Source organism: Cyrtonyx montezumae, unplaced genomic scaffold, assembly GCF_038088225.1.
Source record: "Cyrtonyx montezumae isolate F1298 unplaced genomic scaffold, pur_monq_1.0 scaffold_3, whole genome shotgun sequence".
NCBI lineage: Eukaryota > Metazoa > Chordata > Aves > Galliformes > Odontophoridae > Cyrtonyx > Cyrtonyx montezumae.
In genome coordinates, this window is record NW_027072034.1 from 85,004,506 (window position 1) to 85,125,318 (window position 120,813).

At 41.6% G+C, this 120,813-nt stretch overlaps 1 protein-coding gene across 1 annotated transcript; it reads right to left on the bottom strand.

Annotated features, from left to right (window-relative positions):
• Window positions 1–9,871: 9,871 nt before the first annotated feature.
• TBX15 (T-box transcription factor 15) lies at window positions 9,872–98,234 on the bottom strand. Its single transcript, XM_065742201.1, has 8 exons — window positions 97,788–98,234; window positions 44,388–44,601; window positions 38,176–38,277; window positions 35,808–35,979; window positions 35,272–35,439; window positions 31,857–31,921; window positions 25,727–25,824; window positions 9,872–12,052 (listed from the first exon to the last, which is right to left on the bottom strand). The coding sequence occupies exons 1-8, from the start codon at window positions 97,987–97,989 to the stop codon at window positions 11,268–11,270; spliced, it is 1,806 nt and encodes a 601-aa protein (XP_065598273.1). The 5' UTR covers window positions 97,990–98,234; the 3' UTR covers window positions 9,872–11,267.
• Between the last annotated feature and the right edge of the window lie 22,579 nt (window positions 98,235–120,813).

The following is a 120,813-nucleotide window of genomic DNA, read 5'->3' on the forward strand; positions in this document are numbered from 1 at the left end:
ACATGGTTTAGAGAGAAATACTGGTGATGGTTGGACAGTTGGACTGGATGATCATGTATGTCTTTTCCAACCTTGGTGACTCTATGATTCTATGATTGCTGAAACCTGGTGCTGAGGGCAACTGCTCTGAACATAGGTCACACATCGATTTGTACATGGCTATGGCCCCACCAGCTGAGATATGGCAGACAGATCACAAATAGATCATGACAATCCCGTCTTATTTAATTTAATTCCTTAGCAGATTTCTCATTTTCCTTTTCCTTCCTCCCTTCCTTCCTCCCTTCATTTCTTTTTCTTGTGAATGAAAACATTTAGCAATTAGCACATTTTGTCTGATATGTTTAGGAACTATAGTCAGTGTATTAATACAACAAATTTAATAAAACAATTTTTCTTTTTCTTTTCTTTTTTTTTTTTTTAATGGAATGAATGTTCCCTTTCAGAGGCTGAGTTTTTTGGTGATATCATTTTTATCTCTGTGGCCAGAAACTAGAACATTGCCAGACCAGTTGCTTTGGTCTATTTCTAATTCTCCATTCAGGGAGGAGGGCAGTTTATTATGTGTTATCCGCACGTATCTCAGCTACCCACTGATCATCTTTCCAGACTCTATGTTGTACCCTTTGCTATGTGTTCATGGCCAATTCTTGCTCATTTTGGATTTATTTTTCATTTCTGTGTAGATTTCTTCAGACTTACTTGACCTCCTTTTGAACAATATTTTCTTCTTTTGTTTTTTACCTTCCCTTGCATCAGCAAACTTTTTGTTGGATTTTTTAATCTGGTCTTTTGTACAGTTTTGCTCCCAGTTTCATAATGTTCACAGCTAGAAGTTAGAATAGTGGCACTACATATAGGAACTAATTTGAGAAAAACGAGTCTGCTTAAAACTCATTATCCAAAATGTATGTCTCCAACTATTCTGGACAGAATGACCCGCATGCAAGGAATGATTAACACTGAACTTCCCCTTCATCTCCTGGCTTCCTTTTGGACAGGTCTTTTATACCTTTCACAAGTCAAAGGTACTGAGCCATGAGAATCATACTTAGTTATCCAACATAAATCTTAAATGACATTGCTGCACATTATCTTCTCATTCCTCATGATGTGTAGTTGCTTTTAAAGCTTCTCCTTGTGTTACAGGAAGATGAAAGTCACAGAGCCCTGTAGTTTTGTTACCATTCTCCTGTTACTGTATCGTAGGTTTTCTTCTAAGACATCAGTGCTGGGATCTTGGTGAAAGCAATATGTTTCTCAGTGTTTACCAGTTTAACTGCTGTTGATCACATCCCCGGCAATCAGTATAAGTCATTATTTGAATCCTTGCTCTTGTATTCCTCTGGTGCTTTTACATACACACATCTGCATTCATACTTTCTTCATACTTCCATAGCAACATAATATAAACCATGGAGTATAGTGCTGGCCCTGGTTTGGATGGTGTTGGCAGGCTATCCTTACATTTATGCTGGGTTAATTGCACCATAGATTGTTCCAGATTTAGTGAGAGAGGCAGATGCAGGTAATTACATCAGGTTTGCAAACATTAGACTGAACTATTTGTGTAAGACATTGAATTGGCTGCAGTTTTTCTCTGTGCATGTTTCTGAGCCAGTTACACCATCTGAAAATCCAACATTATTAACTTTCAATTACCAGAATGCACATTAAGGGAAATATTATAAAACATCTCAGGTGGGAGAGGACCTGGAGGCCATGTCACCCCCTCTGCCATCTTGATTCTCATGAAAGAAATACTGTGAAGGCAATGAATGTTACGGTATGTCATGAGGGTAGTTGTTGATATGGGCTGGAGAGGAAAACCCACCCCAAGCACAAGTACCTTCACTAAGTACATATGCAGGCATTCTTGGCTGAACCAGCACTATGTTCCCCATCACCTTAAGAAGAAGGCTGAAGCTCTCTGCTCACAGACCCAGCTAAGCCAGTTCTATGTCTCTGTAGTATTGCTGAGTCCAGTCAGCTGGAAATAATGTCATGAGGTGTGCACAGTGCCAGTTGCTAAAAGGGAGACATGAACTGTCCTGTTTGTGAATGTGTCCAAGAGGAGCACGCAGAAGCCACTCTATGTATATCAGCAGAGAAGCTGAATGGCAGAGTTTCCAAAACACTCTGCAAATTTAGAACATTGCTGGGATAAGAACAGCATCTGTAGGAACTTCAACCAGTGTAAAATTACACAGGCTCCTAATCCTTCTCCCCCACAGCATACAAGTTCCATATTGAGTTAGAAAAAAAGACTAGCTCTGTGCTCCAGGGATAGTCTGTTGCACAACTAGCCCTGCTGTGGAGGTTTATTGAATCAGCTGATGCTGACTGCTATTCAATACAGTAGCCACGTTCATCACTGAGTTGTTGCAGCACAACGACAAATGCATGCAACACTGTGAGGTGTGATTTTTTTGTCTAGTTGCACATTCAGGATGACCAGGGTCAATGGGGATTACTGTCATGGGTGAAGATCTAGTATTTAAAGAGCTGTGCTCCATGTATCACTCCCACTATCTGTGATCATATTATTTTTCTGCGTTAATAAACAGTTACTGACATGAAAAAGTAGTGCTTGAAAAGAGTTTCAGTGCCCTTGGCTGTCTTCTATATGTTTTCCTACATAGTAATTACAGATTACAAGAAGCAGTCAGGAAACTGAGTGATCCTCTTCCCCAGCACAGTTTTTGTGGGCCTACAGTGGGCTACACAAACTCCTTTCCAGCAGAACAATAGACGTACCTCTAATGATCTTAGAAATGATCCTTTCAACTAACTCCAAATGTGGTATTACTGTCCTGGCCAAAAGACCTGGTCCTGCAGACTGATTCTCTAAAGAATTAAAAAAGGCTGAAGGAATCAGACATTCCTTGAGTGGGAACTGGCTTATTTATAGCAAATAATCCCTTGACCACACCAGCAGCACTCTCTTCATGAAGTTCTGTCGCATTCCTATTAAAGTTTTGTTCCTGGTGCTTGAGTAGCAAATCATTGACATGCTCAGGAATTTCTCTGCCTATCCTTTGGGAGCATTTTTGTGTTTCATTGTTTTGTTTAGAATGATGTCCAAAGTGCAATGCCCAGCAAAATTAATCTGCTAATGCAGGCACAAGATCTAACATACAATCTGTGTTATAGGTGAATGTTCCTAACTGTGTTGAGAAAGAAGCTAAACATTTATTTTATTTTATTTTATTTTATTTTATTTTATTTTATTTTATTTTATTTTATTTTATTTTATTTTATTTTATTTTATTTTATTTTATTTTATTTTATTTTATTTTATTTTATGTCAAATGACTATCTGTCCACCCTCACCTACATAAGTAAAGCCTCAACCAGCATACAATAAATCAACTACAGTAGCAGATAGCACAGTGTGATTTCTGCTGTGGTATATTTAATACAATGTCACAGAGCATGTACTTTAATCTGTGTTTATGTCTGCGCTCTAAGTATTTTGCTTTAGTGCACAGCATTCACATGTCCTCCAAGAACACTATGTTGCACTGTGTGCAATGTTCTGGTATCACTGAGCTGCACCGACTGTGCTCACAGCAATATTTATGACCTCAGCCTGTCAGTGTATAAAGAAATGAAGCTAAATAAAATTTCAAGACTTGCTGACAAATCTGCTCTGATTATTTTTGCTCCTATCATCTTCATTCGTGTAATGGTTCGGAAGGTTTACATTTGGAAGGGTCTATGCTGCAAGATGAGAGATCTCCTATCATGAATATTTCCACTACCTTTCCTGGCAATTGGACTGGTCTTTTAAAAAAGGACTCTTCATACAAAGAGGTATGCGACATTTCATCTTTTAATTTTGGAACTTCTAACTGGGAGATGCAGAGCTTTCTGCACTGTAAGCCTGGCTAAGAGCAAATGGGTAAAGCATGCTGGAATAAAGACCTTTGGCTTATGTGGTACTTCCCTCTTGACAGATCCTCTCTTGGCTAACATGAATGTGACAAATGGAATTAATGGGAGAGTGCATGCAGGATACCTGGCCTTGGTGTGGCTTTTCTGAATGTGATGATGTCATGTGGCCTTCTCCACAATGATAAAAGGAGTAAGGGCTTAGTCCTTCTCCTCTGCCTGATATAGGAATTTATGTCTTTGAGACTGTAACCACACTGTCAAAGCTGCTTAAAGTTAGACAAGGAGTTCAAGTTTTGTGGCGAAATATGGAAAGAAGGAGAGAAAACAGCTGCATCTTCTCCCCCTGCTCACACTAGCTTTGCAAATCAAAGGTTCCTGAGTGAGAGCATGTCCATGCCAGGAAGGCTGGCTAGCCCTGTGGTTATGGCAGCTATCCAAAGAGAGGGAATTTTCCAGGTATGGCTTCTGAATTCTGTGTACTGTGACTCACATCTCCCGTGAGGGAAGCTGGTCCCATGAGGATGTCCCAGACTGGCCCTGGCACATCTCTCACATTGCTTGGGCATTGCCTCTTCTCTGGAAAGCCTCAGAAAAATGTGGAAATAACTCAGAGACTTTTGTCCCTGTGGAATCAATGGGGAGAGAAAAACCTCTGCTGTACATACAATATCTCGGTCACACAGTGAGTTCAGTTCAGATTCACTGCTCACTCAGTTTTTTAGGGTGTCATGAGTTCTTAAGCAGTGTATCTGCTCAGGGGAGTGTTATGCTGTGAGGATTTTACCTGTACACCTAAATAATTAATTTTAACTTGCTTTAAAAAGGGCCTGTTAATTTTGATGCTACCTTCCTAACACTGCTCAACTTTTACTTCCTTCATTGACAACCAAGGAAAAGTTTATTACATTTTTTCCATTTTACTGTTGTGAAACTTCCACAGAAAGTCATATTTATGTTTGTACTTATAACTTTACATTATGGAACACACAGGCCTTGCTCAGTTTTTTTTTCCATCCACTTTATATATTTCACTTACCTATATAAGATCTAAATAAGAAAAGACTATATTAAATAGAGTCAGTAAATACGGTTAAGAAATGCTGACCCTGAGATCAGTAAGTTTCATACTGAAGGCAATTGGACAGAGTAACATTATCTCAGTATGCTGGAGGTTGCCAGGATCAGGGATAGCCTGCTCAATACCTTGAAGTATCACACTGCTGAAAAATCTAAGTGATAGTTTCAAAGGCCTTTCCAATGTGTTGCTACTAAAATGTATGGAAACTGAGAGTCTGGTTATTCATGCTAATATTGAATTCTGTGCCCTATGCTGATCCTTTGCTTTTTTTTTAACCATCGTGTCCAGTGATAATTTTGGTTGACATTCATTCTTTGTTTTAGCAAAGTTTGGAAACATATGTTTTGATACTGAGAAGGATTTTACTTTAGTCAAATCACATTCTTTTACTGGTTGAAATACAGGCACACTCATAAATATTCAAATAGAATAAGTAAGAAAAGCAGTATGATTTTTTTTGCTTATAATCAAAAGGCTGCACCACACTGATGTATGAGACAGTTTTTCAAAAATAAGCTTATTAAGCTGAAAAGTGATGAATCTCATTGAGGGGATCTCAAGCAGAGACTGAAGAGGAGACTGGGCACTCCACCGGTCTCTGTGCCTGGACAAGGGGCAACCATTCTATCTGGCAAACAAAATGTCCCTGGGGAGCTGTCCTCAGGAAGGTCACACTCTCCTTTCCTTTCTTCTTCAAAACTGGGGCAACTCTCAGGCCATAGGCCCCAACTCCCAGCACTGTCATGTTTTGTTCACTGTGAGACACTGTTAGAATGCCATCACCATGGCCTCTTGCTGTCCCAAGCTACCTCACTGCCTTCTATTCTCAGCCACATATATATGGGGACCAAGGCCAGGATGATAGTTGCTGAGTGGAAGCTGCCACTGGTGTTACATTGTGAGGTATACAAGAAGTTTTTCTTCAAAGGAGGAAGCGTGGTGCATTCTCCCATCAAAAAGCGGTGGCTAATGGGCAGGAGAAATTACATTGAGTCCATAGAGGTGGACCTGCTTGAGTGCAATTGAGAGCTTGTGGAGGTGAATCCATAACAGGATGAAGGACTGCTGAAAGTGAAACCACATCTCTGGGATAGATCCATGCAATTCTTCACTCTCAGGCAGCCTGCAAAGAGACTCTGACCCAGTCACTGAAGGGTCACTGAGACTTGTTCACCTTCTCTGTAGTGGCCACCTCACTTCTAATAATGAATATTCTATCCTGCAAGTTTACCATTAATGAGGAAATTCAGAACTCCAGAATCATTCTGTGGGCTCACATGGCACATCTATTTCTGGTAATTCTTCTTTTGACAGCCAAGGCTCATATGGAGCATTTTGCATTTCTTGCTCTCACTCCTCCTAAAGGCTTGTGATCTCTTCTTCACTGTGTCCTGAGGAAGAGGAGTGGGCAGATACTGGATTCTTCTCAGCTGCTGTGCTTGGGAGTCAGGAAGAGCCTGGTGGAGGGACCCAAGTTCCATGGGACCTTGAGGAGATGTGAAAGAAGTTGCAGAGGCAGCTGTTCCTCTGGAGAAGCAGAAGACTTATGTTCTGACAGGAAGATGTGCTGAATTTCGGTATGGATTTTGGTTATTTTATTATTCTTGAGTGTTATGAAAGTACCCTAAGTCACTTTGCCTAAAAAATGCTGTGGGACCAAGATCTCTCCTGCCAGGAGCAGAGGTCTGTGCCACAGCCAGCAAGCAGCAGGCACATTTTCTGGGAATACACCATGAATAGTAGAGCAGGATATACTGTGTCTGTGAGCTAAGACATGAATGCCAGATCATCACTGCACTTCTATACTAATGATTGTAAATAAACAAGACACCACAGGGAGAAACCCAACAGATACAAAAAATTTTCTGATGGCAGCTGCGTGCATGCAAATTCTCTGCTGTCTTGTGTAAATAGCCTTTTCCTAGCATCCAAGCAAATGTTCAAATCCTACCTCTGCTCTAAAGGGGTTTGTGGGGAAAAGCATTATTTCTGCATGAGAAAGGGAATAGTTGCATTAACTTTGCTGCTGCAGAAGAGATGGGATTGCTATGGCTGTCCTGGGTGCAAGATAATACAGTAGCTCCCACTGTTCAAGCAAGTCATGAAACTGTGACCTCTGCCCTGCCTGAGGCCACCTTCCTCCTAAACTGCCTGGAGCAGTGCTGAGGAGGCAGCTACAGGACTACAAGCGCTTATTGCATGAATTTGGATAAATCACTTATTCCTTCTCCTTTCCTTCCTCTCTCCTTTTTTGCCCCAAAATTTTAACATCATTAATTTGGACAGTGCCAATGGGAAGTGGGAGGCTTCCTAAAATCATCTTAACATAGGCCAAGTGCTGTTACTTTGATGACACAAATGCATAAATTACAGCAGCCCAGGGTTAAAATGTTCCACAAGATTAAGTAAACTTTCTGAAACACTGCTCTGAGAACTAAATAGAGCAGCCTAATACTTGTGGAGTTTGCACTTCTCTCTCCTTTGGTGCAGCCCTGCCATAGGAACTAACCACTTGGAGCTGTGTCACAGTAGAGTCAAGTTGAGGATTAGGAGAAAGATCTTTACCAAAGGGTGGTTGGACCCTAGAACAGACTCCTCAGGGCAGTGGGTACAGCATTGGGCCCGTTGCAGTTCAAGAGGTGTTTGGACAATGCTCTCAGGCATAGGGTTTGAATTTTAGGTAGTTTTGTGTGAAGCCGGAAGTTGGATTCTATGATTCTTGTGGGTCCCTTTCACCTTGGGATATTCTATAATTCTACGACTCAATGTGTGGCAGCAGTTAATCAGGCATTTCTCCCAGTCTCCCTCTAAAATCTCAAGGAAGTGAGGGTGCATAAAGAAGGGTGGCAGGTGCTACATCCTCCCATGTCACAGGTGAATAACTCTCCTTCATACGACAAGCTAAGATTGTGTGTTTCTGGGACCTTATCTCCAGTCATTGAAATTAGAGAAAAAGATGCAAGGAAAAGCTTTTCTGAAAACGTGAGGGTGTTTTGGTGTACCTGTTGTGAAACAGAGAACTTCCTGATCTGCATGTGTGTATCATTCATTGTCTTTATGCTTTCCAAGTCAGGAATTGCATTATCTAATGGAAGTGGCTAGCAGAAGGTAATACCATTCCATACTATCATTAACCTACAGAAATTGTTGCCACAGGATTGAATCAAACACGAAGTCACATAAAAACTCAAAGCACAGAATTAAAAATATTTCTGAAACATTCTGAAAGGATTTTAGGTTGCTATAGGACTTTCTGTTTTGATTTTAAACCTAGAGTTAATTATTTAAACATAAGACAGCGAGGGGAAAAACAGGTTCTCTCTCATGAGGAATCTCTCCAGCCCTTTTCTGAAGGGTCCAAAGCTACACACAGTAAAATCTGCAATACAGTCAGATGGACTAAGCACAGTACTGGGAATGGTGTTGTATGTTTATCTTCTCCTATAGAAATAAAAATTAATAAACATCACAGAGTTTATCTTTCAGTGTTTTCTACCTTTTTGGTGTTCTTTTTCTTAATTCAGATAAGATGTTTACTGATGCAAAGAAGGCTTTAAACTGTGCAGTCATAACTCTTACATCCAGGTGAACTGAGGAGCTTCAGTTTTCTCACTGCTTTCATTCTCATATTAGAAACTGTCCATTGGGCAAGAAGGCCAAAGATACCCTGGATTGCATTAAAAAAAGCATGTCCAGCAGGTTGAGGTTCTTCACATCTCCTCTGCCCTGGTGAGGCCACATTAGGAGTACTGTGCCTAGTTCTGCACTCCTCAGTTCAAGAAAGGCAGAGAACTACTGGAGAAAATCCAGAGGAGGAACACAAGGATAACAAGGAGCTTGGAGCACCTCGCTTGTGAGGAAAGGATGAGAGAACTGGGACTGTTCGGTTTGGGGAAGAGAACACTAAGGGGAGGATATAAATAAATATATTTATAAAGATATTTATAAATATCTAAAGTGCAGGAGTCAAGAAAATTGAACCAATCTCTTTTTGGTGGTGCCTGGTGACAGGAGAAGTGACAGTGGTCACAAACTGAAACACAGGAAGCTTCGTGCAGACATGAAGAAAAACTTCTTGACTTTGAGGGTGACAGAGTACTGGAACAAGCTGCCCAGAGTGGTTGTGGAGTATTCTTCTCTGGAGATATTAAAAACTCACATGGACTCTTTCCCCTGTAATCACTGTAGGGAGTCTGCTTCAGCATAGATTGGACTAGATGATCTCCAGAGGTCCCTTCCAGCACCTATGATCCTGTGATTCAGTGACATTCAGTGCAAAAGAAAAACTGACAAATGGCTCAAAATGACAATTTAAAATGCAATAAAGATTATACTGTTATCTGTAACTATTATTTATATATATTAACTGTGAAAAATGGCTCTGAAGAACTTTTTATTAGACTCCAACAATCAAAATAACAATTCTAAAAGTCCATGAGACACAATTACTAGGAAAGCAGAAACCTAATAAATCCCAACTAATTAACATAATTTCTACTGTAAATAGTGCTCCCTGGGAAGGTTTACTTAAGCTGATAGAGTGCTTGAGAAAGTTCTTCATATTACAAGAAATCTTATTATGATCCATATTGTTGGTTTATGTTATATAGTACATCATGTTTAAGACTTCCTGGGAAACAAATTTCTGGGCTGGTAGCTGGAGAACAGTATTTCTGACTGCTAATATTCCATTTGAGTGGTCTACCTCAACACAAACCTATGCAGATCCTTGCATTCTTTTCAAAAGCTGTACCTTGAGGTATGAGGACTTCACTTCAACTTCATATTTTCCTTTCCAAAGTATGTACAGCAGTGCTTTGAAAACTTACGCCTCTAGAAAACTACTACAGAAGCCTCAGAGTCAGAAAATAAAATAAAAAAACCCACAAAAGGAACAATTGCAAAGATTTATTTAGCGCATTCTGTGCTTGGCACTTAGAAACAAAGTTCCGTGCATAGGGCAAATCTTTATACACCTTTTTCTTCATACATATTTTACATACCATTTTATTGCCCTCTTTTATATTCATAATATTGACTCCCCCACTAGGCATATAAATACATTTATCTACAACACCTCACAACAAATCTCAATAATATCTGTATTCTGTTACTTGGTATTTGCATTTTCACACAACTTAAATGCATAGCTTGCACCAAGCTACAATTGTTTTCTTATTTTTAAAGGATTTGAAGAAGAAAAAACAGAAGAAAATAAAACATAAAAGAAAGTAGGTTAAACAGAGTTCCCATGGAAGGCAGGAGGTTGGAGAATACTCGACCTCATTGTTACTGAAATGCTATTGGTTTTCTATGGCAATTCTTACATGCAAGGTGAGGGATGCCAGTTGTACTGCTGTAGAGCAGAGCCCTTGTTTCTCATTGTTCTTCCCCATGAGTTCATTCTGATGAGTTTCCTCCCATTGAGTTGAGTGCTACAGGACACATGTTCCCCACAGAGGCTTTTGTTCTTTTGATTCGAGTACATCCCTTTAGATAATGTCAATAAAAGCTGATCTCCTTTTCTCCCTGTGCATCTTTTCAAAGATGCTTGTGTGAAGCTTCCAACCCTGCTCATGTCAGAGACTCACTTATGAGTTAAAATTTTTCTTTCTCCTCTCTCTCATCTCTGTCTGCAGACTGAGTACTGTAGGCTTGACCCTCAAAAAGAAAACACTGGTCGAGCAGAGCTGCAGTGAAAATACAGAAACAACTTTAGGAATAGAAGCTCCAACTCAGCAGTGCCATTCCTGTGCTACATAGAAGGGGCCACAGGTCACTGATGGTTTCAGAAACAGGCTGAGCTGCTTCAGCAGCGAGGGACAGTTCAAGAAGGGGGAGGCCTTTAAAGCTTTGACCCATCATGGGCAGTACAGCTTCAGGGCAAAGTCTTGGGAGACTGCCTTTCTTCGACACCCAGAGAATACAGAGCAAGGAAATGGCTCCCTCAACACCGAGAGCTCACGCTAGCTGGGAGTTAATGCATAATAAGTATATTTGGTTTCTTCACTCCTGCTTCTCATTAAAGTCCTGCCCTTCTCTCTGCAATGTCCAGAAGGAGCAGACACTCCATGTCAGGTCCAGAAGCCCTGGTTTTCAACCAGCTGCAATGGCTGTCAATGAAGATTTTCCACGAGATTCTGTGGCGCATACCTAGACGGTTTGTGTTCTAATTTATTGTTACAGTACTAGTTTCTCTATAAGTTTGAAGGCAAAAAGGTACTAGGATGGGTTTATCCATGGAAACAATGAAGGTCCGATTGCCTTCCATGCCAAGCAGAGGCACCACTGGTTAGACCATGTGCACAGACATCTGTGAGGAGGAGCCCTGAACAGCACCATACTGTCTGTTGTCGCAGGCATTGGCTGTCTGCTGGTTGCCGGAGGGAGGGCTGATCATGTGCATACCATGATCCATCCCTGTAGAAAGGTATTGCCTCTCTCCAAAGGCCCCACTGGATGGGGAAGAGCAGAGTAAAGTGCTTTGGGAAGTGGTGAGTTTCTCCGGGCTTGCTGCCAGCCTTGGGGAAGCAGGGAAATTGTATCCATATAGGTTGTAGGGGTTGTGCAGGGAGAAGGCATTGTAGGAGCTCTGCTGCATGTGGCTGCCACCAAACATGTGTGAAGAAGAAGAACTGGATGCAGGATTGCCTGCTTGCATGACATACTGAAACTGTGAGCTGGGGAAGGACCCCAGCTGGCTGCTGTAGGCCTCCATCTTGCTGTTGCTGGGCAGAGAAGAAGGAGTTGGCATTCCTGAGATCAAAGATGGAGTCCTCTGAGGCATGAAGCTTTCGGAGGGCTGTGAGGCAGAAGCAGTGCCACTCTGCAGCCGGTTGTAGCCACTGTCACCCAGCCCTGGATAGCTCTGCAGGGCAGCCATGTTGCTTCTGGCACATGGAGGGTAGTCAGACAGGTTGAGGTTGCAAAGCTGACTCTCCCTGCAACCAACATTGAAAGTGTTGGGGGCCAGATGGAAGGCTGGAGGGGAGCAGGATGGAGAGAGAAGGTGAGAGGAAGCAGAGGGTGATGGAGTCCCAGTGCTGGAGGTTGTTGGGGAGGTGCCTGTACTGCCTCCTGCAAAACAAAACACATGGGAGGATGTTCATAGCCTGGAATCACATTTGCAAAACAAGAGTCTCATTAAGAAACAGCTTAGTTTAATAAAGAAACAAGGGTGGTAAAATGGCCTCTGGAAAACTTAGTCACTCTTGGCAAGGGCCTTCACTTTATTAATAGCATCCCTTGGTCTTTCCTGCTGCTGTTCTTCGTTGTGATTTTATTTTTCAGTGGATTTCCTTTTGGAATAGGAGAGGGAAGCAAGCATGCCACAGAGCATTACAGGGTGGAGAGAAAATCTGCAAGGAAGCATGGCTCCATCATTCAAGAAGTCTGCTTTGTCTCCTCTCCTGTACTCCAGGAAGACCACCAGTCAGCAATCTCTACAGCCCTGCTGCAAACATGCTGTATCATCTGCTCTATGGGCTTGTGGCAGGAAGTGGCTGAAAACATGTTGGACTTCTGCACTGTTCAACAGCTTACTTAGATGGCTTGTGGTGCAGTGGTGCTGATTTAGGCCAGAAGTAACACTGGAATAAATGGACAGTTTTGAGCTACAATCTGTTTCACAAAGCTGATAAAGAGGAAGTGAAAATATGATTTTAACTCATGTGTTTTAACTTTAAAAAGGATTCCATATGTTGTATCACTGATGTTAGCAAAATATTGCTTTTTATGCATGTCAGTAGTATCAGTACATAATACATTATTTATGTTACAGTTGCATAGCAACATGCATCTTGCACAGCATGTTAACAGTCATGTGTTCTGACCAAAGGAAAAGAGTACTGCATACTACCGTCAAGAACAGTAACTAACTGAAGGTATGTGATACGAAGAAGTTGATGACACTGTTCTGAGTTTGAGAAGAGATAATTATTGTCAAGATTATAAGATAGAAAAAGCTTCTCTGGTCAAAAAAACCTTTGGTTCTTTGCTTAATGGAATACTGATTTCTAATGCCAAACTTTTTTTTTCTTTTTTTTTTTTTTTTGTTGTATTTATCTCTTTGCATGAGTTTCCATTTCTATGTTAGAGAGCTAACACTGAAGATTCTTATAAAGGGAGCAAAGAGATGCTGGTGTAGTGAGCAGACTAGTGGATCATTGGAATCAAGGAAACTAGGATGACAGCTGGTAAGGCAGCATTTTGGAAAGGCTATAAGATGGCAGGTGAGACACTGAGAGAATGGAAAAGAGGGTGGTAGAACGGGTGACTCAAATTTAACCAAGGCAGAGATTGCACATTAATAGTCCAAAGTAAGAGACAGCTTTCTCTTGTGCTGTCTTGTGGAAACAAAAGATGGTTTTAAGAGCAGTCTATGTCTGCTACTAAACATGAGAGAGGCTGAATCTTTATTCAGAGATGGGGTGATCACTGAGGTGGTGGTTGAGGTGATTAAGAAGTGCACTAGAAAGTAATCAGATTATGTCTGATTCTTCCTAACTCACCTAGTATTAAACAGAGTTGGACATTAGGGTAAAAATGGAGCTCTGAGAAATTAGTATTTGTTTGTTACTATTGTTCCTTTTTTGTTTCTTTGTTTTTGTTTGTTTGTTTGGTTGGTTGGTTTTTAAACAAAAGCCGGAAACAAGAAGAAAAGCAGCCTTGAATAAGCACAGCCTGGATTGGCTGCAATGACTCAGGCAGAATCGAGAAAACTTATGTTTCTATCATGCTAAGTCAAAGTAGTCATTCCCATTATCAGCCATGGGAATGAATGCTTATTGCTAAGCCACAGATTCTTTCACCATTTATTGAAGACTAAAAGAGAAACATCATATCAAATCTGTTAGAATTAGTGTGAAAATTGCAAACAACATTGAGAATTCACTATATTTCTTTCTTAATAACACTGAAATTCTCAAACCTGTGTAGTGTATTGTAACTCCAAAGTTCAAAGACCTTTTGTGTGACTTTATAATTATGCATCATTTACAAAAAGTACTATTTCCTGCATTGTTAAAAATCTCTGACAATCTCCAGCCAATTCTGTGTCATGTGCTAAGAAAGCATATCCTTCCATATCCTCCAGCAGGGACAGTCAGCTACAGGAGCACAGGTGAAGACAATTCATCTGTGTGACCGGAAGAGGTGGAGTCTTACTCCACCTCTCCTAGACCCCATTTAAGGGGTGACCAGCACTGGGGAAGGATCTCTTGTTAGAGATCTTCCTTTGTGGAGTTTCTCCTTGCAAGCCTTGATCCTCAGAGATGAGTATTTTCCTTCATATAAATTGTCTCTTTGCCGTCTTGATAATCTTTCCAAAATGTGCCATCTATAAAATATCTTGATGAACAATATCGTTTTATATTATTCATTTTACCTCTACCCCTTACAAACACAGAGATAATCATGCACTTAGACTTGATTCTTTACACCATGTACTGCATGAATTAACTTTGGACTGTAACTAATTTGTTGACAGTGTCTGGTAAATACAAAAAAATACATATTTTTAATGATGTGCTTGAAATATAATACGCAGAATAAATTACTCACTGCAATATCTCAATTTCAGTCTGCCTTTATTTCTTAGTTAACCTGAGAAAACTATATAGTTTACCACACAGGGTTACCTTGAGCACTAGGTTTTAAATATCCTTAAGTAATGTTAAAGGAAACTATGATCCTGAGGTAAGTATAACCAAGGATTTGGCTCCAGAGCGGGAGTAACTATAGATTCCTGATTAATAAATTCGAGGGTTACTTAGTGGTTCCAAAACTGAAAGTCTGAATTGCGTATTTCGGGTTACCCTAAAGTGGTTATACAGCAATTCTGCTCTAAATTATTATTTGCAGATCAATAGAATAAAACTCTGAAGTGGCAACACAGTAATTGAGAAACACTCATGGTAAAATAAAGATCTTTTTCTTTATCTCTGTAATTTGAACATTATAAGAAGGTGAGGGATCTATCAACCGAAACAAATACCATACATAATGACTTGTTTTTGGGAAAGTTTTGCTGCAAATGTCAACCATTGTTGATATACCAAACTTTTATTGCAACAGAACATAGCACAGTATACTTCAGTTTCTGATTAATTGCAGAATAATCTTTACACCCTTTATGGAATAGAAAACACTACACAGCAAGGCCCATCTCAGCTCATCTTCTTTAGAAGTTAAACAGGTCTACTCTGTTCTCAATGGTATTTCTGATTCATACTTTCTGGAAGCATTAAGTATGGACAATATGCAACTTGGACTTCTGTGAAGTAATAGCTTGGACTGTAGCTGTTACAAAGTCAGACAACTATGTGTAGAGATGGCAGCCAGCCCAGATAATATATCCATACCATACTGAAGTCTCAGATGTACAGATGTGTATGTCATTTTAATGGAAGGCGTGGACACAAACCAATCTAGTTAAACTGATACACAAGGCTACGCTTAGGAATGAATTAAGTAAACTGAAACCACATTTAGGCAAGAACAAAATGAATCTGAATAATTCTTCTCTGTTTCTTTTCTCTAACCACTATTGCCTCTGGAAATAACTGCCAACACCTACATCATTTACCATTAATGCCACGGTACTCCTCTCCTCCACATGTATCATGATTCTAAAGTGGTTAATTGCCACTGTATCTGATCTTCAGACCATTTCTGGCCCTGTGTCCCTCATGTCCAGAGCTTAATTAAGCCCTGGTACTGTCCTGAAAGGAGCCTGCTCTTTGTCTGGGTATACAAGTGATAATAAAGTTGACTTTGAAGGGACAGAACCATTTCCAAAGACCGGAGGTGGAGAATGATCCTGTCCGATACAGGTTAAAATCTGTAAACTGGAATGAGAAGTAAGAAATCATTGGTGAGGTGGAAGATGGGAAGAAAACTGAAATTATGGTGGAAGAGAAACACCATGGAGAGGGTGAGATGTAAAAGCAAACATTCTCTCCCACGCTAGTGTTCCCTAATCTCGTGTTAATGGAATACAGAAATATGGGCTGTACACCATAATTGTATACCTATCCACAAGAACTAGGAAAGTACCTACAACTTCTCATCTGATAAAATAAGAACTGTCATTAAAATTTCATCTTAAGTAACTTGCGACCAGTCTTTGCTTCCTTTCTCCTTTTTCCTTCTAAGCCTTAGTAATGGTACTGCATTTCCACATGTTCCTAGAAGACTCTTGCTTTTACTTTTACCTACACTGATATTGTGTTAAGAACAATTTCAAGATAAACTGCAAACCCAGACACAAACAGTTCAAGAGTATGATGTGTTTTACAAGGAGGGCCTATGGTGCTCCTGAAGCACTCAACATGCCAGGATGTCCAAAAAGCAAAGGGACCAGTTTTGCACACTGCAGGCCACGTGCAGAACTTCTAACACTACAGTGTAATTGGAAAACATGTCTGCAAGTAGACAGTGTTAGCCAAGTGAACCTTCTGGCAAAAAGGAGGTAAGGAGGAGAGCATCAGAGCCAAGGGAGTCTGAAACAATTGTTAATGGAAAATCTTTTGGTATTTCTTTTATGAATGACATCACAGTAGCCAACTGACCCACAACTTATCTTGATCTTCTTCATCTGAAAGATGCACATAAATCACACTTTGAACTCCACAGCAGCATACTTTCCTTGCTAATGTTTCCAGACATCAATTGCTTCCTTCACCTGCAGTTCTTCCTTACAAACCTCTTGGTCCCTGAAGTCCTTATTTAATACACTGGAAGAGAGCAAATACTTGCTGAAGCTTTAGTCAGCACAAGAATGGCTGAGCACCAAGGCCATGCCCTGTACAATAGCTGAGACTCCTCAGACAACTGCACTAAAGAGCATTGCTAATCATTCACTTGGAGAAACCACAGCTCCTTCTCTAATATGTTGACATCATCAGTCAGTGGGAATGTGTCTGAGCTCCTGATGGTGCAAGAAAGGAGCTGTAGCCACTAGTCCCTGTCTCACAGTTCTCCTCATGGTGCTTTCATTGAGCTAATAAGCCTTCTTGAGGGGCAGTTTATATTCACTCTGGCACAGAGCCATGCTAATGCAATTCTGCAGCTTTCCAAAGGGAGTTGGCCGGGAGCTGGCATGTGTCTGGCCATCACAGAACACAGACTTAGGCACCTGTCCATGTAGATGTACTCTTAGTTACTTCTGAAAGGTCTGGACATGTATGCATACATAAAGGGATTTTCTAAAGAGTGGGAGAACCTAGCTCTTCATAGGTTTTCACAGTATTCTGCTCCTGGACACAACGGTAAATTAAAGTGATGGTATGCATGCAGGAAAATGTATTAGAATGAAGAAGTAAAATCTCTTTCCCATTGTATATTCACATGTGAATATACCCTAAGTGTGGCTTAAGAAACACTTCATCTTCCAAGTTACTGTACCTTCGGTGGCTGATCACAAATGGAGTACTAGTCCAAAAGTGGAAAACTAAGATTATGAGGAAGGGTCTGTACAGATTGCCAGGAGATCTGATTCATTTATAAGGAAAGATGGTGCCACTCGCATCACCTGATCTCATGTACTTGAACATCCAGGCCTAGCACAAGCCTGGATCTATTCCTGCTTCAAGCAAAACATGCCTTGGTTCTGCTTGATGCCTACTTGCACGCCTAGGTGTTTAAATAATGCAAAATGAGGTGTCATTCCTGCTCCCACTTTTCATGACAACTTTTGTCTTGTAAGCATAACCAACAGCCTGAGGTCTTTCTTCCCATTCCTGTCCTTCCTGTACTCAAATCTAAAACCCTCAGAAGAACTGAAAATTCCTTCATTTCTTATGGCACTACTACACCTTCTGAGTTCTTTATTTACCACCATGGAAAACTAAACAGCTTTGATGTCTTCTCTTTGGTTTCTCACTAAGGCAGTGCAAGGTCACCAGGCCTGTGACAAATCACAGTCTCCTTTCATTCTTTCCCAGCTTCAAGGTATGAAAACTTTCTTCTTCTAGGGGAATGTGAGCCATTTCTGCCTTCACAGAGTCCAGGTGTTTGTTTTTTCTCTAGAGTCCTTGGCCAATTATCAAATTATGAAACTGCTGGTAAAAGTTTTTAGAGGCCCAAATGGGCCCCAAAAGTAATTTCAAATTGAATTGCTGTATTGGTAGGGGAAACATTAAGACTATTTTGTAGTACTTAGAGATATGACTTAGCACAAAAAGGATATACTGCAATACATTAAAATGCAAAACATTTAGGAATAGGTTCATAGGTTCATAGGTACATTAGGTTGGAAAGGACCTACAAGATCATCTAGTCCAACCATAATGGTTGGAATGGAAGGAAACTATCCTTAAGGTTAGTAAATCATAGAGAAAGATATTTTATAACTTTGCCTCGAATTACAGGAATCTGTGGACTTAATCACTAAATCTACACCAACTCTGAATAATACCTCTTTTTAGGACTTCTGAACTCTGTAACCCAACTGACCAGTCAGCAAGTTAGAGATAAAACTTGCCTCAGTTATCCTCCAAGATAAAATACTTTCAAAATCTTATGTTGAAAATCAATTTTTTTTTCTAATGTGGAAGCACACCAAAAAGCTACAATCTGATTTCTATTCCCATATATATCCAGAGCACCAAGAGAGTTTTCCCAAAAGAGACAACTCCTCCTTCCTGTTCCCTGCAGATTGTCTTTAGTACAGTGGGTTTCATTCTTCATATAAGTGCAGTTTTCTAGGGCCCGCTTCATACAGTCTCAGGAGAAGACTTACAGGATGTAGGGTTTTTTGTGCATAATATTATACCATTTTTGTAACATATGCATCGCCTCCTACTGAAATGTTTCCTTTTCCTCTTCTTCAGGTGCAGGCATCAAATGGACCAGTAATGGAAACCAATAATGCCTCCAATTTAGTGGAGAAAATTGCTTACCAGTGATAATTTTGCCACGTTTCTCACCTTTACAACTATAATCTGTGCACGTGGAATGGAGGCTACACCAGGAGATAACATATGAAAAACTATGCAGAAAAGGACTCTCTGTGACAAAAAAAAAAAAAAAAAACAACCATGGAAGTCATCACAGTGGCAAATAATTTCATAAAAAGATGCTGCAGATTTGCATCTGAGATTAAATGACATCATGATGACTTATTTGGTGGTGACAAATGTAAACTGAATTGAGAACCTCTCCTTCCATTCTTGATGAAATGTGCTTTGGTTCAACACAGGCCTTGGAAGCTCCAGCACTTCCAACAGTAAAAAATATAGAAAAATCTCATAAAACCCCATAAACTCATTGTGGTTCAACATTTCTGAATCAAGGAAAAATGTCACAGCATTGTGTCAAGCTCAAAGTACACACCATATTTTACTTGTAATAAAGCAACATCATACTCTAAGGAAATTGTGCAACATTACTCCTTTTCATTCATGTGAACTGATCAGAATCAATGGAATAATAGAGATTTAAGCATCAGCAATTAGGCTTTAGGGTAAAAACCTATCTGAAATAAAAAAGTGCTCCAGTTTCCTTTCAGGTCATCAATGAGTGGCAAAAACTGACTCCCAGACCCTCTTCTCACATCCGGGTGGGCATTTAACTTTTAACTAAGGAAAATGTGATCTTGGAGTACCAAAAGCACCCCATCCATGAAGAAAAAACATCTTCTGTTCTACCAAGATGGAGCTGGAACCATTTGTTCTCTGTTGCTTCATTTAGATGGGGCAATCTACTGGCCATTTGAAGTACTCAGCTGAAACCAGAACTTGATCTGAATAACTCTGGCAGCAACTACTCTGTTTCCAATCTCCTCTCAAAAGATTCAAGAGGATGACTGAGATCAAACTCATACATCTGACCTCTGTCAATAGACTGGACCATTCACAATTGATTTCCAAAAGGAAGCAACATCCAGATTATCTTGGTGGCATTGCTGAAAGAACTGATGGCTGCAGACAGGAGGCAAGTGGCCAAACAGATGTCTTCATGGGTTGTTCAGCTTCCTTTGACATCAGCAGCTCTATTCTCTTGGAAGAAACTACTGGGAATCTGGGATCTCATGCAAAGCCAAAAGGATCTTTCTGTCTCAAAACGCCCCTGAAGTCAAATTCTGGAGGGCTCAGTCTTACCTCTGCTTGATATCAATACATATTAGTGCATTCATGATTTTGTTTGCAGATGGATGCAATCAGGCTCTCTGAACATAATGCCCAGCAAAAAGAGAAGTACACCAAAGGAGAAATTAGTAACAAGAAGTACAGACAAACCTTGGCAAGTCAGAAGCACTGCCTGCAAAATCAGGGTGATGTTTACAGACAGAGAAGCTGAAAAATCAACACCACCTCTGTTCAAAGTATCTCTCTCCCATCTGCTTATGTATCACGCAGCCTTAAGGTCTGCTTAGACTCACTGATACTACAAGAAAATTTTGTTCCTTCCCAGCAGTAAATGAGTACATTGAGCTTATTTCATACAGAGAGGGAGCCTTTTGTGCAGCCTTGTCAGCAGAAGACTGCAGTGTTATGATAATGTATCTCAGAGGGAGAAGGTAGAGCTGTATTCAAATGCCACTTTGCATACACATGCTCTCTATCTTATCAGCAGTAGCAATAGCTCACTTGACAGAGGAGAACACTCCTTTGCCTCTGCTCTGCCCATTTAGACCACTTTCAAGCTTATGATGCTAAGATCAACAGTAATTTGGGATGATTTTGCAGGCTACCTAATAGATGCCGACATACAAAACTGATGTAAGCGTCATGTATTTCTGCTATGCAAGCTCTGCATTTTTCTGTCAGACTTTGCCATAGCATAGCACTTCCTACCTCAAAGCCTGGGATATAGTGACATGTTTTAGTCAGCATTGTGGTGATGGGTTGATGGTTGGACTAGATGATCTTAGTGATTCTAGATGATTCTAGATGACTAAATGATTCTTAATGATTCTCCAACTCTATACTTGAGATTCTCAGGGCAAGATCAACAGAGACATTCAGTCTGATGAAGAACAGGTTGAATTTACTAAAGGTAAATTCAAGAGGGGCCTTGGTAAAGGTGCCTAGTCAACTGAGGAAACACCATTTGAAAAGAAAGCCCTTAGACTTCAGCACTTGGAGACTGGCACTTGTGGTTTTGGTTTACATGTATCAAAACAGTGATTTAATGGAGAAGTTACATTTTATGTGCTGCAAACTTCCTCACATATCACATCATGTGATTCTCATTCTTGACCTTGGGAAGTGATTATTTTCACCAGTTGCCAAGATAAATTTAATTTACCTTTTTTGCCTATGTTATCAGCTTTTATAGGAAGGTTCCAATACTGATTACTAATCTAGTATTGTCTCAGTGTCTTTTCTAGTCCCTATGTTCCCTGGCAGAACTTACAGTCACTGATAGCAATCTGCTCATCTCAGCATCCTGTGGGAAACTGTATATCACATAGGAGCCAGCAATGGCTCTCTTTACTCTTGGAGAGTGACACAATCCAGAGTTACTGGAACTCCTATTTTCTTATCCTCCTTCTCTTCTTTTTTCTTAATGTTCCCTGTTAAAATTGAGAAACTGAGCCACATACTTTTAATAATGAGAATCTGGATGAAGTTCAAGCTATATTTTGAAAATATATTCCAATTAAAGCCTTAATAGATTCTTGGCTTTCCCCACTTCTCATTGCCATGTGCATTCAATAATCCCAAGCCCCCTTTTTCCCTACTAATATGTAGACTGCAGAGTGGCTGACATCATTCTCCAGAAGGTCAGCTTTTCCTGAACTGCTGTATTCTGAGCATCTGTAAGGTATTGTTTATGTGGACTTTTAAAATACAATCTGGAGTTCTGCTGTGATACTGTCAAAAATGGTGTTTGCCCTTGTAAAGCTGTGATGACTTTTGCATTACGTGGTCCACAAGAGGTTTTGTGCTCAGGCCAGGAAGGTTCACTAACAGAAATGGCATATTCTTCTCTTAGGTAGGACAACACAGTGATAACAGACCTATGGAGACTTACTGATGTGTTTTACTATACTGGAAATACATAGAAGGAAAGTCTGTGCACTGCTAGTACTAGTCACCAGACATCTTTGTGAGTGGTTGTGCTATCAGGCTCTCCAGCTTGTGTGGCAGCTGAAACCTATCATTGTGTAAATCAGAAAGTTATTTAATCCCTGTATGAAACAGCTGCATCCAATGCTCTGGGTATTGATTCTCTGTGTCATTGTGGCCCTTACTCAACATAAAGCTTGGGCCAAATGAATGAGCAAAACTCTAGGATGCATGTTAAACAAGTGAAAAGCTAATGTGGAAAAAATTATAATACCTTTAGATAATTGTATCATGCAGCTGTATCTGGAATACTCTGTGAAAACATGTTTTTAAATAAATGATTAAGGACACAGAAAACCAACTAATAGCAGAGAAATAAAACAACTGTCTCTATTCACGGTGAGAAGCACAGATAAGAGACATAAAAACCTGTAAAACAACTAATTGTATGAAAATGATAGATGGGAGAGAACTTGTATCCTGCTTATCCCATTACCTCCCCCCAAAATGGATAAACATTTAGTTAGAATTGAAAGACCAGAGCCACCTGAAATAAGTGTTTCACACAGTTGTGCCATGAAAATATGGAAGCCACAGATACAGGATTCTATCAAGTGACAGGAAATGACCACATATTCTTTTCTCTGCAAGACAGCATTGGCCATAAGCATTCAGTTCTTTATGGTTGTTTTATTTTTGTTTGTTTGTTTGTTTCATTTTGATTTGGTTTGGTTTGTTTGTTTGTTTTTTATTAACTATGCAAACTGAGCTTCCACTCACAGGTATCTGCTTCAGCCAATAAATCATTCTAATTCTTTTCCTCTTAATTAATTTATTTCCACCCTCAAAAATATGTACAGTAGAAGACAATATCATAGTGTTTGCAGCCAGAAATTTTTCTCCCAACTGCTTCCCACTATTTTCTTCTTTCTACAACAAAGATTGTATGTCTCTGTTTATCATTACTTATCTACCATGACTTCCAAATCTATGTCAGTGCCAATGCTTTCCAGCACACTCAGTAGGTATGTACACCCTACATTTTGTTCCTAGATGCTTGATATTGTATCTAGCTGAACTTATATCCACACTTTGTCTGAGTGCATGCAGGTTACCAAGCAATACCTACCCTTCATACCTTTACCTCCATCATCACCGCTGGCTTTGCAGTCTTAATGAGATTTGTATCTTTTAACAGATACAGTTTTATTTGGTTCCAGACTGGTTAGTTGACAAAATAATCTTTAAAGAGAAACACTGAGACTGTTCTTATAGGGTGGTGTTTTCACATTTATCATCAACTTTCCTATTTACTCGCTGGATTTGAGACTGTCCTACTACTTGTTTCTTCAAAGATGCAAATTTTTTCAAGCTGACACATGTGGCATTAAGCTAAATGCTCTAAAAATCTTTCAAAGCTATCCAGTTATTTCTATTGGTCAAAGTTCCACCCCAATCAGAAAATTCTGTTAGATTTGTCTGACAAATCTGTTCCAGATATGGAGATAAAAGATTTATTTAAAAAAAAAAAAAAAAAAAGCAAAAGAAAAGGTAAGAATACACAATAATCCTCAACATGTAAAAATCCAGACAGAAAACAGAAAATGCACCTTATTTACACTGCTGAACTCCCAAGTTTCTGTCTCAGAAAGCATCATTTTTCCTACCACAGAAAGGGGTACTCATCCGTAGAAAATTAGGGCTGAATTCCACAGTCCTTGCAGGGAATCTATTCCAGCACTCCACTAGACTTAATGCAACTGGAGCCTGTTACTTCTTTTCCTATCCAGCACAGATAGCATCTTATTTCAGTGCCATTATGTCCTCACCCTCTCCCCTCCAGACTAAACAACCACAACCTGCTCCTCATCCACGATACTTCTTCCTACGCACAAGGCCATTTTTACTGCCTTCATTTCAACTCAGTGCAGTAGATAAGCACTTCTCAAGCTGCAGCGCACACAAATAGGCATCACATAAAGCCACAGCAGAGAGAAGAAGCGAGGAAGGACAATATGCACATCCCCAAAGTCTCCTATAGCCCCAAGGCAATTTCCTACAGCCAGCTCTGGAGCACTCCTTGCTGGTGCCAGGTGTCAGCAGCTGATTTTCTTCTCATAGCCAGGAATTAAAATAGAGCGTGTTTGTACCTTGGCTTTGCACCTACTGCTGAGACCGTGGTTCAGCACGTCAAAGGAATCACTGGAAAGAGAAGCACTACAGTGCAGAGTGTATTTCTGACGCAGTAACTTGGAGTTGTTTTGTTTGGCTAAATGCAGATCTCAAGAGCACTCTCTGTTTTCTGGTGAATTATAAAGTTTTGAGACCAACCTGTGGACCCAGCTTTATTTAGGGCTGCCCTATATTGCAGTGGTGGTGGTCTGCACAGAGCTGGCTGGTCACAGGGTACTGGCTCGCTTCCTGGCTTTTCAGCTGCCAAACTATATTAAAACAAGCTAAAAATACATTAAATATTTTCCTTTCCTAATATTACCTTACCACGTAAGCGAGAGCTGGACTTGCCACTAGGATGTTATCTGATAACCACTGGGAGGGGAGGGAGCCATGTGAGCCTGGACAGGAGGTGAGCCAGCCGGCCACCAGAGGAGAGAAGATTCTCCAGTAAGGAGGACCAAGAGGAGAAGTTGTTATGTTTCTATTTAGGTGGGTGATGAAAACCATTCTGAATCCCTGCTTTAACCCATCTCTCACTGCACACCCCACCACAAGCGTTCCTCAATGCATACCTCTGAACTTCTGCAAAACATCTCCTGCCCTCCACTCTGTTCTGGTTCCCCAGCTGGGCAGCCCCCAGCCTCCCTCTGGAGCAGAACACACCGTCTCCAGGTGGATCCAAGGTCTGGAGGGAAGATTTGGTTTGATGTCCATTTCAAACTGGAGAGGCCAGAGAATGAGCTCTGATACACCTGGAACCCATTTATTTCTGACTGTTTAACCTCACAGGTGTCACATCTAAAGATACTTTTGCTTTGTTTCTTCTGTTGCGTTTATATCAGGGGGAAAATATTAGATTGCAGTGATACTTCTGTTCCCAGTGATTACTGTGTTTTTAACTAGAAAGAACTACACAAAGCCAATGGGTGAATCCTCAGCACAAAATAAAAATGATGTTGTAGCCTGAAACTGGAGATGAAAGCCCTGCTTAACAAATGAGGAATATAAAGGGCAGAAGCTATGAAAAGACACAGCATGAACAACTGGGAAACACTTGGGCTACCTGATAATTCTTCCCAGCCTCATACTAACAGAAAGTCTCTCCAGCAAGGCTACTGGGTTTTGCAAGTGAAGCAATGTGATCCTAGGGGAGGTGTGCATATTTCTGGCCTCCTGATGCCCACAAAGGACACAGACTCCTTCCTCTTGTGTTTCCATGCAAATGGCAAACTCTAACTATAAATTGTGATCAATGCATCTGATGTGCTGGAACATTGCCTCTGCTTGTCCTTGTGTTTAGCTCAACCCACACCATGCATGTGGGCTGGTTTACCCAATGCTGCATCTCCTTCCTACTCCATGTTTGAGCTCTGAGGGCACCAGGGAGGTGAGACAGCTGCACTGCACCTCATAATGTTCAGCCTTGCCTAGGTGCCAACCACTCTCCCTGTGTCTTTTTACAGCTATAAAGAGTTCAGCAAGGTGTGACCTCCTGGAAAGCAGAGCATATCACTGCTCTTGCACCCTCTTCACCTGCTTTGCTCATCCTTTGTATACTCACCTTGCTGCTTCTGCATTGTGGTGAAATCCTCAAAGGTGAGGGTGCGCACAGGGGGCCTCCAGAAGGCATAGGTCTCCATGATGGCCTCCAGCCCTGTCCTGTGGGATGGGATAAAGCAAGAACATCAATCAGACAGTGCAGGTATCGGTGCAGGGAAAAAGGGCTCTGACCTCACCTGACAGGCTTCCAGTGGCCACCAGTCACCTGGGCAACTGTGAGTTCCTCCAACAAGCCTTCCTGTGCTGGTGCTGGCTTCCACAGTAAAACAAAATTGCCCCTGTTCAAGACTTCTATAGATCCTAATGGCCTTCCAGTACCTTTTTTTGTTTAAACAATGATTCTAAACTTCTGTTCTGCTTCACAGGGGACAAACAGCAAGCCCTCAAAGCACACTTTATCACAGAGCTGGCTTAAAGTCTTTATGGAAGCAGGCTGTCATACATACAAACGTGGGAGATCAGAGATTCAGCCTACAGAATCTGAGGAGATTTTTATGAATGGACTTTCCCTGTCACTTCTCACTTCTGGACACTGATTTGAAGGGCTTTTGGAAGTCATCCAGAGGAGAATCTTGTTGGTTTTGTATTTTGACCAGAAATGCATGCAGAAAGATGCTTTTTTATATAAAAGTCAGTGGCATCTCTGCTTTGGGTTCATAACTCACCACAGAGACAGCATCAGTGAGAAAAAAAAAATCAAGTGAGAACAGGTTTTTCTTTTAAAGGCCTGGAGTCTCAGGTTTGTGGGGGTTTTTCTACTGCAAAATGTTAGCTCTGCTGGTAGTCTCTTACTCCACAAGCTCACTGAGAACACTGGTGCATTATGAAGAGTGGACCCTCTCTGTTCTTTTTATAAGGCAGTATCCAGAGGTTTCTTTGTAGGAAAAGTTCCCCTCTGTGGACACTGAACCTTGCTCTGTTCCCAAGGCCTCTCCCTGCCTCCTTTCCAGCAGAAGGTTATAGTCTTTGCACTGGCTTAAGACAACTAGAGATGCTTTGTTAAATGTGAGAGCATATCCCCTTTCAATGCAAAAGGCTCTAACATCCCCAGAGCCTCTCATCAGATGTTGAGCTGATACTGGAGCTGCCTTTTGCTTTTGAAAATGTCTTTCTGCACGTGCCTTCTCTTGCTCAGTTAACTTTCCAAAGTCTCCCCGGAAGCTCAGATGCTTTAAATACACTGGAGTTGGCAAACCAAACTCTGTATTTTAAGAGGAGGTTTAGAAGATAGGTTGTTGCATGGTGTTTATTAGCTGCTAAGCTGTTAGAAGTAGAAACAGAAGACATCTCTGCATAGCAATCTCACACTAGCACTGAGCACATTACAACAAAACTATCTGGTTAATACAGTGGCCTCTGCCAGCTCATGGAGCTTGGAGACAAAGAGGCAGTGCTGAGTGTGAGTCCTTCTGCTAAGCCAGGCTCTGCGTGCAAAAAGCAGTTCTCAGGACCACTCCCAGGATTTCCTCTGCCACACACGTGCAGAGTCCAGCTGCTTCTCAACACAGCCAGGAGAAGACTGAAGCCTTTCTGCAGCCTTGTGAAATGATCCCCAGCCCAAATGAGGACAGACTTTCTGGGACCATATATCCTGGGAGCATAAAACACCCTGCTGATCATGAAGGCCTTTTCCAACCTAAATAATTCTGCTTCATTCCAGTAAAATCCAGTCTCTAATGGGCTTTGGTAGAGGGAAGCAATAAACAATTGCCCCTGTATCATTTACAACTCAGACTGACTCAAATTGTAAGCTTCTTAGAACTCAGTCTACATCTTTCCTTTGCAACAATACAGCTCTCTCAAGTACTGCGTTATTTGTATTTCTAAAGTAAAGAAAAGAGAAAAAAAGAGAGAGATAGAGAGAATCATCAGATAATAAAAGAAGAAATAAAAGTAGAAATCAGAAATAATGTACCTCTTTCAGGGCTGGATTCTATTACTGAGAATGCCAGGGAATGTGGGATGCCATCAGGGACCCCTTTCCTCACAGATCTCCACGGGAAGACAGAAAGAGAACACTCTCCTACACAGAAGTGGAGTGCTATTCTGTGTATGTATCATTCTCTACAGGAAAAACAATCCTCACTTTGCCAATGGAGAGACTTCTTGAAACAGCAGTACTTGCTGATTGAAAAAAAAATTATTTTCTGAATTTCAGAAATTCTCAGCAGTCTCTTCTGGACTTTAGTGAGGATTGCTGGTATCAAATGTGCTGAAATTACCCATGTGGCATCCACTTTCTCTTCCAAAAAAATGCACAGAAAAACTGACTTCAAACTGCCTATCAGGTCATAAATGCCTCCCTCTCACAACAACTTTATGAAGGAAGTAAGAAAATACAAGAAGAGGACTTGCTGCCAGCTTTATTTTAATAAGGTCAGTCCTTTAAAAGGTATCCAAAATGTACTCTCTCTTTTTCATTCTTTTTTTTTTTTAATTATTTTGAGTGCTGTAAAGTTTTAATAATAGGCAATAAATGAAACAGTTCCATTGTCTGAAAAATGAAAAAAGATGTACGAGATATCTGTGCATGTCCATAATCCATCCCATATGGCCAACCTTGCCATTCCTGCTGCCTCTGGGATGCAGGTCATCATTTCATTGTTCATGAGGGAGGCCAAACCATCGGCTCCAACCATGCTCTTGGCTCCCCTACCCTAGACAAAAGTTCTAAGAGCATTTCCAACACAAACAGCTTTATTCACCTCAGCTGCCCATATCTGAAAAGAAAGTGTTGTTGCTTGCCTTCAGTTTTGTGGTTTTTTTCATCCATCACCCCTCTGGGTTTCCAGTCTGTCACTCCTTCAGGCTTTCTCCTGCATGTAGAGCTCCCCTAAGCATCCCACCATCAAACGAACTCTACTCAGTTTCCAAAAATAGGCTCTGTGGTATTAAACCTGCACCACTAAACATTTAGCTTGCTGATCACCATATGTCAAAAACGCTGTTTCTCAATCTCTTGAAGTTCAGGAAAACAAACGAGTAATACCTGGCTTGTAAGTACACTGCCCTCTTATAGAGAAGAACCTCTTTTATATCAGTGTTGTTTCGCCACTGAGCCCAGCTCTCTTGTTTCACCATTACAGATTCTTTATCTATTAAGACTTAACTAAGCCTAGGCTTCCTGACTCAAGCTAGCTTTCTAACCCATCGAGGCTGATGGCTAGATTACTGAGCAGCATTGATTAATATAACCTGGGTGTTCAAAGTCTTCCAGGAAGTTCTGCTGCTGAGATCTTTGCTTCTTCCCTCTGAAATACTTCACTGTTCCCTTTCCCAGCACAAGCACTGTGAAGGAGGGCAGCCATGCGAACAACTGTGGAATATCCAAGGGGGGATGCACAAGATCACTCCCCAACATGGATAGAGGTAGTTATACTGTGATGGAGGGTCCCAGAGCAGCAGGTTTTTAACACACCCTTGTACTCACAAAGACAGACCTCACTCAAGGAAACATACAGAAGAGCTGCAAGCTGATGGAAGTGAAAGATTTAAAATGGAATTTAATTTGAAAAAGTAGTCAACCCCTTAATTTCTGCAGTTTCAGGTATTCTGTGGGCCCAGTTGGTACCAGATTTTGGTGTTCTTCTTAAGATCTCATACAGAAAACCCTTTAGACAGATACACTACTTTCCTGCTTCATAAATTGTCCCTTTCTCAAATTATCCCACTTTTTCAGTGGAACGTGTTCCTGCTACATCCTGGTGCGCTGCAGCTGACCAAAGGTGTGAGGATGCAGGAAGCTGCAGAGCATCATGATTGTTTAGCCAATTGGCCAGTATTCTGATGGGATATATACTCATTAGGGGAAGAGGAGGCATTTAGCACAGTTAAGAAAAATTCCATTTCATGAATCCTTTCCACATGCAGCCTGGATCTTAGTGATTTTCTCCCTCCTACATGTACACCTATGTTTGTGTCCCCTTGAAAGGTAGCAACTGAGTATCCCAGTGTCCTCCACTAGCTGACAGCAGCAGTGCAACCTTCTCCAGACCGCTGCTTGTGAGGCAGGCGCCTGGCTGCTTATATATGCTTGCAAATACCTTTGCCTGTTTTTTCTTCCTAAAGCCTCAGGCTCCTCTCTTTGATGTGTAATACCTTAAAGATTTTAATTCCTCTTTACATCAGCAGAGAGCCTTACTGAGCCTTCCCCACAGCTGCAGCCATGTAGCAATTTCCTGCCCTTTCTTAAATCAATGAGCTACAAAGATCAGTAATTCCCAACCTTTTCAGGAAACTGTCCAAATTCACTGGGCTTGGACCTTATTAATGCCTTCCATGTTCATTTAGCCCACCATGGACCTGGAACTGCATCAATCCCTCCTCTGAGCCTAGCCTCCAGTGCAGCTGCAGCTGCACACAGGGAAGACCTTGTACAGGGGTACACATCATTTCCCCCACACAGGGATGTAGAGCAGAGTAAGAGGCATATGTACCCTAGCTATCAGAACTAATACTCCTGATGGGGACCAAATAAGGATTGTAATGTCTTTTCATAAAGCAGCTTTGAGATAGGATCTAGAAAGTTCCTTGGGTAATTAGGACATGCCTTTGTGAAGATGTATCTAAATGGGTGATGGAAAACATAGGGGAAGTTGCCCACTCCTTGAAGGCAAATCATGAATAAGGTAGCAGTCCTGGTGAAAGCACTCAAGAGGACCATGGAAGTAAAGATTGAATCATGATGCCCATGGGGACAGCAATTGAAGGTTGTGCATGCAACCTGTGCTCTGGCCTGCACCCTCAGAGCCTTGCTTTACAACCCCAGTGCCCTTGTAATGTAGTCATATATGCTCAATTTCATCATTAATTTAATATTAAAAGCCTTTGTCATGCTGAATTAAAGGATGCCTACATCATTTGTAAAACTGAAATATTTAGGTCTATTACACACTGTTGGATTTTTGCATGGCACCATCATGTCTTCTACTAATACAAAAAATTTTTCAATTGAAGTTTCTGTTTTTATACATATCAATTAAAATAAAAAGTATTCTAAGTAGTGTTTAAAGTGTTCTATTTCATCTTTTCATAAAAATCCTGACAAAATTTAGTAGCATTAAGTGAAAAATTTTGACATTGCCAGAGAAAAAATGAAATGGTTCTAATCTAGAATATTGTTGCCTTGTTTTCCTGAAACCCTACCAAAAAGTCAGTCAGTCCTGTCTTCTGATATAAAGCAGGTATTTGTGCTCCAAGTTTTGGAATTTCCTGTGAAAGTTAAAAGATAAATCTATCGTTTAGCCATATTCATGTGTAATTAAAAAAGATTTAAAAAAAAAATAATATAATTTTCTAGATCCCTTTTGTTGCATCATTATTTATTTTGTAGAGAATTGACATTTATTTGTCCATTCTCCAAACTGCAGTCCCCTAATTCAATTTTCCATCTCTATTCTTCATTTCAACTACAGAATTTTCTAAGGAGTTCTACAGTACCTTCACAAATTCATTTATTTTACCTAATATTTTGTGTATTGTAGTATCATACCAGTAATACGTATATAAAAGCCATTCAGAGAAGCTAAAGAATATTTTGATCATGTTCTAAACAACCAATAGAAACGTTCAGAGAAACATGGCAAGAATAGAAATAAGCATGATAAATTCATTACTAAGCTAGAAAAAAAATCAGAAAAATGTATATACAGAAGAATATACCCTAAAGAAGAGTGATTATGGAAAAATACAGGGGTAAAAGTGAATATTTAATTAAAGACCCAATGACAAAAATACATAGTCACAGAAAAAGTAAAGCAGGAAAGTGATGCTGTCTTGACAGGTCTAATAGTATCTAAAACCCTCTCTCAATGTTTTGTGATTGCAAGACCAAAGCTTCCCTCTATTTCCAGGCAGAAAGAAGAACAGCACAAGAAGAAACTTCTGAAGAGAAATAAGTCAGTCCGGTTGGCTGGCCTGGAAAGTATTTTCTAAGGAAACCATCATTACTGTGTCTGTTTAGGCAAAGTAAAACAGTCTTCTGGATCCTCTAAGAAACAGTTTAAGTCAAACTGCTCTTTTAAAACTGAGTTAGTGTTGGAAAATGCTGCCCTTGTTTTTAGGTGCATGCCTTGTGTGCTCATCAAGGAGAGAGAGAGATCAGTTTAGATACAGAAACAAGCTCCCCTTACCTGTTTCTCCCAGAATCTCTGAAGCCTTTAGCAAAAGGGTTTCTGTCAATTTTTAATCTGGTGATCTATGAAAGTAGAAGAAGAGAATTAGTGCATCTCCTCAAAAAAAAATTTCTTTCAACAAATTTAAAGTATAGATGATTACCACTCTTTCTCAAGACACTTATATGATTACCTTTTGTATAATTTGCCACAGATTTATTCTAAAATCACCCTTCATTTACTATTAATAGGCTATTAATTTACCAAAAAGTGGCAAAGCACCCAGCCAGACACCTGCCTTTCTATTTGCCTCTGAATTTTTGACAAGCACAGCACTGGAGCTAAGAAGCTATTCCCAAAGGAGTAGCCCTAGGATCTACAGCCCATTGATGGCCCCACATTGCAGGAAGCAGGCACATCATTTGCATTTGGCTGGCACTAGGGGTATCCCTGCCCCAGCATTCCCAGTTCCCAGCAGCTGGATGCACTCATGGGCTTTCAAGTAATGATGAGGAGAAAAGGCCAAGCAAAGTGCAGCCTACAGTCTCCTAAAGACAGCAGCTGGCCACCTGATCACATGCACAGCTGCCATGCTGCTCAGCATCTGGGTGGCCTTCAAGGAATTGCTTTTCTGGAAACTATTTTTTTTTCTTCTTTTAACAAATAAGATAGCTGGGCAGTGCTTTGAGACGTATGCTCCTTCCACCTTTCTTTTCGTTCTTTTGTTTGTTTGTTTGTTTGAACAGAAATTCCATGTTGTCAAGAATTAAAAATAATATTGAGATACTAGCATTGCATTCTGTGGTATAGTGCTCCCTAACCCAGTACAGCACAAGAGCTTCCCTGGGTCAACTTCACCTTGTCCCAGACGCACTGGCTCTGGGGTGAAAATAGACCAAGACCTCCAGATCCAGCTGAATTTGAAGTGTTTTTGCTGAAACTGCTCAAAAGGGACTAGTTTAATTCAGACTGATCTAAAGTGGACTTGCAGGTGTCTTTCTTCTGTCAGAATCAAGCCCTTACTTCTGGATATTAGCTTCAGATACGGAATGCAGTTCCTATTTTTGCATAAGCTTAATTTGTGAACTTAATTTCCGCTAGGCTGACTTTGCAGCTGTCCTGGGACTTGTGTGTATAGAGACAGAAATATTCTGTAGAGTATGGGGTTACAGTAGAGGGAATCCCTGTGGTGACTTTGCTAACATTTTACAACTGTTTCCAGAGACACTTCTACCAGTAAGGCAAAGTTTTACAGCCACTGGTAGGCAAGCATGTGGATTCAGGGGATTTACATATATTTTTAATAAAATAGTTTTTTCATTCCATCAGAATCTCTTTTACTACTGCTACAAAAATACCCCCAAAAATGTTTCGGAAAAAACAAAACAACACAAATGTTTAGAATTCAGAGATGTTGGGAAGAAATTTCAGTGTTTTGTTTTGTTTTGTTTACAGTAAGACTACAGAGTTCCTTCCTTTCTCTCCTGCAAATTGTACCTTATACATCTGATCATTAGCAAAAAATGTCACCCTTTGAAAATCTGTCATTTCTTCTCCTTCATCTATCCTCTTTCCATGTTTGGTCTACAATTAGAAGTATATAGAGTACAAGTATGGGGTGGGTGAGGATGAGTAAAAAATTACAAATGCTGCAATGGCAGTGACTCCACCATGGTAGTGTAATGTTTAGATTTTTTTTTTCTGCTGGAATAGTTTATTCCATTTTGGATCCTGACTGAAGCCAATCTGAGGGAATCAGATCGAGAAAAACTTAGGAATGGGTAGAAGAGGTCACAGGAACACTGCTCTTACATGTTACAAAACAAAAACTCTGTAAAAATTCACTGGCTAATTGCGACAGCCTGACCTGAGCTGATTTCAATGGCTCTGTCCAAGAGTACTAAGTACGCTGTCGACCAGTGAGTTCATGAGGTCACTCTCCAGAAGCTCAGATGCCAGCACAGAGAGACGTTTACCTTACCATTTCTGATTCATGCCTTCTGTGGAATTTACAGAAGAAAACTGTATAAATTATTCTCTCAACAGGCTTTATAACAGATTATTTTCTTCTAATGTGTTATATGTCATTATTCCATCCCATGATGGTTCCTTGCCCTCTCAAAATCAAATCTAAAATGTCATTATTTGTCCTCAGAAACTCACTCATAAATCTCCTCATTTAACAGCAGAAAGTTTCATCAACTGAGATTTTATTTGTCATGGCTGGAAAAAAAATACACTAAATTTTTAATGCCATCACAACCCTTCCACAAAGAAGATTATGGCAGGAATGGGAAATGTTGTACACATCTCATCTGAGAATAAGATAAAGAGTATGTGTACATGAACAAGATGAGTATGCAGAGCCCAAAGCATGGCAGAGGTGGTGTGAAGACTGGGAGAATGGCTGAGGCAGAGGTGGCTGGCAAATGAGCAACACGTGAGAAGAATACAGAGGGAATAGATGGATATACGGAGCTCTCAGCATGTACAGTGACCAGAAGCAATGAAGCAGACATCCTTCTCCTACAAAGGCTAACACATTGCATTTAAAGAGGTCAATGAAGGAGAAAAGACAACAAAATTGTGGAATCCAAAAGTCAGCCCTTTCCAAAATTTCATTATTTTCTAGAGCCTCAAATGCATGTTTTTTCAAATGCTCACATCTTTCTAATAAAGGTTTTCCTCTTAAAGATGTCTTATCCTTTGAGAAGATAGGGAATTCTGTAGTCAAATACTAGTGTGGACTAAATTTACATTTTTGGGTGCCAAGAAGTCTAGTTCAAGTAAAAGGGCAGAATCATCACAAAGCTTCTTAGTCAATGCTTCTGCAGAAAGAATCCCACTGCAACAATACATTTTCCTTATATCTGGAGTCAACAGTAACTCTCTACAGAGGACACTACAGGATCAGAATCAAGCGTGAATTATGCATGAGAATTTTAGTGCAACAAATAGACTGCTATTGCTCATATTCAAAGGCTTCTTTTGTCAGCAAACTGCTGATATTCCTCTTCTTTAATGCTTCTACTTTCACTGATATGAGAAAGTTTTCTCTGTGTGATAATGGATCTGAAGTGGTTACGCTGTTTCAAAATTGCAGTGTGGACAAGACACTGGAGTTTGTACCACAAGGTGGCAAGGGAAAGTGAACACAAAACACTCCTCCATGGCAGTTCTCATCGAGTTATTTTACAGTCAAAATTACAGGTAGCTTATCTCAGAAGTGCTTTTCTGAGTAGATGTCTCATGTCTATTGCCTACTTCACAGCAAGCATTTTATTTTTGCTCAGAAAAGCACAGTGCACTTGTGAACTGGACACACTTATTTAGCCATATTTCTTGGAGAAGTTACTGACTCACAAAGACAAAAACATACTGATGTTTTTATGGATATCCAGCATAAAAGAAGCTTGAAGGCACATAGATTTACCTGTTGATTCTGGTAGGCTGTTACTGTGGTGAAGACAGTCTCAGGGAAGTTGAAGGTTTTCACCCCATCTCCTGAGGGAACTGGCTTTGTTGGAGAAAGATCAGTGCTGAAATCCTTGCGGATGACATGAACTCGAGGCTGGTACTTATGCATTGAATGTAAAATTATCTGAAGAGGGAAAAAAAGAGGAGGAATTAAAACTTCTTTCTTTTTTTTTTTCAAGAATTCTGCACTACATCCACAGGTACAAGAATGCAGGGATGGAGTGAGGACTAATACAAATAAAGTTACTCTTGTCTTACAAGTGCGTATGATACAAACATTGGTTGACTAGTCAAATTGGACTGATTAGAAGAGGAACTGTTGTTTTAGAGGGACAACAACTGAAGTGGCAAAGAAAATATCTCCAACCATGGAGACTGTCGACAGATGTGTGGCCTTCAGGACAGGGGAGAGTTAGATCAAGAGCAGCACTCTTCTGGTTCTGGGATGAGCAATGCTAGGAAAGTATGAACTAAGATTAGCTCTTAACTTACATGTCCTTGATCATCAAGTTCATTGTTGGTCAGCTTGAGCTTGTCAAAACTGACCACCTGCCTCATCCAGGTGTCTCCAGAAGCCAGTGAGTCTGGGTGGATGTAAACCCTTGGGGGCACGGGAGAGTCAGCATTGCCAGCCACCATCCATTTGGAGCTGTGGTACACATACCTGAAAGTGGAAGAGGTGATGGTTAAGAAAAATTGTCACTCAGTAATTGGAGAAACATTTCCAGAGCTCTCCCTCTCCTGCCACCCTACCACACACACCCCAAGCACTCATTTGCAGTCAGGAGGGAATGTGCTTTATTGCAACCTCCTACCTTCTAAATGAAAGCCAGATTACCTCTGAGCCACTTGTTCAGTCTTGATTCCTTATTAAAACCACCTTCACAGTTATTTTTCCTTTAAAACTCTGCCACATGTGCCTCCTTAACTCCTTAACCCTCTCTGAGCCAAAGACTACAGAACATAGTAAATAAAGCCCTCTCTGAAATTCACAGAATCACAGAATCATGTCAGGGATTGGAAGGGACCTCAAAAGATCATCTAGTTCAAAACCCTGCTGGAGCAGGAACACCTAGATTAGGTCACACAGGAATGCTTCCAGGAGGGTTTTGAATATTAATAAAATATCTGTAATCTCCAGAAATCTGCATTGATTGACATGACCAGAATAGATGATAAAAAATAATTTCTCATTTAAAATATGATGACATCAGATATTCCATTTAGTATAACCGATGTCAGGATTAGAGGAAAAAAATTAAATGATGTTCCTGACCTAACCATCCTGTGTATGCCAAAAATTACTCTCCTACAGCTCTTCCTAGAGATACATTTTTTCTTTATGTTCTGTGTCTTAAGTATTGCATAAACAGTACTGATAACACCTCTGAATTCTGCACTGCACTGCCCTTCCTTGGTTCTCTACTCAGCTTTGTGGAGCTATTTCAGTACTTATCAACTTACCATGATTAATTTCCTGTATTTTCAAAAGCAATATAAAAAAGGTGCTAGTTTATTCTATGTGGCTGCATAAGCTGACAAGGGCAGAAACAGAATATAAGACAATCTATTAATATTTGAGTTAAATACTCTCAGAACTATATTGAAGGAAAGAAGCAAAATAACTAACTGTGTGTTGGGAACTATCCTGATGCTTCCAAAAAATTATTTATCTGAGAAACATTTTGTGTGATCTGAGAGTAAAATGCAATATTTCGCATATAAGGAACAGTTCTTGAATCCTTGAAATGTGCTATTGTCAAGATAATTTTGGGAAAAGAGTTGCTCTCAAGGGTCTTTTAATTAGTATAGATAAATCATTTCAGTCTGGATGGTATTCTGTGATGCAGAGCACCATGAGTTTTCCAAAGTACTTTTCTAGGATGCAACGGCAATTAATACTAGAGTAATCTAGTCATTAGTGGTGGAGATTCAACAGTGTTTCTCAGCAGTTCCTTACTTTGGATCTGTTTTGTGTTGTGATGGACAATAAATACTGAATGTGACACCATTCAGCTCCGGCTAGACTGAAGATGCCCTTCTCTGTTCATTGTCTAGTTGCCCATTTCTTCTTCGCTGAGGTAGTTTTAGAAGCTTCAGACTCCAATTACTATGTCCCTCAGAGTGTGGTTGCAGATAACATGCCACAAACTGGAATGCCACAATAAAGATCTCCTTAGAGCCTTCTCTAGACTGAACAACCCAGCTCCCTCAGACTCTCATCAGAGGTGCTCCATCCCTCTGATCAACCTCTGAACCCTCTGATGTTGCTTCAAAATATTCATATCCTTCTTATGTTGCAGGGCCCACAGTTGAACGCAGTACCAAAGGTGGAGTCTCAGAAGAGTAGAATAGAGAGGGGTAGAATCACCTCCCTCACCCTGTTCACCATGATTCTTTTAATGCCTTCCAGGATGATTGTCTTTTTGGGCCACAAGTGCACACTGACATCTGAGGTTGAGTTTTCTTCAACCAATACCCCCAAGTCATTCTCCTCGGAGCTGCTCTCAATTCAGTCTCTGTCCAGCATGTATCTGTGCTTCAGACTGTCCCAGTCCAGGCTCAGGATACTGCACCTGGCCTTGTTGAACTTCAGGAGGTTTGCACAGACCCATCTCTGAAGCGTGCCAAATTCCTTCTGGATGGCATCCCTTCCCTCTAGCATGCTGACTGTACCAAAATGTTAGGTGCTGTTGGCAAACTTGCTTAGGGTTCACTCAGTCCCACTGTCCATGTCACTGACTACAATTCTAATAAAGCTAGTCTCCTCCAGCATAGTTTTGCAATAGTATATAATGGCATATTATTAACTACTTTTACTAACACTGATCTATCACTGTGATTCTATCTCTGTGCTTACCTGTATCTCTTGTTATCCACAGGTACAATGTCCATAGCAATATAATACTGCTGATGGGGATCCAGACCTGTGATTTTCACCCTCATGGCTGGAAACATTCTCCTAGGAAAAGAAGGGTAGAAACAAAGGAGGCAGTGGTGAGCAAGGAAGCTGAATGGGCTCTTGACCTGTCTCTGACACCAGGATCATGCTACTTTAGAAAGATCACTTCCTGGCATGACATCTCTGGACTTGATATGGATAGCAAAGATTGCTCTGGCAGTGGTTTGAAAATTTTATGTTGTTGTTTGTTTTTTTGTTGGTGGTGATGGTTTCTTTGTTTATTAGTTTCCATTTAAGAAAAGGAATAGCAGGATAACAACCTGTGGGTGATAGTAAGGCACTCCTAGTCAAGCACTCTCTGTTCCTGACTCCTAGCCGACAGCCCTCCACACAAATTGTCCCTCACATCCAGGCTCCTCCCTCTCTCAGTGTTTCAGTATAGATGTGGCCAGTATATATATAATGTTTATTTGTTTGTTTGTTTCCAACTAGCATTATGGTCTCATTTCACACCAAATGCATACTTTTGATAAAATTACATTTTGATATGGATTTTAACTGTACTGGAATAATATCTAAAGCAAAACCATCATCATGGAAGAGTCTTTCGCTTTTAAGCTTATAGACCCTTAAGAAAAATGTACCTTAAATGAATGTGCTTGTTAGGCCTATATTTCACATTTAACAGAAACACCATCAGTATCACCACGGCTTTCTTGAAATCTGAGCAGTATTTTTTGAAAACCTTTTTGTAAATATAGTCTTTTATGTTGTTTGATCCCATTATGTCTTAAGTTTTTTCTTCTGATAAGTAAGTTATGAAGCTTCAACAACAAAAATTATTTTCCAGCCTTTCTTTTCTTGTCTGAGAACAGAAGAGCTGTGCTTTACAATGATCATTGTTCTGGTGGTGTGTAAAACACACCTTGAGCTGAGGTCCCACAAGGGGGTATTATTCAATTGTACTATTTCTGCCCAGAAGATATGGAGCTTTGTTGAAAGAAACTGAAAATACTGAATACTGTTATGTAATTACATGCTGATCCTCTGACAGGTAGATGTCTCTATATGAAATAATAGTATGCTGGATGGAAGATGGATATTAAATGGGAGATAAATAGTATTAAAATGATGATGACAGAATTACAAAAAAATATATAAAAGAAATCTTTGCCTATTTTTTCCTGAGGCCTCCTCAGAAACCACTGTGACATTTTGCCTTTTGTTTAGTTAAGAGTAGTGAAATTTCTCAGAATATTTACATCTCTACCCATCATTTTTATTTCTTATTAATTTAGATTCAGCCTGGAGGAGGGAAAAATGGGAATGTCTGTGAACATCTCCAAACATGACTTCCAAAAACTGAACTGCAACTATGAGAATTTATTTAATTCTTTCCCATCTCCACTACATATATACAGTTTAAGAAGAGGATGGGAAAGAAGAGGTCAGTGCTCAGCATTCATCCTTTCCCCAGCTTTTCCATTTCAGGCCACTGAGAGGCAAAGTTCTGATATATTAATAACTGAAGCTGCCTTGGAAAAGGGCATTATATGCAGAGGCAGGGAGAGCATCACCCTTACAGTTGCCAGCACACAGCTAGAGTTATGAGAGATGTAAAAGTGTCAGAAATATTGCCTGCAGAAACCCTTCAGGGAGAGAGAGTAGATTTGTGTAGCTAATGGTGTGAGTTTTCTGGCTGAAGAGTTTAGAGGGAAGAAAAAGAAATAATGGATAGTCTTCAGTGGCTTGAGGGCATTACCATGTTTCTACCACAATGGCTCATTAAATCTGCCACACCAAATGGGTACAAAATGTGGCATTTTACAAATCTGATCTCCCTAACTGGATAGAAGTGGCTTGGGAGTAGCTTAAGAGGTGGATCATGTTTCAGAAGGTTGATGAGAAATCCAGGATTAAATCTGAGTCTCTTTGGGTCTAAGTCTGCACACTACATTGGGAAAACTGAGTGCTGTGTGTTCCCAGCAGTTCTCTCAAACACTACAATCCAGTGTAAGTTTGCAAAACAACTTGTGGGTTGTTTGCTTCTGAAATACCTTGTAAAAGATTACCACAAACCATTCAACAGGCTTAGAATCTAATCTCTAGAATGACCAGAGCAAGCTCAACTGAACCCACCACTTTCTCTAAGGTTAAAGTGTATTTGGCACACCTTCTGGTTGTGCCTGTGTGCTTGGTCACCCTTGTGTAATCACCCCCATGAACTGTATGTAATGTTTCCCTCCTAAGGCAGAGCTCAAAACTTTCACTGTAGTAGAACTGCATCTCCCCAGTAAAAATTGCTCATTGCTTTCCCATTTGAGCAGCACTTCTATGAACTGTTCAACCTGTAACCCTGCAGCTCAGATTACCATGGTCATTAGCCAGGGAATGTGGAGAAGAATTCAGATTCCTGTGCCAATGTTGCTAGTATACATGCATGAATAGTGGAGGAAAGTGGAGAAAAAGGAGAAAATACATTTTTATGAATAGTTGCTTAAAATCAAGATGAACTGGGGCTTAAGATGAGTTTATTTTGTTTTGTAGAATTTAAAGCTCTCTTTCAAACCAAAAGGAGATAAAAGAGATTGTAGATTTGAATGCACTGCAGCTGACAGAAAGCCATTTGCATCTTTTGCAAAGAGAATAAAGGACTCCTGTTATAAGAATCCTATTAAGTCTGAAAAACAACATTCTGGTAGAAAGAAAGAAGGGAAAAGTTCTAAGGGGATTGTAGTCAGTTTATGGAAACAGATTAAAAAAATAGCCCTCTATAACTACAACTTCAAGAAGAAGAAAAAAGCAGATTTAAATGTGAGTGGAAGTGGAGTTTGAAAGTTAGAAAATGTAGTAGGCCTGATGTAAGCAGGATATAGCTTCAGAAACATGTTTGAAATGAGAACAGAGGCTAGAAAATTGCATTAATCAGTAAGAGCAAAAGATTTTATGAAAACAGGCAGGAGACAAGCAGTGTCTTAGCAGTCATAGAAAATTAAGCAGCTGCTGTTCCTATAGGCAAGTAAGTCTGCAATTATAAGGGCTTTCAAAACAAGAAGGACTTGCAGGATTCAAATAGTATTTCTAGAGGGAAAGTGACAAAAGGAGGACAGCGAAATAGCAAATGAAGCTATACATCCCTCAATTTTTCAGTAAATAATAGGAAATCCTCAGCAGATAATAGCAATTCATGTCTCTCTTTGTCAGAAATCATGCTGTCTAATCTATGGGATGTACAATGTATCATGGACTACATGTGAAGAAATAGAATTCAGTTCTCATCCATCACAAACACATCCTCCCGGAAAAAAGGAATTCTTAACCAAAAATGTTAAACATTTAACTAGTGTATTTTTTCAAATCTGTAAGAACTGTTCAATAAACAGACGTCCTAGCTAAATAAGTTGACCAGATCTTCTTTATGCTTTGAAATGGTTAACTTTAAAATGTAGTCAGCAGAAAAAATCCTCTCCAACACTGTTAATATTACCACTGGAGATAACACTAAATGGTAAAGGTGTGTACATTTAATAGTTATATATGAGGACTACTCTGAAAGTAATGCCTCCTTTCTTATAATGTTGGTCCTTGATGTCAGAAGAGAAGGTTGTTGATATGGCAGTATAGGTTGGACTTTGGTGCCAGTATCTCATTACATTTTATTCCTGCATGACAGAGGGTGGCAGAGAGACGGTCTGACAAAATGGTGTCCAACATGAGGATGAAGCGAAGGTCACTGAATTCCTCCATGAGGAAAAAAAAACTGTATCCACAGGAACAGAAAGAACATCATATGCAAATATGTTATGCTTTATTGAACCACTGTGAGTCTGAAGGTGGCAGTTTTCTGGATCACATCATTACCAGTGACAAGATGTGGCATCACCACTATGAGCTAGAGTCAAAATGACAGTCCATGGAGTGGCAACATGAGTTCCCCATGGAAGAAAATGTTGAAGATGCAGCCTTCAGTGGGTACAGTGATGTGCACTGTCTTTTGATGTAGGAAAGGAGTGAACATTCTGGATTTCCTGGAACCCGTCAACTCTGACTGATACAATGTGCCACTGACAAAACTGAAAGCTCAAACTTCCAGAGTCAGGCCAGAAAAGAAGACAAACTTCCTTTTGTAACATTATAATACCAGGCCACATAACAGCCTGAAGTTCATGGAGCACATTGTCAGTCTTGGCTGGACTGTCCTACCACACCCACTGTACAGTTCACATTTGAAGCCTTCTGACTTCCATCTGTTCGGGACAATGAAAGGTAGGCTGTATGGGCAACATTTTCTTAGCAATGGCATCATTGTAACAGCTGTGAAACAGTATATCCCCTTCACTGTTGCTGATTAGCATGTATGATAGATGTACGATCCCCATGTCATGCAGTGTATTGTTCATTGCTTGTGAAAATGCACAGATAATGGTGGGCTATATTGGAAAACATAGTTTTGTAGCTTTCAAACTATGTTCTTGTGCTCTTTGTATCTGTTGTAGTTTCCAGGGAAATAAATAGGAGTTATTACTTTTAGAGTGACCTACATAGATTTTATGGGTACAGTCAGTGATGAACTTGATGACCATGAAGGCTAAAGAAATAGCTAACACCTTCTTTCAAGGATAACGGATATGATTTAAAATTGTAAAGAATGCATGATTTGCTCAGTATGTCAAGCTTTGTGACGCATAGGTTTTTGTTAGTGGAAAAATTGTCAACACCAGAGCTTGCAAATGTTCTCTAACTTGTCACTTGAGAATGCCATTAATGTTTTTACAGAAAACCACAAATCTTACAACTCTTACAGGCTTTCCTACATCTACTCTCTAAAAAAAAAAAAAAAAAAAAAATCAAAATACATATTATTTTGGGGTACTTAAGAGAAGTTAGTGTTTCTGGTTTTCTTTACATGTTCTGTAAAACACCTCTGATAGTTCTGCCTCCTCTTTTTTTACAACTGACTCAAACATTTCAGTTTGTTTCATTCCATTTTCGTTCTTCTCCAGAACATCTGCCAAAACTCCCAAAGTTTCTGTGAGAAGAAGCGTTAAACAATTATTAAAATTATAGAGGCTTTGATGTTGCAAATTTTGAGTGAATTTTTTTAAAGACAATGAAATTACCATGTCATTTTTTGAAATCTCGGAGTGGTCAACTTCTTCATTCAGAAGTGTGCTCTTCATATCAACAAGCTCTGGTCGTTTTGCATTCATACACTTCAAAATATTAAAGCTGCTGTTAAACCTATCCACTCCATTTATTATAAAAGAATGAACTCCTCCCCCAACCCCAAAAGCGAAAAAAAAAAAAAGGAAAAAGAATAATAATTATGAAAAGTTTCTGCGGTAGGGGCAGAACAGCCCTTGAGAGCCGCAAGGTTCGTTCCCGTTGAACAGCCCTGTCCATGGTGCTGATTTTTTAACAGCGAGAATAATAGCGATTGAAATTTTGTTAGGTGGAGGAAAGAAAAGTTATGTTATCACAAACATGTCTAAAAAAATTAAAATATTTAATACCTTGTGGTATCTAGAGATTTGCAGCTAATTTCAAGTTGTGCTTTGGTAAACATATTTCTAGCCTTTTTTTTTTTTTTAGAGTAGACAGCGATGAGACACACAAATAACAAGACAGAAGTGAGTTTCAGGTCTTTTTTATTAAATCTAGCTATTAGTGACTCTTCCTAGCCATAGCTGACATGAGATAATTTGCAATAGAAGAGGTAAACACTAAACCTAGCCTTCTTTAATACAGAAAATCATTAGAATTTATTCAGAATTGCAGGAATATATTATTTCATAGCAAAGGTGAATTTGAACTAGGTTACATATAAGATTATATCAACTGGTTCATTAAGTGCTAATGGAACTTGGAAGGAAACTCTAATGTCTCATACACAAACTCATAACATCTCAAATTCAGTGCAGCCAGTGACATAAGGATCATTTTCTTATTTATTTGCTGTAAGAAAGGACTACCCTCAGCTCCTTCCTGCAGAAATATGGAATCATAAAGGTGGTAGGATATGCAGCATGAAAAACTAACATTTCTTCCCTCAGATATTTATTCCCTTGGGCTTTTCATGGAAAAATAAATAAATAAATAAATAGGTATGGTTGTTCCTTTGTTTTGTTCTGATTATTTTTTTACTACACAGAAAGCCAGAGTTATCTTACCTGCCTGCTTTTGTGATGATCATCTCTGTCCCAATGTCATGAAATCTTTTCCAGAGGTCAGCACACTGCAGTTCTACCTGGATCTCTTCCATAGATGAAGGTGGAGGAGGCTGAGGACCCGGTCCACCAGATGTAAGGTCAGAATGGGAGCCAAATGAGCAAGATGTTCTTTCTGCCAACACCTCTGTGTCTGACCCAGTGCTCTGCTCTGAGTCTGCAAAGTAAATACATCAGATAAGACACTGCTGTTCTACCTGCTGTGAGCAAAAAAAGGAGAGAAGAGGAAAGCCAATAAAGGAATTGTTAAAGAGTGGTACAATTGGCTTTTTTATGTATGGTTTGTCGTGATTTATGATCTGATTTTGGTCTTCGAGCTTACAACATAACATCTGGCATTCTTTTAAAGCTTTACAAACATTTTAAAAGACCCTCAACATAAAATATAAATAGTAACAAACAGAACTGCAATGCCAGAAATGGAATACAAAATATAGATGAAAAGAGTGAAATGAAAAAAAAAAAAAAGAAAGAAAAAAATTGAACCTATAGTTTCAATCCAAGATTAAATGGGCTTACTGGAAAACTACATTCCATCTAATTGAACATCCTCTTGCACAGCTATTCAAGAACTGGTTATTTTTAAACAACATTTTTTCCTTTCAGTATCCTTGTCATCAAAAATAATGAGCATTTTGTTTTGGTCATTTGGCTGTACCATTTTGGAAATGTGTTTTATCTGTTTCTATAACATTATTTGGAACAATAATGTTTCCTGGGAAAATAACCATGCAGCTTTTGGTGATGAAAATGCTCTAGGCTACTGTACAAAAAAAAAAAAAAAAAAAAAAAGAAGATAGTAGACATATGGAATATGTTACAAAGGAAAGCAGATGAAGAGAACTGCATAAAACACTACATTAGACAACCATCTCTCTTTAAGGGAGAGAAGTAAGACTTGCTTAAAAAAAAAAAAAGTGAAAAAAAAATTGAGGTTACTTAAAATTGCAGACTGGCATGTTAAGCCAGGTAGCCATATCTTTGCCCAAACATCCCATATATGTATAAGACAGATATTTTATATGTACACTGTCCTAGCTTTCATACAATAGGATTAAGGTGGAATTTTGCAAATAGTACTGTTCCATTGCAAGAGGGTGTACACCTGTACTCAGTCAAAATAATTCACAGTTCATTCTCTAAAGCAAAGGGTTTACATTTAGAATCTGAGTCTTAACTGATCCAAGTGACGATTGAGTGAGCAATAAATTAATGTGAAGTGCTCAGTCAAATGAATCAAGAAAAGTTCTGTAGATTTCAAAGACAATACAAAATCAGTGCCATAGACTGTCCTCTCTGTTGACCTAAGTGCACACATGCCAGTAAGGGAATAGAACAGCTATTATATAGAAACTTAGGGAGACAAAAAGTAACAATCTGTGTTAAAAATGTGGTGAAATCACCACAGCTATATTTCCTTCCATATCAACAAGCTCTAAATACCTTTTATTAACTCTGAGGTCATGCAGGCTAGGTTCAGTTTTAAATGGTCTCTGAGATAGTATCTCCCAGCACAACTTGCATACCAGCTCAGAGTGCCATAGTGAAGAAGAGTCTGAGAGTGCAGATGTCAGCTGCAGTACCATCACCCTCACAGAAACATAATGGAAAATGTTTACTGCTGCAATGGAATGGACACAAACAGTTTGTCTGATAGTATTTTTGTGGAACTCAAAGACCAAGTACCATCAGGAAGACTTTATCTTCTAGAACCCTAGGTGGATTTGAAGAACACAGTAAACTTTGACAGCATTTAGGCAATATGCATGTATGATACAGAAATTCTGTGGGACACTGAAAATTTTATGTATGTACTGTTTCCAAATTATTTTGAGTATGTGGTCCTTTATGTCTCCCACTGACGTCCAAGTTGGGCTGAAGCTACAGCAGATCTAACTCTCCAAAGGAATATCACAAATCAACCAAGAGAGATCTACTGCATGGAGATCAGTATTCCACCTAACACTGATATCATAGACACAATCTAATTGAAGATAATATGAGATATCCTGCTGGGATTGTGTGACAGTAAGCTAGAGAATCAATGTGAATTTACAGACATTTGTTGCCTGCATAAGAGGCCCAGTGATGCAGGAATAAAGTTACTTCCTTTAGTTCAAATGATTCCTCTTCAAAGGGCTGGAGGGGATAAGCCTGATTATCCATCATTTGCTTTTGTAGTGATGTTTAATTACTTAATCCTTTAAGGGGAAGGAAGATTACTGTTCTTACATCACTTTAAGACCAGTGTGTATACCTACTCATGAGAACCAATACGTCTTACACCTTCTTGGAGTTCCGAAGAAAGTGAAGGTAAAGTACTGTGGGAGAAGTAACCATCTGAGAGGACGGCATGGAGGGAAAAGTTTCCATTATAGAGTCCTTCTCCTTGAATGTGGTATTAATCTGCGGGTTTGCATACAGGTGGAGTATTTTAGGACACATTACCTGTCTGGTTCAGGCCCTTAGAAACTGTTTGTCCCCAGAAGCTGTATAGTAAAATGGCCAACAGATGGCACATGGCTGGCTATAGTTCCAGCATAATTTCAGCATTTTCTGGACAGCCTTTCAAAATGGGCATGGAGTCTTGGAGAAGCCTGGGAATTGACTGGAATTGCATGCTATGAATAATTAAACATCACAGGCTTAAGCCCCCTCTCCCAGATTTTATGCTGATATTACTAAACTGACTTCAGCAGAGTTTGGGGGGATATTTTGAAAATGGTAGAATTGGAAGGAGAGACACATCCTTGAACATAAATTGTCATACTGGCACAAATCAATAACTGCAAAAGGAATTCACTAATTCACTGTTGTGCCAACTTGTACCCAATCATGCAGTACCATATAGTGGAGAAAATAAAGTATCTTTGTTCAAATTATATTATTTAGTGCCCTGAAACATGATCTATAGTACTGCAAGATAAATGCTCAGAACAGTGTTTCTCTATCCTCCAACTCTGAAAATGTGAGAGAGGGAATCTAGAGTGTGGTTCTTCTTAGTTCAGATTCAGTAGGTACTGAGATTAATTTCTGTTTTTTTCCCCTTCAACCTTTTCCAAGACAAGTTCTTCTAAATGATGTCATTCAGATACAGACACTGAATTCATTCCAGACCCAGGGAATTCGGGGAAAGTTAAGTGTGTATAATAAATAAAAGTAATCTTTAGTGACATCCAGCTCTATAAGATCATGTGTATTTTAATAGGAGTTTTCTACATATGATAGGATTCTGGATTAATGAAGAGAAAAATATCAACATCTGCACATGAGCAACCTAAGAGGGATGCAGAGCAAACAGTCTTGAAACTTCATGGTTGCTGGCAGCTAGCACAGCTCAAGCCTCTCTGTTGCTCTTATAATAAAACAGGACAGAAAGAAAAATTGAGTTTTCTTCCAACATTCACACTGACAGTTTTGTTTAATTCAAGCATCAGCTTTAGCGTGATGCAACTTTACTGAGCTTAAAGGCATTATTTCTATATTACATTGGTGTAAGCAGAAGGGAATTAGGGAATAGCTCCTGAAGCTCAAAAAAACAAAACAAAACAAAAAAAAAAAACCAGAACATGCCTGTGAATGCCTTGAAGAAGGGATCGTGTCTGATACTACATATTGTGTCCAACTAAAGGGCAAACAGAAAGATTTCTAAGGAAGTTTCTAGTGGCTTCTTCTAGCTCCAAAGAGCCAAGACAAGATTCCTAACTTTTCCTTAACAAGGTGCCTTGTGAAAAAGCCCACATTTTGAAACAGAGGTCCAGCTACAAGGACATGCAGAAACTTCATGTACTGTATTTCTTTCAGATTTAGTTCTTCTCTGACTACTGTCTCTAATGTCATGTTAGGTTGCAATCTGACACTTTTGTCTTGTTAGGCTAATGGCAATTGAAAGAGTTCTGCATTTTTCTCTTGCTACAATATAGTTTTGATAGTGAGACTTGGCCTAATCTATCAAAAAGAGGCAGGTTCTTGCAAGCACTGTATTTCAAGGATCTTGAAACTTTCTAGTGCAACACTATTAATAAGTTCAGAGGGAAGATCCATTGATTTTATGAAACATTCAAAATAACTCTCTATGGCCTGAAACATACCTGTCTTACCACCACTGTGTGAAAGGATGTTCCCTTTCTATTCTCCTGTTGCGTGGCTTCCTATTATCTTTTGTTCCCACACTAACCACATATCCAGCTGCTACACTTTCACAGTTCTAGAGAAAAGGAAATTTCTTATCCCTTCCAGAAACCTTGAGCCTATCAAGTAAACCACAGTGTTACTTGGAGAAGTGATGCTGGAATTCCTAGGGATACAGTGGCCATTGCTGAGATTATAAGGAACATTGAGCAAGTTCAGATTTTTCCCTCTTAATCCTTTTCCCATTCCTTCTATCACCAGTTCATCCTGGGAAACTTCCACATATGATTTCTTTTGTTCCACAAATTCCCAGGCTTCTTGTGGGCAGATAGGAATTAAAAAAATGCATAGAGTCACAAGCATAGTGACTCTGAGGTCAGCATCCCCACTGCATGCCCCAGGATGATGGTCAGTAACTACAGACAGCTTCCTGCATCAACACAATGTGTCTTGGGATCAGAATGCTCTTATACATAAAAACAAGATGTGAGTGACTTCCTCATTTCTATAGCTAAGCTCTCTATATTTCCTACATTTTCATCAGTCTGGTACGAGAGACTGGTATGTGAGACATTGAAAGACATGAATTTTCTAAGCAAATTCATGCATGGATCTTCAGCAAAATTTTCTCTGCAGCTGGAACACAGCAGGGACACTGTGCACCATATATAACCACTCCAATAGAGTTTCTTTTAGCCCTTGACCATATCAAGAAGCTTGTGCATTCAACAAATGTTTTACTCCAAGGTATCAAAGAATGTAAACTACAGGAGTGAGAACAAGTACAAAAACCTTATATACATAAAACACCACCTTCCCAAAGAACCCAGAAGTCTCAGTCTCTTTCTTTCTTTTTTCTCTCTCTCTCTTTTTTATTTTTCAAATTTATGTGTAGGTATCTGATGTAGATCCTGTCAGATTCCATTGGCATAAAGATTTCTCTTGGGTGGAATGCAGCAGCTGTTACAAGCTGCTGGGGCTTTTGGCTTGGTTGTTTCTTTTTTTTTTTTTTTCCCCAACTGTTTATTTTTGTTTGTAAAGTTTATGAATATTTAATGCAACAGGTGATTCTTCCTTCGCTTCTGCAGTGTATTCACTGTTGGTCAAGGTCAACAGGTAACAAAGATAGTACAAAATCCTGGACATGCATATTCAGAGAAAACGGGTCACCACGCTTTTCTGTGAACTCAGCTGAAATAAGCATAAGGCCTTGCTTTTCCATGTGCTGCTGCCACCCCACAAAATCAGCAGAATTGGAACCATACATGTAAAAGTATGACATTACAGGAATCCAGATACAAACTGCCAAACCCTGTGGAAGTGAAAACACAGAAACATACTAAGACTGAACAGTCTGGAAGGGTAGTACTTGCCTAGCCATGGTTTGGTGGCTGCTGATCCAACTATTTCAGATATAGACCTGGTTTCTCCCTGATAACAAGTACATGGGCAGAAGCTGAACAAAGCCACCAGGAACTTCAAAATTACACAAGATGTTCTGCAATAGCAAAGGCAGCAAGAAAGCAGGGCTGAATCAAGCTGAGGTTCAGCAAAGCCACTGAGATTAGTATGGCTGCATTTTATTCAGCTGATCCAGCATTTGCCTTTGCTGCAAGCAAAGGCTTCTGAGCAGTTCCCAGGTGATTTTAAACATATGCACTGAACAAATAACACAGAGATAATTCTGCAGATATCCTTATGTATTGTATTATTCCCCTGAACTCTTTTGCATTCATCTACCATATTAATTGTGCTTTCTTTGAGCATTAGCCCCCTTAAAAATTTGCATGCTAGAATTTGTAACAGTTATTACTGATAACATCTATTTTTTTTTTTACGCTAGTGACCACAAGTTGAAACCAATTTCAAGATTTTCTAGTCTTAGGGCAGTATAAGTATGTCCAAACCTGGAACTTCATCAACACCAGTGCTATATTACAGTCTCAGGCAGTATAAAGTATTTTAAAATGACTAATTTCCAGAACTTTTTATGAAACCAGAGAAAAACAAAATGACATTAACATCAGCAAAACTCAAAAAGGAAGAACTAGAAGATAGAACTACTATCTCACTTTATGGATGGGAAACTACTGTGTAACTGGTTGCTCCAAAATAAATGCCTTCTATTTATTGTCACGAAAAATATGACAGATACAAAGAGCAAAACAACATTGTTTGATGGAGCACATTCTCAACTACAAAACACTATTTTTCAGCATAGTCACCAATATTAGCTATGCCAGTGATTAACCAGAGACTGCATGCCACATTCATCAAAATCTGCACCAGCAGAGGTAACACTGCTACTGTGGCCACTTCTGAAATGCACAACTCACCGCCTCACTGCGCTCATGTCCACTGTTTGGTCTCCATAAACATTCAGTAATCACTGATGAATGTCAATGGTTACAATTTTTTTTACGTGGAGGAATTCAATGACACACCTCTGTTTCATCCTCACTCCCATGTCAGATGCCATTTTGTCAGACTGCCTCCCTGCTGCCATCTGTCCCATGACGACAACATGCAACAGAATATTGGTGGAAAAGTTCGTTCTCTAATGTTGTATCACCAACATCCACCTCTGACATAAAGGACCAACATTATAAAATAGGAGGAGCCCTCACAGGTAAATGAAGAAACCTAACATGGTACAAATGAAATTCATGAGAGACAAGCTGATTCTGAAGTAAAGAATTCCTCTGGCACTTCACTCACAAAATTATCTTCATTCATCTAAATTATAATTTTCAGAAATTATTGTAATACTCCTTGAGCCAGTAAAGTCTGTGAAATACACACAAACCAACGGCTCTTTGTACAAAAATAAAGACTAACTATAAGGCCAGTATGACAGGAAATTATTAACACACATATATATGTGGCAAACGCAACTAGTAGAAGAACATGAAAGCAAACAGAACAGCAAAAACACAGTGGCTTTGGCTCTAAATGCAAGACTTGCATCAGTTTGACTCTCCAAGGCCAAGAACTGACTGCCTCTGCTTTGGCTTATTCCATATATATTTATATGGACAAACATATAACATTATAACATTAACAAAGAGATACAAACCTCAGCAAAGAAAAAAATCACCCTGATTTGCTGGTATGCTGCAACAACTCTGTTCCACTCCAGCAAAGGAAAACAGTTGTAAACCTGGTTTAACCAGCAAGTTAGATTGGGTTTGTGGCTTCTCAGTCTTGGCAAAGATGTACAAAGCAGCTGGAGTTTGCTAGAATTCTTAGCCTCAAGAGTTCAATCTCAGAAGTTAACTCTTGCTTCGTTCAGGAAAAAAGAACATCAGCCATAGTCAATCTTCGAAGTGATTTTTAATCTCACAGTCTATCGTCTTTTTTAAGACTACCTAGATAAAGAGAACTTGAACATTTTGGCCACATACTGTTTACGACCTGATATCCAAGTTCAACTCCAGTTTCAAGCTGCATTATCTAAGGATGGAGATGCTGACTGCTGGGCTCTGAAGTTATCCTTGGCAAATACAAATTCTCATTACAGAAGCATAAGCTAGGTGGCCAAGAGTGTTCTGAGTAATTCCACAACACAGAATTTCTATGTGGGCTTCGTATGCAATCCAAACAATCTTAAGAAAATTGTCCACAACTCATCAGTCTGTGCTTTAGCCCAACCAAACCATCATAACCAAAAATATCTCACTGAACAGCTGCCAATCAAAAGACTGTTTTATAAGCCCTCTCATCTCTGGATTGAGATAACTTGTTCACTTAAAAGGATTTTGTTAAGCATAACCTTTCCCAAGCAAAAGGTTTCTGATAATCATCTTTCAGAAGAAAAAATATCAGTAAGTAATAAAACCTGGACTTTTCATTTGATGTCATGTTGTTGTTGTATTTCAGAAAACAAAAAGTAATTTAGCTCTTCAGTATCTTGAGGGAAATGTAATTTGAAAGGATCCAAGAGATTCTTAAAAGTCTCCAAGGAAACTCTTTGCAGCTGTCACTCAGCACTGCCTTAGACTGGAAAAGAGATAGCTCAGTAGCAAATATTCAGAAAGGCCATACTCAGAATAGAAATGGTTTAGGAAGAGTATATAGAAAATAAAATTCAGTTAAATCAGCAGATAAAATGAAAGAGCATAAAATCCAGTAAAATTCAGGAGAGAACAGAGAAAACTCACTTCCATAAACATGAGAAGTACTAGGAAGAAAGTGGGATGTTATTAAAAGGAGAGGGAGGTAAAATTGATGACAACTTTAATCTGGCCAAGATTCTGAACTATAACGACTACTGAGTATTTGTCTTGCCAAATTAAAGAGTGGAATCAGGCTTGAAAGCTAGGGAAATTTAAAAAAAATAAGATACCAAATATTAGATGTATGCTGTAGCCTGTAAACATGGAGCCATTATTCTTACAAATAAAACCATACAACAAATATTTGAAAACCAAACTAAACCAAAATTTTGGCTCAAAGTAACCTCAAATTATGCAGGAGTTCAAAACCAGATCCTAGCCTTGTGGCAGACTCTTCCCTGATAGGAACGGGCACAAGCTCTGAGGCAGTCTGTGTCTGGATTCTGTGGCTTGGACTTCCTCTGATGACCATATAAATATCTATATATTTATTTTTATATATATATATATATATATATATATATATATATATATATGAAGAAAACATAATCAACTCAGATGGCTATCAGCATGCAGGATTAATGCTGTAGAGATACCTATTCTTTTAGAGACCAGACTATAAAGTGCATGAAGTGTTTTCCTCTTTTTGTAGGTAGCAACACGGCTCAAACAAATGAATACTAAGATTTAAAATATTTGCAAGCTGAAAATATTTGGTGGCCTGCAGAACACAAGGAAAGGGACACTACATATGTTTCCCCATACCATGATGATTATCATGACAGCAATATCAGGGAGCCAGCTGGCATCTTCATAAAGAGAAATGTCCAAACCTTTCCCAACTCCCACTGAGTGATTGGCACTGTTGTCACATGGCAGTAAGTTCCACAGTATAATAGAAGAGAAAGCTTCCTTTTTAATAACAACACCTGTCTGTTTACATTTGAGTGTCCATTTGCTGTTGTAATGAGATAAATACCACTCTGTGTGTTTCTTTTATTTCCTTTCAGAAGATAATCATTAGGAAACATCCTTGGAAATGGTTTTGCAAGATAAATAAATAGCTCACCCCAACTGTGTTGAAGTTTTGAGATCAAATTCTTTCTTTTATTCATAATGTACAATTTTATTTTGGGAAAACAGCACTTATCAGAATAGTTCTGTGCTGATTGATGTTTGAGTTTGTAATCATTCAACAAATCATTAAACTAAACATTTTCATCCACATGCTTTGTTATCCAAGCTTTCTTTCAGACCACTGACCTACCCACACATCCCTTTCTGAATCCGGTTTTGGAGACTATCCGGCCCAGTGCAATTATTACCCTGTATATAAACAACTATAATACAAATCTTATAATATTTAATTCATAAGAAAGCCCTTCTAAACACTTTAATTACCCACTCTCTTAATCTGTTCTCTCATTATTGTATACACACTGAGACAGGTATATATACATATGAGATTAGTTCTTAAAAATGTATTTGTCTTTTAAGTCAGTGATCTGCCTCTGACTTACACAGCAGAAATTATAGCATTTTCAATTCCACTTTCCACTAGGATATTTCTTGCAACCTAGCGTTCTGTTTGCTGTTTTGATCACTTCTACAGGGTGACCATATGTTTCCACTAAACCATTCACAATGAGCCTGGGGTATTTTTCAAAAGTGATAAACATGTTCCTCCTTTCATTTGCTTCACATACAACAGACTTGCATTCAAACCAGACAATTCTCCTCCTTCTGACTACACAGTCATTTGGGAAGGGTGGTGAGAGAAGTTTCTCCAGAAAAAACAAAGCACAGTGCTGAGTTCTACTATTTAAATAGCCAGCAATGAACATTACAAATATTTCTAAGAGTAAGTGATAAAACAGGGATAGGAGAACAATGACAGGGGCTGAACAGGTTGCAGCACTGCATTATGAGACTAGAGTGCACAGAATTTGAAATAATGTATTAGGGACTTCAATCCAGCAACTATGTCATATAAAATCATTCAAATTTGAAATCTGACATACATATGCTGACCCTTAAGCAGAATATCACCTTCAGCTACATTTAAGAGGGCATCTCATATTAATTTGAAACAACTGTCTTGATGTCCTAAAAATAATGAGATATTCTGCAAAAGTGAACAGTGCTTGAGAGGATGAGGTTATTCAAAAGTAGTGTTAAAGTTGTAAAAGCTTTAAAATCTGCAAAAGTCAGTGCTTCATTTCACATCCAGGGAGTGGTACCAGATACTGATGCAGCTGGCAGAAGTCAGTAAAGGGGATGCTGAAAGAGACCCTAGGGTAAGGGAGGGCAGATGGCTTGACTTTCATATTGTGCAATTTGACCAGTCGAAATAATTCCATGCAATTCCTGATACTGTGTTCAGAGAAGATACTTCCAAGAGAGCCAGATGTAAGGAAAGTCTGTGGTTATAGATTTCCCTTTCTTGTACAGTGGAAGAGGGAAGTGCTGAACTATTTTCTTTGTCAGCCCAACAGAGAATGAAGAAGAGGAAGGAGGAGAAACAGATAAACCCAAGCCTCATGCCCATGACCAGCATGACTGGCATGAGGTGGCCCAACAATGAGTGTGAGCTTTTCTTCTATAGAGCCAGAACACATGGTCATGGCTGAGAAATTCTTCAAACTTACCCCAGTTCCACTGCATCAAGGGCTTGGCAACAAAGAATAGATAGGAAATAAAGTTTCTTGCACTGCTGAAAAGTGGAAAACAAGAGCAGAAAGTACAGTCTATTGGACTGTGCTCTCACACCCTAAAAAAAACTTGGGGTGCAGTACTATAGAACATTACCTGTGTTCAGCGGGCATTATTGTCTCCTAGTCAAGCCTTCTGAGGGCAACCAAACTCCTCAAAACATAAAGATAACTGGAACTATGCACTGCACGACTTTTGAGTATTTTGTTCATAAAAGTTGTTGAAAAACTGCAAGAGCTAAAAACAGGCAGAACAAGTTTTTGGGGTGAAGTGAACTTCTTTTCAGAGGAATCAATTTAAGAACATAAATGTCTATGATTCTCATTTATGTATGGTTGCTATGCACAAAGACTAAAGGTACACGAACACTATAGGGTCAAAAAATAAGACCAAGGCTTTTTCAACAATCTATTGCCATATTGGGACCGTTTGCCTATACTGATGTTCTAAAATTAATCTCAGAAGATTGCTTTTGAATCAATTACCTTATCAGCCCCAGTCACTACTCTTCAGTTCACATTATGGAGAAGTCTGGTAGCATGTGCATTTAGTGACTCTGTGCATTTTAGACTCTGGGTGAGTCTAAACCAAAAGTACCCTCCAAAAGTACCCAAAGCACCAAATGCTTATTTGCATCCAACCCACAAAATACAGTATAAATTATCTCCCCCATAAAGTCATACAGCATGGACATCAGGTCTTGAACACCAACCATTTCACTCTGCAGATATGCTCCTGTTGAACTGCATGCTCTGCAATTGCAGACATTACAGGCAACTGAATTATGTTTAAGACCAATGTTCTAAAATCCCACAGCTTCCACATACTTCCATGGGGAAAACAGTAGTATAAAACTGCTGTTTTAGGCTGGGGAATGAGTCTAAGTTTATATAGTATTTTCTTTTCCTTTAACACCCGTGCTTCTTGGATGTGCATTTGTGGACTAGATTTTCCTCTTCTCTTTGACTGTCCTCAGCCCAGTCACATCCTGACAAAGTCTGCCAGCTGCAATGCCACAAATCCAAATCTCTTCTTGCAGTCACACATAATCATTCCAGTAAATGCACACTGGTGTACTTTGTTGACTTCCACTGAGCCTCCCTGATTTACACCTGCTGAAGTTATGGACTTGAGAGTAATAACACCTACACCGCAGTTGTCCCACATGTGTGTATACTATTACCCACACAACAGATGCACAGGCATGCATGCACACACATATCCCAACATCTGGCATTCACAAGCTAACTGTAATAACTCCATGAACTTCATTCTTCTTTACAAAGCTCAGTAACACTTCATCTATATGTGCACTAAAGAGGTGCATAACCTCTTTCACTTCACTGAAATAAGTATGTGCTCTTAACCTGGCATTCACAGTCACATGCAGAAATACAACCAAACACTTGCACTTAGTCTTGAAGCACTCATTTAATCCTTCTGAATAACAGGGCATGAATGGTTCTTGACATAAACACTTCACAGATGTTGTGCATAATGTACATATAGATGTACACCTCCTTACTTTTCAGCCGTACCTGTAATTTTGCCTACATGACCTTTCCTGATATGAGGCTCACATTCCCTCTTCCTGGCTAGAAATCATGCCGGGAATAAAAGTGATAAAAGGAAATGAAGAATCACTTGCAAACATATAGACACAAGTTAAATTAGAAACATCCTACCTCTTAATATGAACTCAGTTTCATAATTCACAATTTCTGAATATTAGAAAATTTGAATCTCTCATCCAAATCTAACCTAAAAGTTGTGCTCAGAGAATACGTGGGCAAATGCAATAATTCATGTTTGGCATTTTATGCAAGACACTATAATCCAGAATACTTGTGCCTGTCTAGATCTCAATTCTGTGTGCTGGAAATAATGAGATGCCCCTCTGTGCTGCTCTCAACAAGCTAAATTACAGCAAAAGAGGCTGGAAAACACACAGCTTGGAAGCTGCAAATTCTGTCAGGTTTCCCCAGTTTCCCCTTGCACCAATGTTAATTCATAATAACCTATTGGTTTCTCTCAAAAACTGGAGATGTAATTTTTTGTGTGTACAAATACCCGCACATTTTCAACCATGCAGAACCGCACTGTTTCATAACCCACTCTTTTAAACCTTTATAAGGATGTACTACACCTCAAAAATTATATGCTTATTTTGAAATGATTGAGTTTATTTTTAACTGTCTTGTCTTTTAAAATGTAATTAATGTTACAGTGAGAAGAATAGGAGTATCTTACTGCAGATGAGAAGATGAAATACAACGCATTTTACTTTATTACTTTAAAACATCTGGTAAGAAAATGAGGATGAATATTATCATCCAGGAAGAAAATCTGCAAAATCCTCAAACAATTTTTATCTTAGCTACAGGTAAGAATGTAAATGTTCCATAAATTGTTTTTAAGAGGAAAACAACAATAATTTCTTTTACAATTAAATGCTGTGTTTGTCATTAGGGCTTGAGTGTAAAACAATGAAGTTTCTCAAATTTGTAAAAATCTCTGAGAATAACAGCACCTTCTTACTGTATTTTATGCAACTTGTCACATCAGCTCTGAATTATCTCATTTGTTCCACATATTTCTATGCGCTGTTAACTATGAAAACTGAAGTTAAATCTAGTGATAGGATCATTTAACCACTTTATTGATAAACAGAGACTCCAGGGAATGCACTGATTTCACAGTCTCTTTGTGCATTCCCAAATGCCTTACTTTGCTGTCCAGTATTAGAACTTGAACACTGAGAAACTCCTGTTGTACTTAGAGGTTTCCATCAAATAACTGTGGCACAGAATAAACTGAGGGTGTGCAACTGCATAAAAAACACAGGATGGATATTTGAAATAGTTCGTGCTAGAACCCAGAGATACCCATGGACACTGATACACTGATATCTGGCAATCCTACTGATGCTTTTAACTATTCAGCACATTCCACATGAGAGTTCTTAATGAAAAAAAGGCATTGTTTTCTTATACGCAGATAGTTCCTCACATCCTTCTCAGACATTGTGTTACCTGTCAGCTCCAAAATCTCTCACAAGAGCAAAGAATCCAAGAGGAGTCTTAACTACCATTGGGATTCCAGTATGGGTGGATTATAAATGCACAGGAAGACAATTAGTTCATCTCTGATTAAGACACTAAACATTTTATTTCATCACTCAATTTATTATTATTTCTAGTGTTCCTGTGCATCCTCCTATGTCCTACTTATCACCAAAACACTCCATCTCAAGAAGTCCTTTTAGCTCTTAATATCCTATACCACATGGCAGTCAGAGATAAGCACTAAGTTCTAATAAGAGATCCACCAGCTTTCATGGGGAAGACTGAAGGAAAGGACAGCCCGAAAACAACGTACTTTCCTCCCCATCTCAACACCTTCCCTTCTGTCTTACTTGATCATCTCCTTGTGTGGTAAAACCCGATGTGGAACAAAGCCCAAGCTTGCTTCCAATACTGCTGAGCTGGGCAATGTGACTACAGGAGGAGGCAGCAATTTCCTCCCCTGATGCAGTTGCGAAGCCCCATAGTGAAGCTTCAAAGCAGATCTGTGACCTCTCTCTTCCATCCTGAAGCCCAGTGGGGGCTGAGAAACAGCTGGGATGCTCTGCAAGGAAATATGCAATGGAAAGCAGGGAGAGAGAGGGTAGGGAGGAGAACAAGGGTAAAACAGGAGATAAAATGGACAGAATAAGAAAGGAAAAAGCAGACACTAGTGATTAGGAAAGATCATTGCAATTGGCTTCTTGGTGTCAAACACAGTAAAGGGAGAACAGTTCAGGAACCATCACAAGCTTGCACCATACAAATTTTCACAACCACGTTAATGTCTTTGATGCCATACTATACTTCTTTCCTTTTTTGCAGTGTTTGTCAGGCAGCCCTGCTTTCTGTTACTGGCTGCAGGTCTGTTCAAGTAGATCAAATCATCTCCCACTGTGTGTGCTGGTTGAGTGGGTACCTCTCAACCCATCTCAGAATCTAAAAACAAGCCAGGATATTTAGAGTAATGTAAGCCAATTCCCTTTGGCCACCTCATTGGTAAATAGAAGCAAAGAGTTTCCCCAGAGCGCAGCAAAGCAAATCCAATGTTATGTCCCCTTTCTCTGTGATTTTCTCTACAACTCAGGCAAAATCCACACAATCCTATTACATCAAGTATTTTACAGAAAGACAGCTTAACCTCTTTTCGTGTGTCTTACAGCAACAACGTGCTTTTCTTGCAGGGAAGGCAGAGCTGGAGAGTAATCAACTCCACCACTTACAGAGTGGGAGGATCGGAAAAGGTCACATCCATGAGGCATACTTTATGTAATAACTCTGGTGTTTCTAAATCGAGAGGCATCTCCACATGGAAATGGCTGAGAAGACTTTGGGATTGCTAAGGTAGCAAACATGATGAAGTTTTTGAAGCTTTTTTTTTTTTCTGGAGTAAAAGATACGTTATACTGACAATCAGTAAGCTTCAGGAAAAGTCTTCCATGCAGAGAAGCCCCTGGCAACACAAAGCAAATGTCCTGCACAGGGTATTTCTAGGGCAACCTGTAACACCCCTCCTACCACCCCTGCACTCATCCACCCTCACACGTCCAGAATTGCACATCTCAGGTCTCTTCTTCCAGCAGCAAATGCTATGAGACAGCTGCTCCTGCCATTCAATATAGACGCTGCTCATTTGCTGATTTCACTCCTTTATGAAACTCAAACAGCCCAAACTCAAAGTTCTGCTCAAAAAACTTCAGCAACTCCATGCAAACCTTTGTTTTGAGGTCCATCACAAGTTTTCTTCTCAGCAACAGTTCTACTCTGCACTGACACCCTGCATGAGTCCTGGTGTTATTTAGGAGGAAGCATGGGTAAAATGTCTGTTTGGGATAAAGTAGGTTAAAAACTCACAATTAGAATCTGTTCTTCAAAGTTTTTCCATGGCATAATTTTAATTGCCTGTCTCATGAAATTACCTTGTAGTTGGTTTTCTGTAGGTTTCTCATCTGCCATGAAACAATTTTAGCCCTGGTGGGAGCTCCTCTATGAGGACACCTGGAATCAGGAAACTGCTATGCTATAGTCCTGAGAAGCATGTAGAAAGGAAGAATCCCTCTTTTGGAAGACAAGACTACCTAGATGGTTTGTGAAACAGGAGAAGGAACTGAAACTCATCAAATTCCTCTTGAAGAAGGACTACTGTGCATTTAAGAAGTCACCTGGAGGTGGGCATCTTCTGGGTTCTAATGTGCTGCTGAAAGAGTGCAAATCATTAACTACACCCCAAAGACCAGATGATGGTAATGCTATATCTTCAAAACAGTGGCTGGCTTTCTGGAAATAACTAATTCATCTGAACTAAGGCTGAGATCTTAGTAGCCTATGTAACAGGTTCTTCTGTTCTGCCTGCATAACAAGCAGCATCACCTTCAGGTCCAAATGCTTTGCTTGCTGCATCCATAACCTAAAGTAGACCCTGCACATGTGCAAATAAACAGCTAATAATTTATGCATCATACTCTTTTTTCACATTTTTATTTTTTTGCAAACTCAAGAAGATAGAAGGAGCAGCATTGCCATAAGCTGAAATGTTTGCACCTATACTTACCTGTGTGTAACTTGTAGGGCAGAATGGACAGCTAAGAAGTATGTTGCTTCTTTTTGCATGAGCAGGCAAATACTACCTTTAGCAATGACCTAGAAGTGTATCTGCTAGTATAAAATTGTGGACACTGAATTTTATGTTTTTATCCCTGGCCTTGTATTTACCACCAAAATGAGCAAACACAATAAGATTTAATTGTGTCTGATGATCAAAAGTTCAAGAGATGCCTCTTACTGTAAAAAAATTCTCAAGTCTGCCATCTGAACTAGAAAATCAGTTGATTTTCACCTAACAGTGACAGAAGACTCAATTAAAGTCATATTGCAGACAATAATAAACAATGCTAGTGGTTATTACATAAGAAGACAAATAAAATGATATGCCTCATCTGAAATGCTCATTCTGGAAGTCTGAATGAAAAAAATAATGACTAAACTGTGCTGAGACAGAGACCTCAGTTTATGCCCGTCCTGCCTGTGAGATTTGTGATGAGCCATAACCAGCTACCATCATCTACACCTGCAGATGTGAGGCTGGCTCATGAGGAGAGCTGAAACCAAGTTTCCTGCATAATACATCTTTGCAAGGCTTTCTTTGACTATGTTTCTTAAAATCGAATAGTCATTAAGCTCTCTCTGATATTTGAAACTGATGCAGCATAAGAAAAGCTTGTGCCAAATCATAGATTTGTCATTTCTGGCATTTTGACTACTAGGAAATCATTTTCCTTGGCACCTTACAGTCTCACCAGTTTACAACACTATTGCAAGGATAACTTTCCACTTCTCACCTGAAACATTTTCTGTTTCACATCTCTCTACTCTCTTCCCTTTTTCTAAAACACTGTACAAAAAATGAAAAATCTTCATCTTTCAAGGACCTGTTCAAAATTCTCCCCCTGTAACTACAAAAGCCATCAAAATGCCCAATGCCAGCAGTTATTTGAAGCATGCTATGGGTCTCAGCAAGCACTTCTATGCCTATTCCCCTTCTGCACAGGAGAAGAAACATTTGTGCAGGTCATTGTCCTCCCTCCTGCCCTTCCTCCAAACTTCCCTACATCATCAGGATTTGAAACCCATGAGATCTTGAGATCATCAGCTGACAAGTGACATGGTGATGCAGGGGTCACAAAGGCACCAGGACGCAGAGCTGAGACTGAGCTCACAGAATTACACCTTTTACTTTCTGCCTTTCACGCCTGATCTCCTGCAGTATTCCACTGATGCATAAAAGACAGGGTTTTCTTTCAGGAGGGAATTTATTTAAAAGACAGGGAAAACTCCCAGGTGCCTCAGATAAGTCAGAATATCGGCATCCATTTGTGGTTCCCCATTCTTTCTCCATACAAGACTGCACTGAGGAACTCAGGAACTGAGCAGGAACTCCAAATATATAACCTTTCCTGCAGTGAATACTTCTTCTGTCCCATCCCCAAACAATGACACAGTGAATGAGCCCAATGAAAGGATTGTGTAAGACTATTTCACGCTCACAGTGAGGGTGGCACAGCACTCCACTTCAGAGGAACTGGAGTATGTGTGCCTCTACCTATAGAATGTTTGTTTAACTGCTATATTCAGCTGCTGGCATGGAGCAAAGCAGCCTACACACTGCTTAGCACCTGACCTTCTGTTTTTCTGATTTTGTTATATGTCTTTTACAGTATCATCGCTATTTCACACTTTATTTCTTTCACAATTCTTAGGCTGTCTGTGAGCTCCTGGTGATTTATTGCATGTGATTTCCCACCATTTATTTATGCACTCAAAAAGTGCGTAGCTTTTTATTTCAAAGGTTTGCAAGGCACTCAAAAGAATCTGCCAGAAACTTAGAGTTCTTGAGCAGAAGGTTCACACCAGTCAGACATACAGGCCAGCACAGTCTGCCCAAGAATGAACAGACCTCTTTTGACTTTACAGGCAGCGTGGTTGCCTTGATATTGCAAACCACGAGGAAACACAAACCCCTGTCAGTAGTACAGGCTGTTTTAGTGCAGGTTCCAGTAAGTGTTTTAATTTCTGCATACAACTGAAAGCAATTCCACATGGCATTTGTCACAGAGAAGTATTATATTCCATCTTCTTTAGCAAACTCAAGCACTTCCTAATTATTTTGGTCCACCATTGGTTTGAGGGGACTTACATTAATGTTTACCATTCCCAAGCACAAAAACAGACACATCTACTTCTGCATGGTTCTCTCAGACCCCAGCCAGGACTGTTTCTTTGTGCCTGTGCTGGGTGCATCCTGAAGACACCCACACTGAATAAAACTTACTAGAATTGCTCATATCTGAGCCATTCCCTCACAGGGGCTATGATTAATTCACAGCTGCTACCTCCCAAGTAACAGTAAATCTATTAACATTCGCCATTGCCCAGACTGCCTTCCTGTATAAACTTGAAGCCCTTGCACAAAAGGCAGTCAGGCTTGCTGACACCTGGGGACTTGCACAAACCATCTTAAGCCATTGCCCGCAGCACTGCTACCAGTATTAAAGGAGAAAGAGCCACTATACATCCTCTCAACAGCTTCACCTTGTTCATGCTAGCACCACACCACTACTGCTCCTACTCATTTACAGTCTCAGGAAAGGTAAGCTTCAGTTTTCCTGAGCTGAATGGTCCATATTGTGATTTTCAATTAAAAAAAAAAAAGCTGTTACTTACCATCATGTAATTTTTTAAACAGAGAAAGCAAGGTGTAACAGAGAAAATAAGAGTAAGGAGAATACAAAGAAGAAAAGGGTGGAAGAATCAAGATGAAAAAGACTTTGAGGGGAATGGGAGGTGGAAATAGATTTTGTGATGCTGCTATGAAGAGAAAAAAAAAACAATTTAAGGGAGGGGAAGAGAAAAATAAACAAACAAATAAATAAATAAAAACCCTAAACATAAGGAAAGAAAGGAGTAGGGAAAATGTTCAAAAGTAAAGTGAAAAGAGAAATTCTGCCCACACATACAAGATATTTCAGTGACTGCAGACTTGCTAGACAACAAATTGAATTACTGAAAACATTCTCAAGAATTTCCTATGTGGCCTAGAAGCCAAATTAAACATTTGGGAGACACCTCTCCTGCCACTGGGAAGGCTACAGTAAATTCTATTCCCTAAATATATTATCCCTAAAATAGCTCTTAACACCATCCTGAGAAGAAAGAGGGAAACACTGCAGGTTGCTCAGCAGAAAGAAGAGGGAGAATACAAGGGGAAAAATTGAATGGAAGAAAAGGAATCAAAAAGATCTAGCAGAGCAGCATAAAATAAATGAATATCAAATAAGGAAGCAAAATAGACATTAAAAGGACCTCAAAAGAAATAAAAACATGAAGAAAATGTGAAACACAAGAGGAGGACAAACATAGAAAATGCAAGTCCAGCTGAAATTTGGAAATGGCTGACACTGCTGAATGGTTTGAACAGATTCCCACTGTCTTCCAGGTATTATTTCCATACTTTTGTGAAATGCTGACATTATATGATGAATGCAACCTCCTTCAGGTGGACATAAAGCCACGTCTGCTGGATTATGAAGGAAAAGTATGAAACTCCTCTAATGTCAGGGCTTAACTCACCACTGTATTTCTCTGAGTGCATTCAACTCAGTGTGAAATAACTCCAGTTCTCTTCTGAATTACAGTAGTGGCATTTTTCCTCATGTCCAATGGCACTAGAGATTTATAATCATTCTGTATTGTGCTGTCATTCTGCATGGGTTATAGCTCAGTTCCAGAAATAGAAAACCAAAGATTCAGCTCTCAAGTGTAATGTAGTGGAGCCAATATTTCTTTATCTCCATCAGTTATCAGGCTCATGCTGAGGCCCTCCTCAAACCAAGTGAAGACATCACCTACTGCATTGTGGAAGCTCAGGTAGGAGTAGTTATGGACTGACTGGGAACAAGTGCAGAGGAACAACCCACAGCCCACAGTATCAAACTTTGGAAGTCCTGCTCTGCCCTTGAGTGGAAAATGTGAGATGACCACCTGACATCTGATTTTGGCTTTGGCTTTTTGCTAGGCTTGGGGAAGGACTGAGTGGGGCTCAGGTGGCATTTCTTCCACAGTGCTCCTCCAGCCCTGAAGAGGAACATGGAGATGGATGTAGGAAGGAGGACCATGACACAAAGCTCATGTTACCAAGCAGCTCAGAAAATAAAGGTAAAATGAAACTATGAGAGAACCTGGTCATAAATGCTGATTAAATAGTGCTTCTTCAGAAAACATAACTTTGTGAAAGTAAAATTGTGTCAAAGAATTATTCTTATTTCATAATTGAAAACATACCAAAACCCCATACCATTTTTATGACTGCAGTGCTTTTCTGTGCTAACATTTGTAAAAATGTCAATATTATCATGCCCTTATATTTTCCTGATTTTTTTTAAATATTCCTGTGTATTAAAATATTTTCCTCATTACTACATGCAGTGATGTAGGAAACACAACAGCAATGCAGCATAAGAACGGAGGCCAGTATGATGCTACAGACGAAGGGAAAGGCAAGTCGTTTTTTGTTCACTCTCCCTCATAAACATGATTTTTCTGCAAGCAGACTGTATGGCCTCATGCTGGCTACAGTGTGAAAAATCCTGTAAGAGCATGACTCTTCTGAAAAACTACTTCAAGTAGCCCACTCTTACATCTTTCCTGGATTTATTAAATTTCTCCTTTTACTGGCAGTACAAATGCAGGAAGGTGTTTTGTTTGGTTTTGTTTCTCCCAGTTCTGAGGGGAGATGATCTTGCAAGTTGGCATGGGACTCAGGAACCAAGGTGAGTTGCTTCAACTGAAGGGGATTTCATTCTTGCAAATGCAGCAACATATTTCTGGTGGAAAGCAGGCTCACTTCTCTCATAACAGAGGCAGAAGGAATAGGAAGCTATTAAAATGTATATTTTATTCTTCTTCTTCTTTTTTTTTTTTTTTTAAGAAACAGAAATTAGTCTAAGAAAAGAATTTCTCTTCCACAGAAAACAGGTATTGTGCCCCGTGCTCCTCAGAGTACAACAGATCTATAATTTTAGCACAGGTTCTTGCTTATTTATTTGGTTGCTTGCACAGGTACAATTTATGAGTAGCAGCTCTGCCCTCTGACTAAGAATTACTCTGACATGGCCTTCACAGCACAACCACAGAAGTAAACAGTGTTTCAGAAAGCACGTAGATATTACTCCCTAATTCCTCTAAAACCTGTGCAGTAGCACCTCCTTCAGATAAACAGACAGCTCCCCTGTAGGGTGCCCTGATGTAACCCACAGGACAAAGAAGAGCACTTATAGCATTATAGCACTGAGAAACAATGTGCTTTCAGTGCTTTCATTTCTCCTGAGTCTTCAAGGCAGCAAACCCAGCCTCTGGAAGCTCCTCCTGTAGAGCAGGCAGGCATGAGTCGGACTAAAGACAGTGATCTTCCGCAGTCGCCTGATTTTTGTTTGAGTTAGCAAGGGTTGGTTTTTTTTTAGAATGAGATTTCGATAGAACTGAAAATATCCCATAGCACAAACTCTGCAGCATGCTGTGAGTAATTCACAGCTGCCAAAACCATCTAAATCAAATCCCACGGGGGATTCTTCTTTCTTTAACCCATGCATGTTAGAAAACAAAAATGGCCAGCAGCCATCATCCTCCTCTCCTTTCACCGAGCAGATTCCTGCAGCTGGAGCAATGTCATTAGGGGCTATGCTTGCAGACTCCAGGGCAGAAGCAAAACACGATTCATCAATTTAGAAGAAGCAGTTCAACACAGAAAAGTCCAGCTTTTCCTTTTTTTCCTTTTTTCCCTTTTTTTCCTTTTTCTTTCCTGTTTTTGGTTGGTTGGTTGTTTATTTATTTCCAAAAATTTGAAGGGAATTAAGAGAACTGGAGAGATTAACTCTGATGTCTGAGTATATTGCACGATAACATGGCTAGATAATTTATCTGTAATCGCAGTTCATCCAATTGCATGCAAAACCAGCTTGGACCTGAGTTAGGGTTTGATGTTTAACCACAATCCTGTCTGTAGATTTTTTGTGATTGTGCTTAATTAAAATAGGTTTTAAAGGAAAAACTGAGAAATATATAAAATGCTGTGCAAGCCAAATACACAAACAAATTGGTTCAGGTTTTTTCACCAAAATAAGCCTTAGGCAGGTTTGAAAAAGGTGAGTCTTGTTTTATTGATTAAAGAAGTTATTTTGAAGGAGGCTTTTTCACTCATTTTTCAATTCACGAATTCAAGAGGAAAGCATCAGGACTGCAGGCCAGCATAGGTAAGGTGAGAAATTTACTTTCTGTAAAGTGTTGGAGTCCATCTGGATGAAAACCAGGAGAAGAGACAGAGTATTCAATGTATTTCTTGGTCATAGAGAAGACAGATAAGGAAGCTATTAGACAAGCTGACAAAATGCTGGTTGTGATACATTACCAAATGAAAAGAGCAAACCATAACAGAAAAGCAGCAAAAAAGAAGCAAGGCCACAAGAGACATCAGGAAGAAAAATCAGAAGAAGTTGGTGAACCACAAACGTTCATGACTGGAGGGCAAAGTTTCCCACTCGGTGCAGTCATGGAGCTTGCTCAGCTCAGAGGAGCTCAAGAGGGAATGCAGGGTCATGGGGCAGAGCAAGGGGGCCAAGGAGTACTGCCAACAGGGTGAGTTCTTGTGGGGAATGAGTCTCAGAGCCAGGTCCTGTTGTTTTCACCCCAACAAAAGTCAGAATTGGCTTTTCTTTATATCTTTTTAATTATTCTTATTTTAAGAATCTTCTAATTGTCTTCCGAGTCCCTCAGGCCACAAGCAATTTTCTTCAGCATTCATTGTACCACCACCCTCACAGCTTGTGGTAAAAGTTCATATATTTGCAAGGTCCTATTCAGAGATATTTTCAGTGCAAATGAAAAGCAATTTAACAAAGGAGGAAAAAATTAGTAATGTTAGCTAAAACTGACTTCAATTTAGACCCATCATTAACCATTGGTAAAGTTAGCACAGAAAACCTTTCCAATTCAGGTTTGGTTTTGCTCTGTAATTCACCATTACATAGTCAATTTGACCTGAGTTATGCCTTCATAATGCTTCCCCTACTCAGGAGTAGTTTTGCTCTGCAATCTCCCCAGCCCTCTGTTTTCTATTATCCTTGTGGTGACACTATTTTTCATACCATTTCCCATGACATTTTTTCACTTCAAAAACTTCTGTACATATTAATTGGTGATTTTCTTGCCTCTCCTCCCTTATCAGAATCGTAAAATGTACTTCCAAAAGAAGGACTTTCTGACAGTTACCTCATTTGTCCTCGTACCCACAGCCTCCATGCAGTCTGAGGAGGTTTTCTGCTTCCCTACATTAGTTTCTCTTTCATCACCACAAGTTTGTCCAAATGCAATCGGTATTTCAAGAATATCTCCTTTGGCTTTAAAAATGCTTTACTAGAAAGGTTTACTTCATAGAGTCATAGAATCGTTAAGGTTGGAAAAGACCTCTAAGATCATCTAGTCCAATCATCAACCTATACCCACCATGCCCACTAACACGTGACCCTCAGTACCACATAAACATTATTCTTTAACACCTCCAGGGACGGTGACTCCACCATCTCCCTGAGCAGCCTGAGCCAGTGCTTGACCATTTAACCAAAGTTAATAAACAAGGCAAAGCTAAACATCAGAGGGAACTCTCCAACCTCGTTAAAAGTAGATTGCTTCACTTTACCCTAAATCTACACCTTATTTTTTAAACCAACATCAAGGAAGCAGATATAAACAGGAAAAAAGTATTCATGCTGCTTTCAGTCTTGTCATTTTTACTGGAATTCCTCTGCATAGGACTGTGTACACAGAGAGAATGAGGGAAATTATACTGAACCAAATTAAGGCGTTGATTTAAAGTGGATTCACTAAGCTTCATTAAAGCCCTTATGAGGAAATCCCTGCTGAAAAATAAGATGACCTTGATCTGATTTTACTCACTGTATCTCTAAGGACTGACTACCTAGGATTTGCACATAAACTAGGTAATACATTAATAACAAGTTCACATTAACTTTTTGGCATATCCCTCAGCTGTGAAGCCTTTAATTAATGCTCTTCCCATATACTACTAAAGATCAAAAGATTTTAGGATTTCTTGAGTACCTGGTAGTGATGTGAATGAAGTGAAACTGTAACAGATAAAATGTGGTACTTTAACTACAGCTATTTCAAACTACCCTTGAATTCTGCTGTTTTTGATGGTGATTATATATACTTCCACTTTATTTCAGTTGGCCAGAAGCCTGTTTTGCCACAGGGATTGAATGCATGGGATGGAGGAAGAAGAAAGAGGTCACACAAGAAGTCCACAGGCAGTGAGGTGACAAACCAGAACATTTCACCCACAGCCCACTCCCTGTCCAGGTCACAAGATTCCTTGGAAAAGCATCAGCAGAAAGGGATTTTCAAAATAGTATCATTAATTGTTCTGATGGTCCCCATGTGCTAGATAAATTCCATAAAGTGGGTTACCGCTTCTGCACTTCCACTCACATACCCTGTCCCTTAAGGCATGGTCAGTACCTGTGTGTTTTCTGAACGGAAGGCATTAGGCCAGGCGAACCATACATAGTACTGACAGCTGGACATCCATCTAGGCTCATGATTTTCTTTTTAACTTTTTTTTTTTTCACTGCCTCTTTCAATCTCGTTGTGAACATAGTCCCTGTATGCCAAATTGTGTACACACTAACAGTATGCATGGGCAGAGTTGGGCTGATGTTCAAACTTAATGTGCTGGATGTGGAGATGGCAGACCCACATTTGTCCATGCAGCTTCCCCTCAAGTCTATGCAATCACACAGATTTGGGCACTATTGCAAAGGAAGTTTGAGGCAAACCATGAATGGTCTGAAGTAAGGTGCAACCCAAGCACAGTAGTTCCCCAGTCCCTGTCTTCTTCCCCTCTCTTCCATTTATTGTCCACTGTTATTCTGGCAAACTTGGGAACCCTTATATTTTTCTTTGTAATAAAAGGATTTTCAGTACTTCTAATAGCTAAGAAAATGAGAAAAGATCTTGGATGTGCTACTGTTCATGATTTGTGAGGTAATACTGATAAGTGTTGTGCAAAGGTTACATTTTTTATTAATTTTAGGATATGTTGTTTTCTAAAGAAAAATGAATGAATTTGAGCAGAACGTATTACTGTTTCTAAAGACTATTTGTATGGGGGAGTATTTTTCATGGAAGAGGAATGGGAAGAATTAACTCTTTAAAGAAGCAAAGGAAACATTCTCAGATAGTCTATTGTGTTTCCCTATATTTTGGGCCTAAGAGCACATATAAATTTATACAGATTCACATATAGTGGCACAAATCCCATTCAGGCCAAGAATGCAAGGGAAGCTCTGGTATCACATCTTTATTCCCTCCTCTAGATCTTGCCTCCTAGAAAAAAAAAAAAAAAAAAGGGGGAATCAGCAAGAATTACCTTGATGCAGCTTCCCAAAGAGGGAGACAGCCATTTAAAGACCTGCAGGAACAACAGGCTCAGGAAGAAGTCAAACCCATAGAAGCCACTTTTAGTTCTTCAAACTCAGCAAACCTCAGGGTAAACTCCAGAGCCTGAAGACAGAAGCAGCAGCCTGCCACATAGTGTGGGTAATGTGTTATTGACCAACCCTAGTTCACCAGGGCACTAAAGAATGAAAGCTTAATGTCCCTGGGAATGACAGTAGGACCAGAAGCCCCCAGTCCAGAAGCAGCTGCAATGCTAGTGTTACAGCAACCTACTAGTGTGTACCAGAGCTTCCTCATGGCAGGTGTGAGTGCTTCCATCCAGATAATCACTTTCATGAAAACAGACTGCTTGAGGGACAGGGAAGAAGTTTAGCACTTTTAGTGGTTAACAGTTTAAGGATCAAATAAGATTCTCAAACATGACCTGCAAGAAAGTTGAAATTGCATGGGTATTTGTATTTAGAAGTGTTCATTCCAATGTCCCAAAACAATTTGAATTTGCAAAGAAAAAGTAGTTTGTCCACAGGAACTTAGAGCATGAGGGAAGCAATGAGTAAAGGAGGAGATTTTGGGAGGAGTTTTAAATGATCTGAATGAGTCAAGGATGAATTAGCCAAAAACAGCAAGAAACTCTGCATTAGTAAGTAAGTGTAAATGTATCAGGGAATTTACAGACATAACATTCTTTACCAGGAGACAGCAATAAACGTTAGCTGATAGCCCATAAAACAGAATGCCAAATTAGCAAGATCAATGCACTCACATACACTAATATGAATACAGAATAACAATTGCTTACGCCTGGGACTCAGAAGTAAGACTGCATCATTTAAGAATGATGAAGAACATTTATTTTTATTAGTAACAGAGGAGAATGTTAGATAAATCCACATCAGTCCCCTAGGAAAAAGTATTTTCAACTTGGCAGGCTGAGGCCACTTGTGCACAACAATTCTAAATGGCTTGGCTGAAGAGATCTCTGGTCTGCTGTGACGGACTTGAATGTATCTTGGAAATGTGGGGGAATGTTAAAGACCAGAATAGTGTCAGTATTCAGTGAATAGGCTGCCAGCCTAGTATCACTTCTGGGCAGAAGAATGCAAAATCTGGAGAGGGGTCCCATTCATAAAATGTCTGAAGAACGGAGATATAAATAAAGCTGTACTATGTGGTTTGATGGAACATAAATTCTGTCAAAGAGAGTGTGCTAAATCAGGCAAATGCAAAATTACATGTTTAGGAACAAAGAATGAAAGACAAACCTACCAAGTGAAGATTACATTTGGAACACTCATGTGTCTTAAAAGAGTTTGGGGTCATGGTGACAAGAAACACAAAACGGGCACACAGTGCAGCACTCTGGTAAAAACAAGGAATGATGTTTATACTGGGTAGGGAGAAGCAGAGTGTTTGTAATACAGAAAGCAGTACAATGTTATTGCTTCTGAAATACTGTATGCAGTTTTACTAACTTTTCTAAAAGATGTTTTAAAAATAAATGATATTGAGAGAAGAAACAGCAAAACTACTTCAAATCTGGAGAAAATGTGTTACAGAGAAAGATGAATGACTGTTTCTTGTACTAAAGGAAGACAGGGTGAGTCCACTACAATGCAGGAATATGATAGCAGTATAAAACATGAAATAGAAGAGAATTCTTTAATTTCCTGGAGGAAGGAATGGTAGAAACCAAAGCAGGAAGGCAACGCCCTTTTCAAAGGGGAAGAAGACACGTGTTCCTAATGGTAGGGTAATAGACCTTAGAGCAAACTGCCACAGGTTGGGCTGAAGCACCCAATTTCTCTACATCCCAACTGCTATTGCCTCATGATTAGTTGATGGGTGGATCTCCATGGGTTACTATAAATGTGAAAGAAAAATCTGTTAGGATCAAAGACCATTCCTCATCCCACACAAAGATACCATGAAGCTACAGACATCTCAAAACCTTATGATTTTATTTAAAAAATTGGGGTTTTAGTCCCTGATCTCACTGAATTTTTATTAAAGCACTGAACTGTGAAAAAACTGTTAGCTCTGGATAACACTGAAAACTTCAACAGGGCTTCACAACCTAAATTAGGTGAACCTTTAACCCTTCTAACATCAAAAGAAAATATCAACTAGAAGTCCATCATTTTCCATAGTACTATGCAGTAAGAAATATAGAAATAGTGGGTATTACTTTGCACTGTAAAGGAAAAGTGTAGGCTGTTAACATCATTTAGTGGCAGAAAAAAGCAAAATATCCCAGCTCACAACATAAGACCGAGAAAATGCTACAAAGGAGCCATCAGTATGTTATTCAGTGCAGAATATCCGTGCTGCCAGTGGGAAAGCTTTGAAGTGCAGCTTTTAAGTACGTAGACTGTTCATATTTATTTGTATGAAAAAGAACTTGTTGTGAATGAATATTATTAGAAAGATAAAAGTTCTCTTTGAGTTTAACTGCGAAAGGAGGCAGTAATCACTGGGCAGATCAGTTATTTACCCTATCAAGATCCCCTGAGCTGCAAAGCCAGAAGGACTTTGAACCAGAAATAAAGATGAAAACCCCCTAAGAAGTCAAGTTAGTACTTCTTCCTACAACATAGATGGACCAAATTCCACAGTGCCCTTCACCTTCCCCCCATGGCTTGATTCCAGAGGCTCTCTGTTGACAAGAGATTTGTTGATGGGAGTGCATGTTTTCACCATATCCCATGCTAAAAGTGAGTCTTCAATACATTGATATAGCCACAACTTTACAGCAAAGCCTGCAAGAGTAATGTAATGTCTGCATTAGGTCCTGAGTTTGACTGTTCTGATATTCCCTTTTGCATCCCGGAGCATTCTTTCTTCAAGCTCATCCTACACTTTTCTCTGTAGGCCCAGATGGAAACACCAGAGAGAACTATTTTTCTCTTTGCACATTTGCTGGGCTTTACATCTTGCAATGTTTATCGCTTTGATCTGATTTTTTAAGCAAAAGCTACAGTGGGCTTTGCATGGGCAAAATTACCACATTCTCCCACTTCATGATTTCGTCCAAACCATATTCCAGAAGCTCTGGTTTTAATATCCTACTGCTTTTTTTTTTTTTTTTAGTTCAGAATCACAGAGAAATCAATGCACAGGAAAGCAACACCCTCAAATTATACAGAGTTCCCCTGTTAAATTACCGTCCTGAAACTCTCTTGATCAGGTCTGATTTCCTCTTTAAGCTCCTTTAAAATCTCTTATGAGCCCTGGATATCACTGTGGAGCATATCCTGCTTTCAAACATGCTTTCACAACTGCACATAGTTTCAAGAGACTTAATAACAAGCAGCACTTCCCCCGTCTGGGCAGCAGAAATCTCTTGTGAGGCAGGGTGCCTTCCTTGCCTTGACTTTCAAAGAGAGCAAAAGCTCGGGGGACACCCAAGACCTTCTGCACTGCCAAGTTACCCCGGATATGGAGGCCCCCTCCATCTGCAGGAAATAAAACTTCAAGCAGACACATACCTCCAGGCAATGCTCGGACAACCAACTATTTTGGTTCGGGCCCACCACCGCCTGGGTAAAGGCAACACTTCCAGCCATGTACTTCATTGCATTTGTTGATATGGCCACAGATCTGCAGGCAAACAACTGCAAGCTGTGTAGGCTGCCAGGCAGAACAGCAGCCTGTGTGCTGAACAAAGTAGTGGAGCTTTTAAAATACCTGTGTTCTCCTGTCAGTGATGCTTTCCTGTCCTCTTTCCCTTTTGCAAGCACCTTTTGTTCAGATGATCCTTACTTTCTGCTAACAAATAACTTCTTCTCATTCTAATTTGCAATTGTCCTAAGACTCCAAGAGACAAAGGACACATGCCTGGAGATCTCAGAGGGTAGAAATAGGAATACTAAGACAGAGTCAATGGAAAGGAGAAATTCAGAATGATGAGGATTCAGCTAAGTGAACCCTAGGGCTGTGATATGCAGTACAAAGGATGTAAGAAAGTAAATGACAGGTAGTTAAGGTACCTGAAAACACATCTGAAAATTTGTTATCCCTTCCATCAAAAAGGAAGTGTATCTGCTATTGCAACAAGTTTGTTTTGAAGGTATCAAATCGGCTGAGTGGTTATAATACTTACTTAAAGGGAGTTAGCCAAGCAGCGTCTCTAAACTTGCAGAACACATGAACCAATTTGAACAATGTCTTTAAATGTTAAACGGATGGCCACTTCCAGGAAAATAATTTTATAAGAAATGAAACAAAAGACAAAATTACTGCTATTCAATTACAGGAACCTCCTTTGCAGATCAGTGATGAAAGCAGCTTGAGGCGCAATATGAGAACAGATATACTTCTTCTCAGGCCATCAAAAAGAAAAGAGGTGGCAGTTTTATTAGTCAAATATCTTCTTTTCATCCTAAAAGACTGGTGTTTGAAGATGGCAGATATATTCTGTATTTTGATCAAAGACCTCTTAAATTGTAACTTTAAAGAATGTGTACTCCATAACATTTCATTTCACCTAGAGACAAGTCTTTCTTTCTTTCTTTCTTTCTTTCTTTCTTTCTTTCTTTCTTTCTTTCTTTCTTTCTTTCTTTCTTTCTTTCTTTCTTTCTTTCTTTCTTTCTTTCTTTCTTTCTTTCTTTCTTTCTTTCTTTCTTTCTTTCTTTCTTTCTTTCTTTCCTTCTTTCCTTCTTTCCTTCTTTCCTTCTTTCCTTCTTTCCTTCTTTCCTTCTTTCCTTCTTTCCTTCTTTCTTTCTTTTCTTTCTTTCTTTCTTTCTTTCTTTCTTTCTTTCTTTCTTTCTTTCTTTCTTTCTTTCTTTCTTTCTTTCTTTCTTTCTTTCTTTCTTTCTTTCTTTCTTTCTTTCTTTCTTTCTTTCTTTCTTTCTTTCTTTCTTTCTTTCTTTCTTTCTTTCTTTCTTTCTTTCTTTCTTTCTTTCTTTCTTTCTTTCTTTCTTTCTTTCTTTCTCTCTCTCTCTCTTTCTCTCTTTCTCTCTTTCTCTCTTTCTCTCTCTCTTTCTCTTTCTCTCTTTCTCTCTTTCTCTCTCTCTTTCTTTCCCTCTTTCTCTCTCTCTTTCTTTCCCTCTTCCTTTCCCTCTTCCTTCCTTCCTTCCTTCCTTCCTTCCTTCCTTCCTTCCTTCCTTCCTTCCTTCCTTCCTTCCTTCCTTCCTTCCTTCCTTCCTTCCTTCCTTCCTTCCTTCCTTCCTTCCTTCCTTCCTTCCTTCCTTCCTTCCTTCCTTCCTTCCTTCCTTCCTTCCTTCCTTCCTTCCTTCCTTCCTTCCTTCCTTCCTTCCTTCCTTCCTTCCTTCCTTCCTTCCTTCCTTCCTTCCTTCCTTCCTCCCTTCCTCCCTTCCTCCCTTCCTCCCTTCCTCCCTTCCTCCCTTCCTCCCTTCCTCCCTTCCTCCCTTCCTCCCTTCCTCACTCCCTTCCTCACTCCCTTCCTCACTCCCTTCCTCACTCCCTTCCTCACTTTCTCTACTTTTCTCTTCCTTCCCTTCTTCCTGAAGACAACAAAGCTAGTCATCTCTTAAATCATGCTATCTTGATCTCTCTGGAAGCTGTCAGTCAATATCCTTCCTCCCTGTGCCTAGATTTTAAAGATTTAATTTTAAAAGAAATTATATTTATTTAAACAGAATAGAACTCTGTTTATAACCCAGGCCAAAGTAAATATAGACACTTTTTCAGAGAAAACATTAACTCAATGATATAAGAAAAATCAGAAATGTGTTTAAATGTAGTGATAAATATTAAAGTTATCTGCAAAATTTCTAAACAAAAAATAAAACACCAAGAATTCCTGAAGCAAAGGGCTTGATGAATTCTTTCGAGTATGATATAACCAGAAAGGTTCTAAAAAAAAAAACTCTAAAAAAATTGCACAGGTCTACAGGGATTGGAGAGACTGGATTACCTGCTAATCTGTAGAACAGAGCCAACCTAAAGATGGCTAACACACAATGTTATGAAAGATGGTGGACAGGCTTAAGAACAAACAAACAAAAACAAATAAATAAATAAATGTGAATAGATAATATAGCATTTTCTTCAAAAGGAATGGCAAAGGACATCTGGTAACACATTAAGATGAGACAGTGGGTGATTAGAGACCAAAATGGGTCTATTGATTACCGATCAACTCACAGAAACCTTACAGGATTTGAATTGTGTTAAGGATTTATTTTCCACAGAACTACATGAGATATGCATAATTCTTGGATAACTTACTTAAAGGGTAGGAGTAAGATTATTGAAAGTCTGGAAGCAAATGAGGCAGCAGAAATCCTCTTCCAGAAGACACAGATAAAAGAAATATTTAACACCAACATAGCAACAAAGCTTAAAAACCATATAGGTTGGAGATGTTATCTCTGGATTTAGAAGTATATTTTATATATTTTAATATAAATATATTTTATACATATAAATAGGTTAGAAATTAACAATCACAGCATTAAAGGTATGATTTATGTTTTATCTTACAGCTCATCTATTCATGAATTGGATAATGACAATGTCCTGCTGAAAACTGATGGCTGCCTGTTTTGGCCACAGGTTTGCTTCTCAAAGTAAAACAGTTGGAGGATTGCTCAGAGGCAGGACCTAAAATAACTCTCTGTGAAACTTTCTGCACAGTATGCTTCATAAGCGATGTTGTTTGAAATAAGTAAATATAGTTCAGCTTCTACACAAAAAAATTGATCATCAAGATCAAAGTTTTGCATTTCTGAATTTCCCAAAAAGAAAAGCACAGATACAAAACAATTGATTTTCAAAGATTAATTGAGAGACATGAATAGCTCAGGTCTTTTAAAACACAATGATATTTTATTCTGGATCAATATATAAAATCTAAAATAAAATAGATTTTTTTAGAGGGCTTAAAGAAATTGGGTAAGAACAGATTTCTGAGATAGGCTTAAAAAAATTGTGAAAATTGATGTACTCCCTCACATTCTTTTCCCATTTTACTGCTCACTTGTGTGCGTACCAGACAGCACTTTAAAGAGTTGAAAAGCTGTTGTCATGAATTTCATCTGGCAATACACAGAGCCAAAACCCAACAGCTCGATACGGTTAAGGCCTCCCACCATGGGAAGCCTTACAGGCCTAAAAGTGCGGCATATTATTACACAACTCAGCTGAAATAAGGAACACATCTGAAGGATGTTTTTCACTTGTGGGCAAAGCCATATTTGTAGGCTGATGCAGAATGAGAACAGTATGAGGAAATTTCTTAGATGACTGCTGCATAAGAAAGAGATTAAGAACAAAATAATGTCACTTCTTTACTTGGCCTACCTTAATATGCAAGATAAACAGAAAACAGAAAATGTTCTCCCTTCATCTTTGCAAATTTATCATCTTGGTTAGAAATAAATAATTCCTCACTTGTTCTAAGTTATAGATAAGGCTGCATTGTGATAGCTGTCACTTACTCAAATTAACTCCTTCTGACAAGGTTGTCCGATCTTATGAGGAGATAACAAAGTAAGAAAGCTCTTCAACAGCCATAGACATCAGAAATAATTTAAGAGCATTCATCTGACATGTTTGTCCTTCTGAGTAATTGACATAGATGAACTCAAGGAAAAAAGTGGAATGATTGTTTAAAATATATGTAAATTTATTGAAGAAGTAGACACATCAGTGCAGAGAGTGGGAGAAAGAGAACACATAGGCTCTTCCTCTTCAGAGTGTGATTTGCTCAAAGAAAAGCTAACTGAAATACAGTTTTCATTGAAATATCTGTCTCAATAGCAGTTCAATATATATTCTGTAATGGTAACTTTTCCACTGGAGAGCCTCTTCAGAGACAATTTTCTTTTCTGCCATCCTGGGGGGTGCCAGGGGCCCAAACTTTCTGTTTGCATCTGAGTGGATTAGTCCCTATGGTGGGCAGTGGTATCCCCTGGACTACTCCTCACATGAGGTTCATCTTCTGCAGAAGGAAGAGAAGATATGCTTCTTGTTGAAAGACCTCTAGTATGAAATGATTGATCAAATATCAATTCTCCTCCTTTAACCAGCACTATCCCTTCTTCCTTAAAGATGCAGCCTGCTAATTCTGGAAGATATTGATAAGAGAGGTGGAGAACACCAGCAAGCAACATTTCTAAAAGTAAGTTAGAAGTTGTTTGTACGTATTCTTTGCTTACACAAAAGATAGAAATTCACCAGATAATGAGTCCAAGTCCCTCATCATGACTGTTTTTCATGGCCAATACTGAATAATATTATGTATAAGTGATGATATATATGTAACTAATAAATTATTCAGAGTTTATTTTTTTATGTTTGTTAGCAGGTGTAACTCTAACTTTGCATGAACTGTATCATGTTAATGCTCTTATGAAGCTTGAATATTATGTTTTGCAATTTCTGACTGTTCTAGACATGCTTTGGCCTAGAAGTCTTATTTGTCTAAATAGAAAACTGCCTTTGTTATTGCTTTTGTTTTTCTTTAATAGAAGGTAAATATCCTTAGAAGTGCCTGGCCTGATAGTCATGTGTCAGACAACATCTGGAGAGAATTATCAGCAATAATGTTGCTGTGAGCAAGATGGTCTCAGAGTACGAGCATGGTGGATTTCCTAGGGAAAAGTAAGGAAAATGAACTGTGAAACAAAAAGGGGAAGCTGTACTTCTAGAGATGAGGTATTAAGAAACCAGCTGAACAGAAAGTAGTTTAAAGCAGCCAGGAATAAACAAGAATGAGCAGGGCTGATGTACTCAAATAACCTGTTTTAATGATGGATACTTCTTTCTAGCCAGGCATGCACATCCTTAACAAAAGAATGTTTCTGGCATTTCATCCCAATGTTCTTCTCTGCAAAACAGGATAAGTAGGAAGGATGAGTAGGAAGGATGCTTCACTGTCTTAACAGACCAAGTAATTAAAAGGCAGTAGATGTGCAATGTGAAATAAATGTCCCATAGCAGTGTGTCATGCTCTTTCAGATTACTGACAGGAAGCCATAGGTATATAGAAGGCATACAGCCTGACCTCATCTGTTCAGTTTGCATTGTGCAATTCTTGCTTTTATTGAATAAAAATAAAGGGAATTTATCTCAGATTACAAAGACAATGTCTATCTCACTGCTGTTCTGCCCAGTCGGCTGCTACTTTCATACTTCTGTCTTTCTGGGTCAGTCTCACATAATGTCAACAAGTGAAAATTCACTCAGGTCACTGGAGGAGATCTATAGGCACAAGAATGTACTTTTTGTCTTTGTTTCCCTTTGTGCTACTTCCTCACTCCCTTTTCATCTTACATTTTCTGCACAGTAATTTTTTAAAGATTTCTTCCCCCAGCACTCTGAAGCTTCAAGCACCCAGTAGTGCGAAGGCAGATAGAACTGACTTCAAAGGCTGCCCAACTGCAGCCAACATTATGTTGTATGTGCCTGGCCTGCTGAGCTCATGAAAGCAAAATTTCATCTGTTTTTGGATTGGGCTTTTTGACCTGCCGTAAAAATAAATGATATCTTCTACAGTTAATAAATGGTAGACTGTTTCTTGTTACTACTGTTGTAGAAGTGTCTCTTCCATATGCCTGTCATTAAAAATAATAAATTGGGCTCCCTTATCTTATGGAGATCTCTTACTTTACCCCCTTGTTTTGGTCTCTTGTTCATTTCCAGTTGTTGTTGCTGACAGACTTCCATAGTCAAGGTTAAAACAAAGTGCAGCAGCCTTTCTTCCTCTTAGAGTAGAAACATTAGTAATTCACACCTTCTTCTGATATTCTGCTTTACCAACTGTACTCTATAAATACATAATGAGAGTGATGTGAAAAACCCTGCGCAGTAGGAGAGGAAACTGGCTTCCATACAAAGATGGTATTCTTACTACTCATAATAATTGTTAAAGTATAAATCAATTCCTCATTTAAAATGCTGCCATTCTGTGTAGTTCTTTTCTATTTAATTTGGTATACATTCTCAGGAAGCCATGAAAACTGCAAGTGCCTACTTATACCATACAATAGCTGAGCAGGATCTTAAGTGCTTCAGAGACTGAACAACATCAGTAACAATGTCACTGTTTTGTAATGACCAGTTACCAGTTACCACTAATATTTTCCACAGTCATATTATTGACATACAGCTAATATCCAATAACAGTCTTTGTCCTTTGTATTTCATTCTTATTCTTCCTCCTACAATAACTGCTGCCCTTTACAGTGACTGTACAAGACAAAGTTGGTTTTCTGTATAGTTATTCATCAAATAGCTGTAACAAGTTCAGAAAACCTCCTACATGTTGATACATGTAAATCAATAGAATTTCTTTTTTTAACACTGGGAAGACACAGATTTTTCTGCCCCAAAAGAAGATATCTTTTGCCCTATTCCATATCCAGATGCCAGCCATTAAGAATACTAACATGAGCTTCCTTCTAACAGACAACCAAACCAAAAACAGGGCCAACCTATTCAGCAGAAAATGTGACACCCTACACCCATGCCCAGGTCCACAAAGGTATTTAGGTACCTCACATGTCCCATTGATGTTACACCTTTGATATCTGCTGTCAATAGGCACTCACATACTTTTCCAGGCAGAAGCACAACTAGAGATCTTGAATTTTTCTGCTTCCTATCCTTTTGCTATGGCTACCTTAGTTCCTCTTCCCTAAATTGTTCTGTGGAAAAATTTATAGATAAATAAATAAATAAATAGGTAATTTTTAAAGACATTAGTTTCTCTCATTGTAAAAGAACACACTAAACTCTGGCTTAGATTTCCTTCTTAAAGATGTCTTACACCATTTTTTTTTAAATCAAAATATGAAAATAAAAGCTTCTCAGTATGCATTACTGATTTCTGTGGTCATATTTTTCTTTTCTGCTACCCTCCATGATCCTATTTCCATGTGAGGAACTATAGTATCTCTGACATTCTGCTAGTCAAACACATTAAAATGCACCAGGAAGTCATTTTGCAGAGTACAATGGGAATTCATTAGTCACTTGCATGTGCTGAGTTGCTATCCAGAAACATTTCTCAACTCCATCTATATAATTGGCCACCCAGATTCCTTGAAAAAAGAAACAGCTCATGGACTAAACTAAACTGTTGCCACAATGGTTTTCCCTTGCAATCAAGAAAAAAAATATTGGCAGAATATTTAATGTTTATTTATTACTTTCATCTTCACATTCTGCTTTCTTGCTTTTCTCAGCTTTAGTTGTGCTTCCAGGGTGTTTGGTCGGTGATCTGTAAGTTCAGCCCCACTGCTATTAAGCGTAAGGACTCAACCCTGACACTATCAACTGTAATAGGTGCAGAAGCTAGCTCCATGGCAATCACATGGATAGTCACTAAGAAAATAAAACAAATAAACAAACAAACAAACAAAACCCTATAATTATCATTATGAGTGGTTTGAGCACATTTTATATTGAATTCATCTGCTAAGTATTTCTTTACATTTCCTCTATGGCATTTCCACGCATTGTTCCACTCTCTCCCCAGTGTTCATCCAGAAGGACAATGGGAGAAAGCAGTTCCATATTTTCAGCTATCTGTACACAAATGGAGCCAACCCAGGCTTCTATTTTATTCTTTCCTAAAAAGCTCCCAGGGCAGGAAAGGAATGCTGGATCAGGCCTGTCCATAGTCGCATGTTTCTGAGCATCCCACAGAGGGATGTTGTTGCTATTATTTTAACAGCAGATCTCTGCTGTTGTTGCTATTTTAATGGCAGATTTTAAAGCTTCCGCTGACATTGGTACAGACCCTGAAGCTCAGCTAGAGAAACAGAGGTGGCGAGCAGATGGTGATACAAAGGAAGAATGTTGTATCTATAAATATTCTAGTGAAATTCACATCCAGCGCTCCATGCAGGAGCCAGCAAACTACACTAAACCCTTAATACCGGGTCTAAATTAGTCTTAGGTGGTAAATGGGTTCTTAATCTGGGTTTCTCTCCAGGGAGATTTTCACTCATGGGATCTATTTATTTATAGAAAATCACTGGGGAAAAAAAGAAAAAAAAAGGTTTCGTCTGTATTAATTTTCATTAGAAAAATGTTAGCATTTACCAAATAAGGGGAAACATCTCCCTCTGGGTTGCCAAGGCTTCTAAAGCATCCCAAAGGACGGGGCAGTGGTGAAGACATATTCATCTCCAGGAAAACATTCTTGAAGGATTTGTCAGACGATGTCACAGTACATCAGTTGAATCTGTGACAATTCAAACCTTCTCCCTAAAATTCCAGTGTTTTAATGGTACAATTTAACACACTGAACGTCTGAAAGCAAGTATTAAGCCCTAAGTTTTGCACTCAAATGGCATTCTTCATTTTGCTGTATATGAGTATGCTTTGGATTTAGGATGATGAGTCACACACACTGTTTTCCTATCATTTATTTAACGACTGAATACTCAAATGCTGCCTGAAACAAAATGAACAGGTTCTGAAACATCTTGGACTGAGGATGATGGAAAGTCAAACAGGAAGCAAGTAGCAGGACATGGAGTCAAGCTTAAACTAGATATAAGGTTCAAGTTGGGGGTTAGAAGAAGGTTCTGCACCAGAGGACAGTGGGACCCTGGAGTAGGCTCCCCAGGGAAGTGGGAATAGTCCCAAGATACTGGAGTTCAAGGAGAATTTGGATGTTGCTTTTAGATATAGAGTTTGTATTTTGGGTTGTGCTGTGTGGAGCTGGGAGTTGGAGTTGGTGGCACTTGTGGATCCCTTCCAACTCAGGATACCCTGTCATTCATCTCCTAGGTATCCACATTCCTCCACCCTTGCCACCAGGAAGCATAATGTCCTCTAACCTGAACAGCACACAGCAATCTCTGTTATAGACATCTGTGTGAATCTGAAAAGCCTAAACTGGGAGGGATGAGTTCTAGCATAGCATTTATATCTTCAAGTATCCTTTTTTATTTTGCTAATTGTGGTAAAATACGTTTTGTTAACTGTTCCTCTACTTAACAAATAATCTGAAAGGACATCAGTTATTGTGAAAAGGGAATTTTGTATATAGCAGATATGTATGAGTAACAAAAGACTGCAGAATCCTTTATCAGTGGGTACCCTTTTACCAGCAGTGCACCAGCTTTATGCAGTTGGCTTTGTTTCCTAAAGTGGCACTCAGATCTCAACATTGAAGAAGTAATGGCAAAGCTGTGTGGAACTGTGAAATATTATTTGGTTATTCTCCTTTCATAAGCACATATGGTACCTTCATCCTAAAGCATCTTCTTTGAACACAGGGATGAAAAATGTAAGGGGAGAGAATGTCTCTCTATATATCAAACATATTGGTTATATTTCTTTGGTCAATTTTCCCTTTGCACTTTATGTTTTAGACCTATAGGTCCATACTGGCTGGTCAGCTTCAACCTCGTTTGACAAGAGAGACAGAGGTTGCAAACATATCTAGTTTTAGCAAATTATGTAAAAATCAGTGGCTAAACCAAAGAAAGGGCCCGAATTAGAACACAACTGAGAGAAAATCTTAGCTGTTTGCTCTGTATTTGTCTAGACAGGGCACGCCAAGACTGAGAAAAAATATTATCATAGGTCTAAATACTAATACCTCGCCTATACTCTGCAAATCAGCTGTGCTGCTGCAATGGAAGAAACAGCAGGGCATAAAGATTGCTTTGTTTCTCTGCAAATGTTCTGTGATTGAAGTCCAAAAGCCAATTAATAGCAAAAGTCCTTTCCTCATCTTTTATCTCAGGTTGATACTAAGAAACAGAGGTAATTTTTCACCTGTTGGCTCATCCCCCTATTACTGCTGTTAATCTTATTGGGTTTGGTGGAGATGTGTGTACCAACTGTACTCAGATCTGTCAGATGACAATGGGTGTGCACTCAATCAGCTCTACCACAGGCTAAAAGTAGCATGCTAGACTAGTATTTCAAATTATAGTAATGCATGTCCTGACAATACATAAAATCTTGACAGCATTTTTAACGCATATAAATTATCTAACATAAATATTTCAATTTTTAATGTAATTTAAGACACTAGATTTAAGTAAACATGTAAATTGCATCAGACTGAGAAGTATTTTCCAGATGCCAGTGACAACTTTTCTGAACCAGGGTACATGAGATGTCACAATTTCATTTTTCTTAACATTCTGTCTTGTGCTGTCATCATAAGATGACATCATGTGGTTTCTAAATGAACTTAAGTTCCATTATCAGGTGTACTAAACATGCAAAATAAGATCACATACAAAGGGAAATAAAATCAAAGGTCCACTATTGCTCAATGGCAAGCAGCAAAAGGGCTCAACAATTTTATGTTGAAAGAAAACTATGGAGTGAAAAGAAAGAATGTGGTTCCTCACCTTACAGCTACAATATTTTCAATATATGTTATGGCCAGTTCTGCTTGAAATTACATACTTATAAGATGAAAAATTACATTCCTTTCTGAAGGGCCTATTCCTTACCAGAGCTACACATCACATCTAGAACTCCTACAATTGAAGCGTTAAAGAAATATATTTCAGCCTACATCCTCTATTGTTTACTTTGTGCCACTGACAGAACTTTATGCAGTTTCCATTTCCCCTACAGTCAGGCACTGATCCTACACACACACAATTGTGATCTCACCTTTCCTGCTGGGAGTGATTTCAATGGGAGACTCTCAGCAGCGAAGGACAGGAATACATTTTGGCAGGATCGGGGCCTCAGATAGCAAGGAGGAAACTGGCTAACAGAAACCACCTTTGCAAACACAAAGAGGGGAGCAGGAAAGATCCCAGGAACAAAAATTGGAGTTCAATACAGTTTTAAACACCAGCCAGCATTTTTAAAGGGAGTGCTGCTGGAGCTGGAAGATTTCGGAACAGATCAAGATTCTTTTGTTTGACTCAGGAGTGTCCCTTTAAGGATTTATGGTATGGTACATCCCAGGGTTTTCCTGGTATGGCTTTTCCTAATCTACTATTTTCTTATGCTGAGAGACTCAGTAACTAGAAGCTTAGCTTTTTCTTCTTCGCAGCTGTTTGCTCCCGTACTGCTAAATATTTCCCCTCCAGCTTTTGCCCTTGCCTCGTTCACGGGATGTAAATGATGCAGGAATTTCTGCTGCTCTGCTTCAGTTTAGCAGAGTGATAATCTCTGGCAAACGATGGCAATCTGTCTTTCATTAAAAAGAGGTTTTTGCACTTCTGTTTAGCACAGGGAATTTTTCGAATTGTCCTCCTAAGGAAGAATTTCACCCCCACTTATGCCTTGAGGGAAGCCCTTGCTGCCACGAATATATCTGCTGGATCCATGGGAAGCCGCTGTTGCTGAGCAGCTCCCACCAAAGACAGCAACAGGGTGACTTTCATACCCTAAGTCCTTCAGGTGCTCACTGCAAGCTAAACTGAGCAAATAGATGGATAAAGAGATGCTTCTCCTGTTAAAACACAAGACAATTATCTGCAGCCCTAGACAAAAACATGCGCTTATATTCCACATTAAAAAAAATTGTCACTGCTTGGAAATAAATAAAATAATAAAATAAAATAAAATAAAATAAAATAAAATAAAATAAAATAAAATAAAATAAAATAAAATAAAATAAAATAAAATAAAATAAAATAAAATAAAATAAAATAAAATAAAATAAAATAAAATAAAATAAAATAAAATAAAATAAAATAAAATAAAATAAAATAAAATAAAATAAAATAAAATAAAATAAAATAAAATGCAAGTTGCTTTCATCACCAGAGCAGAATTATCCTATTTCTATGTTGATATTAGTTACTGATTAAATAAACTGTGTTAAATAGGAACATAAAATACAGATATTTCTCAAACACTAAAAATAATTATAATGTTTAAATTCAAGACTTCAGACATATTAGACTACACTCTTATTCAGAAAAATGCACGTACTCAGAATATTATTAATGTAATACATCCAGTATGTATTACACTAAGTCTGTCTACGTAGAGGGACTTACACATGCACACAACATGAGGAGAGTATACAACAAGCACAATGGTATTTGAATGCAGATGCTTTGCTGTTCACTCTTAGACAGTCACTTTTACTTAACTGGAGGAATTTCCTCCCTGCAAAAATCCCCAATTTTAACAAAAAGCAAAGACAGAGCAAGAGAGAGAGAGAGAGAGAGAACTACATTCAGTAAATATGGATGATAACAGATATTTGGTAAAAAATTATGGCCATTGTACAGTCTCTGCTTAAATACAGAGATATGATGGCTGGATTTCTCAGCTGCTTGCTAATTTTGGCCCTAAATAGATATCTAAGGACTGATTTAAAGAGAAATGAAAGAAAGAAAGGATTTAAAATAAGTTTTGAAAAATGATGCTCTCGTAAAAAATATTTTTATCAGCTTGAGCTTAGTCAAAATCGTATTGAAGATAGAAAAACTGATAGATGTGTGCTTTCAAACATGCTGTGTATAAGAGGCTTGACCACTGATTCCTTACTGAACTGGGAAGCTTTCTGAGGCAGCAGCATGAGCTGGGAATTCTGTTAATTTTAACCAAATGATGAACATGAAGAGAACAAAATAACTGAACTGTGCAGATACGGCCTTCTCATTTTAGAATGCTCTCTACATCTGCCGATGAAAAATTGCTGCTCTCCCTTCCCATGCTTATTTTATAAGATACATAAAATATACAGGTATCTCTCTCAGCATCCTAGAGAGGAAGGGGAGCTGCACTGTGGGAATTTTCTGATATATTTCACAAAATATACCTTTATAAAATGGAGATTTAACCTATGAATCATTGTGCACCGAACAAACACAAGACCTCTGTTCTGCTTCACAAATTTGTTCATATGTTTTTTCTTCATTCTTCACTTTGGGTTTTCCCTGTACTGTGAATTCTGAGTTCTTGTCCAAGTATCATCAGGGGTCACTTTGAATTTGGTATTAAGTGATGCCAAACTCACCCCTCAGGTAGAATAATGATGAATTCCAGTTGAAGTCTCTACTCCCCTCATCATGAAGACAGCAGGGAAGAGTGTTTCACCTCTGTGCTCAAAGCAGGAAATTCTGGTTCACTAAACAAAGTACACATCTCAGTATGAATATGGGAATATGCATCCAACCGCAGTGTAAATGGCTGGTGGAAATGCTGCATTATTAAAGGAAGGTGACTAACCAGCAACACCTTCAAAATATTACTCTTTGTACAACTGCAGTTTGTCCCAAAGCACTCATCGTGGATTTGAAGCTCTGCAGTAATGTTAATGCAAACAAAACAAAAAAGAGAGCTGACTCAAAGGGTCGCTAAGTACATGCAACTTCCATACTGCTAACAATGAATCGTCTCTTACTTCACAAATAAAGTGAGAAAAGCATTCTGATTTGCAGGAGAAAACGTGATTAACTTCATGACTCAGACTCAAAAAGTATTGTGACTGTGAATCTAGAATAAAGCAAAAGGGAAATAGAAAATAGGGAAAAAAAGTCTAAAAAGGCATCACTTGTCTTTTTTCTGGAAAAATTTACTAGTAATCAATTAACTGAATGACTATGGTAGTAATAGTTTTCTTCCCACTTATCTGTACAACAAATAACACTGTGTTGCTGTGGGTAGAAACTGAGATGTAGCCATGTAGATCCCAACTCAGAATCATAAAACATTTTCATGAATAATCAGAGAGTGTCTGAGAGTGTCAGAGAATTTTCATAAGTAAAATGATTAAGGGTCGATTCACGAGCAAATATACAGCTACTAACCATTGTAATAAGAAATAGATATTGTATTCATAATTCTTCATTTAGACCACAAGGCTCTCGCCAGTCTGCATGAAAGAGCAACATTTCCAAGAAATGTTGCTGCTGTGCAAAAATTTTGTCTTCCTCCTCCCTCTATCCCCAGCCCCGGGAAACACACAGAAATAAACACAATCACAAGTGGAAATTGGGAGCAGAAGTAGAGACTCAGTTATCTGGAGTAGTTGATTACCCTAAGTAAACTTTAATTACTTCCTTAACAATATGAAACACGCTATGCATAATTTAATTAGCAATTAGAAAATGCCTCTAGGTACACCTATATAATAAGAAACTACACTCATTGCAATAACAGCTGACATGCTCCGTAGGGCACATAAAACACTTCTGTTTGTGGATAATTTAAATATGAATAATATATGGAACAGAAAGATCTGATTTTTGTACACAAAGGAAATCAATATTATACAAGCAAAACAACTGTATAATAATGTAGACATAAAAAAGTCCACGTGCAAATTCTACTGATTATAAATAGGCTGAAGCTCTGAATAAAAGCAGTAAATAGGACTTAAAATGCTTTTTCTAAAGAAAAAAAATTCTGTGGAGTTCATTGTAAGTGAGAATATTTCATCTAAATATTTCTCCTGTAATTCCTGATTTTTTTACATCAAAACATGGAGAACAAAAACCATGGGAAGAAACCTTGTTGATTGGTTGGTTGGTTGGTTTGTTGTTTTCTGAAAGCTTCACTTTGAGAGGTTTTCCCTTCTTTTCTCAGGCCCTTCACATGTCTGAGCCATACCAAATGATTGTGCATTTGTCTGGTACAACATACCATAGCCTTCATAAAACCTTTTGCCCCATAACTGTATGCTGCATCTTGAGGAGCCATGCCATTCACTACTAAGGGGGGGAAAACAACATGAGGCTACATAGATGTGGGGTGTAAGCATGAAAATAGTTTCTAAACTTTCCCCATGCCATTGGGGTGGGAAACGAAACAATAAACACTTCCTTCCCCTCTGACCTTTTCTGTCTTGTTTCTCTAGTACCTTCCCAAAAGAGATCCCCTTTTCTACCTATTTTTCTACTCCTTTGCCCCTTTTAGATCCTCTCTTCCCAATTTCATAACCATTTTATCCCCATGAGGGTCATGCAAAGGAGAACCTCAGCATCAGAACAGAGCTACTCCAGCAGTCGCCCAATTACATCCTTTGTCGCACAGCATGAAAGAAAAGAGGCAACAAAATGTCCCAAATATTTTCCATTCCCTTTTTGGAGTGAACTGCTTTTTTGATTGATTTTAAAAAAATCAGTTATTCCCACATTACTCTGGGTAAATGATGCTCAGCACCTTAATATTACTCAAGCAATCCATCTTGAAACACTCTTAATAAGCAGCCACCCTACAATCAGATCTTTCATTCGAAGGAGCAAGAGGGGAGTTTCTCCTCAAGCTTCATTATATGACCCTATTTTCACAAGAGCTATCAATTATTGACCATTCCTGTAACAGCACACCGCAGGCAATCTTCATGGCCACCCTCCCTTCTCTCACCCCCAGCACAATTTCCTGAATCCTGCAGTAACCAGAATTGCTCTGCACAGAACGACCAGAGCAGGCTGCAAGGGCAAAGCTGGATTTGTGGTGCAGGGACCTGCACAGCAGCACCCCAGTATTATGGCTGTATGCAGATAATGTCAATAAGGATCAGGATTGCCGTGCTGACAGACTTTGATGGAGCTGTCGGAAGGTAAATGAAGACTTTCTGTACTTGCTCCAAGGAGTCTGGCACAGGAAACACCCAAATCCTACAATAATAGATCTTCTGTTTATCTTTTAAATTCTGAAGTGAAATAAAAACCATTAGGCACCACAGCCATGTGCATTTTCCAGACTTTCTACATCCCTCTGGCATAAGAAACAAAAGGACAACTTCTCGGTTTAAAAGTATTGGCCTTGTTGCCTTGTATGGAGCACTGTTGTGTCATTTTACACAGAGGCAGGAGTGTTCAGACACTGCAAGGCTGGGCGTAGTGCCGAACCTCTATCTGACCCAACACAACAGTTTTCTTACTACCAGACATTTACAGAAGAACTGAAGACAAAAGGAAAACACGGTCCTCCTGTACCATAAAAGTGATTGTCCCAGTGTTACCCTCTTGGTCATGATCATTTATTCCTATAGACAGACTCAGCACTCCTGTAGACCAGAAGAAGCTCAGGAAACATGGCATCCATGGTTCTGACAGCCCCGAGGTGAACGTTGCACAGCAAAGAGCAGGAAGCAAGCAGGGGTCTGATATGTGTCATTCATATGTTTGCAAAAGGAGATCTCAACTGAAAGTTTAGGTCTGCCCACCCTTACTGTAAAAAGGCACTGTGCCACAAGTTAGGACAGCAGCAGAACCCATACAATTTCAAGGCTGAAGTCTGCTTTTTAGAGAGTTGGTGAGAGTGATTCCATTGAAGTCTGAGTGGGTACAAGCGAATACTCAACAGGTCTTCTTCTGCCTTTTCACCACAGTAAGAAAAAGTGCTTAAAGTACAATAAATCTATCTTTACCTCTCACTGGTGCAAAGTGCATCTACAGCACTGGGATAACTTCTTCGCTGAATTAAGAATAGAACAGCAACAGCTATCCACAATGAATCATCTCACTTAAAATATCAGCTGAGTGGAATTGAGGGCAGTCAAACAGAAAGAAGTCCATCTGTGAATCTCTCCATCTCTTCTCAAGGTCCCTTCTTCCTCAGCAAATTCTAACCTTCCAAGGACTCCCTGGCCTCTTTGCCCCGTGCACCACATATTGCTAAATATTACTATATATCCCCTTGGTATTATCTACCCAGAAGAATCTGCACAGCCAGTCATCACTTTCAATACCTTGGAATACTGCTGTTGATGTATCTTCTTAAGAAGTCTGCTATTCTCTCTGCTCTCATTAAAAATGAAGGCACACTGGTGTCTTCAGTTCTCCCGTCAGTTCTGGGGCAGATTTCTAATCGAACAGCTCTTTCTTTCCCAAAGTTCCAAAAAGTAGACACTTGGTTTTGTTAATTCATCAGTCATGGGGAAAGGGTTCATGCCAGCCAAGGGCGCACCCACTCATCAGGGAAAGTCACAGCACTGTAAGCCATTCATAATTGTTCCGTATGCACTCAGTAAATGATATTCAAACAACTTTTGCCATGCTGATTTCTATCTGTGTGCTGATTATTAATATTATTTGTGTCCATTCTTAACCAGACAGTTAAAGCGATCCTTAGAAACTGTAAATCGGTTCGTCAGTAATCTCTCCCTAAATTCATTTTCCAGGAATCATATGTGTGGACATCACCGAAAATGTCCATTCAGCGATATTTGGTGATTTCCTGTGCTTCCTCACAAAAAAGCAGAACACTTAAGAACGAGCGGGTGTGGGTACACTGCAGTGAAATTCTCCCTTGTGACAGTTTTTTGTTTGTTTGTTTGTTTGTTTTTGTTCTGTGTTTTTTGTTTGTTTCATTTTAAATACAAGGAATTGTTGAAGAGAATATGTCTTTGTAGAGGTGAAAAATTAGTTATGTTGGATTTGGCAAGTAACTTCGTTAGAAGAAAAATTGACAGGTAGGTTGTTTTAAAAGACCAAATATTTGATTTCATCGTTACCAAAATCAAAACCTCCTTAAAAAAATTGAAATGCATTTCAAAATTAATTCTAAAACTATTTTTTAATCAATTTAGACAGGAGGGTCTTGGAAACGATTTTAAATATGGTTGAGTGTCTCAAAAACAAGAAGCATTCCCAATCCGAATTTTTCCCACTTCTAAATAAAAGTAATGACAAAGAAAAAAGAGAAAAAGTAAAAGAGAAAGAGAATAAGAAAACAAAAGAAAGCAGAGGAGAAAGGAGCTTCGATACAACCAAACCTGAACCCTTCCTCAACGTCTTCACTTTTTTGGTTCTGTCTCCCCACAAAATATCCCCTTCTGATTTGGCTCCAGGCAGAACATCCCCCACCCTCCCCACGGGTTCCCCCGGCGCGGTGAGTGCTGACTCTGGGCGTGCGCTGGGCGCACCGCCCCCCCTCTCTTCCTCCCTCCTCCCCCCCCCCCTTCGAGCTGCGATGTTGCACTCATACACATACAACAAACACGGAGCGATTCCTTGTCACTCCTTTTCAGATGGGAATATTTTTGCAACGAATGCTTCGATTTACTAATCCATTGCTGCCTGATCGTGAAGAGTGTGCAATTAAAGGATGCCAATGGCGTGAATACTGTTGCTGGAACTTGAGCGGGCGCTGTGTTTTATATCGGTATTAACATTTCTTAATTGGTTTCCAAAGTGATTTTCGTTACCAGAACACCCCTTTAAATGCCCTTAGCCCTCCCCACCGGAGAGTGCCACGGGAAAGATACGGCTTAGTGTTTTTGCGACAACGAGTGCTCAGCAAGCAGAACGGACGGGTTCGCAACCTGCTCCAAATGGTGATGGAGCGAAGATTTGAGTAGTGACGGAGCAATGGTTTTGATGGAGAAAAAAAAAAAAGAAAAAGACCAATAAAAAGAAAAAGAAAAAAGAAAAAAAAAGGAAAACGAAAATAAACTAAAGAAAGAAAAGAGAAAAAGGAAAAGAAAAAAAAAAAAAGAAAAGGAAGAGGAGAGGAAGGAAAGAAAAAAAGGAAAAGACCTCAGCGTCACCGCCCGGGACCCCGCGCCGCACCACCCAAAGCCGAGGGCGATCATCGGTCCGCCTCCCGCGCACCCACCGCGCTCCAGAGGTCGGGACTCGCTATCCTGTGCCAATGCCCGTGGAGGCGTCGGGGAGCCGAGAGCTGGCATCGATTCCTGCAGTTCTCTCAGCGAGCACAGCCCCTCCGGGCATCTCTATCGATCTCCGGAACGTGGTCAGTGTTAGAAAACTGAAGGCTCTTCCACTGAGCCTTGTTTTATGTCAGCAGTGCAAACTGCGGATCTCAGCGTGAGCTGAAACCGCGTGTGGACAGATCTTGCTTGCAGCAGGAACTGATGTAGCTGCCGTACGAGCTGCTTGCAACGTACCCAGGAATGTTTCGAGTGCTCTCGGACTGATTTTAGCGCATTTTTAAACTGTTGTCAGCCGTAATCTAAAACAGAACACTATATATAAGCGTGTGTATATGTATGCACATATATGAACAACATAACACAATTCTTTGAAGCTTGAAACCATGAAAGTGGAAGCAGAGCCATACGGGAGGTGAGCTAGACCGACCTCTGAGCAGAGGTGACCAAAGCAGCACTGCTGTGCTGTGAAACGATGCAAACGCTCTTTCGTGGACGTAGCACTCTAGGAAGATATTTTTCGACTTTTTCATCTGAAAGAAAGCACCCGTTTCCTAGGAGTAGATAGGGCTGAATGGGGACGCTGCTGTCCGAGCAGGGGCCGATATTCTCGATACAGGCGCTCCGTCCCGAGCGAGAGGAGGAGGGAGAGGTGATGGATGGCGCGGGACGAATTACAGACCTGTGTCGGTAACAGAAGCTCGCAGGATTCTCCCACAGTTCTTGTTAAAGACAAGAAATGTCGACTTATCTAATAGCGGATGGAACTAAACTACATTAAAATAATAATAATAATAAAAACCGGTGACGATTTGAAATACATTTAAAAGGAGGACGTGATTTGATCCCTTTTGGTCCGCACCTTTAATGCACTGATTGCCCTCTCTCCCTCGGGGGCAGCGGGACCGCACCGCTCAGCCCCGCACAGACCGCGCACCCCGCGCTGTGCTCCTCCCGGCCCCGGGATCCCGGCCCCGCTCTGACCGCAGCCCCTGCCCCCGGGGTTCTGAACTCCGCGCGTGGGATGGACGGGGTCGCAATGGAGTGGGATGCTGCGGGGGTGGGCGCCCCGGTGCCCCCTGCTCGGGAGGATGCAGCAGGTGGGAGGGAGGAACTCCTGCAGCCCCCGCGACGCGAAAGTTGGAGTCAGACCCCGGGGTTTCAGCCAAGCGCAGAGCTGTTTTCCGACTCACAGCTCATCGTGGCGAGCTCAGCAGCGCGGCCCCAGCACTCCACGAAGGCCGCTGAGCTCCGATTCTGCCCGGCACAGAGAGAGAGAGCAAAAAGCCCTCCGGAGCCCCACGTCCCACCGCTCCAACAACAGCCGGAGCGAGAAACGGGGTCACTCCTGGGCACAGCCAGAAACGGTGATGCACCAGGATGAGCAGTCAGAAACAGATGTGTGCGTGGAAACAAACAAACATAAATAAAATGAATCGAATTTCTCGCACTCTGGGAACACGTTCACTCCCGCAGCGGTGCGGTCCCCACGCTCGGTGCCCACTCCTGGGCGCGCCCACGCTCTGCGTTGGTCAATACCGATTTGGGCAGCACACGGGACGCGAAAATATGGTGGTTTTTTTTTTTTTTTTTGGTCGGTTGGTTCGTTGGTTGGGTTTATTGGAACAGACGTGCTCTTTTTTCTTTCTTTCTTCCTTTCTTTCTTTCTTTCTTTCTTTCTTTCTTTCTTTCTTTCTTTCTTTCTTTCTTTCTTTCTTTCTTTCTTTCTTTCTTTCTTTCTTTCTTTCTTTCTTTCTTTCTTTCTTTCTTTCTTTCTTTCTTTCTTTCTTTCTTTCTTTCTTTCTTTCTTTCTTTCTTTCTTTCTTTCTTTCTTTCTTTCTTTCTTTCTTTCTTTCTTTCTTTCTTTCTTTCTTTCTTTCTTTCTTTCTTTCTTTCTTTCTTTCTTTCTTTCTTTCTTTCTTTCTTTCTTTCTTTCTTTCTTTCTTTCTTTCTTTCTTTCTTTCTTTTTCTTTCTTTCTTTCTTTCTTTTCTTTCTTTCTTTCTTTTCTTTCTTTCTTCCTTTCTTCCTTTCTTTCTTCCTTCCTTTCTTTCTTCCTTCTTTCTTTCTTTCTTTTTAACACTAGATGAGGATGCGCGATATGAAGGCTGCAGTGGCGGAGTTCGCTTAGGCCGACGCCTTTCTGTCTCTATGAACACCCCCGACACCGAAACGCACGCATTTCCAACCTCCCTCTTTCACTCTGCCTCTGGAGCTCCCGCGGGTTCGTTCGCGTGGAGCGGCCGCGTCTCGGAGGAGAAACCCCGAACTCCCATCGTAGCTTTTCCCGGATCGGGCTGAAATCCCCCCTCGGCAGACACTCAGCAGCGCCCTGGCCCCGCGACCCACGGCAGGGGGTCTCGGCCCCGCACTGTAGGGGCTCCCGCCCCGCAGCGCCGCGCGTGGGGCTGGGGCAGCGTCAGAAGAGCTGCCGCCGCCCACGGCCCCGCGACGTCCCACGCGCGGCTCCTCCCGTGGGAGGCTCTCGAGGCTCCCCGGTCACAGATTTCATTTTCCTCGAGGTATAGGCGCTCGGGGACCAGGGGGAAATCCGCACTGAGAGCAGCAGCCGAGTGAGGATACATCCCCAGAGAGGGGCAGGCTCTGTTCCCTGGGGCGGACGAAACGCGGCGCGGAGGAGCCCCGCGGGCTCGGAGTGTGTTTTGGCGAAAAGCTCGATAAATTGGGCTCCGCTCGCTCTCTGCTGCTCCGAATCGGTGCGCGTCTTTGCAGCGCTCAGTGTGATGCCCGGGGCCCGCACCAATACCGCCTCCGGCACAGATGCGGAGTCCCCGCGTTATATCCTACGCCATTCAAAGCAGCAATTTGGGGTCGGGAAGGTTTGGGACGCTATAAAAACACCCTCCTCCAATTTTTTGGTATATCGCCAGAGATTTGGCGACGTTTAAACGCTTGAGGTGTAAAGTTTGTTCTTAATGGGGCCTTATAAAGCCGGAATGCGGGGGCCATTACGCGGCCGCGAACCAATTTCCACCCGACAGCAGAGGTGCGCTGCGCGGGATTTGGCTTTAATGAAGTGAGCGCGCAAATTGCGGCCGGGACTTCGTTTAAAGTCCATCAGCCTCCCCGGAATGGTTTCCCGGAATGGTTTACCGGACTGTTCCTGATTTCCTTTGCTTTATGAAAAACACCACAGCGGCTCGCCGGGCCCCGGGCGCTTTGCAGCCGTTTTCTCTTCAATCGCCCGCCCGGCGCGGAGGAGAGTCGGGGTTCTTTGGTATTTATTTTTTTTCGAAATGCTGGAGAAATGGGGCAAAATTAAATTTCTAGAGCAACAGAAATACACTGTATAGACGCCAGAAATGAGTGAGAAACGGTTCTAAGATAGACCGATGCTCTATTCTTATCTGCCATGATTTTCGTCGCTTCCTTCCCGTGTTTTATAATTTTGACAGAGGAATACCCTAAAGCCGTGATTTCTCTCTCATTCTTTTTATTTTTTCTTTCATCTTTGTTTTTTTTTTTTTTCCCCCTTCCTTTGAGCGCTGTTCTCGCAGTTCGGTAACACAGTTCGGTAACGGCAGTGCGGCAACGGGGGCTGCTCAGCCCCGGGCCCCGTTCCTTCCAGAAACAGCCGGCAGGGTTTTTACTATAGATTTTTTTTTCATTTAATCGTTTGGTGATTTGTAGGTCTGTTTTCCACTCCAAGTTCCATCTCTCTAAGTTTTTTTCACGGCGGCTTTTCGTCAGATGACGCAGTAAAATCGCCAAATACGTACATTTTGCAACATATACGGTGTAATATATAAATTGCAATAAATACCGTGCAATGTATGTATATTGCGTTATGTGTACATATATATCAGAAAGAGATTTCTAAGTGTGGCTGAGGGGCCAGGGGGCAGGGGAGGAAGTTCCTGTCCTTTCTCCTACGGGGTGGCAGCAGACGTCCTTCGGCCTTCTCCCCCCCAGCACCCCAATACTGAAGGAAGAGTAATTACCGAGAGCGACCTCGCTCCGGGCACGAACCCCACATGGGCAGCGACGTGGCTCGGTCCCGTTCTGCAGCTCTCAGAGACGGAGCGCACCCACCCGCAGCTCCGCGGCTGCGTTGGAGGACCAGAGAGAGGTGGCCGAGAGAGAGAGGGTCAAAAGGAGCCCCAGGGCTTCGCTGGAGCAGGGGGAACGCTGCGGGCTACCGTCTGCCTTTCCAATAAAATAGTACGTGTAATGATAGTAGTGTATAATAATAGTAGTGGATAATAGTCATCTCCACAATCGTAGCAGTTCATAATAATAACAGTAGTAGATAATAATGGTAATATTAATGGTAATAATAGTCGATTTTAAGAAACGGGAGCGGAGAGCCGTGCTCTCCGACCCTAAGCACCACGCAGCCCCGTTTCCCCCATCCCGCCGCCGCCCGCTCCCTTCCGGCCCCTGCGGGTCCCGAGTTGGGCACGCTCTGCTCCGGGGCTCTCCTCCCGTGTCCGGCGCCCCGCTTTGTGCCCACGGGACAGACCCAGAGGGGACGCGATGTTTGTGCACTCCTAAACCCCTCGCGGTGGTGGGGGATCCAGGCGTGTGTATCCCACCGCGATCAGCGCAACCGGGGGGAGAGGGGGAAGGAGGAACGAGGAGCTGAGCGGAGTCCGAGGGAGGTGGAGGACCGGGAGGGAAAGTAGGAAAGGGCTTCAGAAAAGTCACTGTAAACCGAAAATACTAAGAGGAAAAATAACACACATCCGAGAATTCTCCGCACACCGCCTCAACCCCCCTACCCGCCCCCCCTTAGCCCCCCCCCGCCCCCAGCTCCGGGAGTTTCCCGCAGCGGCCGTCGGAGAGCGGAGCAGCACTGACCGGGGTTGAGGTCCAGGCATTGCGTCGGGTCCTCGCCGTCGCCCAGCTGGCCATTGGGGCTGAGGCTTTCCATGGACAAATCCAGCCCCTTGTCCTCCCAGTCCCGCAGTTTCCTCTTTTTATTCGTCCCAATCAAGGCTTCGACCGAGAATGCGTGCGCCCGGGAGCTGAGGGCCACCGCCGACCTCCTCCTCTCGCTCATCTTCCCCCCGGCCCGGCCCTGGGCGGACGGCCCCGCGGCTCCAGCACCAGCGGCACAGCCCCGTCCTACATGGGGCTGCGGTGCTCCGCGGGCAGAGCGGGAGCTGTGCACTGCTCACAGGGGCCGCGGGCCGGGTTTCATCTTTTTTTTTTTTTTTTTTTTTTTTTTGCCTTCTCCCCTTTCCCTCTGTCTCTCTCTGATTGATCCAAACTTCTGGGATTTTTTTTTTTTTATTTTTTTTTTTCTCCGAGAGTTAGGCAGGCTGCGTGCGCCTGTCAAGGGGGAAAAAAAAATAGTGAAAATATATATATCGGTGGCCAATGGGAGAGAGGGATCGGGAGAGACCCAAAAGCTGTGGACCAATGGGAAAGGAAGGAGAGCCGGGCTTCGGGGAGAGGAATTTTGGCCGTCCGCGGCCCCCGAGCACCGGGCGGGGAATTAACCCTTCGCGGAGCGCCGTGCTCTGAGTGCGGGGAGGTGCCGGCGGTGGCACTCCCGCTCCGTGCTGCCCACGGGCTCGGCAATGAACCCCACGAAAATGAAAAAATAAACAATACGAAGTACTCGAAAGAGGCCTTAAAATCTGGCGATGCCGGACTGGAGAGCGCTGCTCAATCGTCATCCACGCCGTATGCCATGGGGTCGACAGTGGGGTTGGCAGCAGGGACTTCTTGCTATGTTTTAAAGTGAAACGTACAACGGAGAATGACGTTATTTTGTTTTGTTTTGTTTTATTTTATTTCATTTCATTTCATTTTGTTTATTTTATGTCTCTATCTATCTATCTATCTATCTATCTATCTATCTATCTATCTATCTATCTACCTATCTATCTATCTACCTATCTATCTACGTATCTACTTATCTACCTATCTACCTATCTACCTATCTATCTATATTTTATTATTACTATTATTGTTACTTTAGCCATTGCGCGAACAAACCCTCCAGGCACAGCCCCCGGCACCGGTAGAGAGACCATCAGCCCCTCTGCCTACCCTGCCCCAAACCCTACGGGCTCGCAGGGAAAAGGAAATCGGGGCAGAGTTCCTAGAGAGGAAGGCAGAGCCGTGATCGGAGCGCGGGGAAATCCGTACGACCGAGCCAAACCCCATCTGGGGAACACGTAGAGGGAGTTACATCGCACCCGAAGACCGAGGGGGAGGGGGGCTCGGGATAAACAATAAATAATTCTATAGGAAAATTTGGGGTTAGTGGGTATGGGGCCGCTGAGGGAGGTGGGTTCACAGGGAGCGGTGTTTGGGGCCGGAGGCTGCGGAGCACCGTGGGTACAAGGGGTGGGGACGGCTGGCGACGCCGCCGCGGTGCCTCGTCTGGGGGTGCTCGGAACACCTCGGACACCTCTGCGTGACCTGAAGTGGGGTCCCCCCGGGGTTCGCATGGGGAAAGGGGGATTCGGGCAGAAAGGCGAGAAAAGGTCGTTTTCCTCTGGAAACGCCGGCAAAGAGGAGTGCCGCTATCTAGGCCGAGGAGAGGGTTTTGTGCGGCCCCGCCGCCCGCCCCGCACCCCCCGCCGCTCCTTTCGCCTCCCCTCCCCTCTGGGGCATCGCTTCTGACGGGTCGCGCCTGGCCGGGGGTGCCACAGCCCGCGGGGAGGGGGGTCGTGTCCGGGCTCCCGGGGGAGAGGGGGGTGTAGGGGGAAAAAAGTGCTCTCGGAGGGAGCGCTCGGAGGGGGCCGCGGTGCAGTACCGGGGCCGGGACGGAGTGGGGGCCGAGCAGGACACCATCGGCCCCGGGCCCCTGCAGAGGGGCTGTGCGCCCAACCAGAACCCGCTCCCTCATTTCCGAGAGGAGTCGGAGAGCGAAGAGGGCTTCTAAAAGGAGCTGGAAGGGGGATTTTAGAAAGAGAGCCCAAGAAAACAGAGAATTATTTATAGCGTTTTAGCGGGAGGAAATGGTGTGTGAAAGGCAGCGCGACTGCGAAGAAATTTGGGGGGCGAGGTATGAGCACCAAGACAGATTTTTCCCGGGTTTCAGCGAGGTTTTACAGCAGCCCCTAACCCTTCTCGGTCCCTGGCCGAGGGACAGAGCCCCGCACCGCACTGGGAGCGCACGCACCGCTCCCACCCTGACCGACCCCGGGGGGGTGGGGTGTGGGGGGCAGCCCCTCTGCCGGCCCTTCGGCCTCAACCTCCATTAAATCCAGGAAATCGCTCGCTGAAATCGAGCGGCGAGAGCAGGGGGTCGCAGGGCCAGCCCGGAGATGCAGAAAGAAATCATTTACTCCCGTTCCTTCCCGTTGCCTGAAAATATTTGTTTGTGGATGGGAATGTTTGCAAAGGGGAGAAACGGGGGTGGCGGCAGCGGAGTGCGGCGGAGTGCTGCACAGATGTGGTGCTCGCGGGGCTGAGCGCAGCCTGCAGTGCTGCTGCGTGATGGGATATGGCACCGAGGGGTCCCACGCAGCCACATCGAGCGTGCGGAGTTCTCATTCCTTTTTTCCGTTGGTAAATTGAAAACAATGCTAAAACGAACGTGGGCCGAGAGCTGCCCAATAACGGGGGCGCGGGGCTTTCTGCATTTCGGTGCAACGATCGGCTCGGATCGCTGCGGAGCAAGCGGGGCTGTGCCCTCGGAAGCGGCTTTGGGGCGCTTCGAGACACGAGCGGGGCTGCGGCTGCGAGCAAAGCACAGCAGCGATCTGTTTTATGGTCTGCACAAACGGTATCGTTGCGTATGATGAACTAATTCCTAATTACGTCCCTACTGTGGCGCCCATTCGTTGCCCCCTTCCGCTCCCCCGCTCTTTTCGGGCTCAGAGAAGCGAAGAGCCGCACAACGTTTACGGGCTCGGTGTTTTTAAATGGGCTTTGTTTGCGCTTTACGGAATGAAGCTCTCAATGAGTGTTTAAACAAACACCATGCCACTCTCCTAAGCCTTCCAGATGTTTGCAATAAAATGTCAGGTTTTGCCTTTGGGACTCGAAATAAAATTTAACTACCTTCACCCTGTAATTATTCTCTTAGCTCTCCCTTCATAAATTTATCTGCTTTCTATCAGGATCGGAAAAAAATCCGATTATAAACTCGGACCATAAAACAGCCACCGCTTTCCCTCCATTTTACCAGGAGCTCCCTTCTCTCGTTGCTTTCCTGCTTTCGGCGGGTTTTCTGGGCTCAAAGTAGAGAAATGTCCCGTGTCCCAGTATTGTTCTCGTGCCCTAGCCCGTCTACCGCGCCCCGGCACCGTGTCGGGAGCTGGGGCTGTCCCGTGCTGTAGGTAATGATGATGAATCCTTCGGAGCAAAGCGGGTCCCTCTCCCAAACAAAGGCTTGCAGAGACCTCTGACTTTTGGCTGCTACCTTAGAACAATAAAGGCAGAGTTAAGAGCCCTACATCGCGTACTGACCAAAATTCAGAGCAACCCGGAGCGCTAAGCGATATTTTCTTCCCTTTCTTTCTCCATTTTTTCGTTTTCAGCCCAATTTCATTCTTCTTTCCGCGCCTTCTTTTTTCCGCGCCGCGGAGCTTCCCCAGCGCTGAGCTTTTGCTTCCCCAATGACCTCTCCATCTCCTTCGCACTCCGGCGTAGCCTCAGATCCCTCACACACCGGCGGTAGCTGCCACCCCACTGTTTTATTATTATCATCGTTTTCCCTCTCTCTTTGCAGGCATACCGCCCGCCTCGAGCAGGTGAGTTCTCGGTAGGTGAGAGGCCCCAGGACCGGGCGGGGGTCTCCTGAGAGGGCTGCGAAGGAGCCCCTGAATAGGGACGAGGGGTGCGGAGGGGAAGGGCAAGAGAAGGCTGCCCTCGGGGTTCGCCAGGTGTCTTCCCATCGCCTGCCCCCGTCCCTTGCTCGCAGGTGGACCCAGGGACGGTGCTGGCGAACGGATTAAAATAGCTCTCAGAACGGCTCCCGGTGTTTATTCGGGTTTTTTTGTTTGTTTGTTTTGTTTTTGTTCTTATTTATTAGAATTTCGGGTGTTTCGAGGTGTTTTATTTTCTGTCTGAACCGGACGGAGCTGTGCCGCTCCCCCGTGTCCCCACGTCCCGCCCGACGGGTCCGCAGTCGCTGCGGATCCCGCACACAGCGACTCCCGCACGGCCCGGCAGGAGCACAACGGCCCTTTGTTGCCCGTCGGGACCAGGGGTTCGCTGCTCAGGGCGGAAAGCCGAGCTGTGCCGCGTTCACTGTGCGTTCAGGCTAAAAATAAATAAATAAATAAATAAATAAATCCAGGGCTTTTTTTATTATTATTTTTCTTCGAGGTGCAGCTCTTTGAACCTGCTCTCTCCTCCGCCTCTCGCACGACGTGTTACACTGTAAACGATCCCGTTTAGCGCCGATCCTAAAACTCAGCAGACTTTAATGGCATCATTCAGGGAGCGGGAGATGAAGGATGCCATCACTCCACTCCCGAGCTCAGGCGTTTCCCCACACGGCCACCAAAGCGGGAGGGCGGCTTCGGCCTCTCACCCATCTCACGCGGCCCCGGACCCGGCTCCGGGTCCCAGATCACTGCCACCTCGGGCCGCAGCCCGGAGTTTCACCCACGTTTATTGCAATGAGTGCCGTGATTATTGCTTTTAGAGAATTCCACGATCCAGAAAAGCTGCCGGGACCAGGTTGTCCCGGCCCGTTTGATCCTAGTGCCACGCGTAGGGCGCTTTTAATTTCTGATTATTTATATTTTTATATAGAAGCTTTGGAAACGGAACGTGAGAGGACCTTATTGCCACCTCATCTCGGCCTTCCTACAGCCGCACAACAACCGGAGAACTCCGTGCGGGGATCCCCCGGCTCTGCCTCGGGGCGGGACGGCTTCTGGCCGCAGTGATGCTCTGTGCGGGATCTCTTCTCTCTCGCATGCCGAAGCCACCTCGACCTCGGGACCCCAAAGAGCGTGCGGCCCCATGAGGTGGGAGAGTCGAATGAGTGGGGGCACAAGGAGAGCAAAGGGATTTCGAGGGGATTTGGGCTCTAACAGGACCGTTCCCCACTCAATGGGATCCGTGTGGGATGCGGGCGGTCGAACGGATACTGAGACGAGTGTTATGGAGCCGCCGGCTAGTCAGCCTCTGTGCCTCGCAGTCAGAAGCACCGCCGAGAAACTGGGGTTTCGTCCTTGCAGACAGACGTGCGCCGACCCCCCCCCCCCTCCCCACTCCGCTCTCCGTGATCCCGCCCCGCGGCGTTTGCACGCTCTCCGCTGCTGTGGTTTACCCTCTCGCCTTTCAGGATTACACAAATCCCTCTGTCCCGCTCCCTCTCCTCTCCTCTCCTCCCCCCTTACTCCCCCCAAAGGTCTCGGATAAATGCTTTTTTTTCCAACGACGGCAAAATCGGCGTCGTTTGTGGACTTGCCCAACGCAAGCATCGCATTAAGGAGTATTTCGAGACACTTTATTGTCGCCCTGCAGCCCTTTGATGCGGTCTCTAGGCACCAGTGGCTGATTTCTCCCTACGTCTCCCCGATGTCCGCATCCCGTACATCGTGCTTCCCCCACACCCTGTACTCGCTTTGTAAAAACTCCGTCTACCCGTTCACGGCCGCAGCATAACGCCCGCGGCATTTCCATTCCGCACCGCACGGCCGCCTCCAGCGGCATCGGGCAGCCTCTACGCTACGCACGGAGATTTCTTCGCTCGCAGCTCCACACTGAGGCTGCGGGAGGGGACGGACACTCGTGTCCCCGTGTCCCCGCAGGGCAGAGCCATGGCACTGAAGCTCCTCGCGGTCCAGGAGGCGGGGGGAGCTTCGTGGGTCCGTCCCCAACCGCGCAGCTCCAGAGATGCGCAAGTTCAGCGCATCCCGAAAGCAGCTCCCCGGGGAGGAGCTGGGAACATCCCCACAGGGAGATGTTGGATGGGGGCGGGGAGCTGCAACGACTGACCCGAGACGATATTTTAGAGGTGGAAAGGAAAACCGACCCATAGGGAAAACCCTCCGAGCCCACACGCGGGGCTTCGGGGCAAGCATCGTGCTGGACACGGCTATTTCGGCTTTGGAACGGCGGAGCGCCGGCACTACTGTCCCTGGGGGCCTCTCCCTGCTCCTTCGCATCTCATTTCCATCTTCGTGGGTCGGGCTGCCCCGGGCCTTCCCTGGAGAAGGAAAGTGACCGAGGAGTTCTCAACCCCTCCCAGGGATCGTTCCCTGACCGTGGAAGACCTGGGGACCGCTGGAGACGCGATGTCGTGGGATTATCTGGGGGGTGGGGAGAGGGCTCACAGGGATGGGCATGCACTAGCGACAGCGAGAGACCTGGTCCCGGAGCTGCAGTGCCATCCCAGCCCGGCATCGCGCTCCGCGGGTGGGCGCGGGGCAAGGACCGACCCCGCACGCCCTGTGGGCCGCGTGCACTGGGGAGGGACATTGCTCCGGTGTACAAACGCGGGTATTACTCCGGCCCCGAGCAGATGTTCCCGCAGCCACCGCCTGCCCCGTCCCGGCTATCTCGGCACTCCCTGCCTGTCATTTCCCCCCCCACCCCCTCACGGTGACCTCATCCCCTGCATGGTTGCCATTACTCGCCGAGTAACCCAACCAGTTAAAAAAAAATAAAATAAAAAAAATTTAAAAAGTATAAATTGCTGGTTTGGGAGATCAAAGTGAAGATTTGTGGTGCATCTGGAGACTGGAGAAAAAAACGGAGCGGCAGCAGTTGCACGACTTCAAAGTGCTTTTAACAATGATTTTTTTTTTCCCTTCCTCTCCTCCCCGATCTCTCAGGCATCAGATAAAGACAATGGGCCCCGGGGCGGCTTTCCAAGAGGATAACCTGTCCGAAGGGCTCACAGACCGCGGGCAGCCGGGAAACACCTTGCGTAGCTCTCTTCTTCCGATCCCATGGAGATCGTAGGAAAGCCGAATTTTGCTCGCCCCAAAACAGCGTCTGCGAGCAGTGTTAATAGAGCGCAGGGCTAAGACGGAGCCTTTATTCTTTTGCGGAGGCTGCTAAAAGCCCTCACATGCCCCGTGTAGTGCAACGGCTGAGTGTAACCCAAGGACCTGTGGGGAAAGTGGTTTCTTCAGCGGGGAGGTTTTTTCTAAGCGGGCGCCCCAGCCCGGCGGGGTACGGTGGACGGAGTCAAGGACAGCGGAAAATGTTCCCTTCCTTGATTACGAGGGACCTCGAGATGAATGGTCCGAAACAAAACTGGAAAAATGGGGAAGGGAGGATGAGCAAACCGTGTGCTGCTTACTCCTGCCCCTGCTCCCCGCCTTGTTCGCCCCTTCGGGCGGACCGTCGGGGTTCAAGGAGAGCCAGGGAGGCAGAGCGGCCCCGACCCCGCGCTGCTGACCCTGCTTCAGCCCCGCCCTCGGCCCTTTGCCCCATGGAGCCGCAGGGATATGGGAGCAGGAGAGAAGAAAACCCTCCGGCGAGGGCTGCCCTCGAGGAGGAAAAGGCGACGAGTGTCGGGGAGGAGAAACCTTCTCAACGAAAGTTTTTAAGAGTTCATGGCAAAGGCGGAGAGGGCATCCACCGGAGGCCGTGGAGCAGCACCCGACGAGCTCCGCTCGCTGCTGTCAGACCGGGAGCTGCCCCGGCTCTACGCGCCGACCCCGCAGAAGGCCCGACCCGCTCCTGGCAGCGGGGCACAGACGGGTCACAGCCCTCTCTGCCCCCTCGGCGACCCGCTTTTATCGCGTCTCTGTCTCCTCGGCTTTCCGCTTGTTGTTTTCTTTCTTTTCTTTTTTTTTTTTTTCTTCCTTCCCCATCTCGATCGTTAAGCGCGCGGCTCCGTCTAGCCGCTGTTAAGGTTTATTCCCCTTCGCTACAGCACAGACTGCACGGCTGTCCGTCTCCCCCCCCCCAGGTTTCAGGTTCCAGGGCCGCAGGACCCTCCTGAAAGCCGCTCCCGTTTCACCCCGACACCGCAGCGCAGGCCCGCGCTGCCCGAGCTGGATGCAGTGACGCCGCGCTCCCGTCCCGCAGCACCGCAGTAGGGCACGGAGAACAACAGCCCGGAGCGAAACCTCGGGCGGGGAGGTCCGCACCATCCTCCCCCCGTTTCGCGGCTCTACCCTCCGCAGAACACCTTTATCTTAACACAGTGCCGTTTCCCCAAACGCGTCCTCCCGCAAATAGAGCCGGGCCGGGTATGCGAGTTCTCGGCCTCTCGCCGTAATACAAGGGAACACACATCCCCCTTTGCAACTGAACACGGCTGCAGAGAAAGGGGAAACACCGGTGGGAGCACAAACCATTGCCGAGCTCAGATCACGTTTATTCCCGAAGGAAACCAGCTGCAGCGCGGTGACCCATTCGTTCACGTGCCCTACGGGAACTGGAGGTGATCTCCTCTCGCACTGCACACTCTCGCACCTCCCGGTTACGCTGCGTGGCGGCTCGGGGGCTTTATCGGGTCCGAGTCCGCGTGTACACAAATACATTTCCCTTAGAAAAGCCCTCTCCGACTGCTGTGATCGGATTTGATTTGAGGGCCTCAGCAGCTCGGGAGGGAGACGGCTCTTTCTATACACCATTTCTCAAACAAGAACGAATACTGAGGAAAGAAAGGCAACAAAATAAAATGGTAAAGCAGCGGACGTGTACCTGAGCATTCACCGGCTGAGTGTAGGTTTCCTCTCCCAGAAAGCCCAACCCGAGAGACAGACAGACGGACACACAGAGAGGCGGGTGAGGAGGGAGTCACAGTGGTTTTGCAAGCGAGAAAACGCATTTGAGCTCAGCCCGGAGAGGGGTGGCACAGTGCAGGGGGTGCAGTTCGCTCGGATTTTATTCATTTGGATGGAAGCACTCCGCACGTTCGTCGGGGCTGCCTCGCACCAGCATCGTCCTTCCAGCAGTAAAACAGCTGCTTGGGGGCCGCGGGGAAAGCCCCACTGCCCGGACCGCATGCCCGGCCACGGCGCCTGGGGGTGACACGGGGACGAGCCCCGCTCCTGCCAGGAGCAGCCGCGCGGTGGCAACGGTGGGGACACGGCCGCTCCTTTTGGGGCCACTCCCAGTGCGGGGTTGCGGTGCCTTCTCTTTCTATTCATTTATTCTTATTAAACAGTTAATCGATTCAAAGAGAGTTCTTTTTTTTTTTTTTTTTTAAATCATTTATTTACTCATCAACCCATCTATTTATGGGATCTTAACTCTCGTTCTTGGTCTGCTCACTATATCCACCCGTCGCTCAGTGCTTTGCCTGCTTTCCCCAAGCGCAACGAGGGCTTTTGAATCAATCCCAAGGATGGTACTGTTTCTTCGGGGTCCTCTTTAAAGCGTATTTCCCCGAGATTTTATTTAATCCCTCCGCCCAAACAGATCTCCCAAACCGCCCCGCAAATCCTACAATGTGGAAGGAGTCAAATTCTTACGAATGCGCCTTTCCCAACTCGCAAGAATTAGGGAAGAAAAAACTAAACCATATGTGTACGACGCCGCATTCCGTATGTACTATGAGATAAAGAGCTTTGCGGCACTGGTTCCATGGAAGTCATTAAAAAGAAAGCCTAGAGAGATTATATCTCCGAATGTGAAGCAAAGGCTCGCTTAGAACAATTATTTCGGGCACAGCAACACTTCAGCGCCCTAGAAGAAAAGAAGAAAGGTAGAGAGAGCACCCGGCGGGAGGTGACGGGCGTTGGGGGCTCCGTTTCTCGAAGCGTGCCATCTCACTCATTGTTTTCCGTGTTCTTTTTCTCCCCTAAATCGGTTTTCGTCGGCGGGTGCTCGGCAATTCCCGGCTTTATTCCTCACCTCGCTTCAACCTGTGCGACTCGGCTGCAGCGGGACGGAGGCAGTCAGAGTGCTGCTCTCCGCTCTCAAGGCCTGGAGCAGAAGGGGCTGCCCAAAACTTGTAACTTCTCTTTAGTTTCGAAGGAACATACGTCGCGTAGCTGCGTTTTAGCACAGTTTTTAGCATAGCTTTTAGCTATTCAGCTGTGAACGAATAGAGCCGAGGGGCCGTGTGTCAGAGCCTGTCCTGCAGCTGGAGTAGATGCTGCTTCATCTGCCCGTCTAACCACTGTCGAGGTCGTTATCAGGGTCAGGTGTATTTGGTCCCTCTCTCTAACACGACACAACACAAGCTTCTCCCCTAAGTCGGGGAGATGAGTCAACCACCTCCGGCTGACCTATTTGTCGAGTTTGGGAAGCAGGAGGACTTAACCAAATAACCCTCGATGGGCAGAAGTGACCGAGTCTGGGCAGGCTTCTCCCGTACACCGAAATCCTTCCCAGGCCCCGGCTTGCCTTAGGGAAAGTGCTGGGAAATAGTGATCGGGAGAAGACGGATCCAGAGGGCTCATCCCGGCGGTGAGGCTGGGTTAGGGGCTGCTCCATTTTCTGCTCGTCAATGTGCCGGCATCTAAGTGCTAAGTGTTTGGGGCTGAGTGAGGGCTGGGGACACGGGGACACCCTGGGGACTAGGAGCCGATGGGAGAACCGGGGCTGCCCTCCGTAGCCCCGCTCCGAGCGCGCCCCGAGCCCCGCGGCCGCCCCCTGGCGCTCCCCTGCCGCCCTGCGGCGCGGTCCCGGCCGAGCAATTAGAGCTTGCTCTCGGGGTGGGACTTGCGGCAGCAGCAACCTCACGGATATCCACCGACAGAGCGAAAGCGTTCCTCAAATCAGAAATCAAACAAAATAAAATAAATAAATAAATAAAATTCCCCAAATCCAACGCCAAGCTGTTTACTATTCAGGAAATTTGGTAATTATTTTTCCCCTCCCTGTAGCGGTATTACCCTTCTTTTGATATTAGATCCTCGCTAGAGGCCCTCACTTTCGGGCTGCAGACAGGAGACAAAGATTAAGGAGCCACGGCAGAGGTTGTAGTGCAAGTTGCTTTGGGGATATTTTCAGGGTTTTTTTTTGAGGCAGAATCAAAAGTATCGCGCCAGAGTGGGACAGCCTGCAGGCTGCCACGAAGCAGGCAACTTTGATGCTTTCATTGGATGCATTATTTATCACTTTGGATTGAACCGTCTGCCCTCTAGCACTGTGTTCATCCATGCCACAAGCATCGCTAAGTGCATCTCTGGAAGAAATGCTACAGCTCGAAGCCGAGAGAGGGCATCTTCAGCTGGAAAGCTCAAGATGCACAGCAAACATTAGTTTAGCCCTCCCGCACCTCTGTGAGGAAGTCTTTTATGCCTCATTTTACAGCAAAGAAAACAGAGGCAAAGCAAGCTAAGCAATTTTGCTCAAGGACAACTGAGAAACAGAAGGTAAAACACAGTTGTAGGCTTTCTTTGCTTAAAAAGAGAATAAAACTCTTTCTGTAGAAATAATACTAAAGGACCTGAATACCAGAAAGCAGACAACAAAGACCCAGTCATGTTGAAAATGACAGACTGCTGATACACATTTAGTCGCTTTCTACAACTGTAGAAAAACATTCCACAAAGTTGATAGAAAATTATCTTTAGTTATTTTAATTTTCAGCTGCTGATATTCAGCTGCAGACACATTACACATTTTCTTAAGCTGAAGAGAACTAAGACAACTGCCCAAACCTTCCAGTATCCATTAAATCTTCTTAGGCCACCCAGAGATCTCCCTTGACAACACACTCATCATTCACTGACGCATCCTTGTAAACCACAAAGATGACATTCACACCTCAGCTCATCCATCTCCTCAGTACCAAGTGGAGAGTAGAGTGAAGCCCTACGAGTCAGGGTTTTTCTGGCTTAAAGATTAGAAAAAGTGGAGTTTCTACTCCAAGGCAGCCTATCAGTATGTGGTATGGGTGAGTGAGATGGATTAAAAGAGCTACGATGCTCAGCACTTCAATTTTGCTGTTATTCTCTCCAGGTATACTGTAAATCTGAAGTCTGTTTTAACAATACTGTGTGTCTGCAGGAAGTAAGGCCCTCAGAAATAAAAACCCTGCAAAAGCAGATTTCATCTCTAGGGAAGGCAGAATAAAGTGCTCCCCCGTGTGATTCAGCAACAAATCTGAATCCAAGATCTTCAGCATATCCCAGAGCTATTTCTGTAATTCTGGGGGTTGGTAAGCAGTAGTGTCAGCATCAGGAGGCAGCTAAGCCCAAAAATAATGGGTACCGTGGAACCACTCACAGGTTATTCATAGCCCACCACTCTAAACAGAATGTTGCTGCTTTTCCTGATGTTGCTGTGGGAACATCTGCCAGACAGGCTGTGAAGGAATGAACGTGGGTAGAGGAAGCCCCAGTCCCTGATCCAGACAGTCTTTCTTGGTACAAGAACCACTTACTGAGGTCTTTGTTGTTCACTCATCAAACACCATGAAGAGAATATTGACATACATTTGAACAACAGGTTCCGGTCACAATAATTCCGGTCAGACCCACAGCATTCAACACACAAGGTTTTTCTTTACTCAGCAAGGGGTGTGTTTAAGGGAAGGAAACATGAATGTAAACAGGATGAACACAGTCACTAACTACCTGAATCAGAAACTGTGGGTCACACCAGACAGTAACATTATTTTGGTAAATTTAATCTGTGTTTAGGTTAGCAATATGTTTCTGCAAATGCTAGGGCATCAAGAAAGAAGTTTTCACTCAAGACATGAAGGAGAATAATTCCATGCTTCTATCAGGAAATTTCATTAGCTTTATCAGTACCAGAGCATCATTTCATGTGGACAGATGACAATAAAACCACATTAAGACTGGAGACACACTGAGGTATGTGCACAAGTGACTCTATCAGTGCCGGATCTCCAGCCTATGCTTCGAGGAACCAGATCCCACCTGATCTGTGCGCATCTTGCTCCAGAATTATTTAGGGCACTAAGATAGATCTGATGCCATCTTGTTATGCAGCAAGCTGCTGCTTCTCACTCACTAGGGTGAATCCATTAACTCTTCAAATTAGACTCACAATGGCTTTACATGCATTGCTTCAAGAAAGCAGATGGCTTACTTTAGCACCACACACAGCCTTGTGACTTCTCATGTCAGCCATATGAACAAGGCTCTGACCATACTCTCATAGCCGGGCTTTTACAATCATGCTGTTACTACCAAATATTTAATAACTTTTAAGGACTCCAGTGCTGGAACTCTTGTCCTGACATTTTGTCTTGCAGATAGACCAAATATAGCACATCTGGAACTGATTGAGCCTTCTGGTGTGGCATAGATTTGCTGTTCCTGCCTCACAGCCATGCTGGAGAGCTGAGAGCACAACAGCACAACAGACGTTAAGCTCAGGGCTTAGCTTCACGTTCACAGGCACTATGAGACCACTCATGTAGTGGATAATCTCATCTTCATGTCACAGTGATCTGCAACAGCAATTTACCACAGTAGCAAAATCTCTACCCAGATGTTAAACCATTTGCTAGAACTAGCACATGGGATCATCCCTCAGTGTGGGTTGGAATTTCATCTTATAAGAAATAATTGTTGGAACCAAAGCTGCCTAAAAGCAAACAATCCTTCGATAGTCCATTTGCATAGCAACAGGGAAGTGCTGTAGGTAGAATGATTTTTCACTAAACAAAATAAACACTTTTCTGTCAAATCTACAAGATTTGTTTGCCTTTAACACAATAACAACAACAACAACAACAACAACAAACAAACAAACCAACAACTGTAACAAGAAGATAGAAACACACAACAACAGAAACCAAACAGAAAAGATGGTGGGAAGCGGCACTGATTTTTTTTCTGTCAAGAAAGGGAATCTTCCAGTATTTCAGATGCCATTTGGTCACCAAATGGCTATGGGATAGAGAATTTCATTGGAAATTCAGTGTTAAACGGAAGTCTTGTATCACACCCTATTGAATTGAAAAAAATGAAACTAAACACAAAAGTTTTAATTAGATGGATGAATGTCATGTGAGATTACAACTTTTCTGCTACACTTCCACTGAAACTAGCTGGCATAACCAGTAAAGCCCTATGACATATATTCTGAAATAATGAGAGGAGTTGCCTGGGTCCTTCCCAGGCTTTCAACTACACATGAAAATGGCATTCAGCATACAGTTATTACTGCCAAATCATTTGAAGGTCATTAAAGGTGCAGATTGAACTAAGCCTGGAGAGGAAAACATCACTCTCATTTTCAAGAAAGGGAGAAAAGAAGACCTGAGGTTGTGATCCTCGCATCTGTGACTGGAAAGATCATGAAGCAGATCCTTCTGGAAGTTACATTAAGGCATATGCAAGACAAAGAGGTGATCTGCGACAGGCAGCACAGCTTCATCAAGAGTAGATCATGCCTTATCAACTTGGTGGTATTCTACAGAGACATTGGTGGACAAAGAAAAGGCAACTGAAGTTGTCTACCTGTATTTCTACAAAACCTTTGATATGGTCCAACACCACATCCTCATCTGAATTGGAGACATGTCAGTACTCTTCAATATCATTATCAGTGACATAGGCAGTGGGATGGAGTACAGCCACAGCAGGTTTGCTGATGACACCAAGCTGAGTGGTACAGTTGACACAACAGAAAGAAGGGATGTCATCCAGAGGGACCTCAACAACCTTGAAAAGTGAGTCCATATGAACTTAATGAGATTCAACAAGGCTAAGTGCAAGGTGTTGCTCTTGAGTCAGGGAAATCCCAGATATGTGTACAGACTGAGAGCAGAACACGTGGAGAGCAGCCCTGTAGAGAAGGACTTGGAGGTCCTGGTGGAACAAAAGCTTGACCTCAGCAAACAGTGCTTGCATCCTGGAATCTATATCCTGGGCTGCATGAAAAGAGGGGTAGCCAGCAGGGAGAGGGAGTTGATCATCTCCCTCTACTCTGCCCTTGTGAGGCCTCATCTACAGTACACTGCATCTAGACCAGGAGCCTCCAGCATGAGAAAGATGTGGAGGTGTTGGAATGGGTCCAGAGGAGGGTAACAAAGATGATCAGAGGGCTGGAGCAGCTTTCCTGTGAGGGAAGGCTGAGAGAGTTGGGCTTTTTTAGCTTGGAGAAGAGAAGGCTCCAGGAAGATCTCGTTGCAGCCTTTCAGTACTTGAGGGGAATTTATAAACAGGAGGGAGACCAAATTTTTACATGGTCTGATAGCGATAAGAAAAAAAAGGGGGAAATAGCTTTAAACTAAAAGAGGAATTTTGATTAGGTATTAGGAAGAAATTCTTTACCCAGATGGTGGTGAGACACTGGCACAGGCAGCCCAGAGAAGCTATGGATGCCCCAAACCTGGAGGTGTTCAACGTCATGTTGGATAGAACCCTAGGCAGCCTGATCTGGTGGGTAGCAGCCCTTCCTACAGAAGGGGGTTGGAACTAAATGATCTTTAAGGTCCCTTCCAACCCAAGTTATCTTACGATTTTGTAATTCTATGATTTTGTGATTCTGTGTAATTAGAGAAACCAAAATAGCAGATAGAGGGCTGCTGCTTTCTTAAGATGAAAATATATTTTTCTAACAGAAAATCTTTTCTACTAGACTCTCTATGCTACTCTCCTCGTAAAGCAATTGGTCATAAACTAACAAGTAGCCAGCATCTAGTAACTCAAACATAGAGATATAAATACAGTAAAAGATCCATCTGTCATTCTTTATGGAAATGCAGACAAGCTGGACCTCTGAAAGAAAATGGTCATTAGATTCAAGGCTCAAGGCCACATGGGTCCATATTGATGCTATCACCAGAACAGCACCCATCCCTTTCCGAGTTTTGTTATCATTTTTGAATCGTATGAAGAAGAACAGTTAATCAGAGCAGTAATGAAGAATAAGTTATCCAGAATGGACCATTGGCTTTTACTGATTCTACACCAATTACCACATCAACTACTGAAACTTCAATTGTAGCTCACCAAAAACAAGTCGCTTTGGGGGATTTGGCTAGTTGTTGCCAAACAGATTTCTGGTGACACAATCAGCTAGGGAACTGTATGGACAACCAGCCTGAAATTCTCATGCTATAATAACAGCTTTCAGTGAATGAGATACGGAGTTTCTATGAAAGATGACACGAAGTCTCTCATTATTTACTCTTACACTGTTGTCAGGATCACCAGGGTCCTGACTGAAAATGAAAAGAGCTTGCTCTGATTACCTATAGGCCCTGAAGAGTCCAGTTTTACCTTGAATGGAGGCAACTATACTCCTACCAAGGAGTTTGGCTTAAATTTTGTGTAGAATAGGAAATACACACAAGGCCTGTGGGAGAACTTAAGAACTCAGAACATGGTGTTTGAAAAAAAATATTTCAACCCCATCTTTAAGAGTTAGAAACAAATTGCGGGATACTGTACAATATACATACATTCCAGTTATCTGAGGCATGTATGTATGAAGATACTGGAGTAAAGGCCAGAGTTAACTTCTGAGGCCAATCCTCCTCAGGAGTCCCTGTTGAGGAACACATTGTTCTTGAATCTGAAACTCCCAGTAAACTCTATGCCTTGCATTAGGATCATAGAACTGTGACTCACACACAACATCTTCTTGCCAGCCATGAGAGGATTTCCTTGGAACCACTGATGGCAAAGACTCAAGTGCATAAACATTTTAGCTATATCTTAATAAAGAGCTATTTGTTGTGGAGTTGGTGTTAACTTCTAGGTGTAAGTGAACATCTTCAGTTACCTGGAGATGCTATGTCCATCACTGTTGTGATATTTCTGACCCCAATCACTATCATATGTACTTCTCATGCACTGAACACTCAGGAATATGAAAAGAGGAGATTCAGGTACTATGACCACACATTTCTACACATATTCAAGGATAACTGAAGAATGGGAAGGTAAACTAAGAGCAACACTGCTAACATGGGGTGTAAGCATACCAATTCCGCTTTTAACTCTTCTTTCTTCCATCAGGAAAGATATTTGATTTCTTCCACACAACCAGTCTGGGACAGTGATCCTGACTTCCACAGCTCCACAAGGACTGTCTACAACAGCAAGATGACTTGGTACAGAAATATCCTTTTGTGAAAACTCCCAGTGTCCCTACTCACTGCAGGCATCACAGAGGGGTTTCATGGAACATGAACTGGATGAACTCAAGCAAGAAAATGCATTTCAGGAGTATGCTTACTGATCTCTAGTTGTAAATAAGCAGTAAACCCATGAAACAAGACTAGAGCTAGTGTGAAGCATGTCCCTTCGAGAATATGTAGCATCAGGTCTTCCACAACAGTAGTTTTGCTCTGAAGAGCTGTTTTAATTCATCTGCACTGCTTTACTAAAGTACTGCCACGGAACACCATCTAGAATGAGTGCTTACAAAAGTGTTCTGAAGAGGAAACAGAGAAGTAGAACACTGAGATCACAGTAGCTCGGTATGAAACAACTTTTACTGATTGTAGCAAGTATATGTTGCTTCATGCTCAGCTTCTTCCTGACAAACTCCTTCAGAGTGCTCAAAGAATGCAAAGAGGTAGCCAGGCTAGGTCCAGCCAGACCCTTAACCCAAATGCCAAGATGGTTAACTTCCCAGAAAAGTCATGATCTCAGAAAACTGAAATAGGCATAAAACATCTATGTTATAGCTGTCTTCTCTCAGGGGACACTAATGGTCATGATTGTTAGCAGTATTGGGATTATTGCACTGTGCAGATATAGCTTTTGTTTTGAGAATTCCTGCAGAGGAGCTACTACAGTCAAGAAGCCAAGTCAACAACCTGTAGGTGAACATACCCATTTCATAGAAATGAAGAAGCAAAATCAGACATACTTCCTTACTCCAAGGAGATAAGCCTGGCAAGCCAGATTTGTTTGAATGATACGGGAAAGAGAAGAGAAAAACCCACACAATCTACTCTTAATGTGAAAACATTTCAATCTAATTGATTGAAATGTTGCTAAACATTCTATGTAGAAAGACCTTACACCCAATAAGGGGCTCTTCTGAAGCTTTTATTCCTGTTCCATCTCAACAATGTTAAAAAAACTCAGTTTTTTATAGAAGAGTAATCAGTTCAGAACAGTTTGGGCACCAGGCCAGAACTGCTTGTTGACATCACACACACACACACTTTAAAACTGTACTGGAGACATATCAATACTCCCACTTCCTCTCTACTGCAAATGAGACGTGTTCAATGCCAGCCCTAGGTGTTAACGCAATTTGAGTATCAAATGCATAAAAAGAACGTGAAACTACAATTTGCCTTTTGAATACATGTTCTCATCTTTATTACCGAAAAAAAAAAAAATCCATTATTGTTGGAGATTCTCTGCATCTCCATCCACAGACACAGTACCAGTTTCTCTTAAGGAACCAACTGTGGGTGAGGCCTTTGGTCCAAACCAAGCATCACAGCAGGAGGGAGTATTTGCTTTTCATAATGTTAAATACATTAACTTAGAACGTATAGAAGTCAGAGGTTGAGAATTTTTATGAAAGAAAAATGGTTTAGAAAGTGGAGATTTACTTTAACTGAAGCAGTTTTTTTTAGTCTACCAAATCTAATTTTCCAAATGTACCCAAACTTGTTAATTAGCTTGGCTAATTAACTGTACACCACACACACACGACATCTTTAATACTTTATCCATTTGCCTTTCACATAACCTTTTTTATTTATTTATTTTGGACAACACAAAAAGAAACAAAACAACTCTTCGCCACTTATTTTTATTTACTTATGTCATCTTCTTCCTTGTATCCCTTTGTGTGCCAAGATTGGGCCTTAAAAAAGGGATTAAGTGAATGTAAAAGTAAAGTAGCTCAAGTTCTCTGGTCATTCAGGTAAAGGATGAGGTACAAATAGAAGTGAGTTAAACAAACCCAGTAAGCTCTAATCTTGACTTTAATCAATAAAATTGTGAGATGTCTTACTTTTTGCCTTGTTTCCTATGCAGACTGTTATATTTTTTTAATGTTACAAAACACTGACAGAAATCTAATAGGAATACCTACATAACACAGCAATAACTGTGCCCCCTTTGTAGTCTGCTAAGGTTACTTTGAAATCAAGGACTGCCTGTGAATGTGTTTGTTATTTCTAGAGTCAATATCGCACTTGGTTTCCCCTTATTCTCACTATCTACTCTGCTCTGCTTGCATTGACTAACTTTAGAAACTCCACCATTATCAAATATTTGCCTTGTGGTTCTCTTTCTTCAGATTCTTAATGAGCAAATACAGCTCTCAGTGCAGATTCCCATTCCCATCAGACCATTACTTGTTTTGCAAAATTAACTAATTATTTCTGAATCACATCACTATGTGAATTAAGTAAATAAAAAACTAAACAGGTTCATTTTTTACAATCTGCATTACATAGAAATTTCCAATTTTTTCAACTCAGTCATGTAAGAGTACAGTTCTCCACGTCAAATGCCACAGGCATATAATGGTTGTGAGCTCACAAAGTATGAAACTCCCAAATTTTAAACACAGCACCATTAACTATTCTAGCTCAGGACAAGTAAGGCTTTCATGATATTTTATCATGTACTAGAGTATCCTGAGTTGGAAGAGGCTCTTAAAGATCATCAGGTCCAACTCTTGTCTCCAAGGGATCACCCAAAATTCAAACCCTATTTCTGAGAGCACTGTCCAAACATTCCTTGAACTCTGCAGCTCAGGGCTGTGCTCAATTCCCTGGGGAGCCTGCTCCAGGGCTCCACTCTGATGAAGAACCTTTTCCTAATCTTTACATGACTCTCTGCTGATGGAGCTCCATGCCATTCCCTCAGGTCTTGTTGCTGTCATCAGAGAGCAGAGATCAGCACTGTCCTTCCACTCCCCTTGTGAGAAGCTGTGGGCAGTCATTAGGCCTCTCTTCAAGTCTTCTCTTCTCTGGGCTGAACAAACATCTTTGCAGCCCTCCTTTGGATGCTTTCTAATAATTTTACATCCTTCTTATGCTGTGGTACCCAAAGCTACACTCAGTGCTTGAGGTGAGGCTGCACCACACAGAGTGAGACAATCCCTTGCACCCCAGGCTACGTTTGGCCCTTTGGGCTGCCACTGCACACTGCTGACTCACATTCAACTTGCCATCAGCCAGAACCCAAACATCCCTTTCTGTGGGGCTGCTTTTCAGCATCTCATCTCCCAGTCTGCACATATATCCAGGGTTGTCCTGTCCCAGGTCTAGTACCCAGCACTTGCTCTTGTTAAACTTCACATGTTTGGTGATTGCTTAGCCCTCCAATTTGTCAGGATCTCTCTGCAAGGCTTCTAACATCAAGGGAGTCAATAGCTCTTCCTAATCCATCACTGTTCGCAAACTTATTTAACATAGCTTCAAGCTCTGTGTCCCAGCCATTTATGAAAACATTGAAGAGAACTGGCTCCCAAGTGAAGCCTTACAGAACCCCATCAGTGACTGGCCACTGGCCTGATATAACTCTTATTTAGAACCCTCTGAGTCCCAGCTGTCAGCCAATTGTTCACCCATTATATTATGTATTTGTCTATAAGTACTCTGGACATTTCCCCCAGAAAGATACTGTGACAAGCAGTATCAAAAGCTCCGCTGAAATCCAAAAAGATTACATCAACTGGCTTCCCTTGTTCAGCTAGGTAGGTAAACTTGTCATTAGAAGACTTTCTCTCTTGTGAATTTGTGTTATCTGTAATCAATAACTGCATTGTCTTTCAGTTTTTTCAATAACTCCCAGAATAATCTCCATAATTTTCCACGGCACTGAAGTGAGAGTGGATGACCTATAATTACCAGGGTCTGCTTTCTTGCCCTTCTGGAAAATTGTAACAACATTTTTCACCTTCCAGACTGGATCTCCCCAGATTTCTAACACCACTGAAAAATACTTGAGCAAAGTCTCAAGATGATATCAGCCAGCTCTTTATGTACTCTGGGATGAATCCCATCAGGTCTGGTAGACTTACAATGCATTCAGCTGTAGCAGCAAATCCAGCATAACATTAGAGCTGGCTGGGAGTTTATCATTACCACCGTCACATTCCTTCAACTCGGGGCTCTACTGGTCCCAGGGCTCATCATCATTGGTAAAGAGAGAGGTGAAGAAGGCATTAAATGTCTCTGTGTTGTCTATGTACCTATTTGTGAGGTGACCATCCTTAACAAGTAACTAATCACTGTTATCTCTGGTCCTCCTATGCTGAAAACATATGTAAAAAAAGTCCTTTTTGCTGTCCCCCGCAGTCATTTTTTTGTTCCCCATACTACTGGTCAACTTTAACTCTAAATAAGCTTTGGCTACACAAATTTAATCTCTACAGTGATGAACAGCACCTCTGTAGTATCCCAACATCACCCGACCATGTTTCCAGTGTCCAAAAAGTTACCACTGAGGTGTTTCAGGAATTTTATGGACCTGTTTATATCAACTGTGCAGTGCTCCCAGGTAACACCTAACAAATAGACATCACCCAGTAGCAGAAGGGTGGATGACCTAGAAATATTTCTTTATTCTATACAGAATAATTAATTAGTGTTGTCATCTAGGCTGGGTGGTGATAGCAGATGACCACAATGATATCTGCTTGCCTGCTTGTCTCGTAATACTTAGCCAGAGGGTCTCAATCATTTCATCACCAATTGTAAGCTTGATACAGCCAAGTCCTTCCATTACAAACAGTGCCACACACTGCCTCCCCTGCCCTGCCCATCCCTCACGAAAAGCCTATAACTGTTCAACATGACACATCAGTCACAGGACTCTTCTCACCAAGTCTTGCTTATAACAGCAATATTGTAGCTCTGGAACAGAGCTGAGGCTTCTAGTTCCTCTTGCCTATTCCTCATTCTGTATTAATTAGTGAAGAAAAATTTCAAATGTGCCCTAGTGTACTCAGCACCTTGTAGAGAAGACTGAAGGACCTTCAAACTTTGGTGTGTCATCCCACAGCTTATCACTGGCAAGCTTCATTTCATCTCTTTTCACTTTCAAGTCTAGTTCAAAGTTCATTCAATAAGCCCAGAAAAAAACATTTTTCATCTTTGAGAAAGGTGCATCCTGTCAAGTGCCACCAGGCTTTGTGTTGCCTTGCCTATGATAAAAAAATCCAAAATTTTGCTGTGAAACTGGCCTCAGAGCCACCTATTGATAAGCTCTGCTTGGATATTTCTTCCAATATCATTCCCATGCATCTGGAATGATAAACACTGTCTGCACTCCCAAACCTTTAGCCAATTGTCCCAAGAATTTGCAGTTTCTTTTGACTGCCCTTGATGTTTCTCTTGACCTCATCACAACTTCATTATTGCCTACATTAAAAACTAATAATGGGTAGTAACCTGGGGTCTGCATTAGGCTAAGACATTTTCTTGTAACATCTTTAATACAGGCCTCAGGGAGGCAGCAGACTTCCCCAAGAGGTAGGTCTGATCAGCATACTGGTACCTCTGTTCTCAGCCACCAATGACAATAATGTCTTCCTTTTTCTTAATGGAGACGGTTTTAATGCAGGCAGTAGGCTAACTTGCCCTTGGTGACTTCTCCAACATATATGGACAATCATTCACATCATTTTTTGACTGTTCTTCAAGTTCCTATTGCATCAGGGCACCCAGGAAAGAAAAGTTTAGCAGTGAGACTTCACAAAGATCTATTTAATTCCATTTTGATAAAATATTTTGCCATAGTCCTGGCTATGACCTCAGCATGATTTATAAACAATTAATTTTGTAAACTATACAGAAAGTTCTCTCACAGATCAGCATAATATCTCCTTCACACATCTTTTCTCCCCAAACCTCTTCTAAAGCAATCTTAGACTTGATGCTGAACTGAAAATCTCAGGGCTCCCGGGTAAATAAAAAATTAGGTGGAAAAGGATGAGTTGAAGCCTATGTAATTTCCTGCCAAAGAACTTCAGAATCAATGAGGAGAATCTGCTGACAGAAGCTGTAATTCACATTTGTTCTGGATTCTTTGGAGAGACTACTGACAAGGCCATCTAGCATTAGTAGCCACAGTGAGTTCTACAGTATGGATACCAGTATCCATACGATAGACTAACTCACTTCATACAAACT

Excerpts from the sequence above, each read along its gene's own strand:
- TBX15 (XM_065742201.1), bottom strand. The coding sequence starts at position 97,989 with ATGAGCGAGAGGAGGAGGTCGGCGGTGGCCCTCAGCTCCCGGGCGCAC. Across the intron at positions 38,278-44,387 it reads ATCATCACAAAAGCAGGCAG|GAGAATGTTTCCAGCCATGA; the intron begins GTAAGATAACTC and ends TTCTTTTCCTAG. Across the intron at positions 31,922-35,271 it reads CAGCCTACCAGAATCAACAG|ATCACCAGATTAAAAATTGA; the intron begins GTAAATCTATGT and ends CTACTTTCATAG.